We start from the raw sequence: 138,874 nt of genomic DNA on the forward strand, positions 1-138,874 counted from the left end.
GGTAAAGAGCCCCTTCCCATTATCTATGCAAGGGTTTGTCTAAATGCAGTCTTCAAAGTAGGAGCTTATACCTTTCTCATACAATTTCACTGTCATTTTCGAATATATAGAAGCTTAGGAAGAACAGTTTAAATTAATCAGGAGGTAGCCATAATGGTAGAAACACCAGACAGTTTTAGCCAGTACTGTTTTCAAGGTGTCTTTTCATGAATCAGATGTTTTTAATCCAATATGTTTTTCCATGCTGTGTTTTCAGAGATCAGTTGGAAATTTAATTCTTCTTAAACATTAAAAACTGACTCATAAAAAATTAATTCAGAAGCGGAAAAAAAAAATACTTTCAGAACTCATCATATGACTGAGCTGGATTCATTACTGTAATTTTTACAGTCCATTTTTATATCAGTGCAAGTTCCATTGAGATTTCCATTCTAAAACTGGAGCAGTAAGTCAGAGCAGTGGCTCGGGTTTCTTGTAGGAAAATAATAAATGTCCAACCAGAGATCTCTGGAGAGTTTAAGTTGAATGATCTTTAAATAATTCTTCCCTGGTAGGTTATATAGAACACATTTATAGCCAAGGACTTCAGGGGTTTCCTTTCTCCTTACTTGACCTAGTTTTTTCAGTTAAAATGTGTTACTGTAATCAGTTCATTGAACAACTAAATGCTGAGATGAAGTTTATGACCTTTTTGATAGAACCTACATGTTTTGTTCACCACAGTGGATTTTTCTGGCAATGACTTTGTGGCAGGTTTCCTTGACGTCTTTCCAGACTAAAAAACGTGTGAAGCTTAGCTTGTTTCCATCTGCTCACCATGCCTTATTTTATTCATTTTGTTAAAAATTTCTAGTTGCCAAAATGCCTCTTTCATCCCCAGAACACTTCCCCCCCCTACCCCTTTCCCCCCTTCTATTTGTTTTTGTAAAGCCTGTAGTTCCTTTAAAAGACTGTAATGCATGCCAGCTACAGTAACAGGCTGTGAGGAAAAAAAAATCTGCAAAACTAAAGTTATGACAAAACCTGTCCTGCAAGATACATCTTGGTCTTGTTTACAAGGTGGCGTTATGGCCAATTAGTTGGGTGTAGACAGTGCTCCTCTAAACAACTCCAAGTGTGTAACTTTGTGGTGAAAAAAAAAGGGAGGGAAGGAAAAGAGGTGTTCCATCAGACAAACATCCCCTTCACTTTGCTATTCTGCCTCAAGTTCTGCTCATTTCCCAAAGCAATGTCTAAGTTGCTCAGAAAACCTGAACAGTAACAAGGAAATGTGTCTGCAGCACTGCACTAAGTTTGAGAAACTGAACCACTGAAGAGCGATCTACGTGATGAGGAGGCCAATGGTTTTCTACAGAGCTCTCACTGACCTTGGCATTGTGCTGCTGTGCCTGGGCTAATAAGAAAGGGACCTACTCCTGTTGTGTAGACCCATTCCAGTACTCCCTCTTACAATGTCTTAATTCCCGTGGGAATGGCACTCACGCCCAACTTTACCTTTCAAATACTGTAGCTGAAAGTTGTTTTCCTATCAGTTTTGATTTTTTTTTTTGGTCTGAAAGACACTATTTTGATTTGCCAAGCGGCACTTTTTGAGAAGCTAAAGCCAAACTTTAGGTTTGAATGTAAAGCAAAATTATGGAACATTAATTAGAATAGAATCATAATCATAGAATGGTTTGGGTTGGAAGGAACCTTAAAAATCATCTGGCTCCAGCCCCCCTACCATAGGCAGGGACACCTCCACTGGACCAGATTGCTCAATGCCCCATTCAACCTGGCCTTAGGCATCTCCAGGGATGAGGCATCCACAGCTTCTCTGACAACATGTTCCAGTGCCTCATGACAGCCACAGTTAATAACTTCTTCCATATGTCTAACCTAAATTTTCCGTCTTTCAGTTTGTACCCATTAGTCCTTGTCCTGTCACTACAGTTTGTGTTGAACAATCCCTCTCCAGGTTCCCCGTAGGCCCCCTTCAGGTAGTGGAAGGTAGCTATGAGGTCTCCACATAACTTTCTCTTCCCCAGGCTGAAGATCCCTAATTTTCTCTGCCTCTCAGTTGCCAAGTATTGTTATGGTAGGTATACCTGAGGGGGCAAATAGGCTCAAAAGATTATCTCAGCAGGATTTCATCAGAGGTGATAGATGAATAAAATAACTGCACTTTATGATTCTAGTGCAAATGGCGAACAACCCAAAATCATCCACTATACAGAAATAAACCAAACAGATCTAAAGGGTATGTGGCTATGACAATAGCGTGGGAGTATTTAAACTCCCCAGGTATGTACATTTTTCTTAACTACAGCTAATTAATAAATAAGTGTGGAAAAATATTTCAGAAGGAATTTTGACTCTAAGAAGAATACAATAAATAAAAATAACATGGCTAGAAGGTCTATTCTGGACCAACAACTTTAAAGGTCACATTCTTCATTTACTCTTTCCGAAAATGTTAAATAAATAGCTGGGTTACCTTGCCTATGCTGTGTTTGTATTAATTTGGTTTCTATTCAGAATGTCATTTATCCTGTGGACTATGGACTGTGTACTGTGAAACTCTTTAGAGAAAAGATTATATTAGTTTTTTTGTATATATTTACTCACTGCATGTTCTGTAGCTAACCAAATACAAACCACTCTTAAATTCAGTGTTCTAGGGTGATTAGTTTAATATTTCAGGGTGTTTATGTTTATTGGTTCTGGCATCTAACAAAATGAATAGCATGATCTTCTATCAGACTGGTCTAAATAGAAGGCCTTCTTTACTTAAATCTGTAGTTTTGTGTGTGTTTGTGTAAAGTATCAGAGGCTGTAGACTAACAACCATGAAAACTGAAATCAATTTTGACTATTAAATTGCCTTGGTAGTACCTATGCAGGCTTTAACACAAACAGGTTGCCAACATGCCCACTCATTCCCTGGTCCCTAGGTTGCAAACAGTCATTTAGATTTCCGATGGTGCAATCACCATTCATTCTCTTATGTCTCCCTTCTGTCCCACTTCATTCATGGAACATACCTGCCTGTTAAAGCTTTTGATTTGGCAAGTCAGAAATCAACTCCCTATTGTTGAATGATCTCTTCATCTATGAATTGCTAATGTAAGATTCAAGGCTGCTTCTCTTGGTTTTCCTAGATTCAGTCCTTGGAGATAGCCAAGGTGGTAGTCATCCTTTTGTCCATGTTTTTTCTTAGAAACATAGGAAAATAAGAGAGTAAATTCCAGTTGTTACACATGACACTGATAATTAATGATGTATAGACCCCAAAAACTGTCTTTATAGATGGCAACATGTCAGTGACTAATTTTTTTCTCTGTTATTGTGTTTGAAGTTGTGCTCTTTCCTTCTGACATGTTCAGAGGGCTGTGGAAAACTGTGAAAAGCCTTCTGACAAACCTCTTTCTTCCTTTCTCTTCTTTAACTGCACATCTTTAATCCAAACAAAACTTTGATTTTTTAAACTATCTTCCCTTTCCCCCCCAGGCATTTGGGTGGCTTCTATGTGTGGGTGACACTAAAAAGCAAAGGACAAAAAGTAGAACAATACTGATGTACTAGAAGAAGACTGGTGGAACAGGGAGCATAATACCCTTCCAGCTGAGGTCTACTGAGCACTCTAATACTTGGAGTTAAGAGTGCATCTCTAATTCCTGCTCCTGCTACTCAGTGTCTAATTATAAGGCATTTTAAAAAACAAAGAAATGAAAGAAAACCAGACCAAAACATTTTTTGTCTTTTCTGTGACAATGTTATGCTTCATAGAAACAAAAATTTACTGGAGTAATGAGTAGCTCTGGAACCTTCAGTTTTGGAGCATTTCACTCTCTTCCAGAAATACTTGTTAATTTTACTGATAGGAACAGCTTCAACATAGCAAACATCTCATGCATAGCACATCCTTAGCTGGTCTCATTTTAGGATGCTCACCTGAAGATGAGAATTCAGGTCTCAGATTCAGATTGTTCTGAGGAATAGAGAAACATTTAAAGCTCAGGAGGAACATAATCTCTCTAATTGTCTGTAAACCCCTACTCTGGATAAGTATCTTGGTTTTGCATTTGTTGTGGGTTTTTTTCATTTAAATTGTCCTTGTTAGGTTACCGGAACACTGGAACAAGCTGTTTGAAACGTATTTGGTGAGGCAAGGCAAGTCAGTTATGACATTCTTTGGAACAAGGGTCAGAAGAAATGTTTATAACAAGGAATAATGTAGATGGGAGAATGTAATTAAGTAAGCAGTTACTGCAGTAACTTAATTAACAAATAAATTAATATAAAAAGACTGTGCTCTTCAATGATTTTATTTGTTCATTTTCGAATAGTGTAATGGTGTGGTGACATAGGAAGATCTGAAACTGAAATGAAATCCTTGTTGGGTCATGTATATCCTGAGTGTCACAAGTGGGATGATTTATTCTCCAACACCTACTGTGTAAGGACAATATATTCTGTGTAGGTATTGCTCAATTAGTTATTTGTCATAGAGTGACCGGGAAAGGGCAAAGTCTTTAGTGTTTATTTTCATAAAATCAAATAGACTAGTCTGGGTCGGAAGGGGCCTTAAGAGTCACCTAGTGCCAGCCCTGCTGCTGTGAGCAGGGGCACCCTGCACCAGACCAGAGTGCTCAGAGTCCCATCCAGCCCCATCTTGAACACTTACAGGGATGAGGTATTCGCAACCTCTCTGGAAAAGCTCTTTCAGTGTCTCGCCTCCTTAAGACTCCCCCTTAATATTTAAACTAAACCTACCCTCTTTGAGTTTGAAGCAATTGCCCCTTGTCTGTTGCTACTTGCCCTTGTAGAAGTTCCTCTTTAGCTCTCTTGTAGCCCCTTTAGGTGCTGGAATGTTTTCTGAGGTCGCCCTGGAGTTTTCTCCTCCAGGCTGAACAACCCCAACTCTCCCAGCCTGTCCTCATAGAAGAGGTGCTCCAACTCTCTGATCATCTTTGTGGCCCTCCTCTGGACTTTCTCTTATAGATCCATGTCCTTCTTATGTTGACAAAGATTTCTAAGCCAGTGATGATTCATTGAAAAGGAAGTAAAAATTTGAGTTACAGTGTCATCTCAAGACCCAAGTAAAGCAAGACAATTTCTCATTCCAGGAATATCAAACCTCTACCCTTAGGTAATGTAAGTTGATTTGCTAATTTCAAATTAACCTACTCTGCCCTGGACATGGATTGTGAGTATGTTGCTTTTTAAAATTAATACTGAGTTTGATGTTACACACGAAGAGTGAGAATAAAATTTTGAGCTGTCACTGCACCAATAATTCTCCCAGGGTCATGCTGGGCATAACAGATGAGGACTTTTAACTATACGATGTGTTGCACCACAGTCCCAAAAGTTGCCAGTGGCTAAGAAGAGGAACATTTGTTCACACAGCATGGAATGAAAAACTGTCTTTTGAAGTGCTGAAGTGAAGGGCTGTTACTTCCCAGAATGATGCCTGATGAAATGCAAGTACTTAAAATTTTGTGATTGAATGTGGTCATGATGTCACCATCAAGCATATTTAATGAGTTACATGATCTGTATCTGATCTGCAACAACATGCCTCTCTAAGAAAAGCTAAATAATGACTTGTTAAAAGCAGAAAATGTTACTTTCAAAACCAAAATGAAATATTTTCTGAGGAGGCTAGAAGTTATGCAGTCAGTTTCAAGATTTTATTTTAACAGTTATGGTGTCTTAGAAATGTACTGGGAGTTTTGTTCATGGTTAAATATATTTGCTCATCTTTCTAGATTTAGAAATTTACCCTAAAACAAGTCAAGTGAATTGTTTTGTTACTTCTGATTTGGTCTTAATGCATCCCTGTGTTACATAGATTCAGTCTAGAAACCAGATGCCGAGGCTGGTAGATGTGGAAATATGACGTATAGACATCCTCACATTTTTCTGCTTTTCGACTTACTAGTATTTTTGGAATGGTAGTGTAACTTAGCATTAATGTAGCAAAGAAAGAAAAAATCCGACCCCCTTCCATTGGTGCTTCATAAATTTTAAATGGTCCCTTGCATAATTCTTTTGAAGTATGTTTTAATACCTGCTTTAGCATTCTAGGTAAAATATTTTCTTTTTTCCTTTCTTGGGCTAAGCCTACTGGTGTCAATAACATTATTTGTGAAAGGATTGTAGGTCAGAGTCACAAGGAAGTCAATGTTGAGCCTCTGCTTCAGATGCCGAAAATCACCAGGGAAACTCATAAATGGAAATTCCACGTGGAATAAGAACTCAAAATATAATGTATAATTTAAAAGTTTAAAATCTTTCATAGTTTCCAATAATTTAGTTGTGTTTGTCTAGGGAGTAGAAAAGAGAGATAAATTGAGATATGGGAACAAGGTATGTTATGTAGTATCATTATTTCAGTGAATAATGAACACAACCTAGCCAAATAACCTTCTTTTCCTCCCTTTCATACCACTCAAGCCAAAGGAAACTAGAATCAGTAATGGGAATTTAAATGAATTAGAGAAGCTTCTCAAAAGAAAACTCAGAGCATGAGATTTTTCTAGGAGAACTAACTCAGCATGTTGTTCACCTGAATCAACAGAACCACCTGCCTCCATTTGGGATCCAGGACTAAAGTTTGTTCTTGAGTCTAAGTCAGGTTAATTGCCCTTCTCAAGTGCAATAGGAGAAAGCTCCTGACATTAATTACAGATAATTGCTCTAACCTCTGGGATGTAAAGGAGAAGATTTGGGCTTAAATTCCCTCCTAAGACAAACATTCCCTCCTTGCTTGTTAAGAACATCACCTTAGCTACAAGGCAGTAGAGCATTTTGGGACAGATTTCTCATTCTCATCTTCTTTTGGGACAGATTTCTCATTCTCATCTTCCAACAGTTTGTTTTTGTAGTGAGTGGATTATCTTCAATGCTGAAATAAGCAGGTGTCTCATTAGTTTTCTTTTTCATGTGACTGCTATAGTCAGTGGCAGTCTCTCTTAGTGTATCCAAGTGAATACTGCGTTATGAAAAATATGTCAGCAGGGAAAAATAAAAGTCTTAAGTATGTTACATCTGTCACTGGACCTGGTTTAAGGTGTTTCACATAAATTAATGTCTTAAAAGTCCCCAGTCTCCTACAGGCCAGGTGCTTATTTTTAGGTCAAATTTGACAGTCTGCTCTTTGCTGACCTTTCAGTTGAACTAAAACTAGTTCCATCATGTCCTCTCAGTTACAGCACGAGAGAAGAGGGAAAGCAGTTCTTTCATGGATATCATTGAAGATTAGCCAGAAGATAAAAAGAACTGTGATTCATTCAAGCCAGAGTGCAGCAAAAAGTGCTAGCACACTTTACCAACAGAGACATAGGTTTCATTCTTAGACATCTGAAAAAATAATCAATCTTATTAAGCAGATGTGATAAGGAAATAAAGTTGATTGATAAGAAGCTAGTGATAAGGAAATTAAGTAGATTGATAGGAACCTAGTAAGAAGGTGCAGGAGGTACTGCATGAATATCTCAGATGAGATGAATATGATATATTGTATAATTGTTAAAGATTTTTTTCTGTAAATAAAGAAAAAATCCAGAGCTTGAAGGAGTAATGTCCATTTCCTTCACCAGTATATTCATATGCTCTTTGTATTATTATGTTTTTATTCCTTGAAAGAATGGTTAATTATTTTGAAGAAATTTTGTGGACAGAATTGTTGCTGTTCATTGGTTACTCAGTACAAGTAAATTTCAAACCCTGTATCTACACCTGACATAGCCAACTTTTTAAATGTGAAAAATAGTTAACAATCTCTAATATAAAAAAAAGTTTGAATTTATTTACAAAATCAGATTTTTTAGAGTATCTTTCAGCTGCTTAAGGCACAGTCTTCAGATAATTTCAGATATGATTTTATTATTTTTTACTTATATCTCCAAGCTTTTTAATAAAGGGAGGTGTATGAATATTTAAATTTTCAAAAACCAAGTAAACTTTTAGTTTTCATTAAAATAGGTCCCTCACTCTTTGAATCATCAAGTTACATGGAATCTACCTATTCTAAGAAATAAAGAGATTCCAAAACACTGAGCTGTTTAGCTAGATTTCAGGATTCAAGGCTCTTTTTTTATGTTTTAATAGAAATGCTTCTACTCTAAAAGCTATTTGCCATGAATTACATTTTTGTCTTAAAGATCTAGACAATAAGCTTCGAGGCTCTTGGGCCCTCTGAACTCAAGAAGGCAAGCCACAAAAAATTAAGTAAAAAATGAACTCAAGGAGGCAAACCACAAAAAATTAAGTAAAAATAGTGATGTGGTACTGCTAATTAATTGAGAAGGGTTCCAAAGCTATGGCAACAGAGAAAGCACAGAATTTGAACCGAAGAATACCTAGGACTTTTTTCTGTCTTGATTTGCTGTATCACAAAAGGTCCTTTTAACAAAACTGAAACACTAAACCAGCTGGGCTAAGTTGTATGCTTTAAAACCAGGACAGATTTAGAACTGAAATTGGCTTAAAATGCAGGACTCCATTCTGGCTTTCTCTGAATGAATGGTCAGGCTGTGGGGTAGCAGGTCAGTTTTCTGCCTTTCCCTTCATTCTGGTAGTTCAAGGGTAGCTGGTAGATTGTGCTAGAAAATACCTTGTCTAATCAAAATGCTTAGAACCATTTTGTTTACACTGCTTGGAGGGAAAATTAACAACTACTGCTATTCCAGCACCCTTGTAAGAAAACCATTAATTAAATTGTATTTTCTGAAACTTTAACAATAGTCTTATTCATTTCACAGCCCAGCTGCAACTTGCACTGACTTAATAAGACAGGTATATATGTATATACACATATAGGTATTTGATAATTTGTTAATAAGGAAATATGAAGAACTCATGCCAGGAAGAATCAAACCAGAAATTGCAAGTGGGGTAACTGGGAGTCAAAAGGGGAGTCCCTGAATATCATAGCACTCTTATACCTGCATGTGGCAGCATCAGAACACCATATAAACACCAGGAAAGTAAAGTATAAACATAAGCAAAAGTAAGAACTTAATGGGCACATGGTTCATTTGTCTACTTTGCACGGTCAACCTCAAGAGTGAACATTCTGCCGTGGATCATCTGTTCATGATTCCTGCAAACAGCTTTCTTGCCTTTATAGAGCATTTAAGAAAGCTCTGTTAAGGACAGCACCAATAGTACATCATCTGGGACTGCAGCTGTTATCCAGAGAGAAGTCAGATAGGAAGATGAAGGGAGAGGAGGAATAAATCAAACTTATCACATCATGCTCATTTCTCTTTGCTGCAAATTTTAACATTTATAGGAATGGAGTGGATTATCTGAAGTACAAAGAATCCTTATGGATGTTACCACAATAACATACATTCTAGAGCATTTGAAGTCTCTTTTTCAGTCAAGTCATTTAATATAGTCCATGTTGCAGCTGACAGCGCAATGTTTACAGGATCAATAGAAAACTCTTGTGTTTAGCATGTGGATGCATTTATAAAATCTTACTAGGCAAATAGAATGCTTGCGAGTAACTGCTTTAATGAAAAGAAATTCTCTTTCTTTCAGTGTCTCCATCTGACTGCTTACAGGAAGGCAAATTATTTCCTCTACCTGCACCTAAACCGTGAAATGATCTGAAGGCTCACTTGGACATGGACTCAGGTGGGCTGGTTGAAAAGCTTATTTTAGAAAGTTCAGGGGTTGTTATCAGCAGCAAGATTATTGACAAACCTTTGACAGAGTGGTCTCTAAAATGATTTAGAGTGCAAATTAACAGGATGAATTTTTCACAGAACTTTCTCTAGCCTCATTTTCTGGGTTCATTTTGTCATAGAGCAACTTCTGGGTTGTGTTCAGCTTGTTGTGGTAAAAGAGATCCCTAATTAGTCACACTTTTCACTACCCAGAACAGTCTGGAGTAGCAGTAGACAGTTCCCCATACAAACTGGATGTCAAGACCTTTGAAACCATAGATAAAGTACTTTCCTGTAGTAACTACTTTTCAAGCTGCTATTTATGATGTCCATAACAGTTACAGAATTATCCAGGTTGGAAGAGACCTCTAGAGGTTATCTAGTGCAACCTCCTGCTCCAAAGAAATCAAGTTAAATATAACCTTCTTGTACAATCAAGGCTTCATTATCCTCAGGAATATGAAATCTTTGACTCCTCTGAGCAGCCTGTTCCTGTGTTTGACCAACCTTATGGTAACTTTTTTTCTTTTTGCTTATATCTACTTGAAATTTCTCACGTGTCAACTTTAATCTCTTGACTTTTCCTTATGCTTTGCCCCTCTGACAACAGCCTTCTCTTCTCCAGGCTGAACAACCCCAACTCTCTCAGCCTGTTTTCGTAGCAGAGGTGTTCCATCTCTTTGATCATCTTGTGGCCCTTCTCTGGACTCACTCCAGCATATCCACATCCTTCTTATATTCAGAGACCCAGAGCTAGATGCAGTACTCCAGGTAGGGTCTCACAGGAGAAGGACAAATGGGGAGAATCACCTCCCTCAATCTGCTTATCACACTTTTTTTGATATAGTGCAGGATATGGTTGGCTTGTTTTCCGGAAACATCTGCTCCATGATCTAGCCAGGCACAGAGGTGAGACTGAATGGTCTGCAATTCCCTGCGTCTTCCTTTTTTCCCTTTTTAAAAATGTAGGTTATGTTCCCCTTTTCCAATCAGTGGGAACTTCACCAGACTGCCATGACTTCTCAAAGATGATGGAGAGTAGCTTAGCCACTTCATCTGCAAGTTCCTTTAGGTCCCATGGACTTCTGCATCTCTAAGTGTTCTCACCTCACCTTAAATGTTGGCAAACCTGATCTTCTCCTGCAGTGGGTGCTTCTTCATTCTCCCAGTTCCTGCCTTTGCCTTCTGTGCCTTGAGTAGTGCTCTTATTGGGGAAGACCAATGGCAAAAAGTCATTAAGTACCTCAGCCTTCTCCATATCCTGAGTAACCAGGTCTCCTATTTCCTACCAAAGAGGGCTCACATTTTAATTAGTCTTCCTTTTATCACCATCATACCTATAGAAGCTTTTCTTGTTGTTTCTTCCTCATGTTTCTTCCTCATGTTTCTTCCATGTGCCTTTTCACAGACATACTTAAGTTGGGCCTCTGGTGAAGCCATCTTACTCTCTGGAGTGGCTGGAATTCCTTCATGCTGCTCTTCAGGTGCCCTCCTGCGGATCTGTGATCCCTTCTCCAGGTTCTGGCCATCTCCTGCTGGCACTGGCTTGAGACTGCCGGGAGTGGGATGGACTGAGTTGCCCTTCTTTGGCAACTTTAGTTTAGAGCCCTCTTCACAACTTGGCAAGCCTATGACCAAAGATGCTCTTCCTCATGTATTTATAAAAAGACAGCAAAATGATTTGACATATGTGTTCCTTTCCTCTGGCTTAGAGCAATTGGCATTTTAGAAACAAAAAGGAAAAGCATTGGCATAATTTCCCTATGATAAACACCATAAATTTCACACACTACACCACTACTACTACAATATACTATATGCAGGATGACATGTTCATTGAAGTCACAGGTAAGAGCACCTACAATGTAATACATTTCATATAATTAATTTGCATATTTTCCATCTTCTAACTTTTCTCCTGTTTAGAGAACTGAGATGACTTCCTCAAACTTTTTAGAGAAAACAGAACCCATTTAAATTTGTATATTTTTCTATATTTAATGCACACTTTTATCCAATGACATATGATTTGGAGATACATGATTCAGTGAAAGTCGCACTTACTTTGTCTCCACAGTATGTTAAGTAATAACTAATCAAATAATATAGTCATTATTTCTTCAGTATATTTCTTAGGATACTTTGGCTGTAAGTTGAAGAATCCAGGTTTTAAAACCAATTTTATTTTCCTTCCCTTGATGTGATAACATGAGTCAGATAAAGTCTTCCAAGAGTGTAACTAATGAATCCACCCCTTTCATGAGTAGCTGCAAATTTGGCATTTTGACTGAGATTCCCCAAACTGTTATTATCTGCCATTTACTGTGGAGAATAGGTACAATTTAAATGGTTGAAATATATGATCAGCTAACTAATAGAGAAAGAGCATACTGCTTGAAAGAGCTAAATATTAGTAAAATGTAGACTAATTGCACAGTGCTATAATTAATTTTTATTTCAGTCCAGGAGTGATGGAAAAGACACATTGCTTGGAAGCATGTATTTAGAGATTGACATGTATCTCCAAATCATATGTCATTGGATAAAAGTGTGCATTAAATATACAAAAATATATAAATTTAAATAGGTTCTGTTTTCTCTAAAAAGTTTGAGGAAGTCATCTCAGTTCTCTAAACAGGAGAAAAGTTAGGAGAAAAATGGAAAATATGTAAATTAATTATATGAAATGTATTACATTGTAGGTGCTCTTACCTGTGACTTCAATGAACATGTCATCCTGCATATAGTATATTGTAGTAGTAGTGGTGTAGTGTGTGAAATTTATGGTGTTTATCATAGGGAAATTATGCCAATGCTTTTCCTTTTTGTTTCTAAAATGCCAATTGCTCTAAGCCAGAGGAAAGGAACACATATGTCAAATCATTTTGCTGTCTTTTTATAAATACCCATTTGGAAATATACTATAAGCAAGCATTATAAGCAAGTAAACTGCCTTCAATTCATTGGGGGTTTTGTGTGTGTTCAGGAAAAGCCATGCTGTGCACTATTTTAACAGAAAAAGAGCTGCTTCACAGATGTCTGACACCATCACTAGTTTCTCTGGTAACAGAAACAATCAGCTTGACTTTAAGTTTTGGCTAAGAGCCTAGGTTAGAAAAGGGAAGCTTCATTTTTATTTGGTGCCCCTGGATAAGAAACACGAGCTTCAAGATACACCTTGGAGTCACAACAAACTTGGACTCTAATGGGTTATTGTGGAAAGTGGGATCTAAATTCATCGAAGCATTCCAACACTGCCAACAGAAACGTTGCACTTAGGCCAAGTGATCTCTAACTTTGGTATCTCTGATAATCAGAACTGTGGTGTGAAATTGTAAGCCAAGGAGGTGACGATTCCCTCTAATATTCAGATGAAAGAATTCTTTATGCTTTATTGACTGAAAGCAGCAGTCCACTGTAAGTGCACAGATTCAGGTTAGATAGCCTGCTGCTTTTTTCAATATGTGAAGGGAGAAGTATCTACAGCCAAAATGTTTAAAATATGGATACTTGTGTACCTAAATTCTAGCTGTTTCTTTCTGCTGGATAATATTTTGTTTAATATGACAGGAATCAAATAAAGGACAAACCCTTCAGTTCATAACATTACAACCAGTCCAAATCTATTGCAATTGAGGGCAGTAGATGATACAAAGATGAATGTGTTTTCTTACAGTTCTATTCTCTATTATATAAGCAGGAAAAGCAGAGTAGAAGGAAACAGGGCAAGCAGGCAGAGCAAGCACCCTGGTATTTTCAAAGAATTAAAAATCAGTAGAATTGTGATTTACAAAACTAAAATCTTACCTTTTCAACCTAGTTTCATGTTCTTAGCTATAGATATTTGTACAGTTTAATAAATGCTTTGACAAGGGGCAGATATATGCCCTCTCCTCTTGCCTACATCAAGGGTCGGTTTGTATGCTTTTGGAGGTGTTATCTGTCTGGTAAACTGGATCTTCAATTATTCGCTATTGGAGCTATGGAAAGTAATTTTAATCCAGTTTATTAACTTAAGGCTAACAGAACTGTGACGGAAATAACAGTTTCCTTAGTGTCATGGTTTAGCACAGCCATGGAAGTGATTCTCTTGCAAGGAGGTTCTTACAGCTTCCTCTATGACCTGACAGAACCTATCGACTGGCTAGTTTGAATATTGGCAACTTTTTAAGCCACTTAAGAAGCTTGACACTCCTCTGTGATCCGCATTTAATAACGAACAGAGCCTGGGAAAGCTTTCTTGTCTTCTGGCTTTCGGACAGGTAGCAGTGGCCGGGCCTGCAGGCGGCCCATCCCACGTCCTCCCCCCACGGCCCTGCTCCCTGCAGGCAGCGCAGCCCGGCTCCCCACCTTCTCCCCCTCCAGTGTGGCCAAAGATTCATCTGAGGCTGCCCAGCCTGGCAAAGATGATGTGACCAACAGTGATAAGCAAATTCCAGCTGCAGGGCCCGGGTGAGATCAACCCTTTAGTGCTGTAAGTTTCCTCCAGAACAGATGAAGCCTGCAGACGTCAATCCTCTCCCGAGTCAGAGGAAAGGGAAAGATGATGGCAAATGAAGAGAACACCAGAGAGACACCAAAGTCAGTAAAGAAGGAAGAGCTGAAATCCTGAGGAAGGAGAAAGAGGAGATGCTTTGAACTTAGAAGCTGAAATTCTGCTGTAAAGCTATGGTGATGGACTATGATACATCAGAGTACCCATTGTAATTTCATGAAAACATGGGGAGGTGGAGTGTTCAAACTGTAATTGTTTGAACAAAATTATAGCAAATTTATAGCAAAAATATCTGTGCTGAAATAAGCAAATGACAGTAGCTGTAATTTGATGAGGACCCTTGCTCCCAAGGAAGGAGAAGACCTCTGTTCCTAGAGGTGAAAGTGATGAGGACCCTTGCTCCCAGGGAAGGAGGAAGGCCTCTGCTGCTAGAGATGAAGATGCTCCCAGAGATCAGTCAAGAGAACCTTTGCTTCTGAACAGCTCATCCTTAAAATGGTACCTCATTAGCTAAAGACTGAACCCTCAAAAGCAGTTGTGGGGAAAGCTGTAAGTCGAGGGAAGGGACTTTCACATGTGAGCAGAGAACCAACCCGGGCGGCTGTCTCGCTGTGACATTGAAGCCATGAGAGAATTGTTTCTTGTGGAGATGTCTCCATAGCATGAGCAAGAGAGACTCCTCTGCCTAAGTGAACTGAAAAAGAGATTATTATAGAAGTGGTAAACTGACTGAAAATCTCAAGAGTTGTCTTTTTACATTGTCAGTGGGAGAAGGGAGAAAGGTGGGGGGAGGAGAAGTGTTCTGAAGGTTTAGTCTGACTTTTTTTCTTTCTAGGTATGTTAATAAACTTCTTTATATATTTTTAAGTTTTGTGCCTGCTTTGCTTTCTCTTAATTCTTATCTCACAGAAAGAAAATAAGAAAGTAATGGATATTTTGAACCAAACCACTACACTTAATTGGTGTTTCTGCCTGGTTTATGAACTGAACTTGCTACACTTAGTCATCGTTGCTCCCACTCTGCAATTAAGGCAGGAGGTTGGCACACTGCTGCACCTGTGTAATCACACTGAAAGAAGGTTGGAACTTCTCTCAGTGTTTACTAAATAATCCATATGATTCTGCTCTTACTGCCTGTCACCTGCTTGAATGGTTTAATGGAGCTGCATTTCAGCCTTCATTTTCACTCTTAGAAGAGCAGAATTTTTTTCTTTTTTTATCCACGTGTGATCTTTCTGGAATGGTTCCTTTGTTGGGTTCTAGTGCAAATCCACTTAGTTCAGCTCTTCCCAGTTATTTTAATTGATTAACTGCTATCAGTGTCATTAATACCATAAAAAAACTCTTTATGTCTTTATAATTAAATTTAGAATTGCTGACCAGTTAAATTTAACAGCAATGGAAGTTATCCCATTTAATATTCATTTTAACATCTTCCTGTATAACTCTCTTTATCATTACTGATGACTAACTTAGGTTCATCAACCTAAAATATTCTATACAGTATTTCTTGTTGAGCATGATGTTTCTGTTAAGATTTCTGGAGGGATGAAGAAGAAAAGTGATGTTTGATGTAGAGTTCCTGTAAAAAAGTATTGTGATTATGTTGTTGGATTGGTTCATGTCCTGTATTCAAGAGAATAGAAATGTGTTAGGTTTAGTTATGGCAAAGAATTTATCTTGTAAGGTTTTTTTATGTTCTGTTAAAAAATATCTTTTCAATGGACTGTATGTCACTTCTGTATTTAATTTAGCAGAAATCATCTGGATCTCCTCTTTAGAGGTTGGTTGATAAACTGGTACCAGCCTGCATATATAGGATGATTTGTGGAAGGAAATGAGGAATACTGCAAGTAACCCACTGGTGTGGTCATAATGAATAACAATTTAAAAAGCAAAGGGTCCTTATCCTATCTCTCATGATGCAAGCGTGAATAGCAGTATCAAACTTCGAGGTAAAGAGAAGATAAAAAATAGGAACAAGATTGCAGTGCAAATACAGAAGGTTATAATAGTGATTAGCACAGGGAATATAGATGTGATTAATAGCCAAACATGTGATATGGGAATGACAAGGTGAACAAGGGCCCAGTAGCCACACCAGTATTTTCCAAAGAGTTGGTTGACAGCTCCTATGAAATGAAGTCAAAACAAGATCTGAAGTCTGCATCACAACCTTGTTGACATTCTGAAGCTAATTTAAATGTTTCGTATTTGCCACATGAAGAGATTTAGTGGAGGCTGACAAGAAAGGTTAGGTCTCTTACAGTTCAGGAGCAGAACTCTAAAATTCAATTCCATGAGGATGCTATAAGTCACTGTTAACACACTTGAAATTTCTCTTATTTGCTGTTGTACCTTTGCTAGAGGAAAATAAGAAAAAAATTATCTGCTTTCTCACATGACAGATGATATTTTGGAAATTTTTTTGGCTTAGATATATAGTATGTTACAATTTTTTTCTGAATCTAAAATATTAATCTAAGGCAACTTAAAGCCTACTGACTGAATTTGTTGAGGTTTTGGGGTTGTTTTTGTTTTTAAATTAATGGCAGTCATTGAGAATGACTGAATTTCTATGCTCACTTCTAAGCTGAGATCCTTCTTAAGTAGAAGTGTTACATTCACTTTCAAAATGAAGTTCATGTTCAAATTCTGGAATTAAAATATTTAAATAGCATTGTATTTTAAATAGAGCAGTGGAATGAATTTTTTAAAATCTTTTGATAACTTAAGATTTTGATACCTTTTTATGCTAATTGAGACAAGTTCAAAATTTCAAGGATTTGCCTATTAAAACCTCAGTTTTGCAGACTGGATCAATCATATTTCTTGCTATGAAATACTCCAAAAAGTGTTTTCCAAAGTTTCTTAAAATGAAGATTCAGTAATTCAAACACAGCTTAAGACTCATGGATTCTGCCTATTTTTTCCTGGTTACCCTTTAAGACATTTGTTACCTGTTACTACTCTCTTCCGATTCCTGATATGGTCTTCACCTAAAAGAATCTCAAGTGTTTTTTTTTTTTCTCTTCTAAATTTAATTATCTACATAGATGCTTCAAGAGAAATTCAGGAACATGACTCAGATGATCAGTTTAGATGTCTGCATTACTGTGAGGTAAGCCACAGCTCACCCGAAAACAGTAATTCTTCCCATTTCCTGTAAAGATAGTCTAGAGGAATGGACTTTAGGGTTGATATTTTATGGATTGTGTAAGGACACGTGAAAATTACCATTTAAGTCTAGGAGTACATTTTGACATGGAGGCTTTTGCTCACATTCACATTTTGCTCACATTTTGCATTCACATTTGCTCTTGTGAAAAAAAAGTCCAATTGTGTTCTCTGTCTATAACATCTAAAACACATGAATACAGTCAATTTCAACCTATTTTGACAGAAAGGCAAAAAGTTTTAGGATCCTGAAAATTTGGTGAGTATTGTCAGCTTAGTAGAGGAGTTTCAGTTAGTGCCCCTTCCTGATGAAAATGTAAGAAAAAGTCAGCCATTTCAGATTGGGGGGTTTTTTGAGCAGTAACTAAATGCCAAAATTAGATTATATATAACCATGGACCAGCCATAACACACACAGTTTCCTGCCATTGGTGTGGTAGGAAAAAGGGAAGGAAAGGATTTTATGACATAGAAACTGAGTTTAGGGAATAAAATGCACACATTCTTAGGAAACTATCGTCATTAATTGATTGCACTGCTGACAGAAAATTTATGTTATTGTAGCGGGTTCAGTTTGTAACCGGGCAGAAACACCAATTTAGCGTAGTGGTTTGGTCCAAAATACTCATTACTGTTTACCTTCTGTGAGGTAAGAATTAGGAGAAAAGCAAAGCAGGCACCAAACTTGAAAGAATATAAAGAAATTTATTAACAGACCTAAAAGAAGGAAAAAAAAAAAAAATCATACCACACCTTCAGAATTCTTCTCCTCCCCCCACCTTTCCCCCTTCTCCCACTGTAAAAGACAACCCTTGAGATATTCAGTCTGTTTACCACTTCCATAATAACCTTGTTCAGTTCAGTCTCTTGCTCATACTATGGAGACATTATCACAACGAGACAGCCGCCCGGGTTGGTTCTCTGCATCATGTGAGAGTCCCTTCCCTCAACTTGCAGCTTTTCCCACAACTGCTTTTGGGGGTCCAATCTTGAGCTATTGGGGTACAATTTTAAGGTTGAGCCGTTCAGAAACAAAAGTTCTCTTCACCCATCTCTGGAAGCATTTTCATCTCTAAGAATAGAGGCCCTCCTCCTTTCCTGGAAGACAAGGGTCCTCATAATCTTCTTCTCTAGGACTATCTCTGGGAGTATCTCTAGGAACAGAGGTTTTCTCCTTCCGATTGGAGCAAGAGTCCCTCATCACTTCCATCTCTCCCTGTTCAAACTTCTCATGAAATTACAGCTGCTTCAGCATTTGCTTTTTCCAGCACAGGTGCTTTTGCTCACAAGCACAGTTTGAACGCCCCACTCCCCACGCTTTCATGAAATTACAACAGGTACTCTGATATATCATAGTCCATCACTGCCATAGCTTTACAACAGAATTTCAGCTTTAAGCATCTCCTCTTTCCCCTCCCTCAGGTTTTCAGCTCTTCTTTCTTTACTTAATGTCTGCAGGCTCCATCTCTTCTGGAGGGAACTTACAGCACTAAAAGTGTTTATCTCACCTGGGCCTTGCAGCTGGAATTTCGCTTATCGCTGTTCTTCACATGATCTTTGCTGGACAGCGAGGCAGCTTCAGCTGAGTCTTCGGCCGTACCCGGGGGGGGGAGGGGGGAGGCGTGCTGTCTGCATAGAACAGGGCTGGAAGGAAGTGGGGGGGGGGGCAGGGGTGGAACAGGGCCCATCGGCTCCAGGATGGCTGTGTCCCAGCCCGGGCCTGGCCCGAGCAGGTCCTGGCAGAGCCCGGCAGTGCCCTCTGGGCCCCGCATGGGCCCAGCCCAGTTACCTGTCCCCCGGCCGAAAGCAAGAGAGGGTGCTTCCCAGGGTTGGTCCATTCTTAAATGTGGACCACAGAGGCAGTCAAAATTCTAAGTGGCTTAAAAATTTGTCAATATTCAAACTAGCCAGCTGATAGGTTCTGTCAGGTCATAGAGGAGCGTAAGCACCGCTTTGCAAGAACGTCATTTCCGGGACTATGCTTGCTAACCCATGACAGTTATATAAGAAGAAAAAGCCCTTAGTTTATATAATCTGAGAAGTAAAGTGGTTTTGCTGATACATGTTATTTTCATTGGATAATTACTCGGAACTCCACTGTCAACCCTTTTGCTGACCATGGTTTGACCTAGATGGGGATTTCTGTACTGGTAGATGCATTTCTAGAATAGGCTGGGGATAAAAAATTCTTTTTTCAGTTTTCAAATAATTAATCTCCTTCTTCATATCTTTTATCAAGTATTTGTGTCTTGACTGCATATGCTATTTTACTTTGATGTGTATTACCTATTTTAATAAACTTGGACAGCAGTTTTAACTCTAAAGTGCTTTTTCAGAAGAAAATTAAAATGTTGTTCAAAGTACTAATTATACATTTTTCAATAATGGAACATTTCAAGCTGTCAGCCTCCCCATCTGTGCACATAGACACGTATGCATATATATATTTATGTAGATACACATACATGGAGATATCTGTATATAAATATATGTGTGAGTGTATATACAGTAAAAAATGTGTGGGTTTTTTTGTCTTGTTGGCTGTCTTGCTTCATGAGAGTAAATGATGTCTTAATCTGTTTTTAGACATAGATTTTCTGGGAAGGTAGTATCCATCTGAAAGTACACTTGCTCCCTTGTGCCTTAACTGCACTCATTTCATTGTAATAATGCATCAGATAAGATGTCATTTAAACTCTACACATTTTTAGCCTCTTTTATGCATTCCTGATGTGAGATGAAAACAGGTGTTTAACTACTGCGAATTTCCTTTTGCATGTCAATATTCAGTATTCAGGTTATTTCAAAGTCCTTAGCTGTCCCTGGAATGTTTGATAATTTTTTTCTTTCCCCACACGCTTTCATCTAAATATGTCTTTTAAAAGTATTGTAATTATCTTTTGATCTTAGTTGTATCCTTTTTTATACCAAAGTTTGCTTAAAAAAAACCCCAACCTGTTGTCTCTTGTGTTGCTTCAATCCTTCTGGAATGCAATCCCTGATTTTTGGAAGAAGATACTGAGTCATGCATACATAAAATACCACAATGTAGAGCTTCCCTTTCCCTGCGGCTGTCAAATCTCAGGTCAAATGGTCATCTGGCATTGGTGTGCTGTTGTTGAACCTCATTATTGTTGCATATCTGCTCAGTAAAACAAAGGCTCTGCCTGGCTGTTAACAGTTAAACATGTTAAACAGAGTTCAGAGGGCTGCAGTGGCAAAATGTGCTGTACAAAATGGAATGTATAAATTGGTACTTAGCTGTAGTACAGAAGTGTGCAATAAAACTCAGAACTGTGAATGTTACCCAATTTCAGAAACTGTGATTTCAATGTAGGGACAAAGTCATGTCTGACTACTTAGATAATAAGGACACACTGAAATAGTTATGCAAAAAACCTCTTTTGAGATTTCTTTTAAATTAATATTATAAGTATAGTAGAAAAAAGTAAATTAATATTCTTTCTGTGTACTTTAATCTCTTTTATCTTCTTTCCTGGCCATTAAGTTATAGTAGCAGTAGTTTTTCCTATAAAGGTGGATCAAATTTTTCATATGAATTCATCCTAAGATTTCAAAGTGAAAATATGTTTGAGAAGAAAATTACATATTTCTTCCTTAGTCAAGAACTAAAATTCATATTTGTACTATATTGTATTGGAGAAATACACTAACTGGAATTCTGGATACTTGCAGTCCATTGTACAAGTACACTAAGAGCAGAGTAGCATAATTTAGTTTTTATAAATGCATATTCTAAGCACTATGTACTACGTAAATGGATATAAAGATAATTTGAATTCTCTAGTATATTGTTCTTCCACATATGTTGTATTTGCTTTCACTGTTAGTTTTCTCTTTTAGCATGTGCCTTTAAATGATCTTTATGAATATATGTTTACTGGTGGGAAGATGGTTTTCCTTTTTTTTAAAATTTATGCATATATTTATGTCCATGATGGAATAAAGTCTAGAAATAATAGGTTTGTGGTAAGTGCTTTTAAAGAACTCAGCACAGTGTCTTCACTAAACAACCTTTTCCTGCTTCAGGACACTGGAAGTATCTGAAGGAGAATTGAGGAAGACAGAATCACAGTCTCTAAGGCTGATCAAACAGTGGAACAGGTTGCTCAGAGAAGTGGTGAGGTCTTCATCCTTGAAGACATTAAAAATCTGACTGGAGATTCTGCAGCTGTGGGTGCTGCCACCGCTTTGAGCAGTGGGTTGCACTGGACAGTCTCCAGATGTGCTCTCAAATAACTTCAAATATTCTGTGACGCTGCAACTGTGGTGAGCCAAGAAAATGGCAGTTTTGTCATGTGCACAGTGCAGAGAGCTCTGTTTTCATGCTGAGAAAAGTGTTAGTATGATCCCATCCTCTATCAAGAGAGAGGAGGAGAGTGGTCCACAAAGGACAAGAGAAGGCTGAGGTGGAAGAACAGTGGCTGTGATGCCATGAAGATTTTGCCTTTTCTTTTATACCCCTGTTATACCTTTTTACAACTTCTGTATTCCCAGTGCTTTTTGCCTACATTCTTGGACTTGTTTGTCAAGCTGAGAGACTAAACATTTTAGAAGCTTCCTAGCTAGGGATCAGTGTGCCCCAGACCCCAAGGTCCTCTCCAGAACACATTCTGTAAACCAAGATAGAACCATCCAGGGGAAGGTTCCTTGGGGAGGGGGGCTCACTTGAGCCTCTCATTGGGGAATCTTTGATAGATATGCTAATTAGTAAAACCTATAATGTTATACCCAATGTTGAGAGACAGAGACACAGAGATAGACTCGGTGGGGTGCATCTCGACGCATATGACCTAGACGTGTACACCTAAGGATCCTTAAAATAAATACCAAGGTAAAATCCCTTTTCCCCTTCTAACCATGAATGCCTCTTGATTTTAAGACCAAGAAAAGGCATCAGCTGTGTTTCTGGAATGTCAAAGTAACAGCTGAATGTTCAAAACTCAGCTGCCTCTTTCCACAGGTCTCAGTGGTTAAAATATTTTTAAAATCTGACCTTATGGATCAGAAGAGATGATCTTTATCATGATCCTCACTTCCCTAATCTACTTACCCTTTTTCCTCTGAGACCATTGAAAGGATAGCACACTATGTTCTATATTTCTCTCTCTGAAAAATTCCCTTTACTTAGAGAGGAGATGAAACATTTCTGCTTTTCTTTCATCTTCTAGCACCAGCATTCTTTCCTGTTTCTTTCATCCCTCAGAGTTTCTCTCTGCCTCTTACAGTGTTTGAAAGAAAACACCTACCTCATTCAGTTATTATCTAATCTAGGGGCCCTTCCCTGCTTCCAACATCCACCCGGGTTTTTTTTCCATTTACCTCATTAGTGAACTCACTCTCCACTGACTTTTCTTATCCGTTCTGAATGCTGCTGTTATCATTCTTGCCTAGTGGAGAAAAAAAAAGAAAAATGACTGATGCTAGTCCTGCACTGGGAAGTGCTCCAAATTATGGATTTCCTTAGCAAAACTCTTGGAACTCTATTCCACCTCCTTACCTCCCACACTGGGAACACTCTGAAATTCTTTGTAAAATATAAATTTTAGGAAGAATTAATCTCAGCCTAGACACACTGATAAAAACATGCTTTACTCACGTAAGTAAACTATGTCATATGTTTAAACTGTCTTGGTCACTGTCTTGCTACTGTAGCTGTCATTATTGATACTTCCCAACAAACCTTGTGTTCATTTTTCTGTCAGTTTTTTTTGTCTGAGATTCACTTTCTCCTAGTCTATCTGATGAAAGCAATATTCTTAACATTGCCTGAAATAGCAGTTTGTGATTTTAGATTATTCTTACTGTATGTGGTGTCACACATTTTTTTAAAATCACTATTTTTTAAATGAAAATTTAAAATTCACCCTGCACAGTGCAGTTCAGATATTGGGGTTTCAATTTGTACAGGCACATTATTTGAAGAAAAAATACCCTGGTATAGTTTCAGAGGTGAGCTGTAGAATCTTATACTAAATCTCAAATAAGGTATAAATGTACGAGTGGTGCCCAACAGCCACTGTGGGTGCTTGCACCCAAAATATATTACTCCAAATCTGCTCAGTTGAACTTAATCCTGGAGGTTTGTCACCAGCTCTGGTGCTTAGAAGCTGTCTCCTAAGTATGCTGGTGTCTAGCAGCAGGCAGCTAGGTTACATCAAGGTACTGAGCCGTTGAGACGTACATTTTTTGTCTCATAAATGTTCTTGTTCTCTTCCCCCAGTCAAATAGCAATAGCACAAGGGGAAACAGCCTCAAGTTGTGCCAGGGGAGGTTTATGATGGATATTGGGAAAAATTTCTTCACTGAAAGCATGGAAAAATTTCTTCACTGAAAACATTGGAACAGGCCGCCCAGGGAAGTGGTGGAGTCACTACCCCTGGAAGTGTTCAAGAATGTTTTTAGTGTCATGGTGGAATTATGTCAACAGTTGGAGTCGATGGTCTTGGAGGTCTTTTCCAACCTTAATCATTCTAGGATTCTATGATTCATTTGAAGTCTGAGAGAAAGTGAGCAAACTTGGCTCTATAGCTTGTTTTTTAGAGCAGTTGCCTAGGAAGGGTGCAGAGTTTTTGAACTAAAATAAGTGATACAAGGTAGAATGGAATATATAAATTGTGCATTGAGTCTATGGACTTTCAAAGGTAAAAGGAAGTGGATTGCAGTTCTGCTTTCTGCACCATCTCTGGGAATGTTCTTTCATATTTTTCATTGGCACAAACACAATTATTCCAGTTCTCAGTCGTTCACAATTTTTCACTTTGCATCATACATTACAGTCAGTCTTTGCAAATTGGAAGTGTCATTCACACTTGATTTTCTTCTAGGTGGTAGGAAACAGAGTATTACTGGTTTTTTTCAGTAATACTTTAAAGTATATGTTGATTAAATAATGTTAGCATAACTATAATTTAATTTTTTCTTCTTTCTCTTTCTTTTTTCATTTTTCCATTCCCCACCAAGTCTCAGTATCAAGCCTATTCTGTACTGATAGTTTTGAATAGTAATTACATCTGGGCAGTTGGGAATCCAGCTGTTCTTGCCTAATTGCAGTTCCATTTTTGATAATTTCAATTTTCAGTTTGTCCTTCTTTCTTCTCCAGGTGCTTAATAAATTCCAGTCTCTCTAGGGCTTATATAGTTGACAATACAGCAAATAATATTTTATCTCTTTCTGACCTAAATATTTTCTCCATAAGTCTTTGTTCCACTAGAAAGAGGAGGAGACGTTTAAAATGAATGAAAAGCATTAGAAAGATATTTATTTGAAGAGCAGAAAAAATAGGAAAAAAAAAAAAGACAGTGTTACAGCTGTCTCTTTCCAAATAGGGAACCATATGCATAACACCCTGTACTTAGAAATGGAGTTCTCAGGTTCCAGTAGAATAAAAAGTGATTGAAACCTAGTCCAGTTATTAAACTAATTATGTTTCTAACACATTTTGTTTTCAATTTTGAAAGTGTTGTGAGTTTTTTATGTTGCTGAATGTTTTTAATGAATGAAAAATAAGATTATTAATTGAGAGGAGGCTGGTCCCTTACTGGTGCACAAAGAAAAATGTCTTAGTTTTTCCCAGAATTTGTTTCTAATGCTTATTTTTTTTAAAAGATAGATCCAGATCTTTTCAGGATATCATTTAATAAAACCATGCATTTTAATATTGTTTGTTGAGCAGCCACAGGAGCATGTGGATTCTTTACAGTGAAAGGATGGCTATCTGTTCAAAAATAATCTACATAATTATTTACAAAACAGGAAAATTACAATAAACTTCTTCATGCAAGTTGCTAAAATAAACTCATCAGGAAGAATTTGTATTGACATGGAAGGAATGAAGAGGGAAGTTACAGAAATGAAGATGCGCATCTAAATATACTGCGGTTTGAAACATTTCAATTTGCATGCAAATTGAATATTGAATAGAAAAGCTTTAAGAAAATTAAAGCATAAACTTTTTTTTAAATTAGAGAATGTGCAAAAAGCTGAAACACATTTTGCATGTTTCTCTGATATCCTCTTGGCATATATATTATGATCTTTACTACCACTCTTCAATTAATGAAAGGTAAAAGAGTTTAGATTTAATTCCAGTAGGACATCTAATGCAGTGCAGCACAATATTATTGCAAGGCAGTTATTAGCATTAATCATGATGTATATATTCTCCTTGATTTATTAAGCAGAAAGATGAAAGGAAAAAAATTAATTTGAGGAACTGGGTCAAAAAAATAAAATAAAATCTGCTTCTGGAAAAAAATTCAGCTGCATAAATATTAATCGCATTTAGTTTTAAATGTGTCTGCAAATTACAGTAGATAAATTACATTGCCACTAAATTACATAATGAGAGTTGTTATGCAAGGGAATGCCTGTATTACTGTATTAGAAATGATACTGCACTCTGCCTGCTTTTATCTGTCTATCATTAAAATTTATGTCTATTGGCCAAGCCGCTCATGATAAACTCTCTTATTTTTGGATTAAATACTAATTTGTTATAGCAAAATGAGTGCCCCCATGCACTCTTTTAAGTCTATTGGAAAATTTTGTTTACAAGTACTGAAAAATAATTGAACATAAAAATTAATAATCCATTCTAGAGAAAGAAAATATTGTTTAACATTTCTTCACAAAGATGCTTTTTTGTTTATATGTATGGTAGTCTTATTGATATCAAGAGGAGGCGTGTGAGAAGGACAAAACCACTTCTAGTTGATTGCCAAGATTACATTATGGGATTTTATTTTGAGAATTTAGGGTTAATGGTAGTTAGCAAACTACCCAAAAGTATAAATTAATTTAGTGTGTAAATTTATTGTTGTAGCAGCAATATGACTATTTTAACATAATCTTCATGTTTTATACAAATGTCCAAACATCTAACTTTCACTTAGGTCTTCAGTCTTTTGTCTTCTGTCTTTAATTAACTTTGGGCTGCTCTTTAGCTGCCTGTATGACAACTGTAATAAGAAAATATGTATTTGTGAGTGACTTCCTTAAGTGAAAGGAAGAATCAAGTAGGGAAAAAATACATAACATTTATGAAGACAAAAGCCATTTCCAAATATGCAGTCAACACTGATGTTGCAATAAAACACAGCAGAATTTCAAACAGAGCTGGCTTAGTTTTGTCATTGGGTGTTTGAAGGTTACCAAACTGTGTCTGCTGCTCTGCAGTTTGTTTACTGCAGTGTGTGGTGCATGGACTCCTAGCTAGAACCCTTCACAGGGTCTCATTTTGCAGAATCCTGGTAACTTTGTTCCACTAGAAAGAGGAGGAGACATTTAAAATGAATGAAAAGTATTAGAAAGATACTTACTTGAAGTACCGGAAAAATAGGTAAACCATGAACTAGAAGGAGAATGCTCTTTTAAAATGCTAGGAAAGGGAAGTTCCAAAGGCAAAGGACAGAAAGCCCTGAGGTTTCCAGTAGTAAATGAGGATTATATAGCCATTAAGGAAGACCCCAAGAAAAAATGAGCAAGGAGATCTAAAAAACTAATTCTACTGAAAACGAAGCATGACATTATCGCTTCAATAATTCTATGAAGTTTCTTCATTTTGTGTTATGTTTTTCTTTACACAAAACCAGAAAAAAGTGGGTTTTTTAAAAAATGTGCCATACCTGGCTATGTACTATGAAGTTCTCATGAAAAGTTTGCACTTCTAAAAGGAACTCTGACACAAATGACTTATATTTCTATGTAGCTGACAAACCTCACCGTAACAATACTGGAATACAAATAAATAGCACCTGAAATACTTGTGTCCTGAAAATATGCAATGAGGAAGGAGAAACTGTAAGCCAGAACTATGGATTGAATATTACTTTGGAAATTTGAAGGATTATCTAATTTTAGGCATATGTAAATATATAGTTTCACATTCCATTAACCACTTTCAAATACTCTTCACATTCAACATTCCCTAAATGTTGATGGGCCTTTTTTATGTGTTAGTGCTTATAATAATAGTTTATGTTTGCATTTAACTTTAAAGATCTTAAAGAGCAGTGACTACTTCATAATTATTGTAATACGTTATTGTCAAAATGTATCATGTTCATGGAGCAAGTACATAAAATATTTGTCATAACTATCCTTGACTTAACTTGGACTTATTTTTTGTGTTATTAAAGCAGACTTTCCTGCTTAAAATTGTAACAGTACAAAATAAATGGATTGGTTCACTGTCATGGTAAGATAATGAATGCACTTCATCTTTCTGTAGCATGCCAGAAATAAAGTATAGAACACAGCATGATGTTTGATATTTTCTAGCTATTTGTGTGGGTGGTATTGTTTTAAAACTAACCTAATGCCTTTCAACAAAATATGTGGTAAAGGCTCCTAGCTCTTCTAGCTTTGGTTGTATTTGAAGCATAATAGGAAGATTTTATGAGAATCTCATTGGACTCTAAAGTCCACTTCGTAGGACTATTAACACTAAGTGAAAACAGTAGAACTTAAGCCAATACTTAGCAGAATTAGTTCAGGGTTGTGTCCATCCAGATCCACCCATTTCTTAAGTTATTTCCTCTCAGATCATTCTGTCTTGGAAACCATATACTGCAAGCAGTGGGAATTAAACACACAAGTCCTTCCAGTATTTCAGGTATAGAGGCTAAGCCTTCCCCCTCTGTTAAGTCAGATACTGTAATTCTTGATAAATACAGAAAAATATGGCAGTTTTTTAGGAAGAATTGTGTTCTGTTATTTTATGTATTTATGAAAATGAAAAAAAAATATATCATTGAATAGATTGTGAGCCCTTTAGGGAACGTTCTTTATTTGTACTTTTATGCTTGACTATGCAACTAGAAAACCTAAATTTGTTGAAACATAAGAAGACTGCAATCATAGCTTTTAATATTTTCATTAGTACCTAGATATTCTAAAATGTATAATCTTTAACTTTTTTCTTCTCTAAAGAATAAACAAAAGTAAGCAGCAAAAAGTAAGCATTGCTGCATAGGTTTATGTGTCATGACTATCTATGTATAAATAAACAACATGTATAAATGTATGAAACAATCATTTGCTACTCTTAACAACAAAAAAAAAAAAGTTCTATAGGGAAAAGTGGCAGGCAGAAGTACATAATTCTTCTCTGGAACCTCTTAGTGTGAATTCATCCATAGCAAGGTAGTGCAGGAGTCATGGTTTACCCCAGCCTCCAGCTAAGTGCCAGATAGCCACTTGCTCATTTCTGCTTAGGGGGATGGGGAAGTGAAGTGAAAGAGCAAAAAATGAGGGAACCCTTGTGTTGAGACAAAGAGTTTAATAAGGAAAGCACTCAACACTTCCCATTGCTAGGCACATGTTCAGCCATCCCCAGCAAAGCTGGACTCCTTCACACATAATGCTGACTTGGGAAGGCAAATGCCATCACTCAGAATGTCCTGCCCTTCCTTTTTCCTTCCCCCAGCTCCACAGGCTGAGCATGGTGCCGTATAGTGTGGGATATCCTTCTGGTCAGTTGGGGGTCAGCTGCCCCACATGTCTCCCCTCCCAACTTTTTGTGCACCCCCAATCTGCTCACTGGTGGGGTCAGGTGAGAGGCAGAAAAGGCCTTGACTCTGTGCAAGCCTTGCTCATCAATAATGAAAACATCCCTCTATTAACAGTGTTTCTGGCACAGATCCAAGACATAGATCCATTCTAGCCACAGTGAAAAAAAATTAACTCTAAACCAAGCAAAATCAGAATTGTAGATTAAATATCTTTGCACAACATTTATTAATTAAAAACCCCCACAATATTTGACAGAATTAATTGATAAGAGAATTGAACATTTTGAAGATTATATTTTTGTGACATATATTTTGTGACATGTATTATGTTTGAGTGACAGCTGGAGAGAAGAACAAATTCTTAGGTGTAATTTTGATTAAGGATTCTGTTTGTATTACAGGAACCAAAAGTTACGTATAATTTTGTAAGCAGGCTTTAATTCTGATATCATGGTATGTGTGATGAGGTGTATATTTGCCTTCAAAATTATGCAATTCTTGTTGATTCTCACTCATTCGACATTTATTTTCTTCTGGATCATGCCTAGCAAGAGATATCCCATCAACATTTTGGGAGGAGGTCTAGCTCTGCATGAAATAAATCTTGTCATCTCTTTATCCTTGTTTAGAAATGGCTCAATTATAGATGGGGATAGAGTGGATCCCAACTACTTTCTGCCTCATGATAACTGGAGAAGTGATGGTCCATGGTCAAAAGGGCACTTCAGGTTCTACTGCCTACACTTAAAATGTCTGGTATTGGTGTTTTAAAGGAGCCCATATCTGGCATATCCACCTAGTAGAAGGCATGTGATGTCTCTTGCAGTTAATTAAAGTGGCAGATCATATTGTAAGACCTGTGTATTGTAGCCTAGAGTAGCAAAGAGCATACAATTTTTGCCTCTGGTGTGTTTCTGTTCATAGCATTATCTTTACTATTTTCTCCTAGTAAAGTGTGTGAAAAGGAATGTCAAAATTCTGGGCACCTCAATTATGGGGAATAGGGAGCCCTACCTAGCTCTGTGTCATGGAGGTCTCCACTTCTAAGACAAAGGATAATTAATTTACAGGGGTCCTCCCAGGATTTTGAAGGAAGAGGGGAGTCATTACTGTACAACGATATTTCAAAGGCAGCAGGGTCTTCTATGCATGGATCTGTCTGTTAAGCAGTAGACATCACCAAAATGAGTTGACACATCGACCTGAGTCGCATAATTTCATTCCAAATCAGTCCATTACTCTTAAAGTTTGAGAAATACAATTCAGTGAACACACGTACCATTTTAACACCATTGATACAACAAAAAATTTCTGGGTTTATATATTACTTGAAGATGATTACACGTTATCTTTGTCAGGTCTCTTGTCTGTTATAATTATGAAGATAGAGATTCAAGCAACATTTGACTTCTGTAAAGCAGTTTCCAGGAGACAATCACAAAATCTTACTTCCCTTCTCTCTCTCAGTGACTGTCTGCCTTTGGCCTTAGTCTCAATTTCTCCCTCATCTATCTGCCCTTAGTTTCAGACTCTGCAAATCCTTTATTCCTTCTCTCCTTCAGTGTCACTTCTCCTATAAAAAGTAAGATCTGAGAATCTGTGCCATTCTTTCGCTGCATCTTTTCTCTATGTCTCACATCAGACTGTTCCAGATAATTGTCTCATCTGTCTTAGATTCATCAGGCTTTCAAGACAGAGTTTACGAACTTCTAAAGAAAACTAAAAGTCCTTTGCTGCCTCTACTCCCTTTCACAACTTTCAGGATTCAGCTAAATAAGAAAAGATAAAAAATAAATATTTCCATGAAAATATACTTCAATAAAATTAATATTACTGAACTCTTCATGCTAAAATAACAGTGGAGACATCCTTTTGATAGGTCTTCTCTTTTGGGTGATTAACATTCCAATGAAATGCATTCAAAAACAGTGCAGAAGCCCTTTTAAGAGTACTGCAGTCAGTTTTGACCTTTGTCTGACTCTTTGGCAGCAGTCAAATGTTTAAGTCAGCCAGACGTATGAAAGAAATGGGTTTTTTCCTTTTCAGGAAGATATTTGATGTTTCAAACAAAAATGTGCAGCTTGACACTTCCAGTATTTTTATGGCATTAATGAGAAAAATATTATAATTCTGTGTCAATTTTTTGTTTTATAGTATAGTATTGAAGATAGTATTTTTTTTCTTTTCTGATTGATATTTCATTAATGAATTGTTTCAGTTTGTCTCTTTTCATTGTTTATGACTGCTCTAGCTGCCCTGGTTTCATGGTTCTATCATCATGTTGTGATATAAAAATCTAGTCCTGTACAGAAGATTAGGACACGTGCCAGTGTTACAATCTCTCAACTATTTCATGAAGGAAGGCTGTGTTGCTTCCTAAGAGAAGGACCATCCTAAAAGGTCATGGCTTATGTTTTATTATTTTTTATTGTTCTTAGCATAAGTTCCACACAATTATTCAGATGTCTATGAAAAAGGACAGCTCATTTCCCCATAATTTTTCCCAATCCCCATCACAGATTTTTCATAACCATTTATATACACATTCACATCTAAAAGACTAATGCCACACTGAGTGTTATGACTTTTATCTCCAGTTATCTTTTCCTCTTTGACTTAGTCAAAAACGTTCCATTATCTCTAATCCCCTTACCAATCTTTTTTTCTAATAATAAGAAGCAATTCCATATACATGAGAGGAGTCTTATCTTCCCCAAATAAAAATATTATAGAAGGAGGTTCCTTAGATCAGGTTCTGGTAGTTTTTCCATGGGAAAGTTTGTTTCATGATGTAATATGACTTTCTCATTTTTCCCAATGCTTTCAGTGCATGTTTTTTTTTTTACAGAATTTATTCTTCTGTGTCCTATCGCCTGTCACTGCATCATGGAATTAAACGCAACCACATTCTTCCCAGTAACTTTTTATCACTTTATTTTTGCCTCTGGTTATTTTGGAGACTACAAAGTAGTTCAGTAGCTGATTCTGCAACTTGAATTTCATAAGAAGGCTGCTCTTACTTCACCATGAATTATGTTGTACAATGCAGAATTGGGTGCAAAATACATTGGCATTCCATCTACAAAACAAGATGAAAGAGTTTTGTAATGGGAAATAATGCTCAGAGAGACCTGGAATGCACCTCAATGTCTAGCAACAGAAACAAATTTACTGCTGAGAGTGTTGCAAAAGGCAGTAGTATGGTAAAATTTCTGTTCTAACATAAAAAAATCAACTAGTGTTTATGTCACAATCAATCTGATTCAAGGTCCTTTACAGTATTTATTTATTTATTTATTTATTGACTTACTTACTTACTTATTTATTATTCCCTTGCAAGTAATTTTTCAGGTTTCATCTGTAAATTATAATGGCTTGTGAGGCCTAATTTTATGAAAAGACTATTAGAAGGCTGCTAATGCGGTTGCTGGGGATAAACTGAATCACCAATAGAGGGAGCATCACACTGGAGCCGTTCAGATTACCCAGTATTTTGAGAACAGGTCACTGAGATAATGTCCAAAAGAAAGACAGAAAGAAACGACTGACAAAATAGATACATTTTTAGATACTATTTACTTGGTTCCCAAAAATTAATTCAAAAGTTAATTAATGTGTCTGATTAAAATGAAGCTCATTGACAATTTCAGGAATACATAGAGGAAAAAACACTGGATTAAGAAACAGAAGATTCTTCCACCAGTAAGGGTTTGCTTATTTGGGAGGACAGCTAAAAAGCCAGCCTTAGAAAGGGCAGAAAGAAGGATGAATGGAGATGTTCACTAACATAGAATCATAGAACAGTTTGTGTTGGGAAGGACTTTAAAGATCATCTGGTTCCAACTCCCTGCCATGGGCAGAGACACCTTTCTCTAAACCATGTTGCTTAGAGCTCAATCTAATCCAGTTTCAAACACTTCCAGGGATGGGGCATACACAACTTCTCTTTCAACAATTTCTACTAATTAGGATGCTTTTTTCTCTCCTTTATGTTACAGTGGATTAACAAGATACATTTCTGAGAATTTTCTTCTGGCCTACTTTATAGTTCTAAATAACTTTACCATATTCTAATAGAATTTGGGGCTTAACTTCTTCTGTTCTCTTCAGTAGTAAATAAAAAGAAAACAAAAATAAGGCATAAATATCATCATTTTATGTCAAGGACATCTGCTGTATCATTTTGAATTTATTCCCTCTTCCTGTCCTTTCATTCAAAGAGTGTAGCAGATGGTGTGGAACCATCACATAAAATACCTTAGTCTTTTTTTGTTTACAGGTATTCTAAAAATCTGTCTATAGATCACTGTTAACTAGATACTCTGTAGGACACCAATAAAGTCAGGTGAGTATAATTAACAATTAATGACTCACATCCTAATGTCTTCACTTATTTTAAATTATAGAGCCTTTACTAGTGGGAAATCCTCCCTGAAGCATTAACAGAACATGGAATGAATAAAAAAACCATTAAAGTTTCAGAATTTTCTCTAATAAACTATTATTACATTCACTTTCAGCTTGTGTTGTGTGAAATTATAACTGTTTTAGAAATAAACGACATTCTTTGGTGAAATTTAGTTTCATGTAAGACTACATGTCACCAGTTACCTTTGTGTAAAAGGATCTGCAAATAAATACAGTGCCAGGAACAGCCACTGAAGGAAAGAATTGTAAAAGACAACATGGAATATTGATTACAAATTCTCCTTGAGACTTTGTCCTCTGACGTTTTAATGAGAAAGTTATTCTGAAGTTGTGCGTGCTACATAGCCCTTGGCATTTAACTTAAATGCCCTAGTTAGAAAACCATGATCAATTAAGAGAGAGCGAGAGAAAACAAATTAGTCACAAAGAGGTTCAGAGTTGCAAAATTAGTCCCTGGTCTTACCCCTTTTTGTCAGGCAGAGCTCATCTTAGTACAGAGTGATCTTCAGAAGACAAACCAGGCAGTGTCAGTGGCTGAAGGTGGGCGTCACAAATCCCTCAGAAGGATTTCTGTTAAGACAGGATGAGAAACAACATCATATGTCATTTGTGTTTAGGCAAATCTACATCAGCTCAGATTTGGAATCAAGGTTTTTTATTGCTTCTGCAATATAGTTTGTGTGCACAATAAGCAGGGTAAGACTTGCAAGGATTATGGTTTGGTACTGCTGAATTGCAAACAAACACAAAAGCAGGAAACTGCAGCTAAAATAAGTGCTGAAATTAACTTCTAAATGAAGAAGCAATTTCACACTTTAGTCTGTTTTACAGACAGTAACAACAGTTGGGATAGCATTCAAATAAGTGTCATATAGTTACATTTTTTCCCAATTAAAAATATTTTTATGACTTTGTTACTAAGAAAAGGACTTAGATTATGTTCTAGTATGGAGAAATTTTTACTCATGTTTGTGAACAGAATAACAAATGTTAGAAGATAATTTATGATTTAAGATTGAATACACTAATAAATTCTATCTAAAAGCTGTAGAGAAACTCATTTTTATTAATGGACTATAGCCTGAGCATGTAAAATGTAAGCCTTCAGAAAAAATGGCCATGGGATATTTCTGGAGCATCAGACGCTAAGGTTAATGTGTTTGGGAGTTTAACATGAATTTTAATGGGTTTTAAAGGTGTAGTTTGGTTTTTGTTTTTCTTTATTTTTTTAAGAAAATAGCAGATGTGTGGAATTTTAAAGCTGTCTATTAGACTCCAAGAGATGACCTGTAAATATGAAAGTAAATTAGAGAATTAAGACTGTCTTTGCAGCTTTTGTGTGAGCATTGGTCTCAGATACAGAAGTTTCCTATAACTTACTCCATTTTGACATTGACAACAAAAACACCACCAAAGACAAATGAGGGAGAGAAATGCCATGTGATGAGGGTACAACACAAGAAAGGTAGGACATCTGTTAAGTGTACATTGCTTTTTATTCTTACATCAAGCAAGCTGAGGAAAAAAATAGATGTTTTCATATCTGTAAGATGATACGTTTCTTTCATCACGCAAGAACAACTTAGAAGTTAAAGCAGGTTTTGCTGTTCACTTCAAGTACAGACAGAATTTTCTTTGCTCCTCTTGTTTATGATGTAGAGACAGAAAATCAAGGAATGGTTTTAAGGAAATTATTCAAGTGAAATCTAAGAGGATGCTGAGCTCATAGGGATGAGGAAAAGTGTCAGATTAATTTCAAGGATTTTAAACCTGTTGTAGACTTTATGTTTGTGCCTATGTTTTCCTTTTAGAAAATAATTTATAGCTAGTAAGAAAGTCAGTCTGCAGGTTTTTGCTAGTAAAAAATCTTCTCCTGTGTTTCAGAGACCTGATTTGAGTCAAATACATGAAAATCGTTTAATTGTGCAAAGGTTCATTGTCCAGCATTTTCTTTTGAGCTCACTGATGGTTACCTGCTTAGAAAATCTGTCATACTAGCTACAGACATTTTTTTGCCCTACAGGATATGACTAAGTCACTCCTTCCACATTTTTTTTTTTGACCTTCATGTTGCGTTTCTTTCTTTTAACATTTCTGCTTGTCATTCTGCTGCTCATTTGCTTTTGCAATAACCAATTTTACAGATAGATGATTAAAATTCTGATTATTATACAAGCAGGATTTCCGTACTCAACACAGAAGCCAGACAGAAAATTCATTTGATGACTAATGGTATGTCTGTGCAATCTTGTTATTTTGAAACACATTCCAGCATCCCATTATGGAAAAAGTAATGAAATCAACTGAGTAGAACAGGTTCTCTTAAAATAAACAAAAGTGCCAGTAGGGAATTTCTGTCCTATTTTGAGGCCAGAATGTTTAAAGAATTCTGCTGTTCTCACTTTTAAATAACTTCAATAAGATCTAAATTAATTAGGAGTTTGATTCCTGAATGCATATATTACCGCCCTCAGCTAGTTCCGCAAACTGTTTTGCACAGGCTTTTGAGCACAGTTTATAAATGGTGATGCTATTAGCAGAAATGGGTAGTGCTGACTTGTTTTTATCATTTCAGAATTTCCCTTTCTTGTAAATGTGTGACAAAGTGTTGTAAAACATACACTTCAAAGCCATACAGATTGCTATTCTAATCTGACCCAGTTGCTCAGACTGACCAGGCTATATCATTAGCACACAGAAAAGGTTATTCTTGGTCTATAAACATCATCCTCCATTATATTTAAGACAAAAAGATACTCAAGATAGCATATATTCACAACCAAACTATTTTATATTTGTAGATAATGAGCATCTAGTTCTTGAAATGCAATTTTAAACCAGTAGATACAGTTTTGTGTATCAAAAAGAATCTGTCCATTGATAGGAATTCTGTTTTTCTAAGTACCTTGCATTATTATTAATGTACAGCTTCTTCTCTGAAAGGCCTTCTCATGTGACTGGCATTAAAACATCCACTTAAAAAAGCACAGAGATCTTTTCTATAAAATTTTCATTCTCAAAGGTTAAGAGCATGAAGACAGCATCCTAATACAGTCATGTCACTAAATGTGTTTAAAAGGCTTCTTTGGTGATTTAAGCTGTCTCCAGTGATGGAATGTGTAGGTGGAAGACAACGAAATCTACAATTATAATAAAAGGTCTTAAAAACCCCTAAAACAGACCAAATCTCTTATCTCTTAAATTTTTACTAAGGCTATTTGTATTTTTCAGGACTTAGGGATATACGTCACATACATAAATTTTAAAACAGAAGATGCTAATTCTTAATTTAAGTCCTACATTAAGAATCAACTCCTTGCAGAGAAGAAACACAGAATCAGGTTTCAATTAAGGTTTCATCCCCTGCCTTCCAATCTCTCCTTCCCTTTTGGTCCAGAGGAAATACTGTCAGCTGTCAATTGTCGCAGACTGTTTGGGTTGGTTATTTTTTACGTTGGATCCTGCAGCTAGAAGTCATCCTAATCCCACTTTCTGTCTGCCTGCAAAAGAGTAAATCCCTGCCTCTACCCTGACTATCTATCTGTATCATAATCGGGGTACAAAGGGACAACATCTTCTGTTGGTCCATTACTCATCCTGGGCAGACAAGAGAGCAAGCAGGCTTTAATTAAACACAAATATTCTAAATATATTTTAGAAGCTTTTCCATTGTTTTTAACATCAAACGTGGAGAGTTCCATAAGAAGAGTAGCTAATTTTTAATGCAAAAACTGCCATTGTTTTAGAAAAATAAGTGTAACTGTTGACTCTCATTTCTTCATGAAATGTAAAATAAATTACTGTTTATGAGGAGAGAAGAGAATTTCACTGCAGATGTTTTTCTGTCTGTACATCTTAAGACAAAATGACCTCCTTTTACCATTTATTTTTAATAAAAAATCTTCTTCTGATTAAGCAAGTCAGCTTGTGTAAAAAATTGCATTAGGCTGAGATTTTTGGAAATAGCATTTCCTCACTGTATCATCCTGTTAGATGCTACTAAAGTCAGACTTACCCCCTGTGAATGTTCTTGTTTAGAACAAATCAGCACAGCCTTGGAAAGGAATGTATGATCAGAGCTCGCCTTTTGGGGGAGAAGCCAGGTAATTTGAAGAACAGATTTTCTGATTTACACTTTTGCCATTCACTATGTAAACTCCAATTGGAAGTACAAATTGTGTGATTTCAGAATGTTTTTGTTAAAAGGCAGGAAAATGGAATAGCTTTCAAGTATTATAAAGCTCCCAACTCTTTTCTCAGTGAGACCTTCATTCTGTTACACTCAGACTAGAATGAGCATTGCCATACTCCATTTATTAATTACTCCATTTATTATAATCTAACCTTAACCTAGAGAGATTACGTTGAAATCATATTATAATTTTCACTCTAAAGAAGGGAAAGAGAAATAATAATATTGAGCTCAAGTATGTTTTGATTCCTTAACTTTCCCCGTTACAGGAAAAATCTATGCCAAAATCTGAGGGACAAGAGGAAATGGCCTTAAGCTGAAGCTGGAGATATTCAGATTAGACATTAGAAAAATTTTCTTCACTGTTAGGGTGGTCAGGCTTTGGAATAGGTTGCCCAGGGAGGTGGTGGAATCACCCTCCCTGGAGGTGTTTAACAGACTTCTGAATCTGGTGCTGGGTAATGTGGTTTAGTGGTTTAGAGGTTAAAGTGACAGTGCTGATTTGATGATTGGACTGGATGATCTTGAAGGTCTCTTCTAACCTTGATGATTCTATGATTTTATTCCTTTTGGTAAATTATTTCCTCTGGGAAGAAATAATGGCAAACCCCCTTGCCATGTAGAAATACTTGCAAAGATTTTAATTAAAAAACTTTTTTACTCTGGTAATTCATTGCTAGACTTGCCAGGAAAGTGATAGAAAAGGAGCACTGCTTTCATAAACTCAATTATGGAGAGTTTTTTTTGCCTGCTCTTACCTTCATTTCCATCATAAAGCAAGTGCAAACATATATTTTTTGTACAAATATTGCTAGCATTTTTAGTCATATACTACTGGGACATACTCCTAGTATCTACTTCAATTCAACTACTGTGGTTTGAAAGTGTAAAATATTCATGGTGCCTGCAGACATTTCTTTTCAGAGCTTCCTTTTCTGCTGTGTATAAATAGAACTTAAACATGTTACTAAACTTAAAATGTTAAACATGTTGTTATATGTTGTTATATGTCAAAATGTTAAATATGTTATTAAACTTAAAACACTTCTGTGTGGAGTTAACATGCTCTCAGTGCTGGTAGGTTGTGTAGTCTTTTTGATTCATTTAAGTTTAGTTAGATAGATGGAGTTTAAAATTTTAGGAGTAAAAAATCTGTCATGTTCCCACTTTGGCAAAGCAAGTAGGAATGAAAGCATACTCAAAACATTTCGTTTCCACAATATGAGACTCTCTACACTAAAGACGGGAGGGAGTAAATATGCATGACTCTCTAAAAGAAATATCTGTCTTCATTTGGCATTTACAATGAATCTTATAACCTCCCTCTAGGAAATAATTACCCTGCATTAAGTTTGTATGGCATTAAGTTTGATATTATCGTAGGTTTAATTAGACACAGCCATGAAGAAACTAGTCTAGTGCCTATTAAGAGTTCAATCCTCTAGTCAGTCCAGTTCATTAAGGCGATCTGCAAACTCAGGCTCATCTGACATTCCTGGCCACCAATTTTCAAGATCTTGAGATATTGACTCAGTTTTTCCAGAAGAGTATGTTTTCTACTAACTTGCATAGTTTTGCACAGAATATGTGCTGTGAGGTGGTTCACTGTAGTGGTTTTTTAAAGAAGAACAGATGAATTGAGCCTTTTTTTAGTTTTAAGCCACATGACTTTTGTTAATATGTCACTTTTTGGATCAGGGACAGAAGCTAGATTATCATTTGTGTGTGCTGGCCTTGGATACTGGGGAAGATAAAAACATATGACAGAAGTATTCAGTTGAAAAACATAGGTGGCACCATTCTATTTATTAAAAATGGATTATTATTATTAATATTTTATTAGAAATGGATTTACCACAGACCAAAACATCTAGGAAAGCATGCTCAGTTCCTTGATCAGCTGTTTCATGCAAGAGAAGGAACAGAATAAATTGAAGAAATTTAGAAAGTATCATCACCGACATAATTCTTGAATTCCAATTCACGTAAACCCAAATGTGTCAAGGTATATTATTCAGAAAAGCTCAACTAAAATCAATGTATTTTATTACTCAGTAAAAACTTAGTTGTCAATTAATATTTTGAAGTTCATGATAATTCTAAATCTTTAAAAAGCTTTTTTCTTTTAGGAATTAGACAAAATTGATACTTCAGGAATGACAATACATTCTTTTTTGTGATTTTGTCTTTCATACCTTTTAAAAACAAACAAACATAGCATTTGCACATAAAGTTAAATCATTTTGACAGCAGGTATATTTCAGAGTAAATGGAGAACTGGGGAATTGTTAGTGAGAATGGGTGATCACCAGGGAAAAGAAAAAGTAACAGTGACAGATAGGAGCTGGTATGTTACCAGGAGTAAATGTGCCCAGACTTGGATAACTGCCAGGACTGTGATTGCTGCAAAGCCCCATGCACAGGGAACAAATGAGAGGAGGACGTTCATTACTCACCTCTTCAAACCTTAAATAAAAAAATAATCAACAGCTCTAAAGAAATTTTGGGTGACTTATCTATCAACTACTTCCAGTTTACAAAGGAAGTAGCAGTATAATTTTAATCCTAGTAGACACGTTAGAGATAATCCAAGCAGTAAAACACACAAGACATTGCCTCAATAGGACTCTTACTGTGAGTGAATTTGCATTGTTGCATACAAAAGAGCCTGATTATGTATAAGAAGGATAAAATAGTATTATAATCATATCTGCAGGAAGTGTAAATGTGCTTTGAAGTCTCCCTTTACATTGTACATATTTGTGTAATAGCATGTTCAGTGTTCAGCTACTGGAAAATTATACATCAAGAATTATAAAAACTTTTGTCTTACAGTTGCCCATATACCATATATATATATGCATATAAGTGGTCATAAATGTTGTTTGGAGGGATACTTTGCTGTGACAATGTAAAACTTTCTTTTGCTAGCACTACTTATATTATTTTGTTCTGGCTTATGTTTCCACCTTGCTGTTGAAACCAAGCACAAAGTAAGAGAATTATGGGTATTTTGGGGTCCTGGTTCACAGAAAAATTCCTGATCAGGATGGCATTGCAGTGCCCTTGAAAATGATCCCTATTTATGGGATTTAACTGTATGGTGGAACCTTTTAAAGATCCAAATTAAACATACCATTCTCTCATGTCTGAAACAAACCAATATTAGTACTTGTACCTAATAGGGAGTGAAACAGTATGTGAATTAGAGCATCTTTGGAACTTGTATGAATTTGTGTTCCTGTGTGTATTTTGACCATTGTCTTGTGGTGGAAGTGCTAAATAATTTAAGTGCAAGGATCAGAACATTGAAGTAATTCACCTAGAATTATGTAATAATTATTAACATCCAGGTAGTGGCTTGCTTAATTTGGAATGAATCTAGAATATCTAATTTTTTTTTTTTTTTCTGAGAGAGATACTATACAGAAGTACAGCAGCACAATTTGAAAGGCACTGTTTTGTCAGAGACTTGTAAGTGGGAACAACCAAATAGTATGTCACATAGCAGCAAAAAAAATCCCAAACAACTTCCATGAAGATGGAAAGAAAAATTTTCAGTAGATGTTAATTTCTATTCTGTAATATTTTAATTTTCATTCTATAGTATTTGCCAGTGTTTCTAGGCCTAGGTTTTTCATGATTTTGAAATCACTGCAATCCTATATATATTACTAATATATTCTAAAAAGAGATAAATTTTCCCAGATGCTTTGGTGTATTAATTTACATTTATGCTGAACAGAAAATTCATCCTGCAAATTAATGAAAAAATATTAGTTAAATGGATGCAGCCTGTGGCTCATGAAGATCCTAGGAAGGATGATTCTCTGAAGCTGAAAGGACATTTTTAGGGATACATGTCCGTTGTAAGATTTCTTGGGCACAGGAGAAGCAAATCCTAAGCCCACAGTTTCAATTTTGGTCAGTATACTAGATTTTTGCCTCAAGGAATAGTGGAAGGCGTGCCTCCATTGCATCAGAAGTACTTGTCTGAAGCAAAACCCTTGATGAGATTTATCAAAGCTTCTTGTGCTATGGTTTGTGTGGGTGTGGCATGGGAGTGCTCAAACGGGATTTCCTTTGGATGAAACTTGACTGGAAACTAAATTCCATCTTTTCTTGATTGTTAAGTTCATCAGATTTTCACTAATCCAGTGCTAGCTTTTGGTATAGAAATTTGGAACATGTTTAAAGCTATCACATTCTGAGCACAACTACAGATATTCTCCCGGCCAACATTTGCCCATACAGATGTAGCTGTATGGTGTCTAGATTTCTACTTGTATCAAGTGCCTACATTATCCACAATATAATAAAGCTCATTATACCCAAATAGAGAAACTCATTCCTTGTATCTAGAAATTCTTTAGTTTCTTAAACATTCACTTATTTCCTGTTACAAAATCCTGGAATTTAATGGTATAATGTCAAAGGGCACAGAATAGCAAGACATCTTTGAACTTAGTGTATTGATTTTATGTGAAAGATAAATCAAGTTAGATTTGTTTAAAGCACAAGTTCTAGTTCAGAAGTAGACAAAAAAACCCCACAACACACCAAAAAACCCCAAAACAAACAAACAAAAAACCAAAACAAAAAGGAAATCCTAAATCCTCAACAAAATCAAATCAAAACCCCAGTCCTGATTTGAAAAAAGCTGACCTGCAAGGGAAAAGAATCTAAGCTTATGACCTCTCCTGTTTTACAACAATGTAGTCAGGAAGGGAGTGTAGGGGGAGAGGTTTTTGAGTTATATTTGCTGCTTAAATCTTGTTTTTTACCTTGAAATCTATAAGGGGAAAAAAATTTTAGAAGTAGGAGGAGTAGATTCTGGCCCTCCACCCAAATTCCAGTAGAAGGTTAAAAATCTTTTTTAAGTCACTGCTTCGTGTTTCTTTGCAACTATGATGTTTTCTTTCTTTGGGTGCACAACACAGTAAGACTGCAGCTTGAATAACAATGTTGAATTCATCTTCTGGGAAAATTGGAAGAAAAACTTCTGAAGAGCAAAAGAAGGACTTAGTATCTTATGTATTTCCAACAGTATATGTTCCTGTTGTGTATGATTATGAAAAAAACCCCACTGTAGCTTTTCCCCCAGTTGTGATAGTTCCCCCTTGCGTGATAGAAAACAAGTTCAAACTATATACTTATTGTATTTTATACACACTAAAAAAATCCGCTTAGCTACATATTTTAGGAGTGTTTGAGTTCAAAGTGAGGGATGAGGCAGTTTGCATAGGAAATTGCATTCTAACACCTTGAACTGAAATAGGATCTGACCTAACCTCAGGTCGTGTTTGGAAAGTGTTGCTAAAGAAAGGGCTGCTTAGAGAATGGCACAGACCCCAGATCAGGCTTCTCTCTGCCCACTGACCTAGGTAAACATAAAAGACATTGCATGGAACAATCAAGAATTGAATTGTTTGAAGCCTTCCTCCTCTGCATACCCACTTTATTGCAATGATTTTTTTTTGCATTGTTATAAGCATTTTATAGTAGTAAGCCTGAGTTATGCCAGCAAGAGTAATAGAACTTAGGACCAGTACAAATTAAACGTCAACTTTTAAAAACCTTTCTTTTTTACTTTTTAAGGTTGCTATTGTCCACTGATATGTCATATTTGGAAATATGGCATATTTCCAATTTTTTTCCCAGATCTACCAGTATTTTACCTCAAAATTCCCTAACTCAGTTGCAGCATTAGCCTTTTACTATAATGGAAAAGCTGTTTAAACTCCACCCTACATTTGTTATCTATTTATGTGGCTAGGAACACTCCCTGTAGCTTGACCTAACCTTTATTGCTTTGGGTACTTTAATAATAATATAGTAGTGACTGCATTAATCTGCACCCTTTTTTTTTTTTTAAATCGCCAGTCAATCAAAATGGTTTAATTATAGTTCCAAATCTGTCTTGGAGTGGTAGGCAGTGGGAAGAAAGGAAAAATTTCTAGAAAGGTCTTGTTCTTGAGGCACACCGAACAAAACCTAGTATTGTTAGCAAGTGAGAAAGCCTCATATGCACAAGTAATCCCTGTACAAATAACTCCCCAAGATCCACCAAGATAATGAAGCTTTAACATCTGACTGTACATGAAGTAGTAAAGCAATGTTCTATTCTCTTTAACTCAATGTTCTATGTAACTGCTTTGTGTTTCTCATCAATAATGCAGCCAGTTGCAGCTGTCTTCATGTTCCACCAAGCTCAACTATAAATTCATTCAAGCTTCTAAGCTCTTTTTTTCATATCTCTGAGTTAGAACAACTAATTCATTAAGTTTGAATTGGTTTTTTTTATAAAAACTTTCGTCTTTGCCAGTGAAATATGTATAACATTCTATTTACATTAAGAAACAAACAAACCAAAACCAAAAAGCCCAATCAATCCCAGAAAAACAAGAAGTATGCCTAAAGAGATACAGGGAACCTGGTATTTACATATTGTGCAAAAAAATTTGTTGAGTAAAGGCGCTCAATAATATAATTTTTAGGATGAAACCAAGAGACAAAGAGGTGCAAATGAATGGTTTGTAAACTCTCCTGAGTTTAAATGAAATATTTAGAGAAAGATTATCCTATGAATTATTACTTTTGACACCTGCTGATTCCCCAATCCCTGTTCATTCTTTCAGAGCCCTTTATTTATGCATCAAGTACCCTTTAACTATTGCTAAAGTGTAATTTAGATTTGGTTTGTAGTTAAAAGTAGTTATTTAAAAAGTATAGGACACAACTACCATGGCCAGAGCTAATAGTGGGAAATTTAGCATTTAGCAATGAAAAAGAAATGCATTCTGATTTTCAGAAATCTACCTGGATTCTGCTGTAATTCTAATTAAAACTATTGAACAAAAATGAAGTTTTCTTATACAGAGAAAAAAACAAAACAAAACAAAACAAAAAACCACAGGCTTTACAGAAGTCCCCTACAACGAGATATGGAATGCATATCAAAAATACAGCAGTTTTTGTGGGTTTACTCAAAGCTCCCAATCAAGCTTGATAGCAACATTCACGTACAGACTGCTTTGAATAAGTGACTCAGAGCCCTGAGGCCTCTTTCTTCTGCCCCAGATTCATCCACTGTTTACTAACCTAAGGTTTTACCTCCCCTGAATGTTTCTCTGCAGAAGACTTTCCAAGACCTTATCTTTCCAACAAACCTGATGGAGAATTTCCTTTTTACTACAATCCATCTTTTTTCCTTCACATTTTCAGGTCAGTTCTTCTTTCTCCAGCTCTAGCCAGGCAGCTGCTGCTCTCCCAGCAAAGATGCAACCTACCTCAAAGCTCTTCACTTCTGTTGCTTCTACAACAGCCTGTCTACCTCATGAATTTAATCTATGCAGAAGATCTTGCCAGTTCCAGCCAAATTTTCCTAACCCTATTCTATTTTACATCTTCATTTAAATGCTGGCATTGTATTCTTGGCAAATAAAGGTTTTCTTCTTGTCTACCACCTCTTCAGAGACATATCTCTGACTTCTGTTTCCAAGAGGGACAGAAAATAATTTAATAAATATCCTTAGAGGTTTCTGAAGGAAGTCAAAAGGGAATAAAACCACAACCTCTGATAGCCTAAAATTTTGAGCAGAAATCAAAATATTTTGTGAGAACAAAATGCTCCTGACCTGAATTGCTGTCTTGACCTATTTCTTTCTTATTACATGAGTTCTCTGGCCTCAGGGGAAGTTTATTAAGTATTAAACAAGTAGTTACCTGAGGTACTAGGCCATATATAATGATTTCTCTTTTAATCATGATCCAGAGCTGTGAAGGGTTTTTTTTCAAATTTCTTTAGTTTCCAAATTGCTGCTCTTATTCTTGCATTGATAGTACCCTTTTTTGAAGTAGTCATTACTGCATTCTATTAGTAGAGCGTATGCTCATATTTCAATAGAATTGCAAGTCTTTGGCTTCATGGTTATGTTGCCTTTATTTCTCTGGACAATTTTTGGAGAATATAGTTTTTAATAGTTCCTTTCCTCTCCATCATTTCTCTGAGATATTCCTTTATTTCTTTTATGTTTCAATGCAAGCTGAATTTCTGTTTCAAGTGGTTTACATTACTTCTACTTACATGTTAAAGTTGTTCAGCTTTAAAATATCCTCAATACCCTGTAAAGAAAGTATTCTTCATTTTCACAGTCCTATAAAAAGTAGTTCTATATTTCTGAGCTTAGAAAAAGCCTCAGATGCCTAATATATTTTTCAGTTACTCTAAGCATTCTGAATACATGTATGTGGCTTATGTCACTACAGATTTCTATAAGGTGATTTAATTCCACATTCATTCATAACAGCTCACTAGTCATGTAGGAATAATATCAATATGTCAGTATACTAGAATTTTGTAAGTGGACATAAAATGCAAACACAACCCATCAAAAATTGGTTTAAACCCTGCTAAGCATGCAAAAATAAACACTTCTCTTCGTTGAGAGGAAAAGTGGGTTTGTTGCAAGCAGGTTGTTTCAGGAAGGGGAGGGAAGGAGGTTCTGAGTGGAGAAGGCATGAGAAGAGAGATAAAATGTTCATTTACAAAATCTGCATTCACTTCCTAATTAAAAAATAAAGGACAAAACCAGTAGCTGTACATTTGAAAACTCTATTTAACTCTGAACAATAATCCATAGTCATGCTTTGGTATCCTTTTAATAAGACCAATTTACAAACCTGTCAGTTATTTGAAATACAAGGATAAACCACTGAAATATTTAATGCTAAGAATATTCTTCCCATTCAGATGTTTAGAATCAGATTTTACAAAGTATTTCAGAAAAAAGAAGACATCATAAAAAGCCACCTTGGTCTCTAGAGCACTGAGATTCTACAAACTTTTTTCTGAAGAAGGAGGTATTGTCCCTTAACCTTTTTAGAAGAAAGCTTAATTTCCTTAGAATTTTTCTGAACATGGCAATCTACAGTTCTACATTTTGTATTGCTCTTGCTATGACAAACTACATTTTCCATATTATTTCAATGTCTTTTTTTTTTTTCCTAAGCTGTCATAATGCATTCCAAGAGAATAACTTTGTCAGATTTCATCGTGGTTCATGTAGTGTATTAGCCTGTAAGAAAAATGAAACCTAAACTAAACTAAGATTTTCATGTTTGGGATAATGTTTTTAACATATTTAAATATTTTCCTATTTTTATATACATATATATAAATTAGATTTCCAGGATTAGAATTTTAATATAGACATTCTTTAGGCATCATCTTGGTCTGTTGATAAAATCAATACAAAACTTACTTCCCCACCTTCAAAGCAGTGAGACATAGAATAGAATTGAGTCATTTTACTGATTTTGTTATATTTCACATACACAATATTCTGGTAAGAAGTTACAACTCATACTGAAAGGAGAGTGGGTTAATTTAATGTCAGAATTTTTGGATAGGAGAGGGAAGTGTATGTACTTTATCAGATTGCAAACAGGACATTTAATTATTTTGCTATATTTATGGGTATTAATTCAATGCATTACATGAAGATTAGATAAGGGAAAAATAATGCAAACGAGTCACTGTTGCAAATTTGATTATAAGTCACAAAATTAGTTTCTTATGTCCCCTTTGACTGTGCTGAAAATCTGATCATGAAATAGGCCAGAGACCAGGACTTGAGGAGCACAGGCTTTTACTATCATGCTGAAAGAGCCCTACCCTCTAAGGGGATATCTGTATCTTCATGGCTGGGGGGAATGTCAGGGGTAGCCAGACATGATGCTGATGACATTGTTCTTCTTGTGTGTTTCTGATCAAAGAACTTGTTGTGACAACTGTGTTAGTTCAGAGTACCTATGGCATCAACCTTTAATTATTAGTATTTTCTTTATTTTTGCTGGTGCATCCCAGAGCACTGTTAGCTGTTGAGAGTTAAATACAAAGCTTGCAGGTATGTTCTTGGTTGAGGAAGGAGCATGAGGAATACCATGGCACACACTTCTGAGTTTATTTTGCTCGCATCCATTCATAAGCTTGAATGCTGAGAGAAGAATTTATTAATTTTGTATTGGCTGCTATTTTGGCTAACATACAAGTGTGTAAACTAGGCATTGTAGGTCTCTCGCTGAATGGATAAAAATAGGCTTTCATGTTGTTTCTAAGCACTGATACAAGAGCAGTAAAGGGGTCTTTAGCCTGTCCTTTGCCATTAGCACTAGCTGATGAAATACTGATATGAAGTCTCCTGCAGAATGGGTTCTGGGGATCACTTTGCTGCCCTTATGAACTGCCACAGTTTCGGACAATTTGTTGAGGTGGCATATGCAGAAGCACATAGGATATACACAGACTGACAAGTTTCTTGTATGCATCTTTTGAAAACAGAAAGCCTGTAATGCACAAAGAGACAAAATACTTAAATCCTGGGCAAGCTCTTAATAACACAAGTCATCACTGAAGAATAACCTGAACAATAGGTCAACTTGACTGAAATTAAGAATCTATGATTCAACTACAGGGGTCATGACAGTTGCTTTCTCTGTGGGCCATGCAGAGATTTGGCTACAGAAGAACCAATGATGTATAGATTGTACAGGCAATAACTTCTAACATAGTTGATGTTGTATTTTCCACATATTTCTTTATATTTGCCATGTATTTTCCTGAATCACAAGGGTGAGTCAGTTACAGAAAATAAAGCAAGTGAGCAAGTTTTTCCAGAAAACTAGAAGATTGTTTAATGTAGCACAAAATAAGTGTGAGGGATTTTGGACTGTTATTTGCAGAGATAAATGCATGGAAAAGAGGAAAATTAGTTCAGTAAAAGAAGGAGCTTGAGATATGACATTTTGTGAAATGAACCTCAATATGCTTAAATCAGAAATTGGAAGAAAATAGATTAAGTTGATAAGGTTAAAGGATGACCTTCCGATGGGAAGAACACACAGAAAATAACCTAAATAATTTAAAGATAATTAATAATGTTGTGAACAATTTGCATATGACAAGGTTGCAAGAAAATTACCATAAAATTCTTTTTTTGGTTGTGTGTAACAAAGAGAATAACCTTTTTGTTATTAGCACCAGAAGCTTTTGACTGTTTAAGGCTCTTTCCATTAGTGTCATGTGTAATTGTTAATAAGTTCTGTTGTAAAAACAATTGGCTTCATGTAGCGGGGGTTTTTGTGGTTTGTTTGCTTGTTTGTTTTCATTTATTTGTTTTTGTTTTGGTTTGATTTGGTCCTTTTCTGCTACAAAAAATATAATTAGAGTTGAATCAAGCTAAAGGGAAAACAAAAGGTTTTAAAAAAGGGAAACAGGGAGGCCTGATCAGAACATCTAATAAGCAGCTGGAAAATTGAAAATCTAATATAATGAAAGTAGTAGAAAAATTAATATATGTAATCTTTGCATACACTCACAAAATTTCAATAAATTTAAGCAGAAACATTTTGATTTCTGTTAAGAGCTGCATATGTCTGTATGTACCTGCAAGCTATTTTGAATTGCAGACAGGTATATTGAGATTCCTTCCCCTTCAGTTTATAAGTGAAGAACTAAATGGATATACTACATTAACCTCAGAGGGAGTGCATTGATTTTTCAGATTTAGGACAATTACAAGGTGTTTAGAGCATTAGAAAGATGGAAGCTTTTGTTAGTAGAGCAGAATTGTGAAGAGATATACTAGCTCAATGCTAGCAAATTACTTTTTAATACAGAGTAGTGTAAAATAGATTCTATTTTGAAAAAAACAGCCTGAGGAAAGAAAACAGTTTACTAATAGAATGCTGTGCCTTCTTTCTTATTTCTCAATATATTCTAAGAATTTAGAAAATTCTAAAGACCTAGAGCTGATAAACTAACTTTATATCTGTTGAGAACATATTCAGGAATAAAATCTAATTGAAAATCATGTTGCATGATTTTATAGAATAGTTACATGACTTACTTTCTCTTTATAATTTGTTTGCAATCTGGCTTTTGTTTTATGGCCAGGCTGTGTGGCATTTTTCATCAAACTATGAGAGTTACGCCGTTATTTTTCAGTGAGATAAAAAGAGGACTGCAGGTAGCTCACTGGCAGAGTGAAGTAATGGATTGCTAAGTGATTCTTTTCTGCATGAAATATTCAGACTCAGTTATGTCTCTTTCAGTAGGTAGTGTGCAGAAGATCTGACGACGGAATTGTTTTCTATTGGTTTCTTTATCTCTGAGTTATGCATAAGGTCATACACTCAGAGTAAAAGCATTAAACAAAGAGATATCTTGTCCCTCACTTGTAACACTCTAGGCTAAATAATGGACTCAGTACTGGCTTCACACTAGATCCTCGTGCTTCCTCTGTGCTGGACCAAACTATTTTCTGTGTTTCCCACAAAATGTCCAGCAGGTCCTGTGAAATTTGTTGTTCCCTGGTAACTTCACCCAGAAGGAATAAAAAAAGTTGCAGAGACAAAACAAAAAGGCAGGGAGAAAGCCAGGATTTCTGCCCCAAATTAAAGGGCATTTACATATACGTGAAAATTTTAGTTACAGACAGCTTTTTTTGAATGATCCTGTAACTTAAAAGAGATAATGGCCATATGGATGACTGAGAATCATAGGATATCCATCAACTAAAAGTTGTCATTTTTGTTTTTTTTTTAATCTTACACTTAGAATAGAGAATTCTAACTGTAGTGAATATATTCTATACAGATAATCAAGAGAAAAGTTTGATAGCGAAAGAAGATATCAGAAATACATCTGAGACAAATAATAGCTACTTATTTTAAGCCCAACCTGGTGAGCTGATTACAAATGCCATGTGTCCTGAAGTAACAGTAACAAGCACCATTGTCAAATGACTCAGTGAGTGATCTGAAGTATAATAATTTTTTTTCCATGTTTCAACAGCACAGCTCAAAATGATTGAATTTCAAACACTTAAATTTATAACCTGGATCACAAAAAAACCCCCCATTTTTTGGGGGGAAGGTTAGATTTATTGGTGGAATGCCATGAAACATCACTTGGAATAATATTTTATTAATTCTGATGCCTAAAATCTGTTTTTCATGAATCTTCAAAGAGATAATTATATTGAAATGCAACAATTGACAAATATTTGTTGGATATATATATTGATCATGTCTGAAATACATTTCATTAATGCCAAATTTTGGTCTATGAAAGTAATCTGCTGGTGAAAAGAATGCCCCCAATTTTCTTTAATAGTTTTACTGTGACAGTTCTGTCCCTCAGGGAAAATAATAGATTGGAATATCCAGATAGGAAAACACTAACTGTCTGTGTCCTCAGTCGTGTTGTGTGTGATTGTTTCTGGCTCATATCAATATCGACATCACCTCCATTTGCTCATGTTTAATTACCATATATGTATTACAGTTGTCATCCACACTGCTGCTTCTGTATTGTAAGAACACAAGATCTGCATTTTAAGGGCTGTCTCTGATTTCTTATTTTTGTAACACATTATGTCTTTTTAGAAACTATATTATGCTTATTTCTACATAAGGTTTCCATCTTTCAAGGCTCTAAGTAATGATGATACTTCAGAAGCTATGATGGTGGGTATTCTGGAACTGCAAGTACTTGACCACTGTCTCTTGGTTCTAACTAACTGGGTCACAATTTTGTTAGATAAAACTCTCCTGACTGAGGGCCATTTGTGCTGGGGGTGGTTGAAACTTGTTTGGGTTTTCTTGCCTTCTGAAACATGGAAAACTAGTGATCTCAGAAACTGAGAAATATAAACTAGACTGTGTAGACAGGATAGAGGCTATAACTGCTGCTGAAACATAATCACTACTGCAACATACACTTAAATTTTCATGATAAAACTGTATTATTCATAGAAATTTTGGGGTAAAGAATTATATGAGGAAATCTCAAGTCCCTCTTTTTGTCGTACATCATGCAGATTTATTTTGATCAGTTGGACCTTGGGAAAGAAAATACAATTACCATTGCCTCTTGTGTGCATTCTGAAAAATGAAGATAATGTAAAAATATCTTCACACTCACTGAGAGTCAAATAGGTGCATTCATATGAACCTGGCTTACTTGTAAGCACATTTGAAATTTGAAGCAAGTTTTTCCTAGGAAAAACCTGTTGTCAGGTTTTCTAAGGAATCTATACCAGCTCAAGGAAGAGAGAGTGTGATTAAATATGGCATATGTGCATGCAACTTAGCTATGCAAGAGGATGTGAGGTAGTAACTGACTGCAAATGTTTGTGTTCCTTTCTTAATGATGCTTAATATAGAATCATGTGTATTCATTTTTTATACTTTTTGTAGATTTAGTTGTGAAATAAGTAGAGTGCTTAGGAGGACAGAACCATTGCAGGTTTTATGATTATTGTTCCTGGTTTATACTCTGGTCTGTCCAGGCTATAAATTTTCTTGATTTATGTATTGTTTTGACAGTCATCATTTTTAAGGGAGTATTTCTGTCCTTGTGAGTCCCGATCCTTTGGAAACTCATAATGTAAGCATTAAATTGATTTGATCTTTCTATACTTTCATAAAACCTTCTTGCACAAACATGTCTATGTAATTCCAAGCAAGATATATGACAGCAACTGGGACTGCCTGCAAAAACAGCAGCTGTTTAAACATCAAGTATCACGAGAATACAAAAATTGTGTATTCAGAAGAGCTGATTGTAATGATTTGTGCAAATTTTCATGCTTTTGTGTTTTTGTGCTCTTTGAATGTAAATGGAGACACCAGCTGAAAAAGTTAAATAGGGAGAGGGGTAAACAGCTTTCACTCCTTAAAATAAACCTTGCTGTAACAATATTTGTTGCCTGTGGTGCTCCACTTTTTTTCCTTCCCCTTCCACTGGATGCATCCCATGTTCTACGTGAATACTTTACAGATGGAAAAATGCATAGAGACCATGGCACTCACGAAATTAAAAACATTTGAAATGGGCACTGTATTTTTGTGCAAAATAAATTATGGAACTCTAGTTTAGCTTGTAGTGGGTAGTCTGTAATAATTGGTTGTTACAGAAGGTGGACAAGAGAGCCCCTACATATAGCAGTTCTGTCTTACTATGGTGCTTCAAACTAAAAATGAGCATGTGATTTTATTGTCAAGAGCTACAGAATATGTACATGTCAAATTGGTGCTACATCTGCTACAGAGAAGCAAAGCTGTGGTTGAATGAGGTTTGATGAGATTTTGAGTGATGGCATAGGAGTGTCTGATTTCTCATGGTGTTTCTTTTGCTATTCTGGAATTCTTAAATTTTGTCAAATCAGGTCTTCCTTTTGATTTTATTTCTCACTGCTTTCTGTTCCCATAATCCACTTTTCTGTGGTTTATGCATGTTCTGCAGAGCTCATTGAGTCAGAGGTTTTATCACCTCATGTTACCACATCTCCCACAGACAGCCAACAGTCACTTGATGTTTCCTCCTACTTGTTGCAGACTTCAGACCATTTCAATGTGTTTTTTCATCATCACTGAATTGGATCAAAGGCAAGTATCTAATTCTTTATAGCAAGGGCAAATTTTTAAAAAATTATTTGTCTATTTTGGCAATTTTCGTGACTGGGTTTTGGAAGGATTTAAAATGCTTTCTGAATAAAAATTCATCCCTCTGATTCTGTAAAACAGATTGCAACTGGTGATGGCTACAAAAGATGTTAGGAAAAAATAATTTTAGCCTTGTGATACTGCTACAGAGGCTGTTTGATCCATTTTAAGCACTGGAGGCTAGTTTGTTGACCAATTCAATATAGAGCTGATATAGTTCTTCATTCTCTAGATAAAATTATGGTGTAGGAACATGTCCTTCAGATGTTCCTCCTTCTGGCTGCCGAGTGTGAATGTTCTTGTTGCTTGACAGAGCAGAGCTTAGTTGTATTTTCAGAGCCTAGGGCAGTGCAGAGTGAAATGAACAGATAAAATAATATAAAGTGCCATGCATTTTGCAAACAGAATGCATGGATACCCATGGGAGCCTTGTTACTTCCAGCAGTATCTCAGAACAATCCACAGAATCCACATAAAGTTGTGAAAACTCTAGTGTAACCTGCAGAAATTTAATAAGCAAATGCAAGGAAACGCTAAACAAGTTCAGAAAAACAATCTATGATATTGATAGTGGAAAGAATCCAGAAAAGGGCCATGAAGATAAATAAGGGCCTGGAGCATATTTCCTATGAGGAGAGGCTGGAACTGCTCATCTTGGAGAAGAGAAGGCTCAAGAGGGGTCTCATCAATGTGTACAAATGTCTGAAGAGAGGTGGTAAAGAAGGCACAGCCAAACTCTTTTCAGTGGTGTCCAGTGACAGGATAAGAGGCACAAACTGAGAAACAGGAGGTTCTCTCTGAACATTTTCTCTGTTGCCCAGAGAAGTTTTGCATGCCCCCTTTTTGGAAGTGTTCAAGGCCTTGTTGCATGGGGCTTTGAGGAACCCGGTCTAGTGGAAGGTGTTCTTGCCCGTGCCAGGGGGGTTGCAACTGATGTCCTTTAAGGTCCATTCCAACCCAGGTCATCCAATGATTCTATGATCATCAAGCACTATTTTACTGTGAGGGTGACTGAGTACTGGCACAGGTTTCACAGAGAACCTTGGGAGCCTCCCTCTTTGAAGGTATTCAAAAGTTGTCTGGAATTTGTCCTGAAGTGGTGCTAGGTGGCCCTGCCTAAGCAGGGTGTTTGAACCCTATGACCTCCAGATGCCTCTTCCAGCCTCAACCATTCTGTAATTCTTTGATTCTACTTCTACATTATTTTTCCATATATCATTCATTCAGTGTCAAAATGCATACATTGTTAATATCTGTGAAATTCTGTTATGCCTTATATTTGTGAATCTCAGCAGAGGGATGATGGGCATTGATTTATCTGGCTCACAATCACTTTTAGAGTTTTTTTAATTATATAGATAAAAAGCTGAAAAACCATACAGTAGAAACTGAGGGATTTATACATCAGTACTCACTATATTTGTTAGAGCTTTGTTCACATGCCCTGACCCTCTATCTCTGTTGTAACCAAATATGGGTGATCTATTATCATGACTGCTTTTACTTGCAAAGTAGCAGAATAAGGGGACAACATTCTTCTCTTTAGTTCCCTTTGCTTCCTGAATCTGGTGAATTTTGTAAGGTACAGATCAGTACAAATGTTGCTATTTTATGAGCAGAGGCATTTTTAAACTATTAATTTGTTAGGTAATTTTTTTTACTGTCAGGGTGCTAGAGGGAAGATACAACATTCTTCATTTCCCTTTTTCCAGTCTGGGAGATCAGGAGATATAAATAGAATTTCTGACTTTGTTTCACAGCAGGTTTAAATTGTATCCCCAAATGATCTTTTCTGTTATTCATTCGTTCATTTTTCCCCCACCACTTCTTAAAAGGGAACCCCTCCACATCCCTCATGTACATCTGATGGGAGATGGAGCATTTTTAGTTCAGGTACATGTTATTTATCTGTCATTACATAAACACACTTAAAAACATTTACCTTCCTAAATTTGATGATGAGAGCAGTTTTCTTAGCTAATTGTCTATTTCCCTTATGAGTACTGGTAACTATATGGCCTACATATCTTTGAAGTCATGGGCTTTGCAGAAGACAGGAGAGTGTCATGGGATGCATCTATAAAAAGGCTACAGAAAGAACAGTTTTTGACATTTCCTTTTTGCCTCTAATTGACTGATAGCCTCTAAAAATGAGGCAGAGTGATTGATGTTTATGTAGTTTCTGCTGCGGCTTCAGAGTTTCTCCTCAATGAATACTTTACTTTCTGATCTTTCTGTATTTTTAGAGAAGATATTTCCTTCAGATGGAATGCAAACATCTGACGTATAAAGGTTCGTCTCTCATGTAACTGCACTTATTTTTCTTCATTATTCCCAATGAGCAAAACTGTAGACAGCTGAAGAGTCTTTCAGAATTTACTGGTGACTCTTGCTCTTTTTTCAAGGTCCTTTATATGTCTCACCATCAAAAAAGAAAAAAGGTGTTTCCAGTAACTGCTGCCTTTTATCTGAGAGTCTTCATACAACTTCCACAAAATATTGGTTCTCTTTCTCTCCAGGGGTAGCTTTGACTTCTTCTGGCAAAGTGACTATAGCACAATGTAGTAGCATTTGAAATTCACTGTAGGGGATGTGTGAGGAAAATTAATGTGTAATTTCTAAAAGTAAGCCTGTTCTTTACATTCCCTTTCCCGGGCAAGTATAAGTTACTGGCCTTATTCCTTGTCTATAAGATGAAAATATAAATCTAAGTATAGTTTCATTGCAAGGAGAAATTTGAGGTGTTGTCACAGTTTAAGTTTTTACATTTTTCCAGCATAAAAAGCATGCCATATAGAGACATGTCAGTGTGAAAAAGGTGATGTGATACAGCTACAAAGACCTAGTTTTTCATAAACAAACATTGAAAAATGCAAGCCAGACTAAAACTTTTGGAGAAACAAAAGATTAAATTACTTTTTCTCATATGAAAATACAAGAATTACAAACAAGCAGTAATGCATACTTCCTGTCATAGAAAAGGCAATGTTATTATATTGAATTTTTTGATGTATAAAAGTACATTTTGAGGAAAATTATATTAGTTTTTGACCTCTACTAGTTGTGCCATGCTATTCAGGTGTTAGAAAATAAATACATGGTAGAGTCATTTGTAGTCCAAATAAGGAAGTTTCATAGCACAATGTCCACAACAGAAGCGGTGGATTTCATATTTTTTCAGAATCAGAAGTACTTATTACACTGGCCAAAATAGATGGAATTGTTCTGTTGGCTATATGTTTTTCTCATTTAGGATTAAATATTTATCCTCAGAGTTACAGATATTGCCATATCCCAGCAGGTTAAACTGGTAGTGCTGCACTTCTGGCCAGTTAACAGAAGAATTAATCTTCAGTGTTGCCAGAGCTACACAGTGTTTCAGAGGAAAAGTTTTCTAAAAGCATTATATTTGTTTTTTAATAAAGAATAAAATTAAGTCAAATCTTTCAGACAACTTAAAGGAAATGAAAGAAGAAAGAGTAGAAATTACAAATGAAATAAACCACTTGCTGGAAAAGTTGAAATATTAAACTTTGGGAAAAGGAGACATTGTAGATGGAAATTCAGACTTCAGCATTTACATTTTAAATAACATTCTGTCAGACCGACTGCTTAAAGAAAGTTCTCTTGAGTCAATGGATCCTGGAAAGGGTCGGACCCACTGGCAGCCTGACATTAGGACTTGGAGACTATAAAGTCTCGTCTTACTCTGTTATATATGTCCATAAATTTTAGGTCATATAAATGCCTAGGGAGGGCATATAATCCTTACTTTAATTACTAGAGCAGGTGAGTAATTCCACAAGATTGAAGACCTCAGAATGCATGTAAAGAATTATAAAAAGCATATAAAAGGCTAAGGTAAAGGAAGTACACTTACATCTTAAGGCATCTTCTCCAAGTCATATACTGGATTCAGAGATAATTAATGCATTACGAAAACTCCTGCTGTAAAATGGTGAGAAAAACCATCCATTCAAATCATATTTTAACACATTAAATTTTCACTCCGTTACTATTATAATCTTTATGAAGTTCAGGGTAAAATTTCAATGTCAGGTCTTGTCCTGTTTTATAACTCTTTTTTGCATATGTGTCTGGCAAAGGCATTGTCCCATTCTCTAACTTGTTGATTTTTTTAAGAAGTGTTCTGTGTTCACTGCTCTGAAAGGCTCATACTCTTTTCTTTCCAGGAGAGAGAAACCCTGCTCAATCCCCAATTAGCAACTGAGAACCACTCTGCAAATGAAACAATTTCATCTTGTCTTTCTCCATAATCTTTCTTTTAAAACTCCTGATTTCATTCTTCCTTTTTTTAAAAGTCACAGATTTTGCCTCTGCTGCCACCCCAACTGAGGGTGGGATTTATCTGTTAAATTACATCTGTTACTGTGATATAACGTAATGTACAGTGTGAACGCCTAATCTATTGATGCCTTTCATAAGTCACTTGCAAAATGTCCTTTATTTGAAAATATTCTGACCAGAAAGTATGTCATTTTATTGGAGGAATTCTTGTCTTCAAGGAATTCATGCTACGAATTTCCACTTCTACAACTCTGCAATTTTTTAGATATTAAGTTATATGAAAAAAAAAAAAAAGTCCAAAATTCTTCTATAAATTTTGTAAAATAAAAAAGTTAATCTCTGCTATCCCATCAGAAGTATGTCAGGTCTAAATCTTTCATTGTCTCTGAAATTTTAGCTTCCAGCTCTTCTGTGCACAATCCAGTGTGTCTGTTTAAAAGCTTGGACAGTTAAAATCCTCTTCACAAAGAGCCTGAAGATTGATTCAACAACCTCATCATTAAATGCATATATGCACATAAAATACATTTTTAAACTATATATATAAATATATGCAAATATATTTATTATTTTTCTCAATTATTGGTAATGATACAAATATAAGGTTTTATTAAGGTATATCCACTTTAATATTTAAAGGATCCTTAACATCTGTCATTTTTTGATACTAGAAAGATGTGATTGTAAACATGCTTCTTCAGCCCTTCAATTTTTGGAGTCTCCTATATAATTTTCACAAGCATTGTTGCAACAACTGATGAAAAGCCTGAGAGGCTTGAGGTTATAGCACCATTTCTTATGCTGGATTTTTGTTAGCTGTGCTCATTGTTGACTCTGGGGCCATAAGAATGTGACTCCAGTGAGCCTTTGTTTCTCCAGTCATTGCATGGCAAACTGCTTTCTCTCTGAAGAAAGTGAAGCAGCCTGGCTGTCTCAGCTGTGTGTGTGCTGTGTTCCTCAAGATGATTTGTAGGACCGACTATCTACTGCTTGGTTTCCTTTATCCTAGTCTGAAAGGATTTCCTGGTGTTTTATTTCTGACAGCATTTCTTAATCTTTGTGCTTCCTAGCCATTTCTTGTCAAAAGGATTGAGTCTCTATGTCTCTCATAATTGTTGTGAGATTGAAAAAGTAGTATCATACATGATCTGGTGGGGGGGAAACAAAAGGGGTACTCTCACTGACTGCCAAGCTCCATTTTCCTCTCAGCTGGGTGATTTCCTTCTTTATGAAGAAATTCTTAAAATTGCTCCAGGTAGTGGAAAGTTTAGAAAAGACTAATTTTAATTTGGCAATGCATGACATTGGCATGGAGTAGCAATAGCTGCATTTCTTTCAATTGCCATCTCACTACACTGTGCAGCATGCCATGCTGCACTGTATCTATTATAATATTACACTTTCTCAAAGGGCTTAAATTACATCATTTCCTAAATGTAAAAATGATTTTGAAAATATGCATAACAAATTTCATCATGACTTAGAAAATTGAAGTATAGTCACTGAGGAGCAGAGTTCATTACTGCAACTGCACCAATACAATACTTACTCATAAGAAATGTAGCTTATTGCTAAACTTTTAAGTTTTAGGTAATACCTCACCTATACCTGAAATTTTTTGGATCAGAGACTATCTGTATATTTAATTGCTCTGGAAAAATATTCTTGCTTTTAAAAAAAACATCAGGCGGCTATTCGAGAAAAAAAAAAATAGAAATTCTCTTTTCTTGCCTCTTTCTGGAGACTTTTACAGAGAATTCTTGGCTCCCAACACTCATCAGTTTGGAAAGATCTGTCAACTTTATGTGTAGGGCTTGCTTTCAGTAGGGAATATAATCCAAGTTAATTAGCATGAAATAAAGAAGAAAAAGTAACTGTAGGTACCTGCAACAACAAAGAATTCTCTTGCAGTCCTAAATCTTAGTGAAGACAAAATCATTTGCTCTTCCAATGGTGTGATAATGGCTGAAGGAAACCAGAGGATCTACAGTGCATTCCTGAATCACAATGAAATTGCAAATTGTTCTTTATTCACTCTGCTATTCAGTATATATGTAGAATTTTTGTCTTGTCATAAAATAAGCCTTGGTTTCTAAAGAGCCCACAGTCCCTGAGAGGAACCCCTCCTTGCACCTGTGTCTGGGGACTGCTTGTTATCCTCGGTGGTGCTGAGGAAAATTCACACTACAATTAGAGAATAAGAAATGCATGCAATGGAAGTATAACTGTTCATATAGCTATTAGGCTGTAATGGCTTCCCGTGTAATCTGCCACAACTTTGTATCTCTACCCACAGAAATTTGGGAGTGTTTATCTCCCAGACTGCATTTTTGTTCAGCAAGACGCAAGATTGAAGGCACCATCTGTAAGAGACGGTCTGAAGATCCCTCATCTGCCTCACGATCATCGCCAAGGACAGAGACTGAACACAGGAGTCCTGGCCTGGCTGAGGTGGGGTGTCTGCCAAGTGTTGCCTGCAGGTGTGCCCCTGGGAACTGGTACACATTCCTGAGGAAAGTTAGTGCAGGTCACAGTGGACTGCGCCTTTCTTGCTGCCAAGGTGGGAAGGACTGCGCTGAAGCGAAAAGGTGTACCTGTCCTGTACACCTGTCCTGTACCTGCTTCCCAAAGCAACGGGCCCCATAACAACGGCTGTAGATTTCCCCACCTCTTGGCCAGCTGCCCCTTGCTTTTGAAAAGGACTAAAAAGGGACTTTCTAAATTAACCGAGATGAGATCTCCCCACAGAAAGAAGGTGAATGCATTGGCAGAAGACCATGAGGACTTCATCCCATCCATTGGTAGCTATTCCCCCCCCTTTCTTCCTCTCTATCCTTTTACTTTGTTTTCTTTATCTCTCTCTCTCTCTCTCTCCCCTCTATCACATTACTGCGTTGTGGGCACTTAATAAAGGTGCACTGTTTTGATTAAAACCGAAATCTCTTGTGTCCTTTTGCACTCTGAGATCAATAAACGAACCATCACGACCCTCGCTTGTATTAGCGGATCGTGACACCATCAGAGCACCCTGAGGGCCAGTGGCTGCCTAAGCGTAGGAGCCAAGAGCCCAGCACCACAACAGCTCAGTGAGGAGCAGGGCAGCTGGGGGGTCCCAGCCTCAGGTGCCGGGTGGCATCCTCCTTGAGGATGGACTGAGGTTGGGCCAAGACATGGACCCATTGCAAGGCAGGGCAGGGCTGTGGGCAGCTGGAGAGCAGCCCTTCTGCAACATTGCTCGGGGAGAGGCTGACAGCCCTGGTGCTGCCATGGGTTCTTGGGATCTGGGCAGGACAGGGGGAGCATAAGAAGGGCATTCTTTCATAAATTTGATGTAGTATTTCTGTAAACTTGATTGGTTTGATTTATGTCTGTCATGAGTCTAATTAGACTGTGTCTCTCCAAAGTGGGGGGAACCAAGAGCTTAGTAAAGCTTCCTGGGGAAGGGTATGTGAATTCTTCCATGTCTTGACAAAACCTTAACTTCTTTCTTTGATTATTTGGAATTGCTAAAGGCTTTCACAGGTTCGAGATTACAAAGATTCTAGATTCAACAGGATGTGATGTGACTCCAATAATATTTGGAAATTTTAGTCTCAGTTGTCTTCTCATTTCTTTCTACCAGCAGTAATCAGTGAAGAAGTGGTATTATGCATGCTATTATTCATGTCAGTGTAAGGTCTCACTGCATTTTAGTGGTAAATGCAGCTACCATAAATAATGTATGTGTCTCTGTTACAGTAAACTGGTGACAGGACCAGTTAAGGTTGCACTTTCATGAAATAATATACTTAAAGTCAGTAAGGTACTTGTTCTACTTAATTCGTTATACAATTAGTAAGATATATTCTTCTCTAATTTTCTTACAGTGAATCAGGTGATGGTTAATGGCAACAGCTAGACAGTAATTTAGGTTATTGCCCAAGCCACAACTTAATATGTGTTATAGAGGAAATTGAAGGAAAACCACCACTGCAAATCAGTGGAACCTCAAATGTTCTGGTTTTTTATATTGTTGAATGCAGTAATTTATTGTTTCCTGAAGAAAACCACTTGGAAATGCATTTAAAAATATCTTTAAAATTTTTATGTTCACACCGTTTCTAAAATTTCTACCTGCTTATTAATGGTGCCAGTTTCTGCAGAAGTTTGTTAGTTTTTTCATAAGTTTAAGACTGTTAAATCCTTTTGCACTACATTAGGTACAAAGACATTGTGGACCTAATGGCTAATTCAAAAAAAGAAATTCCATGAATTGTTATAAACATGCATTAATGGCCTGCATTGCAATATAGGGAAACCCCATAAAGCAGAAAAAGCCATAGGAACATGAAATAAATGTAAAATTAGGAGGCGAGTTTACCAAACTCATAACGCATACAAAAGAATTGTATCTCTATCATTGTATCTCTCTCAATTGTATCTATACATACCCTATTACATGTATGTATATATGTATAAATATGTATGCATGTGTTTTAAATATTAAAAAAATCTGTAAAGTAGCTTCATAACTTTTCTATTACTTAATGAAATTTCTGTGCATCGCTTATTAGATTTATTAATAAGGGCTTGGCTTTGTCATGATAATGTCTCTGACTCCTGTTGACACGATGTTTTCGTTTTGCAAGTTAAAGATTGCATGCTTAATTAATTTTTATAATAGCTATGATAAGATTTTTTAAATCAATGTGTTAATCATTATACCTTCGGCAAAATGTCATTGGGAACATTTTCACTTAAAAACCAGAAATGTGAAGTGTTTCTCCGACATGTGAAGTAAATGAAGTTTTTTCTCCTTACTCTGTACTGACTTCAAAGAAAATTTTAAAGCCTCTATACTGCCTTACCTCCAATCTTGGGAGCAAGTATGACTTCACAGAAAAAAATCTTTTGGATTGGTAGCACAGAGATTGGTCTCAATGTCTTTTAAAAAGTGCTCTATTACTATCTGGTGGGAGTTAGCCTTGTTCTAAATAAAGTTTTTCAAGGTTTTTTTATTTCTCTGCAATTGCTGTTGAGTTCTTATGGTTACTCAGACTCGTGCAAATCAAACATGCTTTTGGATATATTTGTTCAAGATTTTAGGCGTCCATGATGAAAGGATAATTCATAAACCTCAGCTAATATACTTTTCTGCTATTATTGTTTTATGCTCAACAATGAGCTGAGGATATAAGCAACAGTTTCTCAAATACAAATACATCTTTATCCGGTAATACTTCATTTCTTAATATCTGCTCAAATTCTTGATTTAATATTTTCCACTCTTATAAAGAGTGAGAAATAGAAAGCAGCAGGCATGCAAAAGGACTGTCATGTTACTCTTGGTATTTAAAAACTTTAATATTATTGATGTTTATTTTGTGAACTGTCATCTTAGCTAGAAAGCTATTGTTTAATAACTTAAGATTAAATATTGATTAAAAATATTTAAGTCCAGTAAAAGTCTTTTATGGCTAACAGGTTAAATGTTGTGTGACAATTTATGTTGGCTTTTGCTTCTCAAAGACATCATAGGAAGAGAAAAGTTTTAAGCTGCTTCTGAAACATAACAACTTTCTAGTTTAGTTCAGGCTTTCAGAGAAATCTTCCCAAGCAAAGGGCAGTCAGGGAGAAAGCAAGAGAATTCTTGGTTGGAGCCTAAGAACTGGACAATTAAGTTTGGCAAATGCAATAAGCAAGGCAGGAGTTAGCAGCGTGTCTATGAACAAGAGAGATGGGATAAAACAGGGCATACCACGGAGGACAGCAAGCAAACAAGAGTAATGTAGCAGGTAAAGAGGAGTCAGTGGGGTGAGGCAAAAGAACTGACATAGTCAGCAATGTTTTGGACTGGGAAATTGATTTTTTAATCAGCATTCTGAACTAAAATCATTTGGGCAAAAGGTATGAATACAAGGGCAGCAGTCCAAAAGTTCACAAAAGAGAAGATATAGGTGTTCCAATTCTATGTAAATCACTATATACAGCAGTATTAAACAGAAAACTCAGCAGTATAAAACTCTTAACATGGATCTTTAATCACTGTCCTGTATCCCATGAGGGTATAAATTTCATCAGAGTACGTGAGGAAAACCCTTTAAGTAATTTCTTGTCCTTTTAGTATTTTATTTTTTTTTTTTTTTTGTGGTTTTAGGACAAATCTGTACTTAATTAAGCACTTTGGATTTAAACACATAGTACCAGAATAATAATGTAAAAATGCAGCATTTTACATATTATAAAATACTTCTGCATTTTTTTGTGACAGCAGTGCTGTAACTGACAAGGAGGCTGTACCATAGAAGAAATTATTTATAGTACCTGTGTACATCAGAAAACATTGGTCCAGTATGGATGTGCATCATCACTTAACAGCTGAATGAAAATTTTATTATACCTAGCAACTTAAAGTAGATGGTAAAAGACCCAAATAACACACATTTATATTATTGGTGCATGAAACTGATAAAGGTCTAATCTTGACTGGACAGCATTTGACAATACTGTAAGAGAAAGACACATCAGTGAAAGAACTACCCTGATAAAAGCTATAAGCATAGCTCTCTGAACATTCAGTGGAAGTGTGAAATATTTAGTGGCAGATGATGCTTTCACACCAGAAGCTGTCAGATGAACCCTTATATCACATCTTGAAGCATCTATCGATAGATTTGGAGTAGTCCTAAAAGCCTCTTACAGTAAGATTTAATTAAACCTGGTAATACCCACTTTCCATCATGAGATATTCCATTTAGAGATTCAAATGTGTGTTTTATAACTCAGAGGTTGAAAATCACTGCTGCTAGGAGAAAAGCTGTGTGTTTATGGCATTGTAATTGCTAAAAATGTACATTAACAGTTTCATGCCAGTTTTCCCAGGGCTGCTAAAGGAAAACTTATATTAAATAAAAGATTATTCTTTCTGAAACCCTGTTTTAGTTTCCAATAATGTCTGTAAAAGACATTCCCTCCTTGAAGCCCACAAGAGGACTAGAATGCAGCTGACAATTCTGCCCTCAGCCCCCAGATGCATGTTTGCAGCATATCAGGTATGGGCATGTATTCAGCTTACTCTTAAACAACACAGTCTCATTTGGCATCAACAGACAAACCATCTGTTCAGATGGGGAAAATAGGCAAAAAATCAGGGTGTTTCCTTGGCTTCTTGCTGAATGAGAGCTTCCAAATTCTGTTTCCTTTTTTAATTTGGGAAAACATGTACAGTATTTTCTAACAGAAATAGAAAAACTTTATTGTCATAAAGCCTTACCATATTGGCATAAATAGATGAGCAAAACAAACAAAAAAAAAAAGCACCCTTTGGTGTTGTACTTAATAGAGTTGTCATGGAAAGATTGGATCTATTTGATTTATTGGTTGAGATTGTCAGTTACAGAATCTGGAGGACAGTGACTAAACTCTGTAAAGGTGTGTGCAAACATGACTGAAAACGAGGACAACTGTAAAGATTTCAAGTAAAAGATATTGTGGCTACAAAGACGGTATCAAAACTGGTGTCAGTGCTCTGCTTTCCTTATAATTTCATTTTCTGGTTTTTTTTTTTTTTCTGGTCCATCTGTTTAATTTATTCATACTTTTTTTTCTCTTCTCCTGCCAGGACCACTACAAAGGCATTACCCAAAACTTCAAAATATTTGCACCTGCAAACTAAGTCTAGAATTTGCATTTGCAATGAAGAATACTTTTCTCAGCTGGAATTTTGTTGTTCAGCATCAGTCAGTTTCTAATTAGGTAATGAGATTAACCAATCTTGCCTTAAAAGAGAGCACATTTAGGGCTAGGCCCACTTCCAGGTGGCATTTGGTTGGTGGTTGGGCTTTTTTTTCTTCTATTTTTTTTCCTTATATAAATTTACAGAATTAAGGCCAATTTGTATTATTTTGAAGTTTGTTTGTTGAGGATTTGGGGAAGAGTGATAATTTATTGAAATACCAAAGGATAGAGAAACCTAGAAAATATGCAGATCAAAAGTTTCCAGAATTCTTTTAGGTAGGTCTAGGCATTCATGGACATGAAAAGCAACAGTAATTTACAGATTCTGTCTGATACATATATTTATGACTATTTATCAGTCACCTCATATGGTGAAAGTTTACCTGTCACCATTTTTAAAAGGTTATTCTTCTCCTTGAAACCAGAGGTTAACCACATACACTTAAAATAAAGAAAGATTTAATAAGCATGTCTCATGGTCTAACAGTATGTAAAAGACAGATCCTCCTTTTGGACACATTCACGGGGGAATTTTAAAAACTATAATCCCACAAATTGTATTCAAGTCACTAGAATGGGCTTTCAAATATCAGAACATATAATTCATTTTAAAAGTAAAAGTAATACTCCTAATGAAATGGAAGGATACAGAAGAGGACAGTATTTATTCAATGGACAAAAGAGGAAACTGATTACACACCTGCAGTCCTTTCTTGCCTCTTTCCCCACCACATGGATCCCACTGAGAGGTGGAAATTGTGCCATTCCAATATTTCATGTGTTTCCATTAATGATCTTGCTTCTGTGTTCACTTGGCAAATGAGGACACTATAGGTACTGTGTTCCTGTTGCTTAACTAACTCCTTTCTTATCTTTTTGAAACTTTCAAAATGAAACTTTATGAATATCTCATTTTTGCTTCATATGAGAGAACTACAGCAAGAACCATCAGCTTTCTCCTCAGCCTTAAATGTCTAAGTCTACCTATGCAAGGCTGAGTCCTTTAGCTGTCAACATGGAGTGGCAGTGTATTGTGAGAGATACTTAGCAGGAGGGTGCTTTCCCCCTCCATTTGTTCACTCCATTGTTTGATTGCTGAGTTGTTCTAGACACTTGAACAGAGAATCGGTGTCTTCTGAAGAGCAGAAAGGCTCCTGGAAAGATCTATTTTTTTTAATAAAATGGGAAGTTGTCTATAACACATGCTCACTGCTCCTGTCTTAAAAAGCCTATAAAAGCAGGTATCCTGAACCATTTTGCAAAGTGGTTGTGCAGAAGCTCTGAAGTGTTACCGAAGCTTTGAAGTGTTACAGGGTTCAGCCAAAACAACAGCATATTCTGCTAAAAAGGCATAGAATGTCTTCTTTTTTCAATCTGTTCAAAGCTGTGAAGTAGAAAATAGACATTCTTTAAAATACTTGCGTTGGCTTTGTGCAAGCTGTACAGCAGAGATGTTTCAGGGAGCTAAGAGCAGTACTGACATAATGAATTAAAGACAGGAGATCATCCTTTGTGTGGCCAGTAATGAACACTCATATATTTAGAAATCTAAAGCTTCCTTAACATCCTCAGGTTATGTAACAAATAGAAAATCAGTAAAACATACATCATTATCAGATGGTGAAAAATATTAACTTGGCTTTGGGGGACCAAATTGAATTTTACAATAAAATCACAGACACCGTCATTCAAAAAGCTTCAACAGAGTGGTAATTAATGAATTTGATATGCAAAATAAAAAGTCAACTGAGTCCAACTAAGCTGAAGAACATTCAGTGTGTCTGTGAGGAAAAAAAAATCAAACCGAAAATATTGCAGTCATAAAGATTCAACCAGGAAGAAAAAAACATTGTAAAGAGGAGTCTATTGGAATTTAGTACATTCATAATCTACCTTGCAACCATGAAACCAAAATTGTTTTGACTATGTATTCTACACAAACATTTGTTTATTCAAACTACCTAAAATTGTCACAATAGCAGATTAAAATCACCAGAGGAAGCAAAATTATGAAGGACTGATGCAATTTCATTACCATACAGATATTATTTGGAAGAAAAAAAAGGCAGGTTTTCCACATTTAAGCTAACGGTTCTCTCTAATAGCAGGGATAATGGGATTGCAAAGCTACTCATATAGCCATTGCCAACAGATACTTGCTGTATAGCTCAGACTTTCTCTGATACAATAGGTACCAGTGTATATTGATAAAAGATGAATAATATTTATATATAATGAATTGTTTGTGGAAAATACATCATACCAGATCTGACAGAATGAGAAAGGTGAGTCTGTCGCAGCTCCATGTCCCCAGGTTCAACCAGTAGCAATGCTGAAGATGTATTCCTGGCAGACACATGCACACAGATACAACATGCATAAATAAATGTGTACGCCTATATACATAACTGGCCACAGAGATCACAGGCAGACACACAAGACACTCATGCAAACTCAGAAAGTACCAGTTTACTCATCCTCCTCCCCAGTTTGGCTGAGCAGGGGGAGCTCCATTAGTGAGAATATATTGTTTACATATGTATACTGCTCTCTACTTGCGCATCCACACATGACCTGGACAGGATTCCTCAGGTCCCATAGCCAGCTCCTTGGTGTTTCTATACATTAAGTTTATAGCCCAAAACCTCATGGTGCTACTACAGTCTGCTAAGTATCATGGATAAACAGTGACTTGATAGACTGCAAATAGTTTTTAAATTATTAAAATTATTGTTGGAGACAAATGAGCAACAAAAAAATTAGTTCAAACCGATTGTTCAGATTTCTTGGCTATGTTCCTTATCCTCTTTTGAGAATGCTGAATAATGACACACATCAGACTGTAAATTTAAAAGAAATTTCCCTGAACAGTCATTCTGTCTGCATTCATATTCCCATTATCCTGATCTGTGTTCATTACAGTTTCATACAAACTTTACTTGTAGTGCTGTTGCAGCAGGTCAATGCCTTGTGACAGCTTCTGTTCCACAGCTGCAGTTTCTTATTGATGAAAATGTAAACCGTTCTCAGTACATAGACATCCATTTTGTTTAGATGAAGAACAGTAAAATTCCAATTTGCCCAAAGACCTTGAATGCAGATTGTGTGTTTCATACACAGGCACAATGGTTGCTTTGCTGCAAGGGGAAAGGCCTGCAGCTGGAGACTGATTACTTTTATGGTGTTTTCGTGCTCTCGACAGGGAGATAGGACATGGGGTGTACATCTTTCAGATATTGCAGCTCTGTAGGCTGGCATGTTAGGTAAGATGGAAACCTGAACCAACAGTTCCACTCTCAGTCCTTCTTCATCATTTCTTGACCAGAGGAAAAAACACTGCAGAGCTGTGTGGCTCTCTAATCATCTTCTTATAACATCCATGCAGCATCAGGATAATGGACGGGGAACTCAACAAGTTTAGACCGAAGTGAGAACTAAAGTGACTGGTGCTCTCTCCCTTCTCCCCAGATGTTTCCTGACAGGATATGAGGGTTCTTAAACCCTGTGACACACTTTCAGCCAATCAACCCCCCAAATCTTTCCTCTTTAACTTCTATTGAGGGCCTACCTCTTTACTTCTTTTCTTTGCACAGTCTTCTTGGCATACCATCTAGCCCTTGAAGTCATAACTTGAACTCCTTCTTCCTGAAATAATCACAAAACTAACAGTATCCTGGTTCATTCCTCTATAATAGCTGTGAGGTCAAAACCAGCTTGGATTGTACTAATGTACTATGAAAATCAAAATGAGCAGGACCAATCATATGGACAAGTCCCCCTGTGCAGGAAATGTGCATGGAACAGATCTTCCAGCCTCTTGGTTTTCATCAGGGATTGAATATGGCAAGCTCTTCAACATTGCATTTCTGTCTATTTGATACAAGCCAGATCAATTATTCTACAGTTCTGCATATAGCCTACAACTAAGAACAGACATGAAAAAACATCATGCAAATGGTCTGCAGTGTATATTATATTTATATTGTCATAAAACTGCATGTGCAAGCTTGCTTTCATATAAAGATCTATGAGTGTATTTGGTTTCATAATGTTACTGGGAAGCTGTTACAGATGATCTGGAATGTTATGTTGCTATGGAGGAGATTTAACAATAAAAAATTAACGTAACCCTGGAACAAACAGAAAACATGCTTTGCCTACATTCAAGTCCCAAACACTAGCGAATATTGGAGATGACCAATCTTTCATGCAAACCTAAATTTTTCTTTACCAGTACGAAGATGATAACTTCCTTTATGAATGTGCTGTACTGATCAAGAATAATGAATACAGACTATAAAACAGACCATCTGCTTAAGAAAGGAAAGGGGAATATTACTACCTAATAATTCATCATTTAGAGATGACTAACAAAAGATAGTTGACTTTATTGTTGCATAAACACAAGAAGATTACTATGTGTTAATAAAAGAAATAATAGGATAAGGAAAACAGAAACTCCTATTTTCCTTCATTTCCTGTTGCTTGTGGTTGTCATGGATTTCATAGACTCTTTACAACACAAAATTCAAGGTAGATGAAAATTTTGGGAAGTTTCATGGATAAACAGTAGCTGCTTTTGTAGTTTTTATTTATTTTTATTTTTAAATTATTTTTAATTCCAGGAACTTAAAATTATGTCAGTAAATATTCTGAGTATAGACAAAAACCAGAGGTCAGCATGTGGTAGTTTTTCTACATAGAGTTCTCTGACCAATCGCCAGGAAAAGAAAATTAAAAAATAGAAAGCCAAGTACCTCATAACTATATACAAATTAGTTAAATTAAATTTTCACTAAATTTAACTGTGTGAGACAGCTGCAACTATAAGGTAAAGATAAGTTCGATCCCTCCAGGCATCCTCCAAGCAAATTTTTGCAGTGACTCAGAATTTTTAATTTTGTAAATTTGGACTGCCTCCAAAGCAAAGGAATTTTCTGTATTTTTCACATGATTGTACATGTCTATCCACAAAAAATAGAACCTTTTTCCATAGGCCAAAAAAATATCCTACCTGTTCATGCCTTAACTCAAGTCACATTGAGATGATTATAGTGTGCTATAAAAATGAGGCAAAATTGGATGCTCAAACAGTACGCATGTGTGCACAGGAACATCAGCATTATAAAATAGTGTGTTTACAATTAGAATACTTCCTGTTAATGGAAGTAGCATCGCTGCTCTGCTCTGCTGAGCAGATAAGAGGATTTGCCACTAATCCACCAGTCCCTACCCTACTTCCCTATCCACTCACTTGTTACTATAAAGTACTTTTCACCTGAGCCTGCTGGGATAATGTACTGGCCAAGGAGCAAAAGAAATATGTTCTTCAGGATGCATGTTCAGTTTTTCCATACATCTCACTGATGTACCATCCCTTCTGTTGAAAGTTACCCTTAGATTTCCCTCAGACACCTGTATCTGTCTGGAAAATATCCGGCTTAGTAACTAAGGAATATGTATATAATGCTTAGTGTACGGCTAAATGCCGGGGGGAAGAAGTGGACTAGATCATTCTGACAGCACAATAAATGCATTAAGCAGCATATCTTCAAACTCCTCATAGTGATGAAATGCTATAAAGATTCTACTGAAGAAGGCAAAAATACGAAGGGTTTTCTGCCCTTCATCTTTTGATTAAAAATTTATTCAAAACACTGTATGCACCACATTTTGGGAAGCTCCTAGCTCTCCTCAAGACTTACAATATCAGTACCTTAAGTTAATTTTAAGGAACAAAAAGGAGCTATGTTAATCATCAGAGCTGTGTTTTATTCAAAACCAGCAGGTATTAATCAGTTAGATTTGCTTAACAGGTGAATCTCATTAACATAGCGTGGGGGAACAATTTAATCTACTGATATTTTCTGCACCAGGGATTTAGCTATAAAGGCCATTTTAGGTTTTTAATTATTCATATTTAGCACGCAGACAACCTGCATGTTCTGCTGCAGTCCATATCGTCAGAGTGCACTTTCTAATGTGTTATGGTTTTCTTTCTTCTAAAACTCCTGCTTTTTAATGTTTATAAGGAAATAACTGCATCAAGAGCTTATTTTAAAAAGTTAGTATTATGTCTTTCTAGTGTGACTGGTTCTATAAACAATTGAAATACAGCATATTAGAAAGGGAACATTTTGTTTCTTTGTTTTTAATGCAGAGGAGTCTGGTGTGGCCTGAGGACTGAAGTTGGAGTCATTCTAATAAGGTGAGTCAAGGAAATATCAATAAATGGCTACAGTAATCTAATTATATGTTTCTTAGTACAGTTTGAATTCATTATATAAAATAAAATGTAGCTGGGAAGAGAACTGAGAATGTATTCCCCTTTTAGCTCTTTTGAAACCTGAACAGTTTTATTTGTTGGATCATCTCCTAATATAAATTTCATTTAATGTGCATTTACAAAAAGAAGGAGTAATATGGTTTTATAGTCTTTAGAAAAAGTATAAGTGCTATCTTCTCTTTCTTTAAAAATGGGGAGGGACTGAATCATACCACACAGATGCTCTGGGAAGATGAACCAAACCACAGAACTATAAAATGCTTTAGTGTATTTAGTAGTAGAGATTAGAGCACAAGAGATGTTCTGCTTGAAGAATTAAATCAAGGACAAATAAGGCAGGCTAAATATGCATCTTGTTTTCATAAATCCATGTTGAAAGGAGAAAGAATTACAAGAAGCTGGAAATGTAAAGTGGAACTTTAAAACCAGATATTTCAGCAGACCCAGCTGCTTCCTCGTCGTTGAAATTCTTGGCATTCTTAGATGTAGGTATTTATGAACACTGTTCAGACTAGAAGACTTTGGGAATTTAAACTGGATTAAGCTGATTAGTATCCAATGTAAGATAATGTTATGTTGGAATAATAAAAAAATTCTGATAAACTGGAAGTTTATTTGGTGAATATGGTTTGCTTCATCTATCAAGGTCAACCTGTGTGACCATATTTTCTGTACACAATTTAAAAAGTATATACTTAAATTAAGCATCACAAGTGGAGTAAGTGAAAGCAGGTGAAATTTGGTTACACAAATGTTACACTGGAAATGAAAATGAGTAATTTTCTTGTTTGTGTAGTTGTTATTTGAGATAGTACTCAGAGCTATGAAAAGTCTTTATCTTTTGTTCACCTTCTTATTCTACTATTAAACAAAAGGTCTTACAAGTGAGTGGGACCTCCGATTCTATCAAGTTGTAATAGTAACACATGTGAATACAGATGACTATATAAATATTTGACAAGAAGCTTTTGAAAGAGTTGATTATCTTTGAAGTGAAAGTAACCAGCATTTTTAGGTCCTGATAACATCTGTGTTAACTTTACCCCGCACGAAGCCAGCACAATTTCTTCTGCAAAATTTTTATATATATCTGTAGTTTATATCATATTTCTACGTACTTTTAGCATATCCTTCAGAATTACATATGCAATGTTTAAATATACATAATTGTACACTATATATTGCATGTAATATGAATACTTTAGATACTACATAGATGTAATATGTATACAATATAGATTACAATACATGTAACATGCATGCATCTATATTATATACACACATATAAATATCTGGATATAAACATGTATTTAGGAGTACATTGATATTCCCTAGATTTGGGTGCCTCAAATAAGGTTGTCTCATCCAATTATAATAACCTGTGAGCAGTAGTGCCAGCCTTGGCACTCACAAATTTGATTTGGAGTCAAGAGTGTTTTAGAAATATAACTGTAAATAAATTATCACCTGGACAACAAGATCAGTAATTTTTGAAGCCTAATTTAATTTTGGTCTCACCTGCAGTTGTGCTTATGGTTTCTGAAGACTGCCTGTGTCCAAACCTTTTGACTTGCTCTATGGGAATAATTTTAAAGTATCTGACATAACAGGCCAATATGAGAATGCCCTCTCCTGTCTTTACCTAATAATTACTTGTTTAAATGCAAAGTAACTGATTGCTTTTTCTGTTGCAATGTATGTCTTGAATTTCTGGGCAAAACCTTGCTTTACTAAATGCAGTGCAAGGGGCTCTCAGTGGAAATTTTATTTAATTACTTTTTTTTTTTTTGTTATCAGAGATGTAAGCTTAATATCAAAGGATTAAATCAGAAATAATGTGAAGAAGGGGCAGGATTTTGTATGCATTGTTACACATTATGTGCCTAATACTGTGCTATAAAGCTTTCTGTCACAGTGACCTTCACACTCTGTCATATGAAAGGAGTTACTCCACATAAGGCAATGGCATTGCCTTCTGAGTTTCCTCCAGAATGTCACATTCAGAACACTTTTCCAAACTTCTTGATTCTGAGTCATATTATTGCTGAATATTTGTGTAAATCTTTGAAGTTACCACGTCAGTATGCAAAGCTCCCTTTCAGTCGTGTTGACAGTACAGGTATTCTTGTGACCACTTAGGGTCTGTAACATTAGTTGATTATAAAACATTTTTCCTCAAATATCTTATGCGAGATGGTGCCCCTTGCATTAAATGTTCCTGGGGACAGCTTTACCAAAAATGGTTCTGTTATTTTTTTTTTCCTGAAAACTGGATAATTTAAGGAAATTATTTCAATTTTCCAGGCACTGTGAAGCTGCAAGAGATTTACATTTTTGGGCCTAGGATTTGAAAAAAAATCAGAATTCATCTTATGGGCTTACGGTTTAAAATATGAGCTCTAAGACTGAAAGAAATGTCATTTTTTATGTGCCGAGTAGAGTTTGAGAAGAAAAATTGCAAAACTCCAACAAGAGTTAAATACATTCTATACCTGCATGTTATGCTGGGAAAAGCCTTCTGTACATTATCATTTGTTTTCTGCAGTTCACAGCCTGTTTTTGCCGAGTTGGGCATGTGGAAATTTTATATTCTTACAGCTGTGCAGATAAAGTCATCGCTTAGCCTTTCATAGAGTCCTTCAAAATATAGCTCCTTCATTCAAGTTTTAGCCTAATCTCTTACACTTATGTCCTTGAAGATATTTTGGCAGCAAACACTGAAATAGAATAATTCTTAAATTCATTTCTTTTAGAAGGCGGTAAAAGACCTGTGCCTTCTCTGCCTTTGGACCCATCTACAAAATGAACATCATTGTGTTACATCATCTCACAAAAGCAGTCAATTGGGAGAGATTTTTTTTTTTTTTGAGTATGATTTAGCAAGGTAGAGAGTAAAAAGGTCTAAGTCTTAAAAACTGAAGAAAGAGAAAAATCAGTAAAGTCATTCCTAACTGAGCATTAACCTTTTGATGTACAGGACTGCTGTGGTCGTGGAATTAAGTTTGCATCCTAATACTTATGCAGAAGGGAATGAGATCAAGACAATACTCTTTCTAAATAGTTAATTTAAAAACTTTGGGTTGTCTGAAGTATGATTGTATGGATTAATCTCTATATATATAACATAACTGTACAGTTATGGATAAATATGTGCACTTGGATTGAGCTTCTTTTGTGCTTCTACGTGTCACTGCTTGCTTGACATAATTATATGTGGAACAAGAGGAATATTATCTAGACAGCTAAAATTACTACAGTGGAAAATTTACCTGCGGTTGACAAATGTATCTTCAAAAATAGTGTATTTGAATTCTTGAGAAATGAAATGGATGTTTTGCATGAAATCATAGAATCTATTTTATATATATATTTTTTTTAAATCTTAGTTACTGCATTTTTGAATATGCAGAAATATTTGTTCTTTGATAAGTAATAGAAAAGATAAACCTTTGGACCAAGGCAAAGTTATGATGAGCGCTTTCAAAGTTCTTTGATAAAACTACTCTGCTTTTCAAACAGCTAAGGATAAAATGTATTAAGTGAAAACACACGTGGCAATTAAATGAATAACACTTTGGTTTCAATTGCAATTCATATTCTTTTGACCAAATATGAATTATAGAACTTTCTAATTTATTTTAATTATATTCTTTAATTAAGTCTCAATTGTCTGCATAATGAATATCATGATCAAAATATATGTTGACTTAACTAGATAACAAACATTTATAGATATTAATTGTATTGGTTTGGTGTTTCATTTTTGGCAATGTGTTGCTAAAACCCCTAAAAAGGAATGTATCAAAGGACTAGATGTGATAGGGCCCTGAGCAACCTATTACAGTGAAAGGTGTCCCTGCCCAAGGCTAGGATGTTGGAAATAGATGATCTTTAAGGTCACTTCAATCCAAACAATTCTATGACTATGGTTCTATTTATATGAGTTTCTCCCCATTTAACAGTAAGAAGTAATTGTCCACAACTTCATATAAGGTCATGGAGTAATAATGCACATGCAACTCTTTTGAAAAAGGCAAAATAATCTAGGTCTTTTAACTGTGGATATGGATGTCCTTTAAAACGCAACTCTTATAAAATTGAAACACCTCACCTTGAAATGCGGTTCACGATAGAGAACTGTATCTTCTGCAAAATTTATTATAAAAAAAAGTCCTTGAGGATATTTATTGGCTTTTAAAAACTTAGTGCAAGTAAGGACTTCAGTCTCTTCTCCATCTGTTCTCGAGACCTAAGACTGAGGCTAACTCCCACCTAATCCCATTTTCATGGAGCTTCATATTCCAAATTTTTTTCTTCTTTGATATCAAAAAGGTAAATGTTGACTTAATAAAGTTTATCGCTATTCATGTCTGAATTCTGAGTTTAAGTTCCAGAAGTAGAAACTATTAAAATTATACTAAAAGAACGTGATAGGTGATACAATGGATATAGGTGGTATAATCCATCGTGGATTCCTAATTGCATAACCCTGACTCTAGGCTTGCCTATTCTTCAGGCATCTATGGTACCAAAAGTGTCTTTGACAGTGCAGAAGGTGACAGCAGGATGGAGACCATGAAATGTCTATTATTTTTCTTGACAGTGGAATCCAAGGATTTCCAGAGCTTGGAGGGGGTTCTGGTTTTTACTGCTGAATTTTCTTTAAGAAGATGAGAATTTATTTGACCAGTGTAATTTTTATCAGCATATATGCTATAATCACCAATATTTTAAGGAAATAAATTATATTGTATTGGAAAAAATATGTAAAAACAAATCTCCTCCACCTGCCCACTCTCTCTCTGAGTGAAGCTTTTCTTCTGAGTTTACTGACACTCTAAGCTTATCCATCTTGGTAACCAACTAGGTAATATGACATTATTTTTGGCAGTATTACTTTTAGGAAAACAGTCAGTGCTGGTGCCATGAGCAGACAGCTTGAAGGTAGTCCTAACATTGATTGGGACTATGAACAGTGGTACATTTGCAGCTGAGGCTTCTCTGAATGACTGTATGGATTCAATGGTGCTCAGCAAGGAGCAAGCTTGTCCTGTTTGGCACAGCTATATCAAGTCGCTGTGGATGTAACCAGAGATAGTTTAAAGCAGTCCTGCCAATACCATCAGCTACCTCTAATGACCCAAGTCAATCCTAGTCTCATAAAACTTAAACTTTGTTTGCCCTTTCATTGATTCTATAAGAACTTTAGAAATTAATAATCCCATTCTGTCTTTACTCAGCTTCTAATAGAGAACTGTTAATTGAGGGCTTAATGACTAATTTTATCTCTTTCCTTAAGAAAAGTTAATTCTCCAGGGCCTTCAACAATGAAGAAATAGTTCTCCTACAGTAATCTTTTGTTTAAATCTTTTAATACTGCTTCTAGAGGCAATTCAGACAGTTGAACAGTACTGCTGTAAATTCCTGATTCTTTTTGAATTTCCCACACAAAAATTAGCATACTAGTAAATTGCATACTAGTAAATTACATACTTAACAAAACAGGATTTATGTTAATTTAACTTTCATCATTCTTCTCTATAGACTTATGACAGTCAGGAAAATTTCCTGTCTTTTCTACACTCTGACAGATACAGAAAGAAAATCAGGTAAACATTTATATAACTAAAATATGTGACTTCTTAAGCCATAGAATTCTGAATTTTACCTTTACAGTAAGTTTCCTTGAACATATTAAAATATATTAAAAATAATCATCTTATTTGTTCATATGTCTAAAAGTTGATCGAATCCTATTTAGCATAAGATTGAAAAGACATGGGGTTATTTCTGTATAAAATATTCTCTTTGGTTTTGTAGGGGTTTTTTTTGATTGTTAGTACATGTCAGGGTAGCTTTGGCAGAAACAGATAGAACTTGTCTTGCTATAAAATAATTAAAAAACAGAACAAAAAAGAAGTACACTGGAGACAAGGAAACTCCGCTTCTGGATACTAATAAAATGTGCTTTGACATTTGCAAAAAGCATGCAGAAATAGCTTAGCCTACCCTTGTCCTTTATTTTAAACAGCAGATGCTGCAGTGAGAAGAGCTCTTACCTGCAAAAACCAAGTTTTATTAGAACAGAAACAGGCAATGAGTAATACTTTGAAGAAGCTCACTTTTAAAGTACTCATAAAAAGAAAACTCAAGGTGAAACAGAACAGGAATAAAAGATTTTGTAAGTAAATCTTTCCAAGCATGTTCTTTTGTGTATGATTACTGCGAGGGTGGTGAGGCACCAGAACAGGTTGCCCAGAGAAGCTGTGGATGCCTGTCATGATCCAGTTTTAAGGTTCTTAACAATGCCTCTGCCCAAATTAAGGTGCAAACAAGACCATATGCCAGTGACAATAGTAAGGGTTTTATTTGATGGTAAATATGAGAGAGATAGAGAGAGAAAGAAAGAAAGAAGTAGAAAATAGGTGGGGGGGGGACAGAAACACAGGGACAGAATAAGGAAAATATCACCACTCTGTGGAGCCCAAGATGTTCGTTGATCCTCTGCGGCTGGTCTTCTTGGTGGTGAAGGTCCCCCCGGGAGGCACTGATGGGTGTACATGCTCAGGCTGGGTGGGCATGTCCAGGGCAGTCTCTCACAGCAGGCTCTGGGTCTGTTGCACCACGTGCAGCCCTGTGGGGCCAAGCCTCTCACGTGAAAGTCCCGTGGATGTGCCCTGTGGGGCTGGGGGTTCCACAGCTGGGCCAGTTTGTGTAATCAGAGGATGGGTGTTTATTGCCTCTCACCAGAGGTTGTGCCATGCACCCAAAATCTTCTCCTCCCCCCTCGGCTGGGGGGAGTCTGTGTAAACCTGGCTTCTGTGAGCTGTGCTCTCCCCCACCCCAAACTCAGCCGGGGATAGTTGCAGCTGGTGGCTTTGGCCGTTTGTGGATGCAAACCTTTCCCTCAGCCTGGGATGATTGAACAATGCATTTCCCTTTATCCCTTTAATCAACAGTCTGACTTTCAGTTCAAAGTCCCACTCTTCAGGGAAACTTCTTCGGTTGTGGCTTCTTTATAATGAGCAAAACTTTATATCAATGTTTGAGGCATGAACTATTGTCAGTCTCTGACAATGCCCCATCCCTGGCAGGGTGCAAAGTCAAGTTGGATGGGGCTCTGAGCAACCTGGTCTAGTGGAAAGTGTCCCTGTCCATGACAGAGGGGTTGGAACTAGATGGTCTTTAAGGTCCCTTCCAACCCAAAACATTTTGTTTCTTTTCACGAGTTTATTCCCAGTTTTACTGACTTGTGCATTGCAACAAATTTCAATTTCTTCCATCCCAAATAACTTTTTCTCTCCATCTGCTTCTTTGCTGCACACAGGAAGACTTCTTCCCAAAGGAGCAAGTGAACACAAGAGGAGGAAGGTAGTTCTCCTCTGCTGCTTTATGGAGATTGCTCTTTGACATGTGGTGTGGAAAACTGGTTGCAACTTATTCAATCTAATATGAATCTAAACAAAATAGCAAAATCGTTACTGTTTACCTCAAGGTTAAACTGAAAACCTGGATATTTTCTTTTAAATAATCATAGAAATATTTTCCCTGGAAAAAAAATCCTCTTGATTTCTGCTTCTCAAATTTACATCTATTGGCAAAGAATTTAACAAATAACTGCAAAGATAAAGATCAAATCACTAGAAATGTACTACTTATAACTAACTTTGAAGCTCTAGAGAAATTCAGATTTAAATTTTCACTTTCCAGGCATCTGTTGCACTATCTTCAGTACAACCAAGTTTTTGCAGAGGAGCATCTATGTGAATGTACTTTTTATAAAATGCTATTAGCTGATTGTTGGTTTGGAAGGGGGTTTTGTTGTTGCTGTTTTAAGGCTGATTACTAACAAGTTAAGCAAATTATTAAGTTATACTAACAAGTTAAGCAAATTATTAAGTTATTTTTTTAAATATAATATGAGATTGTTGGTATGATTATTTTATGTCTACCTCTGCTTCTATTTCTGCCAGTATTTGATGATTTGACGCAAGCATGATTCTCTGTGAGTCTTTGGAAAGTTGCCAAAGAAGATATCAGTTTGAGTGACTAAATATATCTAGTAAAATAGCTTGACAGTCTTTCTGTTTTTCTTCTATTAGTTTTTCTTCCATAAAACCTTGCAGGACAAAGGACGCCTCCAAACATCCTTGAAGAGGGGATTTTTTTCCACAAAGTGTGAAATTTAGATTTAATTTTGAAAAAGGGTATAGCTAACTAAATGGAAAAACCTTAGCTGTCATTGATCCTACCATAAACCTAAAAATGTAGGAATTTTTTCTCAAAATCATTGAAAATCCAACCACCTTAACCACTTTACAGTACTTTTATCTAATAATTTCTCGCTTTGGGTGACACACAGAAAAGAAAATTATAAATCATAGCTATACATTTTAGAGTCTAGGAATTATACTTAGGTTAGAGTTCTCTTTATTGCTTCTCTATCCAAGCATGGTGAATCTCCAAGACATGAGTTTAGACACAGCTTTGGTTTTAGATATTCTGAAAATAAATTATATTGAAAGTAATTAGGAGTGTAGAAGCTACTGGCAAAGTAGTCATGCCTTGTTGTAAAATAAAATAAGACACATAGATCATACTACACTGGAGTGTTTGGAAAGGAAGCTTGTTTCTAATTTCAGTAAAAACGTGGTAAAGGACATTTTTCAATCTGTAAGCTTTTTGTGAGAAAACCTGAGCAATATCTCGTTTACAATGCCTTTCCATTATAAGTTCTTGGACTTCCTCTCTACCAGCAGCCTGCAGCAGGCTGATTAAAAGAACTCTTTAAAACATATTACATATTGATAGAGAAATAAATTTTTGTTTTAATAAGATTTTAATAAAAAATGTTATTTTAATTAAAAATTACTGTTGTTTCAAAACTGGAGGGGTTTTTGACAAATTTCACATAAAATTTGTAACTTTGACCTCTTTGTGTATTGCATATTTTCATATCACATACTCTGAAGCACTGAAAACCTCAAGTCATTTATCTATATGCTTGCTTATTAGATAAAATATGATATTTAGGGTTTTTAAATTAGTTATGTATTCTACAGAAGATGATGTCTTTGAAATAACTGCTGCTTCTAAAGTAAGCTTTTAAACACCTTAAACTGGCTAGATTTCCTTCATTGAGGTTACTTAAAACTGATGTAGTTCTGCAAGTCTTTCCCCAAAATGGTTATACTTCACAGAGAGAAACAATTCTCTTGATTATTACAAAACCCACCATTGAAATCCTACTGATTCCCTTTTTTGTGTGTTAAAATGTGCTGGACTAAAGAACCTAGGAATTGTACTTTCAACAAAGGTTACCTTTCAACTTGGATTTTCATTTCCTGTTTTTCGTGTTGATCAGTTATTATGAGAATGAATAGGTGAACTTAAAAGCCTGTGCTAAAACTGTTCCCCCTCCTATGTCTACCTATAGAGGAAAAAGCAGGACTAAGGTAAGGGAATTATTATGACCATCAAGTTAGCAGCTTCTAGTCTGGCCATTCCTGATTGTAATCAAGCTCCTTATGTTGACAGAAAAAAAAAAAAAAAAGGCGCAAAACTGTGTCCTTTCAAAGAAACTGTGATTTTATGATTTTTTTTAACATACATTTATGTTAAAATGTCTATTTATATGAAAGAAAACTTTCTGATTTTCTATTAGTAATGCTGCATGCTTTAGCCCTTTCCTAAACTGTAAGCCACTGTCCAAATCTAATAGCTTGTTTAGGGATTCCATAGAGTTCACATAGGCAAAATAGTTTCCTTGCATCAGAAAGGCTCTTCTCAAGAAATAGGGTTAAATGGGAAGTAGGAAGAGATTAATGAGGACATGAGTTCATATTCTTTGACAAAATTTGCTCACTATTTAATTGTTGGACAAGTACAATTTCACTGTCCAGACAGTAGCTTTTCTAGCTAATTCAGCTTAGCTTTCCCCTGTAAAGGCAAAGCATTTGTATATAGCATCCCTCACTTTCTTCAGCCATTGGACTGATAATATTTAATATTGAAGTTGTCAGCTTTCAGGGTCAGCCAGCTCTCTGGCTTTTGTAAAACATTGCTCAAGAACAGATGATAGCAACTCATACTGTATTTGTAGACTTTAAAAATGTTTTTAAATATGATACCTGACAGTCATTAATTTGGGATATTCTGCAGACTTGTCTCTAAATTGCAGGATATGTCAGACATACATAGAAAAAAAAACATTAACTCTTCCTCATTAATGTAATTAAAGTGCAGATAAAGAGGAAGAAAAATACCATGCTATCATGAAAATAAAGAGCTTACAGTTTCAACATTTTTTTTAACTTTGAGCAAGTCCTTTCCAACTCAACACAAACTAGAAGCTTAGACTACTAGTCAAGGTAGTCAATACAGCCCATTGCTTAGTCACAGAGACCAAAGTCATGAAAGTAAACATACAGTTATCCTAATCAATCACTGTAAATAGTAAATCCTTGAGTAACAAATTATGTCTATTCATTAAGTACATTATATTCTTCAAGTTCAGTTTCTTTAGTGACAAAGACTTGTTAGACTGTGACTGGAAGAAATGACACCATGATTGTCATGTATAGAATGTAAGTCAATGGAATGTCAGTGTAAAACAGCATGTGGTAGAACTTCTAAAAGTTCAAATTCAGAAAGTAAAATATATGCATTCGTAATTAAATTAAATTCTTTTCACCCTGTCTTTCCTAATGCCAGAAGTGATTAAAGTGTTTGCTTAGTACCTCAGATACCAGATAATGTTTGATTACCTGTGAATTAATTGAAGTGTGCTTTTAATGAAATTTACACTGCCAGGAGCATTTAGGTTCAACCCATTTGTTCATAGGAGACATCAGTGTGTCCCACACCTTGAAGAAGGTATTATTGTTAATTATATATTATATTGTAATAATATATAATTATGTCTGGTATTATTGCATATTTTTCTTTCTTATTATGTACTGAATCTGTATTTAGTAATCCTAAGCCCATGGTACAGTGTACATCTTTACACCAGGGTGAATCCCATACATTCAGTTTTTGTTTTGTCACTTATTTTTTCCCAAAATAAAGGTGGTACTTGATGCAATATGCCTTTTCTTCATGACCCAGGGTTTTGCCACTTGTCTTCTCCTTTGAAAGAGGACTGCCTCCTGCAGTCTAGTTAGAAGAGCAAACAGTGCAAGATAATTCTCTCAGTTTTTGGGTAAAAGGGGTGGCCATATTACCTATAATGAAAGAAAGCAACAGACAACCTCAAAGAACTGCCTTGACATGAATGTTTTTTGGAATTTCTTGTTTGGCAGGAACTCTTTATTGCTGGATTTCATCTCAGATGCCTATTCATCTTCTAATATTGCTGTAAATGCAGCTATTGTAACTGTTACTTGACCACCTTGGGTAAGATTCTACATGTATACACATGAACAGTTACTTGTCTCTTTGAGGTTTTTGTTTTATAGTTTTTATTCTTTTGCCCTTTAATCAACTAAAATGTACTTATTACTACAATAGCCTTTTATGATTTTTTTGTACACATGATCCATTTATATAAAAGAAAACGTTCCAATTTTTTTTTAGCAATGTTACATACCTTAGTCCTTACAACATGTAGAGCTGCCATATACTATACTCCTCTTTGTTCTGAATTATCAAAGTTCCTTGGGTGCAGATTAGTAGTATTTCACTACACTGTGTTTTATTTTACTTTATGTGTACCTTTTGTGCAGTTAGTGCTAAATTTTTGCTTGAACTTGATATTCATGCGTATTTAGTTTGACCAAAACCTTTAGAAAAACACACAATGAAAAAAGTGGCTGAAAAATATCAAAACAAAAAATATTTGAAAGTTTTTATTTCTCAGGAAAACAAACAATATTTTGGAACTAGGTTTTGTTTTATTAACTATCAAAATCTGTTAATATCTCAGTCTTACTTGTAAGATATTAAATTGTCTTGCTTTCTCTTTTCCGTGTTTTCATTTTTCCCCCTGTAAATCTTTGCACTTACCACACTTATGATTACGACAATGAACTACAGAGCTAGCAAAGTTTATCCTCTACCTGTTTTCTCTACTAAGAATATGTAGACATAAGATCAAGGATATCTGTTCTATCTTTGATGCATGAGCATAAATTCTGTAAAGTTTATAGGAATTATGTGCATACTAAGTGAAAAATACCCTTGTGGGGTAATAAAAAGGAGTCTGGTAAGCTCAGTGGAGAGACAAATGTCAGTGCCGTACATTTAAAGAGTTCTGAATTGTCTGGAAAAAAATACATCTCACTTCTTATAGAATATTGTGAATTCCCTTCCCAGATTACCAAATCCTGTGTTTTTCTCCTTTAGGAAGGATTTCCTCATAATGGCTTTTCTCTGCAACTTCTCCAAGGGAGATAATCTGTATTTTGACTTTATGTCCAGATTTCTACATCACATAAAATGAGGTCATGAATCGTTCAGAATGTTTATTCTACTTCTGTGGGAGACTGTTGCTTTCCCATCCACGGTAAGTCACTTGCCAGTATAGCAGCAGTAATAAAAATAAGAGGGTTTCAGTCTATCTTTTCGTTCTGTTTTTATCATATGCTATCTTCTGCCCTCATGTTGCTTTCTGAAGGCAAACTATTTCACAGAAATGTTCAGCTTCACCATTTGTCAGAACTTAAGATTTCATTAAAGAAAACTCAAACTAAAACTTGGAGATGATGTCTAATAAATAGAAATGCAGGTATCTTCTGGGTCATATGTTGGTTTTCAGTAGAAATATATAATTGGTTTCTTTTATTTCAGGCTTTTTCTTTTTTTTTTTTTTAATTTCAATTTTCTACTGAAAAATAGCTTATAGTATTATATGTGACACTGCTGTTCAAGAAAATTACTTTCTTTTGGCATTCTACCCTCATTCTACATTATTATTGTCTCTTTTTGGCATTTCTTTTGCATAATTCAGCAGTACAGTCTGCAGTGGATAAACTATATTTCAAGAAAAGAGAACATCCAAATCCCTCTGCTCAGGGATGTTTTACAAGAATTAGACTGCAGGCTGTGTTCTGTAAGTTAAAACCAGGAAATACAGAGCATTGAGTAGTTGTGATCGTAAAGTACATCTAAATTAGACTTCTCTGGTCTGAGTCAGAGCCTCATGCAGTCAATGTTGTCCACACTGGACAACAGGAGAGTTTATGCAACAGAACTTCTATACGTGTGGCTTTCCCAAAGTTCTCAGGCTGAAACATCCACATAGCCATCATCTGTTCGGTCCAAAAAAGTCACAGGAGATGTTTTGTAAGTAGGATAACTATCCTGCTGATGCTGCCCGTTTGAGAGAGGCACTGAGGGGTATTTGTAATATTTCAATATGTGCCAAGACCTTTTTCACTTTACACAAAGTGGGTAACTTTTTGTCATACACCTACTTCTGAAGAGGTAATAAGAAAGGACACCTAACAGCAGTTTGAGTTTCTTATGCTAGTGACCTTCTTTGAAAGGGGATAAGTATGTACCAAACTGAAAGAGAACCAGAGAGAAAACAGAAATTCAATAGTGTTCTCCTGAATTTTTATCTGTCCTAAGCTAACCTTTCCATAGTATTTGCTTAGGCTAATAAGAACAAACCACACAGATTTGAAAGATGATTCCTCAAGGATGCAACAAGGTAAGACTCAATCCTCCTTTGTCAGGCAGCTGAGGACACAGCAGAATTCCACCAAGCTCTATCAAGGGCAGACTGCTCCAGAGATCAAGGTCAGCCAACAGCTGAGGATGACAATGAGGCAGCCAAGGATGGAGATATGATGGCCAAACGCTGTCCCCACAGCCCCCTCACCTGCTCATGGTGAGCAGAGCAGGTCTTGTGTCAGCAGGAATTGAGAGCACCACACAGGTCTGTGGCAGAGAGGTGCCAGCACTGCTGTGGCACAGCTTGGACAGGACAAGGGACAAGCAGCCCAGCCAAACAGAACTGCAAAGCAGGGCAGGGCAGACCTCACTTCTCATGGCTCATGCTGCACAGCTCTTTCTGCACAGCTGTCTGACCTGAGGTCACACAGCTGCACCAAAATCTAGGCTTAAGCCCAGGAAGCCAAACCCCTGGGGCTTTGAAGGAAGATAAAATTACACTCATGGCTTAAAGACATTTGGATTTCAAAAGTTACAACAGAATTTAATTTCAAGTCATGTTAGTAGATACTAAGAACAAACAAATGTATCCTGTCCTTCAGTTTTTATATAAGTGTATAACCCCAACCAAGCTGAAGGTGCTGGCAATTTCAGATAGTTCGTAGTGCTTGTTACAAAGAGATGTCAATTGATGGCATGAGGGGGAAGATGTGCAGCTCTATTTTGTAAATAATAAAGGGAGAATATTTCTGTGAAGTCATCTCTGCAAATCATGCCTGAAAATTCTTACACAAATTTACAAGTTACTAATTATAGATCTGCTCCAAAGATATTTACCTTTTCAATTTGTATTATTAGGAGACAAAGATACATTGGTTTTGCATATTTTTCATGCTTCAAGTTAATAGGTACAAAACAGTCAGGATACTTGGTAAAGCTGCTGAAAACTTTGTGATCAAACTCAGGTTCAAACTGGGATATTTGGCACAGTTTATATGAAATACAAATTTAGATAGGATTTACTGGCTCAAGGAAATAGGATGATCTCTTCAGGGCTGCATACCATTTTAATGTGTGACACTTTTTTTCAGCTCAGAGAAAGATGAGAATTTGTATGTATTCTCTTTGCAAATCAAAAGACATATTTATGAAAAAAAAAAAGGAGGGGGGGAATTTTGCCAAGGCTATTCTAAAGGACTGTTGAAATTCAAGTAATCTGCACACCTGTATAAAAGGAACAGCTGATATAATTGAATGTGTTTTTCAACTCATCTGCTTCAACGGATGAAACTGATTCCAGCCAGCTTCAGCCACGGACTTAACTATGCACCACATGCAAATTCCCAAACAGAGGATTCAAGAACATTCATACAATATGAACCTGTTTTTCACAGTCCAGTGCATTTATTGCTGAATAACAGATGTTAAAAGGAAATTTAGGCACTGAGGGCCAGGGCTGGATTATCAGCTCCAAAAACTGGCCTATGCAACCATGCTCCTGCCAAGTCAGTGAATGTATGATATGCATTTGGCTTGTGTTCAAGTCTTACTGTGTGAAAGCCAACAATCTGTGTCAATCAAATGACTGGTGGATTGCAAAATGGTGTGCAATGTTAAACTGATGAGAGGTTGGAGATGAATTTTGATGTCTGAAGTATACACTTACTGTTTTAAGGCAATCTAACACTGAACATGAGAGGATTAGAAAGAAAAATACGAATGTGTTCAGGCATACTAAGGTAATTGGTGAGTCTGTACTTCTATTAAGTTCTTTATAAACAATAATGAAATGTGGTAAATGCAAAAGCATGTTCATACTCAGACTGGAAGGGAAGACTGTCACAAAAAATACAGACACCACTACTATGCTTCCCATCATTAGCATTTTAATAGTAGGCACAGAGTCTTTAGTTTAGATACTGCTACATTTGAAAATTATTGCTAAAATTTGTCAATTCAGGTGGTAAATTCTGTTACCTGTATTCAGGAACCACTTTTAGTGTACCTTTGTTGTATAACAACAGTAGAAAGAAATTTGCCTCTGCTGACACAATTTCCTCCTACCACTTTTCTTCTTGCTGTCCTTCAGATTCCTCCTCTAGGATTTATTGACCAGAGATCCTGGTTGGGAATATGCTTTCCAGGCTATCTTAGCTACTTCCATTAGTGATCTGGGCTCATAATGTAGAACAATGGGAACAATAACCTGTATGTATTGTCACTTCATACTGAGGAAAGTTGATTTTTTTGAGATTTTTAGACAAAGGCAGTTTTAAGTATAGTATTTCCATTTCTGGTTAGGCATAAAGGCTTAACTACAAATGCTTGGATCCTTTCACTCAATTTTTATAGCATAAGAAGTGCTAACAGGTGACCATGTATTGCAGCTAGTAGCTTTTTCAGGGGGGAGGTGTGGATGGAGGCAGATGGTTATGTTCCTGAAGCTGTAGAGAAAAGAAGAAATCCATTAGGTAGTGTAATTTTCTATCCCAGTCCTTTTGAAATTATTGTAATGAGAAAAAAGTCCAAATTGCTTTACCATATATTGCAAATATTTCCTCATAAAAAAAGTTCAATGTTAACTATATGAGTAGTAATCCTACTCAAAATATTTGATAAGGCATTTAACAGCAGTTTTGGAAAGACAGTAAGTATCCTTGGCTTGGCTTTTCCTTCTGTTCATTCAGCAACAAATCAGCCAAATAATCATAACTGTTAATTCACACATCCATATACTCAGGATAAGAGTATATATGCTAAAAAGTTTTTAGGATGGCTCAAGCCTAACTTAATTATCCTCATCTAAGCATTACTGTATTTGCATTTTTCAAATGCATACTTTAGTGCAGGCAACAAATAATTAAAGTCATTGGTTACACTGTGATCTGTTGTAGTGATTTTTAAAAAGCCTCATCTAAAATGTACTGATGTCCTCAAGAGGCTCTGCAGTATTTTTGATGAAATGATTGCTCTTAATATATTTTAGGGCAAAGTCTAAAGGAATAGTTTAATTCATTGGCAGCCCTTGTTTAGGTTAAGAAAGTTCTGATATTTGCTTTGTTTTGAACTAGAACCTGGGTAGAGTTAGAACTCAGCTGTGAGGGTGTGAATTACAGCTGACTGATGTTATGGCCTCAGAAAGGACAATAACTGAGATACTTTAAACCTAATCTCCTGTATGCTAAGGCTAAAATCCAGTAAATTAGTATATGATTTGCTGGCTAATTATGGAGCTTAATTAGAGTATTTAAAATACAGAATACAGAAAAAAAAAATTCCTAATGAAATTCGTGAAAATACTCATAACAGCTCATTCAAGAAACCAAACCAAATAGAATCTTGTAATGTTTTAAATGGTACTGCTCAGCCTCCTATAAACATAGGAAAAAACCCCAAGAAAATCAGTTGATTTAGAATCTCCTTGGCTTTGTAATGCCATTCTCCTTGATTTTATACCATCATTTCTATGTGCATGTATTTATGAAAAGATAAACCAAAATTTTTATGTTCTGAGCAGGTACTTTGCTACTTGTCTTCATATGTCAACTGTGCAACAGTTTTTATAATTTCAAACACTGTGTAAGTTTTGTAAAAACATTCCAAATGCTCATATAAAAGTTTTAAATAAAAGCCTGAGTGTTCTGTTTAAAGAAAGACTCTTTAATGTAACCTCTCCATGTAACAATTAAAAGATGTCCATTTCGGAGAGGAGTTGTATCCTACAATTCTAAGAGGATGTCACTTTTCTAGCCAAGGCAAAGCATGTTCTAGTGAGGCCCTGAGTTAAAGAGTTTGTTTGTTAAAGAGAGATAGTGCTATTGGATGAAAATGCCTCAGAACAGTTCCTCAGACAGCTAAATCCCAAAATGGAAAAAGAAAAGTTATGCTGCACTCTGAAGGACATGCCTTATCGATTTTATCTGCATGGGATAAAAGGATTGTTATCAAAATAATGAAAAAAATTAACAAAACCTAAAACATACTCCAAACAAATTTGCTCAGCGTAGAAACTATAAACTTCCATATTCTATTTAAAAATAGAGCATAATTTTAATTTCTTGAAACCATAGTATTTATATGTACTTTGATGTTAACACTATGTTACTCTAGAAACTAATCTTTAGTTGTAAACACATTATGAGTTATGGTGAGCACTTTTGTTGAAGAACTGTGCCCAGTATGTACTGAGGTGCAATGAAGAGAGTCTAAGAAAGAGAACAATAGGAGCTATTAAACTTTGTTAATGACTGTGTTCTTTTTTGAAGGTTCCCCATGTGAAATTTTAAAAGAAACAAAATTCCCTTTTTGGTTAGTTTAGTATATGACTCAACATTAGAAGACTATTTTTTAACATCATTTTATTGAGCCTTTTTCATTAGTTTTCATTACAGTGGGATTATTCAACCAATCTTCAGGTAATTAACCTCTTTTTACCTTTGTAAACTTCTGCATTGGAACTCACGACAAGGAGATGGAGATATTGTCTCTCTCTAATCACAGACTATCGGGGGTGAGTTATTACATGACAAATATTAAGTGTAAAAGTTATGATGACTTAAATTTAGAGCTATCTAATCAGAAACAATAGTATAAAGACAACTTTTCAAAGAAGTGTGCCCAGAGTTGTTAAAAAGAGCTGATTTTTGAAAGAATTGTTTCTTTATGCACAATCCTGAAACTACAGAGTAGAAAAGGCAGAAGTTTTGTATTAGTTTACATCATATCAGTGGGGCTATAGAAAGCCAAATCAGGTGACAACATTTAGAAATTAAGGGCCAGATTCACTAATCTAAATATGGTCTCTGTGTGCCATTCAGCTGATGATAAGTGGGTGAGATGCAGAAAAAACCTTTAAGCAAAGATCCCTGACATAAGGCAAACTAACCAGTTTGCCAGGACACTTGAAGAGCTGGGGTGGTGTAGGGTGTGTGTGTGGGGGGGTGAGATGCTGCAGTGTTTCTCAACCCTTCTTTGCACTGGAAAATGTGGCAGTCAGCTGATTAAGGGTCCTTTAAGAATCCTGCAATGCTCTATGAGCAAAGCTACTAAATAAGAGCTCTAAATGGTGAATAATCACAATGGAAGAACTTGGTTCTGGATTTCCCACTGAGCTCTGAGCACAGGCAAATATCATGTTGCAATTTGGTAGTTACTATTCTTTGTGGTTTCACTGTACTGGACATTGCATTACTCTCTCAGCATGAATTCCATCTGCCCAGTGGCTAATGTTTATTCTTGACACTTCAGTAGAATATAATGTGCCTGAAAACATCTTAGACATAGGGTATTACTCTTTTCTTGGACAGGTGTATCACTACTTTTTTTTTAATAAGTATCACGCAAACAACTGCATATGATCTGTTCTCTGCCCTTCCTGAAATGGACCTGTATGGATTTCTTGGTGGTGTTTCTGAACAGCTAAAAGCTTTTTAGAGCTTCCCAGTATCTGAGGGAATGTATTAACTTAGATTTTTCTGTGATTTTGAATGCTTTTCCCCCCTCCTGTGAAGGAAGAAAGGAGGAGGAATGGCAGAAGATGGATTCTGGTACTTGAGTGCTACGAGAACTAGGGTTGATTCTCTCCTTGCACAGGCTTCCTTACACCACCCTGTTGGGAAAGCAGAAAACACTGGTATCAAAGCTGATGTTGTTACAGCCTCAATTATTTCTCCCTTGATTTTTGATTGCCTCTGATTGCAAATCTTGAAAATGATTTGATTTCATCTCACAGCTCTGAAACCCTGTGAGAGGGTTACTCTGAGTTTCAAGCATCTTTACTTGGATTTGAAAATCTTGTAGGTTTGACAAGAAGACATTTTGAAATAATTTTGTTAAAAACCTGTAAAGCCCTGTGGATATTTAGGAAAGATTTACAATATTGTTTTAAACTAAAATTAAACCAATTTACATTGATATGGCCTAGATATAGATTGAAATCACAATGTCCATGCAAGGTTTTGTTGTGGTTTAACAATGCATTACTAAGCTAATATAAAAAGTGAATTTTCTTAGGTTTAATCATAGAAGAAACATGGTTTAAAGCTGTATAAGCTCTGAAATTTAGGTTAGGTGCTTAGATTCTCTATTGTTTTTCAGCTCACATTTTCCTCACTCAATATATCAACATATTCCTTAAATAGCCTACTTTACAAATTAGCATTGAGTAAATACTAAGAGTTGTTGGAAATAACTACAGGTGATTTACAAGGGAAGCCATAGTGTAATAATTCTGGGGAACAGGGTAAGAATGTTAAGAAAGTTAGTATTTTTCCAGATAAACTATTTCATAAAACTCTGTAGTAGGAAAATTGACTCATTTTTGCAATTTTTTCATTACAGAGAATTAATTTAATTCTGCAGAAAAATCATCAGCCAGCTGAAATTGCTTCCATTAGAGAAAAAACATCTTAATGACTTACAGTGTCTAACACTTAGTGAAGAATTAACAGCACTATTTATCTTTACAGCACCTCTATGTCATTTACAGTTCTAACAGTTGTAATATTAAGTTGCTTTGTTTCTCAGTGTTATCTCTAGCTTCCATTTAAAATCAGAAACTCCATTTTATATATTTTTAATTTGAACTATCCTTGTTCTAAATTAGTCATCCATGAAGATTGAAACAAATAGGTGAGCAAAAACCCCCCAAATAAACATATTTTTATGTTTACATATTAACATAAAAATAAAAGTAAAATAAATTTACATTTTAAGAAATCCTTGTGAACGTGACTCACTACGAGTGTTTTTAAAAACCAGTATAGGTTGGGATCCTTAGCCTGGAGTTCACCAAGACCTCATCACATGGAGAAAGGAGCACCATGTTGCTGGAAGAGGGGATAAATGTGAAACCAGTGAAATGACAGCCTCAGTTTGTTCCCATTAATTTCATGTAGCTTCCTGACTGAAGCTGTTGGGAGCTATAGCTCCCAAAAAACTCATACACAGGTTACAGCTGGTGGGTTTCCAACATGCCTTGGAGAAAAACCAGCAGAGCCTTGAAGGTCAAAGCTAAAGCCTTGAGGTGAACTTCCTCCATCTGTAGCTTTCTTGATGCATACCTGAGTGACAGGTCTGTATTGCTTGGACTTTGAAACCCCCTGATGTGTGGAAGGAAAGTCCTGGCTCTGGTAAGGCTGCCCAAGCTTTTTAGATGGTGATTACAAATCTAGAAGATGATGGTCTTTTGAGAAGTCCCTACGTTAGTATGGCTCCAAGGGTGGGAACAGCTTGTCAGGAAGCTTCCTTTTGTTGCAGGAGCTTTCAATCTTGTGTTCTTCAGTGCTGTGTGATACAAAACCAGTTCTTTTGGGGTCTCATGTTACAAAACAAGTTCATTATAATAAGACAGCTGATTTTCCCTTTCCTTAACTCCCAGCCCAACCTGAACAATCAATTTTAATGTAAAAAATAAATAGATGACATTGTTACCAGAAGGTAGAATTATATTTTAGGCCTGAATCAGGGATAAAATCTTGCAGGCAGGCTACAATCAGAAAAGAATAGCTGCATTCCTGTGATGCAATGTTATTTAATCATTGACTTTTGAACTATATTGGCTGTTACATTACCATTTCCTTGGCTGAGTCAATTCTTCCTTAGCTGGGGAATAGAGAAGGGCATGGGTACATAAATGCAGAATCTTATTTAATCTTCCAAGACATAGTGAGGCTGTGGGGAGCATGGAGTGCTGTAGGGAATCTCATGCCCCTTCAGTCAGAATATGAAAGTAGGACGGGTGTTTTTACTGCATGGAGGCTGGGTGAGCAGAAAAAGATGATCTCACTGGGAAAATTACTATTTCACTGTGAGGAGGTAGCCACCTCCAGAAATGTATTTGTGTCATAGTAGTCTATATTAGAATAATACCTGATTCAGACTGAATTGCTGTCATTAATGATGATTCTGAGAATGTAAAAAGTAGTAAAGTCATAAGTCCCATATAATGATTGCAGAATGGTCAACTACTCTCACTGCAATGGCTGTTATCTAATCCAACACATAATTTGTTTGAATATATTAGGCCATTCTAAATCTATTACGTTTATTATGGTTGCCTGTAATCTAGCTGACTTATAACTTGACTCTCAATTTAACTTTGTTGTATTGTGTAGTATAAATCTACTGTGCTAAATAAGCATCTATTTGAAAAAAAAGTCTCTGAAAGCAGAATAATGGACACATTTCTGCTGTTGGATATTATTTAATATTACTTCTAGAGACAGGAAGTGTACAGAGTTCATTCTAGATATGGTGTAAATAGGAAACCAAGTTGAAATCCAGATGTCCAGAAAATCTGAAATCAAGCAATTACTTAGTATATTGAGCAAGGTGATGCAGTTCTCATTAATTCATTCCCTTTAGCTGACAGCTAATTGTGGCAGCTAAACATCACTTGTTTAATGATATCTCTCTTTTTTCATTCCAAAATTTCATATTTGACATTGATCCAACTAATTCACCAACATTTTATTCTGGGAAAGGATGAGTTTTCTACGTAAATCTTTCCCATAGTTTCAGCTGCGGGCAGAATAAAGTAGAAACTTCCTTTCCATATTAGTGGGTGATGATCTGTTCATTTACACTCCTGTCTTCTAGCTGTAACCATGTGCTAGTATGGGTAATTTTTTTTTTTTCCAAGAGACTGCCTTTCAGCAGTAAAAGAAAATAACAGCAAGCCACCTCACCTTGGTAGTAAAGTGTCTCCTTATAATTCCCCTGCTGAAGAACTGCTACACATCGGAAAAAAACATCTTGAAAGGAAAGTTCTCTATCCTTTTAATATTTTTTTGTGTAATTCTCGCCTGTATACCCTTTTTTTCAAGGGATACCCAAGCAAGAGTTACAACTCGCTTTCGCAGGCTGATGTTAATTATAATTGCAACTAAACCTATGGCTTATTTAAAAGAACAGAAATCTCTACAAATAAGAAAAAACCACACAACTGCAGCCCTGTGAGAAGGCAAAGTTTGTGCTGCAGTGGGTTTGAAATTGAAAATTATAATGTAAGGAAAAGGAGTTGATGGGTATCAAAGAAACTACTGCTCTTTGTCAGTGTGAATCGAATACATATACAATAAAAGTACTTTGCACATTCTTATTGTGACTTACCACTGAGTAATCTACACTCTGCTAAATTCTGGGTATTTTCCATACAACTTAATTTACTGATAGTAAAGTTTAGCTAAACTTTAACTGCAATCAAAGCTATATGAGGCTTTCACATTTTGCCAGTCACTTCTTTTGACTAGGAATTTGTAATCTTTTTTTTCTCATGGCAGCCTAAATAACCACCTTTCTTCACAGTCACTCTTTAAATAAAACATTAATGACATTTCACACTCCTCTAACAGGAGTCCTCTTTTTCTAATGTGGCTCTATGGAACCAAACTCAGTAACTGCTTTGTGCTTTATACTGAAGACGAACTCATGTCTGAATGTCACCATCGGTACTCGTTTCTGCCTGGTCAGGATCATAAAAAGATCATCTAAATTGCAAACTTGCTTGTGATCTTCTATCCCAAAGATCCTGTATGAGTTCAATAATGTCTTTGTAAAATACAGAGAAGTAAGCAAATCACCCTTAAATCCTTATAAATCTCTGTCAAGGAAGTCTATCTCTACTACATGAAGACTTTCCTGGTGATTTCAGGGTGTTGGAATGGAAGTTTTTTCTTTTGTTTTCAATGGATTCACCAGACATATTTGTGTCACATAGAAGTATATTCAATTTATGTTGTGTCTACATTTCTTTGCTATTTTTAGTAAAGGATTTGTTATATTATCAACATTGCTGTCATCTTATTATACCTTATTGACTTTCTCTCACAGTCTAGGAGTTGTTCAATAAAACTTGTCACTCTTTAAAACTTATATTCTTCCACGTATAGCATTTCATTGAACCAGACAAAGTGGAAGAACAGCTCTATTTTTGATAGCACAGTAAATACATCGCACAAGAAAGACTGTAGAAAGTATCCAAGAAATGAAATAACACTCTCTTTTAGAAGCTGTTTTTTTAAACTACTCTTCAGTTTGCCAAAAGAAAGTATCCATATCTGTTGCTGTGCAAGCAGAGAGGTGCAGAAACAATTAAAACCCTTAACGGTGGTACTCTGTGTTACTGAATCAGCCTGAATGATGCTGAGAGAAACAAGAAATTAAAAGCCACCATAAATGGTGCATGAATTATTAATTTAAAAAATAATTGATGGGATTTATTAGCCAAAAATTTAGAAAGTAAAATTCTTAATAATCCCATTTTATTTTCTGGGGGCATTGGTCAGCTTTATGCCTGTCCCCAGGCACGATATCCTGCCAGAACTTCAGTGAGAACTTCTTGCTGGGCAGTGGCTTACACACAGCACACACAATGCTCTGATATAAATTATTGCTATACAATTTAAGTTTAAATGTATATAAACAAGCAGAAGAGGGAAGAGGCTAATTTTTTGTTCTTGTGAAATGCAAGACTTTTCCTCCTTCAGCAGAAGCCTGGAATTTGAAGATGTCCTTCTCAGTAACTTAGTCTGACTCTCCCTTGCAAGGACCTGACTTACCCATTGAAACTGAAAATTATTCTTTTCAGTACTTTGCAACAAAGAAAAAGCCTTACCTGTATGTGAAAGCTGAATGCACACACTTCTTTCCCCTCCTGCCTCCCCATTAAGAAACATACCTGTTCAACAAGAGGTGACTCAGTGTACTTAACTCAGTACTTGAGCACGTATCTTACATGTTAGGCTAAAAGAAATCCAGGCCTGAGAATGAGACTAGGAGCCATCTGCTCTTATTTGAAATATCCACAATAAAATGATCATATAAATGATCATGTTTTTGTGCTCAGTGGAACAAAATGCGCACCCTAAGAGGGCTATTCCTGAAAATTTTTACAAATTACTCTTCATGATACGAAACTCTTCCTTCCAGTTTCTGTTAATTTCCCTCATGAGACCAATGTGCTTTTCATCAGCAAATACATCCTTTCTCCTCGTGTTTCCTGTGCAGGACCCACTGTCATTAGACCATGGAGCACATGCTCACTTGTAGGCTCCCTTCAGGTACTGGAAGGCTGCAATGGGGTCACCCCAAAGTCTTCTCTTCCCTAGGCTGAACAAACCCAATTTTCTCAGCCTTCCTTTGTAGGAGAGGTGCTCCATCCCTCTGATCATCTCTGTGGCCTCCTCTGGACTCGCTCCAGGATGTCAGTGTCCTTTCTGTCCTTCCTGTGCTGGGGACCCCAGAGCTGGATGCAGCACTCCACTGGGGTCTCACCAGAGAGGAACAGAGAGGCAGCATCTTCTCCCTCACCCTGCTGGCCACACTGCTTTGGATGCAGCCCAGGGTACAATTGGCTGTCTGGACTGTGAGCACGCATTGACAGATCATGTGCAACCTCTCATTCCCCAGTACCTCCAAGTCTGTCTCAGCAGGGCTGCTCTCAGTCTGTTCATCCCCAGCCTGTATTGGTATTGCTGTGCCAACCCAGGTGGAGCACCTCACACCTGGCCTTGTTAAACCTCATGAGATTCCCATGGGCCCACTTCCCAAGCTTCTCCATGTCCCTCTGGATGGCATCCTGCCCTTCAGGTGTGTCAACTATACCACTCAGCTTGGTGTTACCTATGAATTTGCTGAGGGTGCACTTGATCCCTTCATCTATGTCATTAATGAAGATATTAAATAACATTGGTCCCAATACAGACCCCTGAGGGACACTACTTGTCACATTCTTTAATATTAATCAGAAAAAAAGTTACTTCTTCCCTTTTCCTATAAATAGCAAAAAGATACTAGATTTTGAGGCAGACTGAAATTACTAAGTAATCTGAAGGGTGTCTCGGTTTTGAAAGACAGGTGTCTGCTAAGGAAGGCAGAGGCCCCCCTTGAAGTGGCAGATATAACCCCTTTTCCCTCCAAGTTATTATATTTTGAAATCAAGGGCCTTTAGGCAAAGATGTGGGAAATAGGAATAACAGTTCTTTACTATATATATATATGTATATAACCAGTCAAACAAAACAACAACAACTATGGCAGTAACAGCAAACACAAACCCAGTGCCAGCCTTCTCGGCTGTCAGGCCCTTTCCCCTCGGGTGCAGTTCCGCTCGCAGCCGGCAGGGGCGCTGGCGGCTCCCGGTGAGCAGGGCAGGTGCGATGGTTCCCCCGCGGCTGCAGGGGGCGCTCCGGAGCGAGCTCGGGAAACACGCGGCTCTGGTGCCCTGGGATCCCGGGAAGGGATGGGACAAAGGCTTCACAAACCCCTGGGCAGCCGATCCCGGGCTCTCAGGAACAGCAGGCTGGAAGGGCAGGGATGAACGCAAATCCCGGGTGGCAGGCGAGATGTATCCAGATGGGAAAAAACCACGGAGGCCCAGGCAGGCAGGGCGAGCAGGGCTACAGCGTAGCGAAAGCTCGAAGCAGCAGCGGGGCAGGGCAGCCACAGCTCGGTCTCCAGCAGGGCAGGGAAAGCGGCTTTTGGGGTCCCGGCGTTGCTTCCAGCAGGAAGAAAGAACGGCCAAAAAGAAAGCAGCAGCAGCTCCTTTCTCTGCAGCTTCTCTCTCCGGACGCTCAGAGCGAACTGTCCCCACACCCAGGTGTAGACAAAAGAGTAGCCAGGCCCGCCCCACTCCCGTTTTTGTCTTTCTTAAGTACAGCTATTTGTCCCCTAGCAACATGCATATGGGAGAAAATTCCTTTAACAGGAAAACCTAAGACTAAACTAAAACCCCAACAAAGGGTCAGTAGTTGAAGTGGTTCAGTTCAAAATATCCATTACTTACTTATTTTGCTTCTCTGAGATAAGAATTAGGAGAAAGCAAAGCAACCACAAAACTTAAAGGAATATAAAGAAGTTTATTAACAGACCTAAAAGAAAGAAAGAAAAAAAAACCAGTCTAAACCTTCAGAACAAGTTTCCTCCCCCCACCTTTCTCCCTTCTCCCACTGACAATGTAAAAAGACAACCCTTGAGATTGTCAGTCAGTTTACCACCTCTGTAATAATCTTTTTCAGTTCACATAGGGAGAGGAGTCTCTCCTGCTCATGCTATGGAGACATCTCCACAGGAAACAATTCTCTCATGGCTTCAGTGTCACAGCGAGACAGCTGCCCGGGTTGGTTCTCTGCTCACATGTGAAGGTGAAAGTCCCTTCCCTCGACTTACAGCTTTCCCCACAACTGCTTTTGAGGGCTCAATCTTGAGGTAATGGGGTACCATTTTAAGGATGAGCTGTTCAGAAGCAAAGGTTCTCTTCACCTGTCTCTGGGAGCATCTTCAGCTCCAGGAATAGAGGCCCTCCTCCTTCCCTGGGAGCAAGGGTCCGCATCACTTTCATCTCTCTCTGTTGAAGCTTCTCATCAAATCACAGCTATTTCAACATTTGCTTATTTCAGCACAGGTACTTTTACTCACAATTGCAGTTTGAACTCTTCACCCCCCCATGCTTTCATGAAATTACAATGGGTACTCTGATGTATCATAGTCCATCACCATAGCTTTACAACAGAATTTCAGCTTCTAAGCTTGAAGCATCTCCTCTTTTTCCTCTCTCAGGGTTTCAGCTCTTCCTTCTTCACTGACTTTGGTGTCTTTATGGTGTTTTCTTCATGTGCCTTCACCTTTCCTCTTCCTCTGACTCGGGAGAGGATTGATGTCTGCAGGCTTCATCTGTTCTGGAGAATCCTACAGCACTAAAAGGGTTAATCTCACCCGGGCCTTGCAGCTGGAATTTGCCTCTCGCTGTTGGTCACATCATCTTTGCCGGGCAGCAGCCTCAGATGAACCCTTGGCCTCACTGGGGGGGGTGGGGGGGCCTGGCCGAGCCGCGCCGCGGGCCGCCTGCAGGGAGCAGGGCTGCGGGGCCGGCCCGCACGGGGGACAGCAGGTGGAACAGGCCCGCACGGCTCCGGGATGGCTGTGTCCCTGCTGGGCCGCCTGCAGCCCCCCCCAGTTACCTGTCCAAAAGCTGGAAGCAAGAGAGCTTTCCCAGGGTTTGTTCGTTCCTAAATGTGTATCACAGAGGTGTGTCAAGCTTCTTAGGTGGCTTTAAAAAGTTGCCAATATTCAAACTAGCCAGCTGATTGGTTCTATTGCGTCTAGAGGAAGCTGTAAGCACCTCTTCCCAAAAAATCACTTCCGTGGCTGGAGCCCTCTCTAACTATGCTAAATCGTTGTTCCGGTTTGGCCAAATTTAGAAATATATACTCTGAGAGAAGGCACAACCACCCCTCCCCCACCAGGTTCGGGAAAAATAAATTTTCCTCGAAGGAAAGTGAAGGAGATAAAACTATTTATTTAACAAACACACAGGAAAAGGAAAATAATGCTAAATAATAAAATCTCTCGCTGTGGAGAAAAAACCTGGGAAGAAGTGTTAGAGTCCTCCCTTTGGTCTCCTCGGAGCTGGGGCTTGGCCCAGGGCCAGGCCCTCTGTGCCCGGTGGAAAGTCCTCCTGATGTGCTCTGAGGTTGAAAGCAGTCCAGTAGAAAAGGGAGAAAATCCGCAATTCCAGAGAAGGAAAAGCAAAGTTCAACTCTCCGTCTCTCTCCAGAGAAAAGGAAACTAAAAAAAACTGGCCAAAAGCTGACTGGAAAGCAGCAAGCTGGGTGCCTCCTCACTCCCCTGCGGCAGCTGGGAAAAACTGCTATCTCTGTGTGACCTTGAACAAGCTGCAAACTGCTTTGAAAAAGTTTTGCTCTGTTTTTCCTTCCCCGTCTCAGGCTCAGTTTAGAGGCATAGAAAGGCACAAAGTTAATTTCTGGGCATAGGGCAGCGACATGGGATACACATCATAAAGTCACCCCAGGACAATCATGACAGTAGTGATTGTTTTAGACTTTTAAAAATGTCAGTATTTAAAAATTACCTTGAATAACTTAAGGTGGATCTGTGAAGTCAAACATAGTCTTTTATCTCAGGTGTCAGTAAAGTCAACTGCTAAGCAATAAAGAATTCTGCCATGCCCTTCTCTTGCTCTCTTCTCAGATAAGTATTTTGCCATGAATTAAATAATTTAGGCAAAATGAATGGTACAAAGGAGGATCCTGTATCCTTGTCGCTGGTAAATACAAGAGGGTAAAAATAGGTTATCAACTTTGCTTAAGGGAGTATTTAATTATTTATACAGAATGTAACAAGGTGAAGGGGAGACTGAGAGCCTCTGCACCAGTTCCAGAGTATCCAGTATGACTATTGCATTTATGAGAGGTGTACACCAGTGTTCACATACTCATAAGAAAGGGAAAAATTAATACAGATTTTCTAGCTACAAGTTTGATCCCCATACAGGGCATTCACTCAGGAGACGGACTTGATGACCCTTGTGGGTCCCTTCCAACTCAGAATATTCTGTGATTCTGTATCAAAGGCTGAAAATCGACTCATTTTGTAATACACATGTCAACTTCTCTACAGGGACTACCATACACAGAACTCTCAAATAGAAGAAATGCATTCCAATCTTGGGAAACATTTTTGATCCTGATAAAAAGCATTTGGTAAACAATTACCGAATTCACAATCCTGTGATTGCTAAAGCAATGACTTTCAACAAACCTATAATTCAGCTTCTTTGAAATTAACCTACTTGTATTAATAGAAATCTTGTAAGGAGTACCATGCCACTCAGAGAAAACTCAATTGCTCTAAAGTTGATTGCAAACAGAAGTAGACTTTAAATAATACAATTTTCATCCAAAATATGTAGCATATATCATAGAAAATGTACAAAATAATGATGCGTTAGCTGCAATATATATTATTTTAAATTATTGGTGTATATTTAAGCATTAAGATTTTAATAAGTTATTCAATAAACTTTACTTTAGTGTCCTTCTAAAGGCATATTTGAAAATTATTTTATTACAGTAATAAAATATTATGTAAAAGAATTATGTGAAAGATAAATAGTATTTTGTCAGGTGAGCACACGATAACATTATATATAAAGTTTCAGTTGTTCAGGTACATTTAGCATCATCAAAGAATTAACATCTGTGCTAGACCCTCAAATCTTTGATAATGATATTTCTTGGGTAAAACCTTGAAATTCTAATGTTGCTTATAAGCAAACTATACACTATTACACATGCATAATAATTTTTTTTTAATTGACATAAATGGGAATCTTTACAGGTTGCTTGCAATACACTACAAATTTGTAAACAGTTTATTTCAGATTTATGTTTCTGGAAACTTTAAAATCATTTATGTGTGAATAAGAATAAAGGTTTTCTGAGTTCCTTCATGAAACAATACAGAATATGTATTTAAACATTATCATCCCCTACTTCTGTTGTAAAATAGGCCATGGTATTTTCCTATGAAATCAAGATGTTTTTCTTTTTAAATGGGAAGTTCATTAGGATCTGTGAATGTGTATCTCTGAAAAGATAGGAGAGGCTGGCTATTTTCAAGCAAAGGTCGGTGGTGTAGTGTAATGTAATAGGAAGACTGCCCCAGAAACACTCAAAATAGTGGGGATTTTGCCTCTGAGAGAGGGAACAACCAATAGAGATTTCTATTTATGTCCTGTTTTCAGTGTGGCACGTATCTGAGTTTTGATGAATGTTCCAGGCTTCTTCCCAGAGTTTACCAGCCCTGACTGCTGTTTCTGTGTTATACCATCCTTGGATGAGCTAGTGACTTACAGAGAACTGTGTCTGCTTGGGAAAAAAGCAAAGCAACATGTTTAACAGAACTCATGCCAAGAATTTTCATTCAAGATTCCTGAGATTTTTATTCTTCACTAAATCTCTCCCTGTGCTTTCTGTTTGTTACAAAATATCAACATTTTGTACAATGAGCTTCAAAATTTGGTAAAATGCTATGGGGAATGTAGTACCTTGAGATTTATAATGAACTATTGCAGTTTAATTATTAAATCATTAATTTTAAAAAAAGGGAAGGAAAAGAATATCAAATAATCTCTGTATAATGTTTTCAATTGTCCATCCTGGAAAAGAATCACAGGTGAGCAGCAGTCTATGAAGTGTTATTAATTATTACTTGTCAAAAAATATGCTGTGATCATTCACAAATCAGTAGGTACAGATCTCTTGTTTGAAAATACACGTGCAATTTCATTCATAAAGTGAGGATGCTAGTATTGCCTTTTGCAATTTTGGTGAAGCTAATGTAAGTATAATAACTATATCAGAACATGTTAACTGCTTCAATAATTTTACCATTAGGAGATGAGGACATATACATGGTGTGGTAGATATAAGGGATCATATTAGGTATAACAAACCATGTTATGGATGAGAATTAATTCATTCAGTGTTGTTGTATGCTATTAAAAAAAAATTAAAACAAGGGCACTGTTTCTAGCTCTCTCCTACACCAGCAAGTTTTAAAGGCTCATCTTTAAAATTGTTCTTTCCATAATTCATAATTCTGACAATGCAACCAGCAGTCACAAGATAACAAATTTTTCTTTGTTTTTTTAACACTGAGCAGAGTAATACTTTAAAGGTTAAAGATGGACAAGAGCCTACAAATTGCATTTCTTCTGTTCCTTGGCTCCATTATTCTAAAATGAAGAACATAACCAAATACCTCCCTTTTTGGATTCCATAAATATATAAAATAATAATGAAATTAAAATTTATAGGCAAATAACACTATGAAGATACTAATTTTCAACTAGAGTACATAAGATTTGAAGGTTGATCTGTTGCAGTTATCTCCATACTTTCTCTTTGCTTGCTCATATTTCTGCTGCTATCATCCAAGTTTTTGTTCCTTTCTTGGTATAAACAAAATTCATCACATTATGACAGCAGTCATAAATACATTTGACCATATATTATGATAGCTTAAGTAAGTAATGTTGCCATTCTCCGTAAGATAGTTTTTCATGTTTAAAAAGCAACAATTTATTTATATACATTTTGGCAGTTATTACATAAAGGTATTAACCTTTCTTTTAATCAGAAAAAATTCTTAAACTCTGACTCGCTTACTGTTTTTAATGTGACTTCTTGTCCATCATTTCAATGAGTAAGGAAAAACTTTGCTAGTTTTGTTAGTAATAATGTACTATCACAACTGTGCCTTACTGGATCATCAGTCTTTGGTCTAGCAAATAGATAACTGTCGTGGTTTGACGCAGCTAAGCTTCAAGCACACGAAATCTGTTATTTTTATAAGGAGAAAATAGGAAAATATTGAGGAAAACTAGAGAGCTGCAAGGCAAAACAGGTTCAAACTTAAACAGTTGCGGTACAAAGAGTTTTATTACTAATAGAATTAAAAGTAAAAAGAAATAACAAGAAATTAAAGCCAACCCCCTCCCCCCCTTCCAGCACTTCCATCCTCTTACCCAACTCACACAAAGAATAACAGAACATGGCATTTTGGTCAGTGCTGCAGTTCTTGAAAAGTCTCTTTCTTATGCTTAAGGAAAAAAGGGTTTTCTTCTGCTTCACATGGCTCCCAAACTGCCACAAACAGCAGACCCACTCAGAAAGAAACAATTTGCTGTGGTGTAAAACTCTCTTCCATGAGAATCTCACAGTTCCTTCACTCTGCCAAACATAGGCTATCACATGGGGTTATTAATCTTTTTAAGGATGAGTTACTTTGGCCTGAACACAAAGGCTTTTCTTCGCCACAAGTCTCTAACAGCCTCTCACTGCTTCTATATAGCCTGGTGTAGGCACTCTTCACAATTTTCACGGGCCACACGTGAATTTTTCATCCCCCCATGTACTTCAAATGGATTAAAGAGACAAACAGTTTGTGATATTACAGTTTCTTACCACAGCATGCAAAAAGTTTTTTTAAGCTGCGCGTGAGAATCGCGGCACCGCCCTCTTTTCTCCCGTCGCCATTTCCAGCTCCGTCCCACGTGACTCACTTCTCTTTCTCTCTGACTGTGAAGCCGCCATGTTGAAGAGTGTTCTTGTTCAGGCTTTATGGTGGAGAAAGCCTCGCTCCCTTTGTGCTGCTGGCTGCATGGTGTCTTCTTCAGTTCAGCGCAAAGTGTGCTGGCTGCAAGAAAGAGGCTCCACCAGCTTCCGCTGGCTGCACCAGCTCTGCATGGAGAGGAGAAGGACCTGCTGGTCCCAAGAAGCTGTGCCAGATGGGTTTAGCTGTGGCAGTCCATGGCTGGTTTTAGCTGCCTGCGGCTCTGGGACAGTTCCCCCCCACAGCGACCCAGGATCTGTGCCACAGTGTTGGGAAAGGGGGGAAGGGGGCAGGGGCCCCAGCCTGGTCCGGCGGGTCCTGGAGGCTTCCCCCACCTTCCCGGAGGTGAGCTGAAACAAAAAGCAATTCCCGCCTTTCTGAGAGGTTTAAATATGTAAATTGCGAGAAGCATCATTAGTCTAAAAGACTGTCCATCAATTCAGGTTCAACCCACTACAATAACAATCTAGATATTTTTCCATAGCAACTCTTTCAAACAAAACATGAAGAACAGCCAACATTTAGTTGTTGACGATATTCAGTAGCTTGCCTGAGTGATCATAGGTCAGTTTTCAGTCACACCTTTAACCTATTGTACTTTTCCATAATGAATTTGAGCTTTAATAGTTCTTTATACAGAAGGTTTTTTTATAGCAGGTAAAACAGCATATTTTCCACAAGGCAATTTTTAGTTCCTAATAGCAAATCACTATTTCCCCTTTTAAAAAGCAAGTTATTCTGGAATTGAATTATACGAGGTGACTCAGTACTAAATTTTATCTTCTCTAAGGTGGAGTGCTTTCAAAAAGAAGTAGCTGAGAAGGTGTAATTGCACATACTTTATTTTTAACCCATTTTCTTCTAATTTCTTTGCCCACACTTCTCTGCTCTGAATAAGCACTGTTGCTTCTACACTATCTATAACTTTAATCTCTTTAATATCTAAATGTTAGAATATTTGACACAGGGACTTAGTTAGGAAAAATTTCTTAAATAAGTGCTCTGTGAACAGTTCGGGTGAATGCTATATTACATTGCCCAAATGCTAACTTTCTATCCACTTGTTTAATTCAAATAACACCCTTGGTCTTGAGCTTTATTTATATCTTTGTTCTAATATTTTTGAGACATCATTAAAAAGGGAAATTAAGACTTACATGGAAAACAGTATATGGTCAGTCTTTACATTTAAATATAGTTCCAGGCTTTTGGGGATGTCAAATATTTTGCTGGTAGATAATTTCTTTCATATACATCTTCCTGCCATTGATCTTTGCCCTTCCATTTTCACTAATTTGAAGAGCTTCAGTGGTTTTCAAAGGCTGCTAAAGCCTACATCTGTGCACAGGTAACAATACAAAAATGCAAATTTTCAAACTAAAATGAATTAATCTGCCTAAGGAAAGGGTTTATTGCTGTCTTTTATGACTACAGGTGATTTAAACTTAGCTGTGATTTACAGAGGAGATGACATTGACAAATGAGAGCCTTCCTCTGGATAAACCATGTAGAAAAATCTTACCAACTACTGTTGTACGTCAGCAATAATGTGGGAAATAATTGTAGGCCCATGCATAGAAAATGCTTCTATTACTCCAAGGATCTGGTAGGACAATAACTACCTCTAAAGAAGAGAAAAATAGTGATGTTTCAATGAGTCAATTCCTGTCCTGATATTTAATTTTTAAAAACTGAGCCACAAATAATAGCAGTAAGGTAACTTTGTAATTTTCTGGTTCTTTCTACTTTTCTTTACCTTTCAACTTCCTAAGTCTGTACAATTAATGTTACTTGTGTTAATAATGGAATTGTGCTTTCAAAGGATTGCCCACTGCCTTCAATATACCATTGTTCCCAATACAGATTTAACTCCTAACAGGTATGAGTCAAGAGGTGCTTTTCTGACTCACCTTTCAGTTATTTCAGTGTATTATTTAATTTAAAAAATGTTATACTCTGTGAGAATTTCTCAGATGAGACCCAAAGTCTTTCTAATGGTCTTCCAGAATGATGTGTGCTTTTAGCTGTTAAATAGTTGATCACAGCTGCTAAAATAGTTAACTAGGCTGCACCTAAACCAACATCCCTCAATATAAAATGTCTTTGCTGTTACCTAAACTTCAATAATTGTAACAAGTAAATCTTAGCATTTTGCTGAATTTATAAATAAAGGAATATACAATCTGCCTTTACGATGCTAACTTTGTGCTTGAGAAAAATTTTGTTGCAGGAGATGTAAATTCCACATAAATTTCCCTACTTTAGCTTGTGATCTTGCAGGCTTTGGCTACCTGCACAAAAGAGCTCCATTACCCAACATTCATTTTCTTTTAGTGTCTTCATATTATGTAAATGTTTGGGTTCCTCATACATGTGCATATCAGTCTTATAACTGAATCTTGGAATTTCAGAGTCAGAATGTACATGGAACAAGGGGACAGGGGGTTTTGTCCGTTCTTTTCGTGAGGCATAGTCTTTTCATGTTTAGTATAATGCCATGCTTGTTATCATCAATACAGACTACAGGCAGTGGTATAATAGTGCTGTCTTTGGTGGTGGTGTTTGCAAAGTTTGTCACCATTTCAAGTTCAGCTTGTTTTCAGTCATCCTCTGGTTTGGTTTTTTTGTTGTTGTTGCTGGGTGTCTTTTTTATTTTTTATTTCAATAAGTTTTCTGGTATACTTAAATAGCAATGTGTGGGTAGAAGATTTGGGGGAAATTGCTCCTCAACCCTCCCAATTTGAAGAGTGGTGCTTGTTTTAATACATGCGACGCCTTAGGTCTAAGAGTCGTCTCTAAATCACTCTTCACACCCTTCTCAAATAGAAATACCCCCTTGGAAAAGGTGCTATTTTACCCATCCATATAGCATTTCTAGATTTCTTATTCTGCTTTTCCTCCCTTCTGACCATAATACTGAACTACTTTCCCACATCCAGCTTGAACTTCTCCATTGTGCCCTTCGTTTGGAATTTGAAAGAGCTTTACTTTACATGTAAAGTGCTATGCAGTGGGTAGCTATACTGTATAAATAACTCTCTATATACTGTACATTGTACAAAGAAAACATGTTGGGTTTTTTTATTCCTTGCTGCTGGCTCTAAACCCTACCAAGTACTGCCTTAAATGTTTCTCAAGTGGTTCTGATTTCAGAGTTGAAGTTCCGCATAATTTTGTGACCTACTGAACTCTGCTTCCCCAGCTTTCTATCTGATTAAAGGTTCCTTACATGTTCCCATCAATATTTCTAGTCTTTCCTGGCCAGCCTTGTTGCTTGTCTCTTGAATTTCTTCTGTCACAATGTTTTATCCCCTAATTTTCTGCACTGATGAGCTGCCCATTTCTGCCTCACCAGAACCAAAAAAGACAACTCATGCGATTGTCCCTTTTGCCCTGTGTACCTATATAGAGAGCAGAATGACAAACTATTTCCTTCTAAGTAAATAAAATAGTGGGTTATTTGAACTGATTTTAATACACAGTAAAACTGACTAAATTATCTGTGTGTGTGAATGACTCAAGCACCTGCCAAGTGTCTTCATTCCTCTTGGGGACATGGTTGTGTGTTTTTTTGTCAATGTTTTATGACTTGTAAAGACTAGATAAAGAAAATTTTAAAAACCTTCAATTTCCATTAATGTTTTTATACCATAGGTGCTTGAAAAAAATCATGTGTTATTAAATAAAAATTATTTTTTCATATTTTCTCACAACTGTGGGGTTTATTTACTTGGAAATTTTTTCCCCCATTGCTTATGGACCATAGTTTCTGTATTGGTTTTATGCATCTAAACCTTCAGGGCACAGAAAGACAATGGTACATATTAAAAATAAAGTAGATTTACATGCCATGCTTTCTCAGTTAAAGCTTCCCTCGCAGAGAAGGAAATTACAGATTCACCTTCCCCAATACTCTGGGTTCTCTTTAGTTTGGAAGGTTAAGTTCAAGGATGTAAATTAATGAAAATTTAAGAGTGTGCTTCTTCTTTGGAGGGGTTATTTTTGTCTTCTTTTGCAGTTGAGAGAGGTATGCTTTAATGACTTAAATTTGAGTTAGGGAAACGGGAATTTCAGCTGATAGCTAATGACTTGTGAAACTGACTTGAACAAATCTTTTATGATGTCCCCATGACAACTCTTGGCTTTAACTTTGAGTAACATTAACAAGTGCTTTGGAGAGATGTCATCAGATTACTGGCTGTGGCTCTGAGTGGAATTGGTAGACTTCACTTTACAGGTCTTTCTCTACTTATTGACTGGTGGCCAAAGTCTGGCTCAGAATCCAAGATAAATAAAGCTGTAAGGAGGTGGCCAAGAACACACAAAATAGTTCTACCTTTGAATAATTCCTGTGGACTTTACAGTCACCGAAGCTGGTACAGAGACAAAATGCACTCCTGGTCTGAGCAGTGGAGCTTGCAGATATGCCTTCTTTTCACTTGCAGAGTACTGCAGCTGTGGGAGGCAACCTACAGCCCCTTGTGATTGCCTCCATTTTTCACTGGCAAATCAGTACCTAAAGATGTGTGTCTTCTATTCTAGCTCTTAATTTGTGGGGAGAGATGCCACTGAAATAGAACTCTGATGTCAGACCAATAAAGAACATTGTCCTTTTCATCTGCATTCCATGTTCCTGTGTTATAAATCCTTGATTTTTCACTTGAAAGTGTTCATATAAAAGGCAGTGCAAACCCTCTTTAATTTTACATTTTTGTCTTGCCCTGCAGCTGTACTGCAAAATCACTGTTCTACAATTAAAACTATTTTCCTTGGTGGCATGCTTTAAGAGTCTGGTTCTTTTGTTGGCAAAAGTTTCTTGTATATGAACATGTATTTCTAGGTGAGTCATTACTCAGTTGAATGAGGCTCACAATTATGTGGAACACCCAGTGACACAGCTCTTTGAGAATAATATTTCTGGAAATGCATTTAGTATTTAGCTCTCAGCCAACATGACATGAGACTTTACTGGTTTGCAGTTTAGAGCTTGGGCCTTTATTTCAGCTATGGTATAACTGATGTTATGAAGAGTTACTAGGAATACCTGTAAAACTTTTAATACATTGGAGGGAAGGAACCTTATTATGGCAAAACATGGTTAATACAATATAGTCTGCATTTTTCAAAATTAAAATATGAAGATTAAAAAAAATGAACTAGTCGTTCTCAGAGTGGTTTAGGTTGCACTGATTGGGGCTGGTAATGTCATGCAGTACATATGAAAATGGATGTGCTGCCTCTGAGTAAAAATTGCTGCAATATTTCAGGTGTTTCTACAGCTGCTGGGCAAGAATAGCACTCTGAATGCCCAGGTGGAACTGGGGAATGCTTGAATGGGAGAATGGTTTGTGCCTTCTCTTTTCTTTCTCCAGTAATTTGTTAAGGAAGACTTAAGTCAGCTTTTATATTTCACCCTGGCCAAATACACAATAGAGCACTTTGAGAGCCAAAGTGGTTAACTTTATTCAATTTCATAGTTTTAAGACAAGAATTTCAGTGGAATCTACTGCTACTACTAGCAATCAAAACTAAGCCTAGGCTGGTTTGCCTCGGAGTGATGGAGAGGCACGCGTTGAGTCTAGGGGTAGCCCAGACTGTCGGAAGAAAAGCTGTGTCCTTTAGACGAGAAACACCAAGGCTATAAATGGAGCTTCCGTGAAAATCTGACACTTTCAAAAACTGTATTTAAAAGCACATTTAAGGATTCCACAGTAGGTATAAAAAGGCAGTGGGAAATAATTAATTCTTTTGAAAGTGTGCAACCTTATGCTGGCATTGAAGTTGGTTATAATTTGCCTCTTTAATAACATTTATTATATTTGCCTCAGCCATTATATGGAAAGAGAGAAAATTCCTTCTGGATTACAAGAAGAAATAATTGAAATAACTCAGACATATTTTTAGCTGAAATATTAAAAGTGCAAGATTTTTCATTTCAGGTAATTGCCAATTTAGCTTAACACAGTTACCATTTTAATAATTAGGCATTATAACTGATAGTATAGAATAAAATTTGGCAGAAAATTTGAAAACTGAGTAAGAAATTATGCTAAATCCTTTGTACACAAATCTTTACCTATATGCAGCATTGTATGTTCAATCTTTTCAGGCTCTGGCTTTTGAAATCGCTGCTCTGGAAACATGATAGTAACCTTTTTCCCTAAGACTGTTAGATATTCCATGCATTTCTGATATTGTTCTAAAATCTCTTTCTAGAGAAATAGATAAATAAATATTCCAGCTGTGTCCTGGCTTAGTTCCTGGGCATAACTTCATGAAGAAAAGAACACCTGTTCAGTTTCTTCTAACAGTGATGAATTTTTGTGGCAGGACAGGATGTCTGTTTTAGTCCTGTGGTTCAGTACCACATTTGTAGTTGACTTCTGCTCTTTCTGGTTCTGTTAATTTAATGCAAAAATTACCTCTGCCCTATGAAAATAATTTTTATAGGCTAAATTCTGTTTAGACACAATATTTTGCAGCTGTTGTCATTCTAGACTTTCCTAACAATAGTTTTGCAAATGCTCTAACCCTTTATGTTTAATACGTTCTTGTTTTCTCTTTGCTTAACATTAGAATGTATGATACTTTGTATTTTGCATGTACAGTAAGGGTAAACCTGAAGGAACCAACATATAATCTTTAATTGAAAACACACAGAAACACATGCATAGAAGACTGGAAGTGTCATTTTAGAATAAACCATTTTTAATAAACTTCAAGTCTTTTGGAGGGGCTTGACTGTCTGTGATGTTGAAAACCGATAATACTTTTGAACCAGGCTTTTCAGTGTGCTTAGGAAATAGTCTAAAATTTGTGAACAGAATGCTCTACTTCTGTCTAAATCTCATTTCAGGGCATTTTGAGAAAGTGATACAGGTATACTTGGTAGGATACTTTGTTTGTTTAGCAACTGAGGATGATCTTCCTGTATTTACCAGGACATTCAGAAACTATCAGCTAACAACCTCTGTGTCTCCTAAGTGAAGAGCCTTGAAAGAAAATCAGGAATCCTGAAAATCTGAGTTTTAAAAGGAAGGTAAGAAAATGGATGCAATCTGAAAAAGGAGATAGAAAAAGATGAAGATGTGGCTATTTATAGAAAAGGATCTACTGGAGAACCTGACTGTAAAATTGACCCTGGGAAGTGTGAAGTGTAAAAGCTTAGGAATGGGTAGTCTTTTCCCATTCTCCAGGGAAAAAACCCAACTGAAATAATAGAAATTACTTAATCTTTCATCTCATCTTTCCATCCCAGGGCAGACCAGGGGCACATATTCTTTCTCTTTCTAACCCAACATGACGTTTTTAGAATTACAAAAATCTGAAACCCCTGTAATCGATATATTGGGTTCATATAGGGATTTATGAACCACATAGATGAGCTGGCAGGAAACAATATATGCCCTTTGTTCTGATGGAGGATTTGTTGAAAAGGAGTTTGAAACTGAAAAGTTGTGGATCTGAAAAATCACCTTCCAAGTTTCCAGTGTGATGTAAATAGGACGTGCTTTTCAGCATGACTGAGCAAAAGCCTATGCCACTGCATGATCCTTTTTTCCTTGTGTTAAGTGCAATCAATAACAAGCTTGTAAAAATGGCTGGTGACAGAAGTGTGAGGAGAACATATCAATCAGTTTCTGAGTATAATGGCTCTATGTTATGAGAAATTAAGTACAGTAAACCTCAAAATCATTTAAATTAACTTGATTCTTATTGCTTCTCAATACTAGGTTAAACCATCAATACAATAGAAACAGCATGCAAACTACAATAAAAAAAAAAGTCTATTTAATAGACTTTTTTTTCTCTAGAATTTCCACTGACACCTATTCAAAAACAAAAGTTATTTTTCAAACAAGCAGCAGGTATAAGTGGTCTGGAAATACCAAGATAACATCCACACATTCCTGCAGGAATTATACTCAAACTTTTTGAATGTAACTGGCTGCTAAGAAGCCTTTCAGGTTCCACATACCTTGTGGTTCTTGTGGAATAGTAGGTATTTTGGACATGTTTTGCACTATGAGGTGCTGGTTCCTTATGATGCAAGTAAGAAAAGACTCTGTAAAGTATCATTCAAAATGGTGGAGTTTTGAGCTAACACAACAGAGAAAGAAAAGCATAGATAATTTTACATCTTACATACTGAGAACTCTGAATAAGGCAGCATTGAATGGTTTAACTGTCAGGGCACAGCACACCATGCAGACCCCATCCATAAAAAGCATTATCCAATTTTGATTATTTGACCTCTTATTGAATTTTCTTACAAGAAAATAACTCAGTGCATCCCTTCTACTCTCAAGCAGAAAGGGCGTTTGTATAAGAACTACTTGTTGCACTTTTAGATAAAAGCAAGGATACCAAGGTGATGTAGCCATCTATATACCATGTGGGAGCAAGCTGCGCACTCCTTTTGTAACCACTGGCCAAGCTCATCCTGAAGACAGGGGCTACAGAATGACCAACACAGCCTGAGGGCCATGGGCAGTGCAGCCCAGCCCAGCCCAGAGGTTCTCCCTGTTTTTTCTGGGTGGGTCATTACTCCTTGATGTACAATGGTCACCCAGTCAGGAACATTGCAACACTTTAGAGGCAATCATCAGACCCAAACAGAAGATGTCATGGGAATGGAAGAGAGAGATTTGTGTTCATGACAAGAAGTTCAGCTGGTGAAGAATTACAGGAATTGCATATTTTTTGTTGTAGGTGAATGAATTGTCTAGTGGTTAGAATATAATTTATCAGGGAGGAACTCAAATAAAAAAGAAATTAAAGATCTGCTTCACTCTAATATCTGGATGTGAAAGCCTCTGAAAGGTCAAAACTTCCCAGTATTTCTCTGTCCTAAAATCTTGGTGATTCTGTGACTCTGTATTATGAAAATATTCATTGTATTAATAATAGAGTGTGGAATAAGAAATGAGTGGGAGTATCAAGAGTGCATCAAGAATGCCCAAACTTGTAAGGGATCACTCTAACTTAGTCTTAGCCTATCTTTGCAGTCAGAAGGGGATCAATCAGGGCATAAAAATTGGGATGGTTGGCTTCATAGCCTAATAGTCTTCTGTATCTGAGAGGCATTGCCCAATAATGAAGTTCTGAAGAATAAATATGCTTTCCTAAAATGTTGCTAGGACTGTGTGGCTTTGCAAAGTCTATGTTTTTATTCCAAGTTCCTGTTCACAGCCTGATTGGGAGCCATGTTGCTAGCTTTCTCCAGCAAAATTTCCTCCTACTGCAGTCTCTTTAAGAACCAAATCAGTGACCACTTTAAAATGTTGAAACTTGTTGTAAGCAGCTTCTCAATTACTTGTACAAATCCTGAATGAGGTGTGAAATGCACTTTGAAATTAAAATTGCAACAAATACTCAATAGATAGACTTATTGCATGAACAAATTTCTAAATAATTATTGAAATATAAATATTTTGAAACTTAACCCCCCCCACCAAAACCAGTTTTGTTCTATTTCCTATTTGATTTAATTAAATGTGATAGTTTCCTTCTGAACAGCTTAACCCCGAGGAAGAACTGCAAAAACAGCTGCAAGCAGTAATTTGTACACTCAACAGCCATGCAATCAACTAAGAAACTATCAAATTACTTCTGAAATTAAAATCCCATCTATGGAATTTCAAATAAACAAATAGGACTTAGTGTTTATCATCTGTCACACATTACTTTTAAAATAGTGACAGGTAATTTGTGAGGGAATTTTTGACAGAAATTATAAAGCAATTAATATTTCATTGCCCAACTAAATGCTGAGGGGAACAGATGACAACAGGGATGAGTTTAAATAAACAGTGAGCATCTTCAGTTCGTCTTTTCTGCTATAATCATGCATAGTTTTGGAAGTGAGATTGCTGTTGCTACACTGGGTCTGAGTAAATAGCTTTTAAACTACAAAAACAGCCAAGTGGATAGAAAAAAATTGAAGAGAGCTGCTAAGAAAGGAAGGTGGTGTGAACATGTAACTTTCACATATCTCAGTAGGTGCATGAAACTCAGTATGATAGTTCTGTCCATCTGAGACTTCCTAGAGAATATCCGTGCAGAGGAAACTTCTTCAGCTTCATCAGGAACTTTCCTGTGATGATTTTTATGAAAGCTAAAGAAAGGATCAGGTGTCAATTTCAATAAAGTAAACCCTGATTAATAAAAATTTATCTCATTTTTATGTATGTGAAACTGTATTTTGTATGGGGTTTTTTTGCTGCTATTTCTTAAAACACACTGCTTGAGTAACAAGACATATAAGAACAAAAAGCCTGTAAGAAAATGCAGCAAAAATTATGCTAAATCTATAACTGAGAAATGAGTTCAGATATGATGGAATGACAGAGTACATCTACATTTAATAATAATACCTTGAAGATTTTCTATCTTAAACTGTATAATAATTTGATAGAAAAAAGGTATTCAGTCATCAGTTCTTTATATATGGCATCTAATCCATAATTATAACATAGTCTGCATTTGAAAACTTCCAGACTTTCTGGACAGAGGAATACAAACACTAGAGCAAAGATTATAACATGGATTTAGTGCAGTACCTGGAGTGAGCAAGGATGCAAACAATGCAAAATGGAAGAACAAGCAAAAGTCCCTGTTCTCACAACACAATGTTCTTTCCTACTGCAGAAGCAATCTGAGGAGTAAGCATCCACTTACCAGCAGGACGGTGATCTTTTTGTAATTTGTATGTGCAATGGAAAGGTGGCATATTCAAGGGATAGAACAACTGGAGCATAATAATGCTTTTTTTCTAGCAGAGCTTGGGACAAGGCAAGAATTAGAAATGCTGGTAATCAATTCATAAGAATACTGTTAATCCAGCTGAAATGAGAGAAGACAAACATGTTCAGAACATTATCCATGCTTCGTCCTAGGTGGTAGAACGAAGACCCTCAAAAAGTATTTCAAGAGATATAAAAGAGTCTCCAAACATTCAAGTTTAAACTTGTAACTTCAATATTTAATTACTATAAAAATGAAATAAATACAGACTTTCAAATTTTTGACTGCAATTAGGCATTCTGCACAAATTCTGATACAGTAGCGTGTCATATCTTATTTTCCTAAATTGTTTTCAAGTTTTTAACACTGTCTGGATTAGCTATGCACTTAGATAACAACTAGGTCTGCCAAAACTTTGTAACAACTTTCTACTACCTAGCTTAATAACTAAAGTATCTGGGACAAGAAGAAGTTCCTGATGTAAACTTTTAGAGCAATATGGCTGATAATTTTGGCAAAACACCTTTTCCCAGTTCAGTGCAACTGAACTGTTTTTTCTCTTTTATTTTCCTTTTTTTTAATGACACCTTTTTGTGTCCAATTTTGCATATCATGTTCCACAGGAGTATTTCATTATTCTATTTGTATATCTAGCAAAACTTCTATTTGTGATAACCTTGAACTACAAAGTTAAGGTTCAGTTTGTTTGATCTTATAAGTTGTTTTGATTTATAATACATAATTCCCACTGATAGGCTTGTTTGAGCAGTGATTTTTATCTTAAGAACACTTTTTAAATTGACTGACTGTAGGCTAGATTATTCAAATTATTTTTAAACAAATCTTGATTATTTGAATTTTGGTCATCTAACACCAAGAAGTTTTGTACAAAGACCACAATCTTTGTTTTTCTGCAAAAGGATTTTCCTGTTGACAGAAAATCAAGCAACATTATATATTCTTGAGGGACCACCTGATATACGCAATCATTTCTTGTTTAACGCCGTATCCAGAAGTATTAAGTCAGAATTGCAAATGTGTTACCCCTACATAGGAAATGAGAACTTTTTCCTTTTTCCTCTTTTTCTAATGATTAATATTTGTATGCAGGTTAAGTGTAAACATTCAATCCTCTCCGACACTTTCTCTTTATAGATCCACTTCTGTTTGTAACAACTTCATTGTTCCCTACAGTTTCCTGAGGAGGAAAGGTGGAGAGGGAGGTGCTGATCTCTCTGGTATCCGGTGAGAGGACATGAGGGAACAGTACAAAGCTTCATCAAGGAAGTTTCAGACTTGACATTTAGGAAGCATTTCTTTACTGTGAGGATGGTGATATACTAGAAAAGGCTTCCTGGAGAGTTTGTCAATGCCACAAGCCTGTCAGGGTTATAAAGGCCTTTGGATAATGTCCTTAAGAGCTTTCTTTAACTTTTGGTCATCCCTGAAATGTCAGGCTTGGTGGTTGGTTTAGGTCCCTTCAACCTGAAACATTCTAATCAAGTCTAGGCTGCCCTATTCATGTATTCTTCTGCAGCTCTGTTTATTGGTGTAAACACAAATGGTTTTCAGTGTCACTAAAGCCAGCTGACAGAATGGCCTGATTCCTGGTCTGTGATGTTATCCTGTTTTACTATCCAAACACTGACTGCTTCTAAACTTATTCCTGGTAAATACCAAACATATACAGGAATTGCTTGAAGAGTGATAGTTCATCTGGATAAAAACTGCATATGGGGCAATCCTAAAAGCTTAACAGTATAGATGATCAAATCCCAGTGACAGGGAATGTTCACTGCAATTCTAATTTACTGATCTAAGCAAAGCTTTAGAGCATTTGACTGCAGGTGTACTGGATGGAACAATTCTGTAAGATGGTTCCCCCTCTTACACACTAAATTGAGGCTGATTACTGCTTTCTCAGTTAGTAGTGGGGATATAAAGGAACCTGAGAAGGGAAGGGACTGTGTCAGGAAGTCATAGTGGCTGTAACAAGCACACTGTACCAAAGGGCAGAGCATTGGTCTCCATCATACTGCTTGTCTTCCAGCTCTGCTGGAGTCAGGGCAAGGAAGATGTTAAGGATTTCCTATGAGAAATTTAGCTTTATGAAAGATCTGATATGTAGATCAAACACAACTTCTATCCTAGCACATATTGTTGATGTGTTTATTTGATTTAAATGAATAGTACAGATAACTTCTGATAACAAAAAACTGACCTGGCTTTTATTTTTTTTTCTCTTTTCTGCTTTGCTTTATTTCTATGATGTTTTTTCTTTTCCTATTTCGGTTTTACACTAAATATGCTTTTGGGGGCATATTCCTTTACACATGAGGTTTGTATTATTTTAAGATGCTGATTCTGAGGGAGTTTTTAAGACACCCAGGTGGTTGCTAAATAATGCAGTGTGGATGGTGACCCAAAGAATGGAGATTTGTGTCATAAAAATGTCTATTTCTCAAAAAAAAAGACGTCAAATGATGTTCAGAAGCATACTTACTTATTCAGTGAGGGCACTTGCCCTACCCTGAAGTCTTCAGGCTGTTGATTTAAGTTATGTTACAGTGTGACTGTTGGTGTTTGGGGGAAGAATTCTGGTACAACGGAACAAGAAACGTGGAAGTATATATAGTTATGTACAGATGCATATATAGTTATATGTATGTATCCTACAGCATCCAATCCTTTCTTTTATGCAATAATCATTGACAGAAAAGAATAACACAACACTAAATAAGTCAATAATATCATACAGTGTGGCGATTCTTAGGCGCAGTGCAACCTATAGGAAAATAAAATATCTTCAGTTCCACCCATGCACAACTTTCCCTTGCGGGAGGTGGACATTTGCAATGGCTCTGCTCCCATCAGTGAATCCAAATACTCATAGGCAGCCATTTCTTTGCTCTGTAAAAGCCACTGGCTGATTCATTTCCTTGGTTGTGTAACTACTGATTGGCATTTTTAGTAAAACCCTTTTAGCTTAGCCTTTTCCCTCTGATTTGTGATTTGGCCCAAAGAAAAAATGTCCTAGTTTAGCTCTGACCTACTTATAGTAAAATTGACAGCTAGCTCTTTGCATAGGTTTCTTTATTAAAATCAAAGAGTGCCCTCAAGCCACCAAGTTTTTAAGCAAACCCTAAAGCTGTCTTAATATCACTGATGGAATTACAGGGCAATTTCAGATATGTAGCATTTCTAACATATTTTGCAGGAGAGCAAACTGCAGCCAGCTCAAAAAGCCAATATGCATATCATAAATATTAATATAGCAGCCATTCTTTATGGAAGGACATTCTTTGTACAAACGTCGATATAATATATGTTGTAATCTTTCTTTCAAATGCAAAGTTATCAAATATCCTTAATTAACCTGGGTGATTTTTTTCCTAATGACCATGACTTTGAGAGTTTTTATAGTATTGTTTTCCATAATCCAAGTTACTCTTTTTTAAAAAAAAATCTAATTTTTGTTTTAATCTTCCTTCAAAAAATATCAAATATGATGATTTTCATATTTTAATTTTTTTTTGGTAGGGTTTTTACTTTTCTATTGAGAGAAAAAGTAAAAAAAAAATTCCTCCCCTCTGGTTATTATTTTTCTTCTATGGTAGCAATGCTTTTTTTATTGTTTCTTTGCTTTTTCATTTATTTTTTCTCTTCAGCATCCTCTCTACATGAAATTTTATCACAAAAGAAACAAAGCAGTGTATAATGACCAGGTGGTACCGTGTAAGCATATTCTTCTTGTATGCAAGGATTTTGCACTGCATAATTCAGAGGATTTCTGAATGCAGAGTGATTGGCCTGATATTTCCTTTAGTGAGCTCAGCCCTATTTATTATTTTTATCCTATAATTCACTGTTAACAGCTGCATATTCTGTCTCCTGTTAAAGAGAAGAAGAAAAAGCATTTTCTATGTGGGTTTTGTTTTTTTCAACTCACTGTCTCCACTGAGATTGAATATTGAGGGTCTCAGTTACAAGGTGGAGAGAAACCATCACTTTTTTTGGATTACATATCATGCTCAACATCTCCCGTTCTATGTGTTCCCCTTTCAGGAAAACTTCAGGCTGTGCAAAAGTATATTATCTATATGTTTGTGGGGTTTTATGCTCTTCTTTGAAAAAGGTAAATGCAAGTACTGTGTCCATTTCTAGAAGAACGGGTTTTCTTTTCATATATTTTAGTAAATTTAACTGGGAAAAGGAAGGAGGAAAGGGAGAGGCTCTGCCCTGGGAGTGATGAGGTTTTATGGTCCTTAATTTCTAGGTAGGTTAATCAATTAGTTTTGCATTCAGAAAGCCAAGAACTCCTTCCTTTAACTGTTGAAAAAGTATTCTTGTTATGAAGAGTCCAGTAGTTCTAGGGAAACACAGAAGTCAAAGCAGTTCTTAGAGCATTCAGGAGTCTCCTAGGCAGTCTGGATTTAGGCTTTGCTAAGTTGTGGTTCCAGCTCTGGCCGTGTCTTAAAAGGGTAAGTGAGGAGCAAGATGCACACCAGCATAATGTATGACACTGACAGAAGAGGGGTCCTTCCTGATGTGCAGGGGATGGTCTAACGTGTTTTCAGTCACGCATTAGTATGTTTTAAAGTGCAAACCTGTGGGTGTCCTGTGGGGGGGGGGGCTGCTTTTTGCTGTGTTGAGAAGAACAGCAGGAATTAGAAAGCAGAGACACTGCTGCACTCTGCCTCATGGAGGTTCAGAGGGGAGTAAAAGTAAAGTCAACTTAAAGGACACCCTACAAGGAATCAGGAACATTTTAACTTATAAAAACTTCAACATTCAGCAGCAACAAGAGGTGTACTGATATTGGCTGGGGTGCCTTAAACTCCAGAGTGTACTACCCATTTACTTTTCAACAATTTTTTTGCCCACTGTGTGGTAATGCAAATGCCATCTGGGCCTTTTAGGACTTTCTGCTTGTTAAGAAAAGGAATTTGCAGTTTTCCAGATGATGCAAAAAGGGTAAAATTGTTTTATTTCTAATATTTTGAGTTCTTTTAAATTTCAATCTCTTGTTGATGACAGTGGGGGGAGGGGGTGGTTTATGTGGGCTGGATGTCAGGCACCCACCAAAGCTGCCCTATCACTCCCCTCTGCAAATGAACAGAGGAGAAAAAACATAATGAAAGGCTCATGAGCTGAGAGAGGGACAGGGAGAGATCACTCATTAATTACTATAATGGGCAAAACAGACTCAACTTGGGGATAATTGAACTTGTTACCAATCAAAATTAGAGCAGGATAATAAGAAGTAAAACAAATCTTAAAAACACCTTGCCCCCAGTCCCCCCGTCTTCCCAGATTCTACCACCTCCGTTTCAGTGGTGCAGGGAGACAGGGAATGGGGGTTATGGTCAGTTCATCACAGGTTGTTTCTGCTGCTGCTCAGGGAGAGGAGTCCTTCCCCTTCTACAGCATGGCATCCCTCACAATCCTCCACAAACTTCTCCAATGTGAGTCCATCCCATGGGCTACAGTTCTTCACAAACTGCTCCAATGTGGGTCACTCTTTCACAAGGTGCAGTCCTTCAAAAAGAGTCTTCTCCAACACTGATCCCCTGGAGGGTCACAAGTCCTGCCAGGAAATCTGCTCCAGGGTAAGCTCCTCTCTCCACGGGTCTGCAGGTCCCTGTCAGGACCCTGCTCCAGCACAGGCTTCCCACCCATTACAGCCTCCTCTCAGGCACCACCTGTTCTGGCATGGGTATCCTCTCTCCACAGGCTGCAGGTGGATCTCTGCCTCCCTGTGGTCCTCCATGGGCTGCAGGGGCACAGCTGCATCACCATGGGCTGCGCCATGAGCTGCAAGGGAATCTCAGCTGCAGTGCCCGGAGCACCTCCTCCCCTTCCTTTCCACTGACCTTGGTGTCTCCTCACAGCTGTTCCTCTCACATAGTCTCATCCTGCTGTTCTCTGGGTGTAATTACTTCTGCGAAATAACTTTTTTTCCTTGTGTATTATCACAAGAGTGCTACTACCATCACTGACGGGCTCAGCCTTGGCCAGCAGCGGGCCCATCCTGGAGCCAGCTGGCGTTGGCTCTGACAGACATGGGGGAAACTTCTGGCAGCTTCTGACAAGCCACCCCCGTAGCCCCCGTGCTACCAAAGCTGGGCCACACAAGCCCAATACATAGTGCCAGAAGCCAGGAAGCATATTGCTGCTACTGTACTTGTTATGTACTAAAATATAAACAGCTTCAGGGATATTTATAGCATCAATTTTGGTTTTCCTAATGAATTCCACTTCCTCCAAGTTTTGAGAGTAAGGAAATGGTTCTGTCTTTATTGTGCCATCTGTTCATGACAAGGGGTGGAAAGGAATTGAGAATACTGAGCTTTTGTTGTAAGTGTCAACCTAATACTACCTTGGGGAAAAATATTTTGAAACTACCCTTGAAGTTACCGTGATGGATTAGAATTGTAACAAGAAGAAAGTTCCATGAGAGAACTGACAGGCGGCTGACCTGCTTTGCTGAAATAACAATGATCAGGGAAGCTATTTTCAGTGGTTAATTTAATTTTCTGACAAGTATGAAGAGTATAGATGTTGAAGGTCAAATTCTGCTAAGAAGTCCTGACATACTGCTTGTGTCCAAAGATCCACCAACAATTAGAGATCAAACTCTTATGTCTTTCTCTCTAATTGACAACAGTCTCATACTAGTAAAATTCCACTTATTTTCTAAACTTTGAAGATATACACCTCAAATTTATAGAACAAGTCATCTCTCTAAGTGGACACAGAAGTTTGCTGCATTATATGGTTACAATATCTCTAAAATGTTGTCTTCTCCCTGAAAAATAAATAAACCCTATATATATATATATTCCTTAACAGCTCCACTAATCAAAAACTGTTAAAAATGTCTCTCCTTTTTTTTCTTTTTTTTTTTTTTTTTTGTTTCCTTCATAGATTCACTTCTGATAAACATTTTTTCCCTGAAGGGCGTTAGAAGACTTTCCATTTGCATATGCAAGGACTAGGGCTTTTTTTCATTTTTGTGTACCACACTTTCACCTTTGCATGTCATCCTACTGATCAAGGTCAGATGCAGAACCTAGCCATCAGATTGGTTTTATGAACACTCAAGAATCTAGTCCTTTCTCTAGTCTTTTCTTTCCTCTTTCCTGTCCTCTCTTCTTCTCCTGTCCAATTCTAGCTCTGACTATGTAGTCTCTCTTATCACAAAAGTTCTTTGTTTATCAAAATAAAACTAAAAATTCAGATTATTTTACTGAAATTTTTTAATTTGGGATTTTTAATATTACATTTGGAAGCAGGTGATGGTGGCGTCACCCTACATTTAAAAAACATTTCCTTTATTAAAGATAAGAAATACATTTGAGAAAATCAAAATCTTTGTCATCCATCAGCACATCTGCAAGTACTGTGAATTCACTTTTCCTCAATCTTTTTTCTTGGTTTCATTTCTAAGAAAACATTGTGATCTAAACCTTATAGAACTTCTGTGCTGTATCTCTATTTTTAATTCTTTTTAGTTATGTTAGTTTTCACCTTCACTGCAGTATGAACTAAATCCAGGTGTTATTTAAGAGGGATAATATTTCATGAAATAACTGGACATTACAAGTTAGCTCAGAACTTAGGCAAATATGTATTTCACATTTCTGTTTGCCATTTTTTAGCTTGTTTGTGGCAAGACCCTGACCAGTTTTGTAAAACTGCTTGCAGACTAGCAAATGACATCTAATTTTATTCAGCTTAAAACCTAAGCTCAAGAGATGCTGCTCAAGTTTACAAGATAGCTCTCATCATTAAAAAAAAAAAAAAAAATTAAAAATAAGGAATTAAAGTTTGTATGGGAGATAGGTTGTCTTTTGAATAGTGCAAAATCATAGAAGCAGACTCTACTCTCCTGTATTGCTTCATACACAGGCATTTTAATATACTTATATATATAACTTTATTTATGTCAATTTGTCACAGTGTATGTTTAATTTTTCTTCCTTCTTTCGGCATTTCCTTGGCCTCTCATGTCTACCTACCCACAGGTAAAAGAGAGATAGAACTCATGCTTAGTGGGTATAAAAAGAAAATCTACTGAGCATCCTGTTTCTGATATGTATTTTATTTGTGAAATATGGGCTTTAGGGACGGATGCCAAAGAAGCTTAGGCTTTTTGTCTTCTTCCGTTTTTTCTTGGATTTGCACTCAAACTGTCATTTTCATCTTGAGGCTGCAAAGATACTTACAAATGAATGCCCAGAGATATGTTATTAGCACTCCAGTCTTCATCTTATGTGTTACATGAGAATTATGAGTGTATACTGAATCAGTACTGAGCACTCAGAGAAAGCTGCATTGGTAAGCTGCTCCAAGCCTGCACAAAGGTGAAAATAAATTTGGTTTCAAATACAACTATTTGTTCTAGGCAACAAGCAACTAAGGCTTTTCTTCTGAGGTTGGTTTTACCTTTTTACGCTGGTTCGTCTCTGTCAAGCAAAGGAAGCTTCTTTTCTCTTGGAAGGAAGATTGTGCTGCAGGGTTCAATTATGGAACATCTTTGAGTCTCTAATTAAATTGTCTCTATTGTAATTATATGGCTTTTAAAAGTAAATCTTGCAAATGTCTTTGAACATCTGTTAGAAGTTCAAAATTTTTTTAAGAGTTTAGCTGCAAATTATTAGAGATCCTTAACAGTAGGAATTACACATATCTTATAACAGAGTAGGTTTAATGAGTAGTGCTGTGCTATACTTGATACAGACTTAGTAAGATCACTGCAGGATGATACTTTTCTTTCTCATTCATTCTATTGTCAAAATAGTTCATTTCAGGGATGACTTTGTTGCAGTTTGTCATGTAGACAGAAGATGACTTACTTGGGACACTAAAATAGAATAGAAGCAGGCATACTTCATCTGCAGTAATGCTCTGGGACTAATATTTTTAAGCTAGAAAAAACTCTTGAAATAGCAAAAAGAAACAAATGCAAAACCAAGACCCAACCAGTCTACAGTCCTGCTTCTGCCCCAGTTTAGAAACAATTTATTTTGGAAAACCCTGTGAGCATGAGTGAAACTTTTGTACTCTCTGGTAGTTTGGGCTCAAGAGCTCCATCAGCAGAGAAGACTTTGTGTTTTGTTTTTAAATTTAATGTGGTTGAATGTCTTAATGTGTATGCTTTAGATTTCAGTATAATTGGTGATGGACTGTGCCCCATTATCCACTTTGCAGCCCTTTCGTTCTAAAGCATTTTTAGTATGAATTTTACATGCCACAAGAACTATTTCATTTTCTGGGATGGTCAAAAGCTCTTTGCTGAATACCTTCTAGGCCTAGTGAATTGCTGCTGGTCATTTTATAAGTTTGCTTTAAAGACTTTTGTACTTACATTTCAATTTCATACAGCTCTGTTCAGCATCTTGCCTGGAAATAAAAGCTTATGGTATGGGAATATCAGCAAATTACAGCAGAGCAAATGAGGAAAACACATTTCACTTAATATTCTAGTGTATCTTACCTCTTCTGAATATTTTCTTTATATTTTGACCCTCTAGACTCTGCTAGACATATTTCCAAATCACTTGGAAAAGGATTTATCATTCATAATTTCCTCGACTTTCTTAGGGGCTGTTCTCCTCAGTCCTCTTCTGTATGCTTTCTTTTTTTGTTTCTTTAATATTAGGCTAACTTACTTATTTTAATATAGACATTCCCATTATCTGATTCTCTTTTTCTTGTTCGAGCGAGGGAGGGGGAAAAATATATCTATTTTCTACATATATGTATTTTCTATATATATGCATCTGTGTGTTTAGCTATGTATGTGAGGGTGGTGAGGCATTGGAACAGGTTGCCCAGAGCAGCTGTTGATGCAGGCCAGGTTGGATGGGGCTCTGGGCATTCTGGTCTAGGGGAAGGAGTCCCTGCCATGGCAGGGAGTTGGAACTAGATGATCTTTAAGGTCCGTTCCAACACAAATCATTCTATGATTGTATGAAAGGATTTTCCCCCAAGAATTTCTAGTAAGCGTCCTTATCTCGCTCGTTAGTGATAGTGACAGTTTTTATACAAAGTCGTTCTCCGAAATATGCAGTGATTCCAAAACCTTGACATTCATTCCTAAATATCTTTGGGGATTCCCGTGAAAAAGAAACTTCACTGAGCAACTAATCCGAAAACCTGCAAAGTAGTAACAATTCTTTGGTTGATTTTTCAAAGAATACAAAGTATTCAAAATTCCTGATACTGAAAAGATGGATGTTTTTGTATTTATTTCAGTTATAGTTTATTATACAGGCACAGATTAAAAGCTTAAGTAAAATGTAATATATTTAAAGCTTTATGTCAAGACAGAAAGAAGTTTATTTTTCTTTACTGGTATTTAATAGATGCTATTTAATCAGAATGTGGAAGAATTACTTGAATAATATGTATAGCAGATAGTTCATAATATTATTCAATGCATAATAACAATGCTAAATAATTTATAAATAATACCATAAACTTAGCCAGTGAATGGTATTCAATTACATTCTAATATGGGCTCTCTAGTATAATTGCCTTTCTGATATTAATGGTCTCTAAATTAATTACTATGCCACACTGGCAGTCTACTCAGTGGTTCTTTTTCTGTTATCTAGTGCCCCTTAAATTGCAGTTTTGCCAAAAGTCTCACTTCCACAAGTATTTCTACATTGCAATATGTCACATACAAAAATTCTGTTGCTAAAATTCACTTTTATTAATATATTACAAATATACTTCAAATCTTTACAAATTTTCTTTTTTACTGCATCTGGCATGCTTAGCTATAAAATCACTTTATTTTTTTAAATACAGGGGTTTTTTGCTGATTTTTTTTTTGCATGCATGTTTTTCTCATAAAGCAGAATTTAGAAGTAATGTGTTATTTATGAGAAGTAAACATTTGTTGCCAAATGTGTGAAACAAAATATAGGTCTTACTTTCTCATTTTCCTATTTTGCCTTCAATTTCAATCATTGCCATTTGGTAAAATTTATCTTTGCAGAGCGAACAATATCACTCAATAATCAGAATATATGTAGTGTTTATAATTTGCTAAGTAGAAAGTATAAGTCTGAAAAGAAAATGTAAAACACTGCTGGCTGAGTTTTTCATAGTGGAAAGAGCATTAGTGTGTTTTGCTGTGAAGTATTCCTGGCTTAATGTAGGTTTTTCACAAAAACAATGTAGTCACTGAAATTTAATTAATGCAGAACACCAGTCAGAAAGTGTACTATTAAATATTCCATTAAATGTAACTATGTGCTTATTATTTTTTATAATTTTGCTAACATGCTAAATGTAAGTTGAGGCAATGGTTCAGCAACCTAGTGAATTCTGGTTTGAGTTGCTCCTGTTTTGATTGGTCATCTATTGGTATTCTTGAATATTGTCTGTTTTCTCTGGAGTTTGTGAAGGAAAGAACCATGCTTACAATGACTGAACTCTTTCTCAGGTTGTAATGAATAATAAAGTCTTAGGTGTTTTCAGAATGAACTGGACAAATGGAAGGACAGATTCACCAAACCTTTGTGTAGCACAAAGTCATTTATATGCTGATTGAGACACATCACTGGATGTAGAAGGAGAGTATTGCTCATCTGTATTTTCAGTCTTCTCTGTATTTCTGCTATCTGTGACTTCTAGAGATAGGGCAGTTTGTTGCCTGGACCTCCTTTCTTCTCTTAGGATTTCTACAGTCAATTGTTGATAGCAATTATTAGACATTTCTATGAAAGTGTTTTTGAACTCCTATTGTCTGCTGGAGGTTTATCTTTAAAGTGAACATCTGCTTCTTTTTTTCTCTTGAGTCTTATTTAGTTTAGCTTTCTGAAAATTTGAAAGTAGGCATAGAAACCAAACACAGCTTAAAGTAGCTAATTCCACCTTTTCTCATCTCATCTTAGATTCCTGTGTTGAAGTAACACAGTAATATTGTAGTTTTAAGAGGAACTAATTTGGAGGGTTAAAAAATTCAGAAATATTTATATTTTTTAAAGGGTAGCCATCTCTTTTTTACCTCTTTAGCATGATAAGACACTTCATATCTTGTATATCCATTGACTTTACATTTTTTATTTTTCTCCTAGCTCTAATATTTATTTGATTTTGACTAGAACTAAAGAAGTAAATTCAATTGTGTTCCTGAGTTATTTACACCCAGACACCATGCCTAATTCCAGATTTCTAATGCAAGTTAAGAGGTGGTGTAAAATATTTGAAAAGACTTGTCCATTATCTCTTCTCTTGTTGATTCACATATCCTAGACATATAGGAGCACACTTACAGTGTTTTAACTCCATAGGAAATTTTCAAGAACTGCTTTTTTTAAAAAGTTCCACTGGGGAGAATGAGAAAAATGTCGGGGGTGGGGGTTAGGGTTTTTCTTTTTTTATTATATGTATTTATTTTATATGTAATTATTTTCTACTATAGATTATACTTAAAAAGGGGCTTCTGTTCTAAAAAGGGTAGTTGAAATTTTGAGAGCACAAAAAATACCTTATTGGTATGAGTAACACGACACAGAGAATACAGAGCCTGAATTGCTGTGTTTCTATCCTGTTTATCACCAAAGAAAATAAGAATTTTCCTCTTTTGTAATTTATAGAGATACACATCATTTTTGTAGCTTTGTTCTTATTTGGTCTTTTCCTCCTTGGTTATTTTGGAATTGAAAGTATTTTTGAACAAGAAAGGAATAAATAACTATCTCACTTTAGAAGAAGTACTTCAACAGAAAAACTCCTATGAACTTCCACTAATTATCATTCTTGCTTTGTACATTTTTTTTTTCTAAATTACAAAATTACATCAAATAGCCTACTCCATTACTTAGTTCAGCCCCAAATATTTGTTGAAAGCTCAGGACTCCTTCTGCTCAAAGACATGTCTAATTGCATTCTTACTCATATCTGTAAAAATGTCTATGGGAGATATCTGCATATTTGCTATTATCTGTGGGGAAAAAAGTGATGTAATGGTTCAATTCTTTATTTTAATTGACTTGGTTTAACATCCTACTGACTGTTATAATGTGAAGCACCTACTGCTCTAATCTTCCCCTGAAACTGAACAGCCTCAGTAGTTGACAATTACATTCCCTGCTCTAACTGATAAAATGATCCACTCAATCTGATGCAGATGGATTATATAAACTCTCTTCAAAATATCTCAAGAATTCATCTTCATATCTGGCTTGGAACTGTGGCAGGATTTTGACACTGGCAAAGAATGTCAGGAACCCTCAAAGTACTAAAATGTTTCACAAATATATCTTTATTAATATTTTGATGTCTTAATCAGCAGTGAGGCATCTGAATGTGGTACAATTAAGCAACAAAAACGTAGCTTTGAAAGCCTTAGCTCCAGTTCAGACTCCATAGTCTAAATTGAATGACTCTTTGCAATGACTCAAAATCAAATAGTCCCCTGAAATATAAAAATATTGTCCTGTTTATATAGAATATAAAACATCTTGCTTATGGGCTTGATACTGTTTGCTAGTTTATTCTATATAGTACTTTAGCAATTTTTTGGAATCTGCATCTCTGAAGTAACGTATATAAAATGATATTTCTTACACCAATTGGTATCATACAACAAATTTTGCTAAGTGCTTAGATTGTATTTTAAACAAAATTGTGATAGGTATTCCACGGCATCCTTGTCCAGTGTTCTTTGCCATACATTTAACAAAAACAAAATGTATGTAATGGAAAGCTGATCAAAGCCCCATTTGAGTTAGGCCTTTGGAAATGTTTTCATGTGAAGATGGGAAAAAAATATATTAGCCAGGTGATCCCATAGTGATGCTCTAAGTGGCTGTGGCCAATAATACCACTGACAATTGTCAGTGTTTAGTATGTAATGTTCAAGTAGGTCAGATCTGTGTGTGCATAAATTACTCGTGCAGGGTGCATGCTGCTTGCTCCAGCTGAGTAATGTTGAACATCTGGGCAGAGTTGCTTTGTGATAGTCTGTTGCACAACAGATTCAGAAATGTTAAGCAGCAAGTAAGCTCTGCCTCAGGACAGTGGTGTTGATGTTGATAATATTGGTGTACCCAAAGGAATTAGCATGCTTCCTTAGACTTCCTTAGACCTGGTCCAACACGTTTTTATTCATGTGAGTAAAATTTTCTCACTGGAATATTCCTATGGTAATCAGCAAACCTCATGGCAGTAAAAAGATAAAAAACCCAACTAGTTATTAGCCATAAAGAAATCCTTCCTTTTAAAATTCCCATAGTCAATAGATGCCTTCTAATGTGTCTCCCTAAGGAGAGGGAGTTAAGGCTGACGCAACTGTGCTTTCTCTCTGTGTCTCTGGGTGTCTTTTTCCTTACAGTTTTGAGTCCCATTCACTCGGTTGGTTGAAATTAGAAACAAGGGCAAGAGGTCCCAAAATATTGTAGGTTTTATGGCTATAATCAGCCCAGTAGAAAAGAGATTAATGAGAAAAGAGATTAATGAGTCTGAGCTCGTAAGGAAACCCTCACTTCAATAAACACCAGCCCTACATGGGCAGGGCACCAAGAATAAAATAACTTGCTTGGTACCTGCTAAGCAGTCAGGTACAATCTCCAAGAAAATTATTCCTAATACAGGAAAACAGTAATAACTATTTCTCTTGCTCACTGAAATACTCTGTCTAAAAAATGGGAACTTTGTATGTTTCTAACTGCAAGTACACTGAAAGAAATTTTGTGTGTTTTGGTTTTATCAAAATTGCAAATATTCCCTACATTCTTGTTTTCTAGCACTTTATTTGGAAAAAAAATCTAAATAATGAGTAGTTGCTCACAGGTTATTAGGAACTTCTGGATGTCCCAGTGGAGAACAGGACTCACAACCAAAAATCAAGAAAGGACAGATTATCTTTAAACTTGAATAAATCAGTCAGATTTTGTACATGCACTGCAACCCCAGGTCCCTGTATATTTAGGAAAAAGGGAAAAAAAAAAAAGAATTAAGCGAAGGTGCTCTATTCCTCCTGGAGATGTTAGACTACCTTTTGATCTCAGTTATGTATGAAATGTGTGTCTGTGTTTTCTGATTTTATCCTGCCATAGAATTCAGTAGGGACTACAGTAGAATAGCTGGGCAATTTTTTCATTCTCATCAAATTTAAAATATTGGATATTCTTTTAGATTTATGTATCTATATATATAATATTTTAGTTTATTTTATTCTTCATCTAATTCCAATTTTTTTTGGTCTTGATTTCTTACATTCCCCCCTTCTCTCTCAGCCCTCACCTTTCCATGTGTTGCAGTAATCAAATAGCCTGAGCAGTTTCTGAAATATGCAATTTCAGAAGCAGGTTCTTGGGGGACCTCTTTTATCATGCTTACAATAACATTTGTTATTTGTAAATTTTGGATCTTGAAAAGAGTTAATACATAATGCCGGTTTTTCTTCATTTCTATACCTACCTTTTTCTACTGAATCTAAAAATAAATAGACAAGATTCCCAGAACCCAGAATTGTACTATGTCTTTGAAACATTTTTGTACTGAGCAGTTAGACAAAAACACAGTTATTGGTAACTATTTACTCTTGTTTTTTACTGTGACTTGGGAGCTTGACATTGTCCTTTAGGATGAGGTTTCCTCAAACTGGCCAATTTTGTATGGTTTGCTTCTTTTTCTTTTTTTTTCTCTAGTTCTACTGAATTTGGCTTAGTTGTTCTAAGTTAAGCTACATTATGCTTTTGCAGTACAGCAAGTAACCATTTACTTGGAACAATCTGAAACTTGTTCTTACATCTGCTCTAATGATTAATTTTTTTTTTTAGTGCAGAATAGGAGTCTGAATGCATCTTCGAATTGCCCTCATAGCAATTAACATTTTCTTGAGAGGCTGAAACAATGAATTTTGGAAGCAAAATTAGCAGCTACTGGAATTCTTTTGTTCTTAGCCCATTATGCTGTTCATTCTAAAATTGTTTTGTGTCACTTTGATTCACAGTGATTCATACCTAAGAAGACCTATTTGTTGTCCATATTTCTTAGCATTTGGATTTCACAAATACTGAGTTTTGCTTTTAATACTTTTTCCAAAAGATTTTGGAGAAGAAAAGAAAGAACACAGGTCCATCTTTGCATTGACAGTGATCTTAGGAAAAATATGTAGATATTTAATATGTGAAGAAAAGATTCTATTCAGCCTTCCAGTTTGATTTCCCTTCTCTCAAAAGGAAAAGCTATTAAAAAAAAAAGAGGGGGGAAGAAGCATAATTATTACAGTAGAGTAGTTTGAAAAAGACCTTGAGAAGAGCATTTCCCACTTCAGGAACTTCTTGTGGCCTGTTTATGTTCATGAGGCATCTGTTTACGAGCTCCTACTATTCTTTCATTTCCAACAATGCTGGCAATGCCAGGAGGCTAGATTGTTGACCATCTCCCCTGAATATATAGCAGGTTTTATTTCACCTGATAAATAATTCATATGAAGCATAAGAAAATCTTTGTGTATGTGACTCAGTGCCTGATTTACCATTTGATTTGCTCATTGCCTGAACAGGAGTATAATCATGGGCAGTTTCTCTGAACTAGAATTTTGGGAATCTGTTCATTTTGCTGTGTTTTTTATGGTTGGGGGTTTTATTTTTTAATTTCAATTTTCTATTCTACTACTTCATTCTTCTCGCTACAGGTGTTCCATCCTTCCTTTTACTATTGCTCATTTTGTCCTTTTCTATTATTGCTGCAGCACTTCACAGTCTGAAGCTGTTGTTTTGGAGCTCTTTCTCAATCTAAATTTGCATATCCCAGAATTAATTCCATCTTGGATTGAAATCTTTCTCACAATGAGTTTCATAATTACAGATAAGACTCACAAATTTTAGATAATTATAAACTTCTGCAAAAAAGCACCTCTCTTGCAACATTAGGTGATATCTGTCTTTCAGATGTTTCATGTGTTTGGAAAGAACATATTTTGCTGTCTCAGCTAGGCTTAGTTTCACACTGTTAAAATTGCTTTATGTACAATAATAACTCAGTAGTTCATCTCTTTGCTTCTTCTTTCTCAAATTCCACTACATCCATGACTGAAGGTGTGCAGTGTGTCCAGTGAATTTTGCCTGTCAAATGGCTTTACATGCTCCTGTTTTCTCACTACCAACATTGTCTTCCAGAAGCCTCACTTTTTATGCAATTCCTGTGCTAAGTATTTCAGTGGATACCACTTCTTACAGAACAGGATTTTAGCTAGCCCTCTGGTAAGAAGAGATTTATTAGCATTGCAATTGTGAACTCAGTTATGGGTTGCGGCTTCCAGCAGACTCCCAGCATCCCTAGGAGAGGCTCTGGTCATTTCTGTTAAAAAGACCATACTCTATTCTTTAAAGTGTCATGGGCAGATCGTAAGCCCTTCAAATAGAGATAGTCTCTTTCTTGAAGGACACATCAATCCTTTGTCAAGAGGCCACGTGTGAATTTTGAGTTCTATGTACATTAATGTCGTGTTCTGTAGTCATTCCAGAAGAGCAGAATGTCTTAACTAGAAAACTATATCTAATGCAGGAGAGATTTTCTTTTACAGTAAGCCCTACAGCATTTATGAGGAATCGAATAAGGAGTTTATTATGGTGATAAACAATTACTGCAAAACAGACATTCAGCTGATGATCTTAATTTTTCTGACTAAAAATCTGTCACAATTTTGGTTTTTTTTTCTTCTGTAGTTCTCAATATTCTTATTCCCACTTATCATGACATATAAGAAAAATTAATTTTGTGTTTAAAGTATGGTTATTTAATTTTTTGTCTTGCAGACATAAACAAATCATTTTGTTTATTAGGGTGACCTCAACTTGATTTCACAGGTCATTACTGAAATTATGCTTCTTATAACTGCAAACCTCTCTTAAATTGCACTTTTTAAATTGAGATTGGAGATGGTGTTTTCCATCTTCTGCAACTACTTACTGTGCTAAGGAGAAAAAGAGAGCTGTTAACCATCATTTCTTGCAAGAGAAAGTGTAAAGAAACTAATAGAGTCAAAGTTTAGGAACTTGGTTTGTAAAAGGATGAACATTCCTTTGCTTGTGTGCTATTTCTCGGTGTTTTATGAGCAGCTTTCTTCATCTTAGATGTCTGACAAGCACAAGATGTAGAAAAGGAGCAATAAGTTATGGAAAGGGCTGGTGAACAACTTTAAGAAAGGCTCTGAGAGAAGTGAAGTGACTGCTGGTAAAGGACAATCTCAGAGCATTGGTGTAAGTTGCACTGTTTGTCTTTGCCTGGAAACGGAGAGTTCAGCATTCCCAGTAAGGAACCAGCTATATACGTGCAAAGATAAGGAATGAAGAGAGAGATAGCATCATTTTCTATAAACATACATTGTACAGTAAGCATTGTTTAAAATCAGTATAGTAGGAGTCAAGCTCTAAGAAGACATGGGACACTGAAACTAAGGTTATTTGTGCAGTCTTAGGTAGTGTCTTCATTATTCCACTGCTTACAGGGGTTATATGTTATGACATACCATGTAGTCCTGTAACTGACAACATTTGTGTCCCCTCTTCTTCATCCCTAGAAAAGAGGATTTATGCCTCTTTTAGACTGCAAGCTAGATAGAGTGCTGTTAATGAACAGATATTTCATAGTTCCTTTTTCTGTACTTGTTCTACATCTCTCCTCTTGGTTTTTTGGGTTTTCTTTCCCTTTTCTTGCTTTATTATGGGGTGGTGGTGGAAAAACCTGTCTGTAAAACAGCATTATTAAATCTGTCTGTATGGATCATTATTCTGATATCTAAGCATTTCAAAACCATTATTTGTCTTTATTATCTCTTCTCACGAGGGGCTTGTATTTTATGATTTACAACAGAGGAAGTGAATCAGTGTAAAAAATGTGTGATATATTTATGATTTTCAGTGCTGTACACAGTTTCTGATACACTCTGCAAAATGAACACTTTATCTAGCAGTTTATCCATTCTAGCACTGCTGCTGTTGAGTGCTATCGCAGGCAGTAGAGTAGTTCTCAGCAGTTGCACTTATTGGGTATTTGAGACTTGTATTGGGCACGAAAAAGTGTGGAATATAAAACTGACAAAGATAAAAAGACCAATGGTATTTTTAGTAAGTTTCATATACTGTTTTATGTTTGCTTTCAATGTATGAAAATAAAAAGAAAGTTAAAATGAAACTAAACTTGACATTGAATTGAATTGGCAATGACATTTTCAAAATGCGGTACTTTCCATGCAATCATCAAGACTGTTTATCATACTTGTGGGGTCTTTTTAATCTTCAAAATGAAAAATGTATTTCTTTCAGAAAAGTATTTCAATTGAGCCATTTTTCTTAGAATTTCCATTACTTCAAAAAAACCCAGCCCACACTTCACAGTAAAATAAACCCCCAAAACAGATTCTAGTCATTACTTGGGCATAGTGAGTCCTTCACAGAGAAATTAATTTCTGACATACATGCATGGGCCAACCACTGATCTCCCTGTGACACAGAACACCTCAAGTGTTCTACCAGCTGTGCTATGGCCATAGCATGATCAAGGTTTGTGCCCACTGCTTATGTGGAGCCCAGCTCTCTCTTGGCCACCCAAAAAAAGGTTGGGGATCTCTCTTTGCCCATGACTGTGGGGAACTTCTAGTCCCCTGCAATATAGTGGCAGGGCTGTTTTATCTGTCTTTTAGAGCATTGTCCTCTATCATGATGAGTTTTAGAGGAGGTAGAAGACAGGAGAATACTTTGAGCTGGCCATGACCCTGTCCAGGCATCTGGCTGTAATACACAGAACAAGGAAGAAAAGAGGAGCAGCCTGCCTCACTGGTCACTTCTCCCTGCCTTTTTTCACATTAACACTGACCTGTCAGCCTTGGCTGGTGCAACCCTTTTCATACACGACTTGGGCTATCTGTCTCATCAACTCCTCTGTGACATGGCCTCCATCAATATTCTTCCCTCCATGGTATGTTCTCAGCATCACCAAGGGTAGCACCAGGAGTTGGTGACAGCACCCTGTGTCATGGCAATGACTCTGGAACATCAGGAAACATTGCTTTACTGGGAGGGTGATGGAGCCCTGGTACAGGTGTCAGCAAGAGGTTGTGAATTCTCCATCCTTGGAGATATCCAAAAGATGTCTGAACACGGCCCAGGGCAATGTGCTCTACATGGCATTGGTTGAGCAGGAGCGGGGTTGAACCCAATGACCTCCAGAGGTCCCTTCTAGTACCAAACATTGCGTGACTATGTGAAAACCTGGAAAATAGTTAATGAATTATTTCTCTCTACACTGCTATTCTCTTAACGTTGGCCCTGGAAAAAGTAATTTTAATTATTTAACACAAGAATTTTCTTGCAGAATCAGACATTATGCTGTCTGGATATTCAAAATGCTTAAGTAAAAGAGAAGTCTCTTTTTTCTGTAGGTTTTATTTTTCCATAGGGGTTTTTTTTTTTCCCTCTCCAGAGTTTATTTGTCTTGCTCACTTTTTTGACCTTTTAATCCGAGGACTCAAATGAAGTTCCACAGACAACAATATTTGCTATGAAGGACTTTGATTCATCTTCTAAGGACAGTCCATGTCATGCAGTGAATTTGATCTTGTAGGGATATAACATTTTACCACTTCAACTAAAAGCTCATTTTCTTTAATAACTTATCTGCTCTATGTTGTTGGAATGTAGTGTTTGAGCATTATGCAGATTCTTGGCTTTAAGGAAAGCTAACTAGAGGAAAAAGAGAGTGCGTGTAATCTTGTGACATACTGATACACAGATGGATCCTGAGCATGGATTGGTGATTTTACATCCACTGCTGCAAGTCTTCTCTCACTTCAAGTGACAGAGTAGTGACTAGTAGTATAGGTAATCATTCCCTGATACTACCAACATTAGTAAAAATTACATACTTATGTTGGACTGTGAAAGTTACTGCTAGACAGAGAATGATGGGGATTAAAGTCGGCAAAACCACTGTTGCTGTTAAGGACTGCTAACTCTTGATCACAAAGTATTTCTGTGAGACAAACTTTTTCCTACACCTTTCCTTTCTACCTCTCCTAGAAAAGCTTTTTTAACTTGTCCTTGCTCTTCACCTCTTCTTACCTCTCTCCATCAACCATAATCTCCAAACTGACAGTGTAAATTTCTGTCCCAACCCCATCCTAGCCCCAATGTTGTTTCTGAGTAAATCTGTCAAGCTTCCTACTTAAGCTGTGCTCTATCTCTCCTTTGCTCTTCATTGACTATGTGTATTTCCTCTGCCTTCCCGTTCAGTTAGAGCTTTTCTGGTGTCAGTCTCTTTTAATTATGTAGGTAACCCTAGTTCTTCCTGTACAGTTATCTTTCCTTACCCTGATTTACATGCCCTCTATTTTGTTGTCTTCCACCCCAATTTTTAATCAGATTTTTTATTTCTTCCTTTTCAATCTCATTCTTAAGGTGGTGGTGCAAATTCACCCACCTACAGCACAGTGTCAGGCCTCTTTGAAATTTGATTGGGACTTTTGCTTTAATTCTTAAAGCTAAGGATCTTTATGAGTACAAGTGGAGGGTGTTTTTTCGGTCTGAATTTTTTTTTTTTTTTTAAGACAGAGTTAAGAAGCTTTTCAAGGCAACTCAAGGTTTGCCACTCTAACCCTGTAATAAATAATTTAAACCTAGGGATTTACAAATGTGCAATTTGGTCAAAACAAGACAGGTCAGATGTTTGAAAATCCTTACTGAGAATACAGAGTTTTCTGACCTTTTTTTTTCTGTCAAATTATAGCAAGTTTGCATTGGTTATGTGTGAAACTGGATTCCCCCAGACCCCACACACCTAGGTTTGGTCAGACAGTTAAATGGAACTTTATTTAAAGGGACTGTTCTACAGTCCCATAATTCAAAACACAAAATTCCTTGATCATTTTGAAATAAGTTTGTTAATATTTGTTTTATATGGGCTAACATCTCCCAGTTTCATTCACAGAAGGTGGGCAGAGGTAATTGAAAAGCAGAATATTAGAAAGATGACTGTTGTCCAGCCGTAATTATAGGTGACTCTAGTAACCTCTTTTATGATAATGTGAAGGACACAAGTTTATCTATATCAAATTTATCTTTTATAAGCATTTCCAGGCTGGCTTTGGTGATTGTCTCTGGCTGGCCAGAGGTGAGACCACTCCAATCTGAAATATGTATAACTGCTTGAGCATGACACTACCCTGACTGGTCACTCAGCCTGGGACATTTAATACATGATGAGATGGCTATCCTACATCGTAGAAGTTTTGTGTTCCTGGCCAGCTTGGTGCAAGGGCAAAGCAAGCTGGGGTCTTTTAATAGAGGCTGGTTCAACTTCACAAGGATTGTGGCAGTGATATAATAAAAAACACATCTTGTTCTGGAGAGCCAGTGCTATTGGTAACTGAGGATCAAAGTGCAAGAAGCAATTAAGACATGCTCTCAAGTGCTGTTTTACAGTCTTACAAAACGTTGGGGTTTTTTAAAGTCAAATGCCAAAGTTTACCCAGGCGATCTCAAAGCAAATGAAAAATTAGGCCATTTTAGGAAGATTAAACCCAGTTTTCCATACTGCAGGCTGCTTATTCTTGCGCTTACCAGTGAGCATGTGCCATCACTGAAATGTAGCATTTGCTGGGTGGCTTCCTTTTTTAAAAAAATCTAAAATATAAATATGCATCTAGGGAAAGATGACTTGGAGTGAAAATCTGGGTAGCTAAACAAGAATTTTATTGTTTCCATAGCTCTTCATATTCACTCATGAAATGTAAAATGTCTTTTGCATTTGTAACATGCCTTCTAACTCATTGCCTCTATCTTGCAATTAACTGCAGTGGTAAAAACTAGAGAGGGTTAAAGCTGGCTTTCCTATCAAGAAAATATACACTAACCTGCTTTCACTTTGTCGTATCAGTGCAGGATTTTTGTCCATGATCTTGTAAGAAGCAGATACATCTCTGAATCCCTGAAAATGCATTTGTTGGTGTCCTTGTAACACTCCAAGTACTTCTAAGAACTGAACTGTAGAATTGAATTCTTCTTTGACAAATCTCTCTTGGCCTTTTTGAGAGCTACTTTTAGGTGTTGTAGTGTTGCATATGGAAGTACCTGCTTAGCCCTATCGTGGGACACTGTGTACCTTTCTTATTTGCCCTGTCTTGACATGATTGATATCCTCACTTACCAGCAGGCACACCACTGATACCTTTGAGGTTTTGATTTTTCTCAGCCTGAAGATCAAAGAGGATTATTGCCTCAAACTGAACTGTGTCAGTACGTATCAATAACTGCTAATTATTAGCTAATTTGCTAATGTTCTTTCCTTCTATAGTTATATCTCTATACAGCTATCTTTAGGCTTTTTGTTGCTGTAGTGATAAAGGAAAAATCAGATCATCCAGGAAAGAAAAAAAGATGAGGGGAAGTAAAATGTGAAAGTATTTCACATTTATTACTGAAATTCTGGAATGGATTACTCCTGCTATGTGACCTGCAGTCTCTTTGAATGTATAAATAGGGCAATATCTTTATATACCAAAAAAAGAAATCACATACTAACTAAAGCAATAAAAGTACTAAATGCTCAGTGGAAAACAGTTTTTACGTTGCTATTCTAAATATGTATTCTAAAATGAATTGTTCTTATATGCAGTTTGTTTATAATTTAAATTCTTCCTCTTGTCCCTCAATAATGTTACCATTTTTGGACTCTACGTGTTATTTGTTTTGCCAGGAAAGTGTGGAAAGTTGCTTTGGAAGAACTTGTTGTGGTATATTACAAGAACACAGTACAAGTTGAAAAGTTTTGAGGAAAGAACATGACCAAGAAGACTGATTTTTCCCTCCCTTTTTCTGCTGTGGAGGAGTGTTGTGTCAGAAAAACTCATGGCAAAGAAATAAGGAACAGTGGAAGAGAAAAGGAGGAATAAAAGCGTATGATGCTTTCCTGAGAAAGCATTATTTTTCCAAAGATTGCCTGTGCCATTTGCAATTGTCTAAAATGACGAGGGGGGGAGGTTTCAGACAGGGTCACTAGGGCATGGGTGATTCCCAAAAGCCCTTTGAATCCAGGAGGTATCTCAAGTTAATGCTGGGGAACAGCAAGCAACATAGCTTTTCAGTGATTATTTATTTTGTGCTTAAGCACTACAAATTTCTCTCCTAAGAAACACACTGGTATTTTATTTGATTTAAATGAGAGACATTGGCACTGATGGTGAGCTTAGAGAGCATTTGAGCAAATTAGCAAAGGGGTTACTGCATCCATAAGTGTGTTGCTTTGGGGATTAGATT

The 138,874-nt window shown here is 36.5% G+C and overlaps 1 long non-coding RNA gene across 2 annotated transcripts; it reads left to right on the forward strand.

Moving 5' to 3' along the window:
• The first annotated feature begins 70,958 nt into the window (after nt 1-70,958).
• On the forward strand, nt 70,959-112,772 carry LOC125317315. 2 transcript variants are annotated; one of them, XR_007200012.1, is made up of 7 exons: nt 70,959-71,090; nt 71,187-71,234; nt 77,344-77,493; nt 78,640-78,683; nt 82,616-82,709; nt 83,658-83,817; nt 110,786-112,772. It is a non-coding gene; the product is annotated as an uncharacterized LOC125317315 (long non-coding RNA). The 2 variants fall into 2 exon arrangements; XR_007200013.1 differs by lacking the exons at nt 77,344-77,493; nt 78,640-78,683.
• The last annotated feature ends 26,102 nt before the right edge of the window (nt 112,773-138,874 follow it).

Source organism: Corvus hawaiiensis, chromosome 26 (assembly GCF_020740725.1).
Source record: "Corvus hawaiiensis isolate bCorHaw1 chromosome 26, bCorHaw1.pri.cur, whole genome shotgun sequence".
NCBI lineage: Eukaryota > Metazoa > Chordata > Aves > Passeriformes > Corvidae > Corvus > Corvus hawaiiensis.